Source organism: Ascaphus truei, chromosome 1 (genome assembly GCF_040206685.1).
Source record: "Ascaphus truei isolate aAscTru1 chromosome 1, aAscTru1.hap1, whole genome shotgun sequence".
Taxonomy (NCBI): Eukaryota; Metazoa; Chordata; class Amphibia; order Anura; family Ascaphidae; genus Ascaphus; species Ascaphus truei.
The window spans coordinates 259,077,139-259,221,317 of NC_134483.1; positions in this window are offsets into that span (position 1 = coordinate 259,077,139).

The window sequence follows — 144,179 nt, forward strand, 5'->3', positions numbered from 1 at the left end:
CAGATTCCTCCGTCAACCACAGTCCTGTGGCGTAGGTTCCCTCAAATGAAAGAGTCCCAGTGTACCGGAGCAAAGTTAGGCCTGCTTAAACCTTTTGGCTGCTTATAAAAGTCAAATGAGCACTAAATCATGTGCAATAATACCATCCCTACACGTTTCCTCAGACTTTCTCTGACTTCTTCAGGGAAAAATGAATAGGTTGGACCGGAACAGGGTTTAAATATATCTCCTGACCAATCAAAAGGAGGCAGCATGTAATTACATAATGTTATACATTTGATCTTAAAAGAAATACAACGAGTGAGATTGCTAATTGATTGATTAGAAACACAGTGAGCTAGATGAGTATACAAAAAAAACAATGTTAAAGCAACCATTATCATGGTACTTGAATGTTAAACATATATTTAGATATATTCATAAAAAACACACCTTTGTATTTTGTTAGATTTGATTTAAGGCTTTTTAAGATTATTATTGTTAATCTTTTGAGGATGGCATAGATACAATTTGTTATTATAAATAGTTCATTTGAGGAAAGCAATATACATGTATATAAGAAGAGATATTTTAGACCTGGAATCCATGTGCTAGACATTGTAAATATTATTCGCTGCAAAATTAAAAATAAAAATAAATATTAGATTGTTCAAAAATATTTATTGTTAATATTACATAATTGTTTTTTGTACATATATATATATATTAAGGGGAGGATCAATTGTTTATCCACTTTCGTTGTTTATAGCATTACACTGGCGACACACTTTATTCGAGCTCGGCTAGTCCCACGAATTCGGGTATACCCGGGTGTATTGAGGTTTGTGACTGTTTTCTGCCCGAGTGCATTGAGGTATTTTCCAGGCAGGGATTGAAGCATTTTATTCCTGCTGGCTGCAATACTGCACAGTATATATATATATACTGCATTACAATTCATGAATATATGCCATCTGGTAGACACGCGAAGCATTGCAGCCTATTAAATCCTAATCATTATCATTTAACAGATCAGCCGCCCGTCAGCCAGGCATGAACCCAGGCTGGGAAGGCAAACGCAACGGGGCTTGTCAGAGGTGAGGAGCGGCGCATTCCAGGTATCTGCCAGGTACATACTGGGTATTTGCTCGAATAAAGTGTGTCGGTGCAGTAGTTGTCCTTGTGTTTTCGTTACGTACTGAAGAAGTCATCATCGATGATGAAACGCGTAGGGCGTGACTAGATTGCGACCGCCATTGGCCCACGAGCATTGTGGTTACTTGCTGCCAGAGACTGAATCCCTTGTGTGTACATCACGGCCCTAATTCAACCATAGAGGACTTGGAGGGCATTGCTGTCCGGAGGGACTCCTTCCAGCCGAACACTGAGTGCGAGCTTCCGCTTCCGGTTCACCAGTTCACCGGCTACACGAGGAGAGTCCTGGAGCCGCACTGAGAGGACTAAGATGACGGCACATGAGAGCCAATCTCATACTGCTGCGGCCGAGTTTATTCGAGCATTTGCCCGTTCTCGGCCGCAGCAGTAACCTGGCGCGCCGGAGGGTGCCGGGCGCGCGCCGAAGCAGCGGAAGAGCGCCCTCCGATCGGGGCACTCTCCCTCCCGCTGCCGGGTCCGCCGGGTCCCCTGGAACCCCCTGCCGCCGTCCCCCATATCGCGGGACACCAGGGCTCCCTCGGGGAGCCCTGGACGCGCGTGCAGGGGGCGCAGGCACCCGATGACGCGTGACCGCGCATCGGTGATGCGCGGCACGCTGAGGGAGTGCGGCTAGCACGCCGGGGCATCCCCCGGCTTGCGGTGCTAGCCATGCTCGAATTAAACGTGTCGGTAGTGTACATGCTATTTATCGCTTTACCTTTGTGAGTGGGCATTTGAAAGATTTTATGTTATTATGTTTTATGCACTAGGTGTGCGCCTGTTTTTTCTTTTCTTTTTTATATATATATATATATATATATATATATATATATATATATACAGGTAAACCCCGTTATAACGCGGTCCTTGGGGGCCACCGCGTTAGTAACGGGGTCACGGGAAAAAAATGGCTGCTGCATCAGCGCATCATCACCCTCTCCCTCCAGCAGCACCCTTCACCCCGCGGGACAGGAGATGGAAGCGGGGATGTACCTCCGGTCCCCGCTTCCCCCTGTCACCGTGTGATAGCCCGCGGGACAGGAGATGGCAGCGGGAAACGGGGTGAGTACACCAACATTTAAAGTGTGTGTGTGTGTGTCTGTGTGTGGTGTTAAAATGGTGGCTGAAGGACAAAAGATGTTAAATCCAGCAACGAAAGGGTTAACCAGCAATAGGCCAGGCAGTAAGCTGCAGGTACCCTTGGGCAGGAGAAGGGTTTAAAGGGATGCCTCAGGGCATCGATGACATCCTCCTGATTTGGACCTCTGGCGAACAGGACCTCCTACAGTTCTATGACAACTTCAATACTTTCCACCCGACCATCAACCTCAAACTCACCCATTCCCCGGATGAAGTACATTTTCTAGACACCACCATTACTATAAAGAAAAACCAACTACAGACTTCTGTATACCGCAAACCTACAGACAGAGCCAGCTATTTGAGGGACAACAGCTTCCACCCGACACACACCAAACATGCAACCATCTACAGTCAAGCCATACGATACAACCGGATATGCTCCGACACAGCAGACAGAGACCAGCGGATTAAAGCCTTGAGATCAGACTTTATAAACCGTGGATATAACCACAGAATTGTAGACCAGCAAATTCACAAAGCCACCAGAATACCAAGAAGTGATCTCCTTGAATACAAACAGAAGGAGACAAGCGACAGGGTTCCTTTGGTGGTCACATATAACCCACACCTAGGAGACCTACGCAAGATCGCCAGGAAACTACAACCCATCCTCCAGGAAGATACAAGACTGCAACAGGTCTTCCCTGAAGCACCCTTATTATCATACAGACAACCCCATAATCTCAAGAATATTATGGTGAGGAGTAAAGTACACTACCGACACACTTTATTGAAGTGTGGTCGGTACCGCAAGCCGGGAAATCTCCCGGCTTGCTAGTGGCCGCCCCTCGGCGTGCCGCGCGTCATAGACGCGCGGTCACGCGTCATCGGGAGCGTGCGCCCGCTGCACGCGTGTCCAGGGGCTCCCCGAGGGAGCCCTGGTGTCCCGCGATCGCGGGACAGCGGCAGGGGGTTCCGGGGGACCCGGCGGACCCGGCAGCGGTAGGGAGAGCGCCCCGATCGGAGGGCGCTCTTCCGCTGCTTCGGCGTGCGCCCGTCACACTCGGGCGCGCGCCAGGCTACTGCTGCGGCACAGAACAGGCAAATGCTCGAATAAACTGTGCCGCAGCAGTATTCAGCAGTACAACTGAATGCGGGACAAAACCATGCCAGGACCCAAGATGCAAAACCTGCGCAATGCTCTACACAGCGGACACAATACAAATACCACACAAGAATCGGGAATACAAAATCAGAGGAGGGTTCACCTGTTCCTCCAGCAATGTCGTGTACCTCATCACGTGCATGAAATGCCCAGGGGGCTGCTACTACATAGGTGAGACAGGACAGGGGCTAAACAAGAGAATGAACCTGCATCGCCACAGCATCACACGCGGAACAAGAGACAGTCCTGTTGGCGAACATTTCTCTGACTCTGGCCATAAGATGAACGATCTGAGGGTTGCCATACTCAAAGGTAATCTTAAAACCCCGAAAGAGAGACGGTTGCATGAATACAAATTTATGCAACTGTTCGGGACACTTAGCAGTGGCCTAAACAGAGATCGAAATTTTATGAGTCATTACTGACACTAGCGAACTCTCTTCCCATGAGCGCTAAAGGCCATGTCTGTACATACTGTGCTATATGTATGCACACACAGCTGTCTCTCACACATACTAATACTCCTTATTTTTCCATCCATATACACCAATAGGGACCACATAGTATCCACACACACTTTTAGTTGTGCTACATACTCTCACATTTCCACACCCACCCACACCATTTATATGCCTCTCACTCCACACACACCTTGTGTAGAGCACTGTTTATACTGTGGGCTCTCCATTAATTTTTATTCACACTGATACACATACACACTCTTTCTTCACTTGCTTTCAGTTACCCTTTGACACCTCTAGCCATAAAACACATCCACACCGGGGGAAGGAGAAGCACAGATAACATTCCAAGAGACACTGTTTTTAAGTTATCCTTGCTTCATTCATTGTAACATCGCCGGAAGAAGAGATCAGTGTATCTCGAAAGCTCGCACAAATAAAAGCATTTCGTTAGCCACAGAACGGTATCATCTATTTATTTTTTGATTATATATATATATATATATATATATATATATATATATATATATATATATATATATATATATATATATATACAGTATATATACAGTATACAGTATATATACACACATGATGAACCAATATACAAATACATGTAGAATGGTTATCAAAATCATACTGTCCTACAGATAACGCTTCTCTATACAGACAATAATAATAATCCATTTAATAATCCTAACTGATTTTACAATATAAAACATAACATTCCAATCCACACAGTACATTGCATTTACATTGTATAAATGATGCATAAAATCTATGCACCATATACATTCTGCAAATGAATGTTAACAATATAATTGCAAGATACTCTACCAGTAAATACAAACACTTCCAAACAAGTCAACTATTTTAACCAATCAAGTAAACCAAAATCAATATATACTGTAAGTACCAACCAGAAAACACAATTTAAAACCAAAGCTAACCCTTACAATACCAAGGATTACATCTATCTAATTGTAAAAAACCTTATACTTTATACAGTACACAGCATTGCAATGTACATGATGAACAATACAGTACATTCCCTGTATCTCCCTGCCTTCAGTGTAATCTGTTTAAAGCCCCCTCCCCCCTAATGTTTCTGTTAAACAGATTACACTGAAGGGAGAGAGATGTAAAGGTTTAAAGCCCCCTAATGTTTCTGTTAAACAGATTACACTGAAGGGAGAGAGATGTAAAGGCCTAAAGCCCCCTCCCCCTAATGTTTCTGTTAAACAGATTACACTGAAGGGAGAGAGATGTAAAGGCCTAAATCCCCCTCCCCCCTAATGTTTCTGTTAAACAGATTACACTGAAGGGAGAGAGATTTTACAGAAACACACATTAGGGGGGAGGGGGCTTTAGACAGATTACACTGAAGGCAGAGAGATGTTTCTGTTACCAGTAAATCTCCCTCCCTGCATTGCTAACCACCCTCACCCCCTACCCACATACCGTTACCCCCCCCCCATCCTGGCCATGGCCCCTCCGCTTCTGCAAAGCAGACACAAAAATTAAAACATACAAAGTAATGTCCCCTAACCCCTTAATCACCATAGCGGTTATTAACCGCTACAGTCATGAAGGGGTTAACCCACCCTCACCCACCACTCGGGATGCCTACATACCCTCCCACACTAATCCCCCCCGTGAGGCCTAACCACCCAGTCAGTACCCACAAGGGAGGCCTACCCACATACCGTTGGGGAAACACCCCACCCCCAGTACCCACAATAAAAACAGTACAATGACCCACAATAAACAGCATTATATTTATTAAATACATTACCCTCCCCCTGTGCCCCCCCATAAATACAAGATTTATCCTTTTACATACAGGGTTCATAACGCAGTCCCACGCTAGTCCCCGGTGGGCTGGCAGGGCACCTGGACAGACCTACAGTTTACCAGCAGCATTCCACAGGTTCTGGAGGCCTGCTGGTGGATCCTACCAGCACCATGGCCCTCAGGTGGTCTCCTTGGGTCACCGTGGGCCACAATTGGGTCCCCACGGTAGGCCCAAGGATGTCTGGGAGCCCCGGGTCAAACCAACAGGAGTCTGCGGGGCCTCGGGTGGTTCCCATGGGGGTCTGGGGAACTCACGGGTGCTCACTACGGGTCTGCGGTTCCCCCACAGAAGTGGGACCACACATCATCATCCCTGCACCTACGGGTCGGCGGTGCCCCCACAGAAGTGGGACCACACATCGTCATGCCCGCAGACTACGGGTCGGAGGTGCCCCCACAGAAGTGGGACCACACATCATCATGCCCGCAGACTACGGGTCGGAGGTGCCCCCACAGAAGTGGGACCACACATCGTCATCCCCGCATGTGTCACCTGTGGAACCACCAGTCTGCTACCCTTTAGGATACCCGAGGATACCCACAGGTGGTCTCCATAGGCCCCACGCAAAACCACGGAATCAAACCCTGAATGTAAAAAAAATAAACCTGGCCTATACATTCAATACATACACCCTCCCCCCCAACACCTACAGTACAATAATGTGCAAAATAACTATTATCCAGATATGGATAATAGATTAATTGCCCATTATTAAAAACATTAACTAGCATATACAAATAAATAAAGTACTACTGACCTCATCAATACGAAGTGTCCGTTGCCAGCAAAATCCTTGTCTTGTCCACAACATACATAGCAAATACAAAGCCAATACATTGCAATTACATTCAGATATCAATTAACCCCTTAAACACCTTATCAGATAATAACCGCAAAGGTGATTAAGGGGTTAAGACACACAGGCCCGATACCCACCCTTCACCCATGAATTTGTACTGTGGCTTCATCATGCAACTATATATATATATACTGTATATACACTGGCGACACACTTTATTCGAGCTCGGCTAGTCCCACGAATTCGGGTATACCCGGGTGTATTGAGGTTTGTGACTGTTTTCTGCCCGAGTGCATTGAGTTATTTTCCGGCAGGGATTGAAGCATTTTATTCCCACTGGCTGCAATACTGCACAGTACATATATATATACTGCATTACAATTCATGAATTTATGCCATCTGGTAGACACGCGAAGCATTGCAGCCTATTAAATCCTAATCATTATCATTTAACAGATCAGCCGCCCATCAGCCAGGCATGAACCCAGGCTGGGAAGGCAAATGCAACGGGGCTTGTCAGAGGTGAGGAGCGGCGCATTCCAGGTATCTGCCAGGTACATACCGGGTATTTGCTCGAATAAAGTGTGTCGGTGCAGTATATACAGAGAGACAGAGAGACAGATATATACAGTATATATATATATATATATATATACACACGTTATACTGTATACACACCCATGATACTGCTGCGGCCGAGTTTATTCGAGCATTTGCCCGTTCTCGGCCGCAGCAGTAACCTGGCACGCGCCGGAGGGTGCCGGGCGCGCGCCGAAGCAGCGGAAGAGCGCCCTCCGATCGGGGCGCTCTCCCTCCCGCTGCCGGGTCCGCCGGGTCCCTCGGAACTCCCTGCCGCCGTCCCCCACATCGCGGGACACCAGGGCTCCCTCGGGGAGGCCTGGACGCGCGTGCAGGGGGCGCAGGCACCCGATGACGCGTGACCGCGCATCGGAGATGCGCGGCACGCTGAGGGAGTGCGGCTAGCACGCCGGGGCATCCCCCGGCTTGCGGTGCTAGCCGTGCTCGAATTAAACGTGTCGGTAGTGTAAACCAATATACAGTACAAATAAATGTAGAAGGGTTATCAAAAGCATACTGCCCTACAACCAAGTAAACAAAAATCAAAAGCCAATACATTGCAATTACATTCAGATATCAATTAACCCCTTAAACACCTTATCAGATAATAACCGCAAAGGTGATTAAGGGGTTAAGCCACACAGGCCCGATACCCACCCTCACCCATGAATTTGTACTGTGGCTTCATCATGCAACTATATATATATACTGTATATATATACAGAGAGACAGAGAGAAAGAGAGAGAGAGATATTTGCATGTCATTTCCCAGAATCCCTTGCTGCAGTGGAAGCACTGTATGCTGGGTGACAATGGGGAAAGACAGGGTTGCAGACCTGTCTAAGATATGCAAATGAACATACAGTAATATTTACAGTTGCTTTATGCTTTACTGTGGAGGGTTTTTGTCACTTTTTTTACCCACCATAACCTTAATGACAGTGGTGATTACCTAGTCTAGTCTCAAACCTGCAAGCCATTAAGACCAGCCTCACACTGATGATACCCATCAAGGTTGAAACATGTATGTGAGTAGGTCTAATGGCTTTGCATCTCATCCCAGCCTCTGTTTAAAAGCTGTGTTTAAAACAGCATGCAGTGGCTTGAGGATTGGCTTGTGTAATATGAGCTTGAGACAAAAGGTGGCACTGAGTGCTCATTTGCATGTCACTTCCCAGAATCCCTTGCTGCAGTGGAAGCGATGTATGCTGGGTGACAATGGGGAAAGACAGGGTTGCAGACCTGTCTAAGACATGCAAATGAACATACAGTAATATTTACAGTTGCTTTATGCTTTACTGTGGAGGGGTTTTGTCACTTTTTTTACCCACCATAACCTTAATGACAGTGGTGATTACCTAGTCTAGTCTCAAACCTGCAAGCCATTAAGACCAGCCTCACACTGATGATACCCATCAAGGTTGAAACATGTATGTGAGTAGGTCTAATGGCTTTGCATCTCATCCCAGCCTCTGTTTAAAAGCTGTGTTTAAAACAGCATGCAGTGGCTTGAGGATTGGCTTGTGTAATATGAGCTTGAGACAAAAGGTGGCACTGAGTGCTCATTTGCATGTCATTTCCCAGAATCCCTTGCTGCAGTGGAAGCGCTGTATGCTGGGTGACAATGGGGAAAGACAGGGTTGCAGACCTGTCTAAGACATGCAAATGAACATACAGTAATATTTACAGTTGCTTTATGCTTTACTGTGGAGGGGTTTTGTCCCTTTTTTTACCCACCATAACCTTAATGACAGTGGTATATATATATATATATATATATATATATATATATATATATATATATATATATATATATATATATATATATATATATATATATATATATATACACATATACATATACATATACACATACACATACACATATACATATACACATACACACACGTTATATACACACCCATGATAAACCAATATACAGTACAAATAAATGTAGAAGGGTTATCAAAAGCACTGTCCTACAACCAAACACTTCTCCATACATACACACTAAATTAAAATCAATTTCCTTTAATATTCATAACTGATCTCTCAATCTAAATCATCACTAAACCTCTGAAAAGCCATTAAACAACTTACATTCCAATATAAATGATGCCTAAATATCTATGCACCATATACATTCTGCAAGTAAACAAAACTCAATTAGCAATCATTATTTACATCCCTAAACAATTCACACTAGATCACGAACAATAAAACCATTAACAAATTCACGCCTAGAGCAGAACAATTAAGCCTTTGAAAAAATATAAATACCGACAAAAATACAACCTTTACAAACCAAGCCTATCCCTGACCTTCCTCAAACACACAATACAGTACAATACAAAGGAATACATCTATCTAATTTTAAAATACTTTAAACTCACAATAAAACATACTGTAGCAGCATACACAAAATAATTTAAAACACATCTAATCCAGCTTTTAAAACAACATCATTTCTTACCCTGTACTGTACTGTATGTATATATCTCTCTAGACATATATACAGCTAAACCCCGTTATAACGCGGGTCTCGGGGTCCACCCCGAGACCACCGCGTTACTAACGGGGTCGCGAGAAAAAAAAATGGCCGCCGCGCTTTAGCGCATATTCATCCCGCGGGACAGGAGATGGGAGCGGGCATGTCCCTCCGCTCCCCGCTTCCCCCTGTCACCGCGGGACAGGCCGCGGGGCAGGAGATGGGAGCGGGGATGTCCCTCCTGTCCCCGCTTCCCCCTGTCACCGCGGGACAGGCCGCGGGGCAGGAGATGGGAGCGGGGATGTCCCTCCTGTCCCCGCTTCCCCCTGTCACCGTGTGACAGGCCGCGGGGCAGGAGATGGGAGCGGGGATGTCCCTCCTGTCCCCGCTTCCCCCTGTCACCGCGTGACAGCCCGCGGGGCAGGAGATGAGAGCGGGGATGTCCCTCAGGTCGCCGCTTACCTCAGATCCTGCTGCCTGCATGGAGGTGGTAGCGGGGGGTTTCTTCTCCCCACCGCTGTCCCTGGCGCTCCCGCTGCCTGCGCGGGAGGAGGGGGGGGAGCGGGTGGTGGTGCTGGTCGCGGCCTTTCCTGTGCTCCGACCCCACCCCCCGTCTGTGTAGAGTGAGAGAGTGTGTGTGTGTATGTATATATGGGAGAGAAAGTGTGTGTGTATATGGGTGTGTGTATGTGGGTGTGAGTGTGTGTAAGTGTTTGAGTGTGTGTGTAAGTGTGTGTAAGTGTGTGTAAGAGTGTGTGAGTGTCTGTGAGTGTCTGTGAGTGTCTAAGTGTGTGTAAGTGTGTGTAAGTGTGTGTAAGTGTGTGTAAGTGTGTGTAAGTGTGTGTGAGTGTGTAAGTGTGTGTGAGTGTGTGTGAGTGTGTGTAAGTGTGTGTAAGTGTGTGTAAGTGTGTGTGAGTGTGTGTGAGTGTGTGTGAGTGTGTGTAAGTGTGTGTAAGTGTGTGTAAGTGTGTGTAAGTGTGTGTAAGTGTGTGTAAGTGTGTGTAAGTGTCTGTGAGTGTCTGTGAGTGTGCGTGAGTGTGCGTGAGTGTGCGTGAGTGTGCGTGAGTGTGCGTGGGAGTGCGTGTGAGTGTGTGTGAGTGTGCGTAAGTGTGTGTGAGTGTGTGTGAGTGTCTGTAAGTGTGTGTGAGTGTGTGTGCAGTGTGAGCAATGAGGAGTGTGTGTGCAGTGTACAGTGTGTGTGCAATGTGTCAGTGTGTGCAGTGTGAGCAATGAGCAGTGTGTGTGCAGTGTGCAGTGTGTGTGCAGTGTGTCCAATGAGCAGTGTGTGTGCAGTGTGTCAGTGTGTGCAGTGTGAGCAATGAGCAGTGTGTGTGCAGTGTGCAGTGTGTGTGCAGTGTGTCCAATGAGCAGTGTGTGCAGTGTGCAGTGTGTGTGCAGTGTGTCAGTGTGTGAAGTGTGAGCAATGAGCAGTGTGTGTGCAGTGGGCAGTGTGTGTGCAGTGTGTCAGTGTGTGCAGTGTGAGCAATGAGCAGTGTGTGTGCAGTGTGCAGTGTGTGTGCAGTGTGTCCAATGAGCAGTGTGTGTGCAGTGTGCAGTGTGTGTGCAGTGTGTCCAATGAGCAGTGTGTGTGCAGTGTGCAGTGTGTGTGCAGTGTGTCAGTGTGTGCAGTGTGAGCAATGAGCAGTGTGTGTGCAGTGTGCAGTGTGTGTGCAGTGTGTCAGTGTGAGCAATGAGCAGTGTGTGTGCAGTGTGCAGTGTGTGTGCAGTGTGGCAGTGTGAGCAATGAGCAGTGTGTGTGCAGTGAGTGTGTGCAGTGTGTGCAAAAAAAAAATGAAATTTTTTTTTTTTTTTTTAATTTTTTTTTTTTTTTTTTTTTTTTTTAAACGGGAGCCACGGGAAAACCGCGTTATAACCGAATCGCGGTATAACGAGGCGCGTTATAACGGGGTTTAGCTGTACATACATACATACAGTGGCAAGAAATGATATACCACAAAAAAAAAAAATACACATGTTAAAAAACCTTTTGAAAAAATTAACAAGTTAAATAAAATACATTTCTTTACTGTAGTTCACTTACCATTACTTGCCCCCACCGACTCCCGTTGCGCAGCTTACTCACGAACCAATCCACGATCAGGAACCCATAAAATAATAAACCAGAAAATAATAAACATTAAACTAAAAATCCAAACCAATCCACGGGTCTTCTATCTGTAATCCATCTTCATCTGTGTTCTTCTTTCTTCTATCTCCTTCCAGCGGGGCGGGGCGGGGTCTTCTCCCCGTCTGCGGCCACGCCCTGGTCTTCTTTCTTGGCCGGAGGTCCTTCCTCCGCGGCGTCTGGCTTCAAAATGAGACGACATAGGCATTTAAAGGCCTATGACGTCACATTTTGCGTCATGGTTCCCACGGTCCTGATTGGACCGTGAAAACCATGTGTTTTGTCTGACAAAAAAAAAATGATGACGTCAATTAAAGGGAATGAAAGCACAGCCAATCAGAATGGCTTTGCTTCATTTGCCTTTAAGATGACGTCATGAAAAGGCACATGGCCGCCCTCACATGGTATGGTAGCCAATCAGAGTAGGGATGGAGTTCCAACGCTCTGATTGGCTACCATACCATGTGAGGGCGGCCATGTGCCTTTTCATGACGTCATCTTAAAGGCAATTGAAGCAAAGCCATTCTGATTGGCTGTGCTTTCATTCCCTTTAAGTGACGTCATCATTTTTTTTTTGTCGGCCTAAACACATGGTTTTCACGGTCCAATCAGGACCGTGGGAACCATGACGCAAAATGTGACGTCATAGGCCTTTAAAAGCCTATGTCGTCTCATTTTGAAGCCAGTTGCCGCGGAGGAAGGACCTCCGGGAAAGAATGAAGACCAGGGCGTGGCCGCAGACGGGGAGAAGACCCCGCCCCGCCCCGCTGGAAGGAGATAGAAGAAAGAAGAACACAGATGAAGATGGATTACAGATAGAAGACCCATGGATTGGTTTGGATTTTTAGTTTAATGTTTATTATTTTCTGGTTTATTATTTTATGGGTTCCTGATCGTGGATTGGTTCGTGAGTAAGCTGCGCAACGGGAGTCGGTGGGGGCAAGTAATGGTAAGTGAACTACAGTAAAGGAATGTATTTTATTTAACTTGTTAATTTTTTCAAAAGGTTTTTTAACAAACGTGTATTTTTTTTTTTTGTGGTATATCATTTCTTGCCACTGTATGTATGTATGTATATATGTCTAGAGAGATATATACATACAGTACAGTACAGGGTAAGAAATGATGTTGTTTTAAAAGCTGGATTAGATGTGTTTTAAATTATTTTGTGTATGCTGCTACAGGATGCTTTATTGTGAGTTTAAAGTATTTTAAAATTAGATAGATGTATTCCTTGGTATTGTATTGTGTGTTTGAGGAAGGTCAGGGATAGGCTTGGTTTGTAAAGGTTGTATTTTTGTCGGTACTTATATTTTTTCAAAGGCTTAATTATTCTGCTCTAGGCGTGAATTTGTTAATGGTTTTATTGTTCGTGATCTAGTGTGAATTGTTTAGGGATGTAAATAATGATTGCTAATTGAGTTTTGTTTACTTGCAGAATGTATATGCTGCATAGATATTTAGGCATCATTTATATTGGAATGTAAGTTGTTTAAATGGCTTTTCAGAGGTTTAGTGATGATTTAGATTGAGAGATCAGTTATGAATATTAAAGGAAATTGATTTTAATTTAGTGTGTATGTATGGAGAAGTGTTTGGTTGTAGGACAGTGCTTTTGATAACCCTTCTACATGTATTTGTACTGTATATTGGTTTATCATGGGTGTGTATATAACGTGTGTATATATATGTAGCCCTTTTTGTGAATCCCTGCTTTAAAGGAACTACTGGTGTTGTGTATACCTGTGGCTTCAGGAGCTCTGAGCCTCCGCTGTTGGGGAGCCTGGGGTCATACCCTTACTTATCATGGTGCAGCGCCTCCACTTACCCAGGATCCCCATATTAGAGAATCTACCCTGAGCAATAAACATAACAACGGTATTGTGCAACAGGCAACCTTTTACTATTTGAGATCAGCTAACGGAATCTTGCAGAGTATACATGACATGTATAAGACCCTTATGCTCTACAAAACATAATGTAACACACACACACAGTGGCTCAGCCACACCTTGCTAGGAATAATGTTCTGTACACAGGTGGCTCTGCCACTCTCCCAAGGAGTATGTCCTGTAAATAGTATCTGTATAGAATAGTATGATGGCACACTGGTGCCCCCAATTAGTTAGTGGGAGGCGGGATCAGCGCCTGATGACCGGTGTAGGTGCACTTGTTGACTAACGATACCTCCCGGTCACTACGGTGACCACACCACTTCACACAGGGTCCCTAGTGTTGCTCCAGCCTTGCACCGACACTCCGCTATGCTGTGCGGTCTGTTCTTCAGACCAAGATGGCGTCCGCAACTCCGCAGCTGAACCCGCACTAAAGGGATACGTCCCTAACTGCTACGGCCGTCCCTACAAAAACGGCACCCTACGATGACAGGGGTTATGCTCCTCGGGGCTGGGGAATGTCTCTCACCTAAGCGGAAGGGTCACTGACCCTCCGCTCACGCACACGAGGTTCCGCCACCTTCCTCCTTCACCTCTCACTCGTGTGTCCCACCGCTCACACGCATCCTGTCTTTCTATCCAGAGTCTCGCACCCTATTGGTCCTCAGCCTCAGCTGACTCTCCCACAGTTCAGAGTTCAGAGTGCAACCCCCAAAGTCCCTCCAGATTGGTTGCCTTTCGCGCGCTACCCTCGCGCATGCGCAGCCTGACTATTCACACAGTGACCTTACTGGCAAAAGAACAGTATGGCGCTTCCTTTATTAGTGACAGTGCGGAACCCTCATATATATGTATACACATCCTTACATTCTCCCCTCTCCAGAATCCAACGTCCCCGCTGGACTACCTAAACAACATATATATGAACTTATTTACACAGCCCTCTCTTTCCTAGATTAGGTTACACATTTCGTTGAACAGTACCACCATAGCTTGCATTCTATGCCGAGCCCACTGCTGAGCCTCAAAATGGGGTGCCCCAAATTGATCGTATGCCATTCGCATGGGAGGCTGACTGGTTCTTTGACTTTGCCGAGGTTGATTCTCCTCTGCTTCCTCTGCAGAGTATCCAGTCTCAACTGGTGTTTCCATCTCTAACCTTGAGGGGTTTTCAGCATTGGTAAAGTCTCTCTGGGGTGTGAAACATGGGCTTTGTGGTTCTAGGGACTGACTCACGGGAGTCAGATTGTCGATGTTCGGGCCAAGAGGCTCTTTACCCGTAGCTCCTTCGGGAGATGCCCCCGCGGCCGGAAGGCCCCTTTGAGAGGTTCCTTCCATTGGATCCTCAGAGGTGGCAAATTTTACAGTCTCTAGGCCATCCTCTGGGTTTTCAACTTCTCCATCTATTGGTGTAGCGGGAAATTCCAACTCGTCGTTCCCTACTTGAGGTATGGGAAGTAGGTGATTCCTATGCCACACTTTTATGCGGCCTTCGGAGTCCTTGATCCGATACACAGGAAGGCCAGGCATCTGTGACTCCACCTCATACACACCTTCCCGCCACCGGTCCGCCAATTTATGTTTCCCAGGAACACCTAAGTTGCGTAAGAGGACCGCATCCCCGGGGTGAATCTCCTTGTGACGTACTTTGTGATCGTAGCGTCTTTTATTTCCCGCATTCAATTGTGCTGCCGTTCGCTCAGCCAATTTATAAGCCTGCTGCAAACTGTCCCTTAGACGCTGTACATATCGAAAATGCGTTCTGTTGGATACCCCGTCGGTAGATATCCGCAGTCGCACATCCACCGGTAACCGGGCTTCTCTTCCGAACATCAAAAAGTACGGGGTGTACCCGGTGGACTCATGCCGGGTACAATTATACGCATGTACCAACGCCTCGACGTGCTTACTCCACTCCGTCTTTTGTGGGCTTGTCAGAGTTCCTAACATATCTAACAAGGTGCGATTGAACCGTTCGGGCAAAGCATCCCCTTCGGGGTGGTACGGGGTAGTACGTGACTTGGCAATGTTCAGTAGTGTGAGCAATTCCTTTATCAGAGTACTCTCAAAGTCCCTGCCTTGATCAGAGTGAAGACGATTTGGTAATCCATAATGAATGAAATACTTCTCCCACAGGACTCGGGCCACCGTTACGGCCTTCTGATCTTTCGTAGGGAACGCTTGGGCGTACCTGGTGTAGTGGTCAGTGATCACGAGAACATTACTAACGCCCCGACTGTCGGACTCGATACAGAGAAAGTCCATACACACCAGATCCATGGGGCCCGAACTTTTCAAGTGTGCCATGGGGGCCGCCCTGGTGGGCAGTGTCTTCCTTTGTAAGCAGCGATTACACCTTCGACAATGCTGCTCCACAGACTCCCTCATTCTAGGCCAGTAGAACCTATCCTGGAGTAGCCCAAATGTCTTATCAATGCCCAGGTGGCCATGGTCATCGTGAAGGGCCCGAAGGACTAGGGTCCTCAAGCGTTCCGGTAGAAACAGCTGATGCCGATCGGGATGGTTATGATAGGGTATCACCCGATATAACAAACAATTTTCCATTTCGAACTTCCAAAACTCATTCAACAGGAGTTTCACCAAGTTTTTGGGGGCTTGCTTCAGTATAGAAGGGTTATCTTGTTGTACTGCTTGATGGGCCAGCTCCACTATGGGGTCTTGAGTTTGGTAATGCACTAGATCCCTCCATGAGATGATATTATCTTCCGTGATATTCATCCCTTCTCGACCTTGATAGGCCCGAGGGATGGCTCGCGAGTGGCATCCCAAAGAGTCAGCAACCCGTAATTCCGAGAATGCTACCTGGTTGTCGACTACCGCAGCCACGGAGCAGAGAGCACGAATCCCGGGACCCGGTATTTCTTCCCATACTTCCTCGTCAGGGGTAGATTGAAGGCCAGGTCGACGAGACAGGGCGTCGGCACCTATGTTGGTGGGTCCGGGTTTGTATTTAAGGTTGAACCTGTAGTTGGCCAGGGCAGCTAACCAACGGTGTCCCGTGGCGTCCAATTTGGCGGACGTATTTATATATGTCATGGGGTTGTTGTCCGTGCGTACTTAGAACTGTACCCCATACAGGTAGTCGTGCAGCTTGTCCACCACGGCCCATTTTAGGGCCAAGAATTCCAGTTTATGGACCGGATAGTTCTGCTCACTAAGTGTCAAGCTTCGGCTCGCATAGGCCACCGGACGTAGCCCTGTCTCATACTTCTGATGCAATACCGCCCCCAGCCCGCTAAGGCTAGCATCGACATGTAGGACATATTCCCGTTCTGGATCCGCATAGGCCAAGACCGAAGCCTGAGTGAGGCTAGTCTTTAAGTTCAGGAAGGCCTGCTCACATTCTGGGGTCCATTTCTCCCCAAAGGGCATCTGCGCCGTGACTCCCTTTCTCTCGGTTTCTCCTGGATATACCTTTAGAAGATCGTTCAACAGCTTGGCTTTGCTAGAGTAGCCTTCCACGAACCGCCGGTAATAGCCACAAAATCCCAAGAACGACCGCAACTCCTGAATATTCTGAGGCCTAGGCCAGTTCACTACCGCTTCTATCTTCCCGGGATCGGTGGACACCCCTTCGGCCGATACGATGTGGCCCACATACGTCACGGAGGACCGACAGAATTTACATTTGTCCAGAGACAGTTTGAGGCCCTCCTCCTGAAGTCTATCCAGTACCTTCATTAGTCTCTCGGAGTGTTCTTCTAGAGTTCGCCCGAACACTATAATGTCATCCAGGTACACCAAGCATTCTTGCGGGTTCAGGTCTCCGAGAGTCTTTTCCATTAATCGCTGGAACGTGGCGGGTGCCCCACAGATCCCTTGCGGCATGCGGGTGAACTGATAAAACCCTAGTGGGCAGATGAAGGCCGTCTTTTCTTGGTCCTCCTGGCCCATGGGTACCTGGTAATACCCTGACCTGAGATCGAGTACGCTGAACCATGTACTTCCCGTCAGAGCGTTCAGTAGATCTTCGATTCGGGGCAGCGTGTATTGATCGGGAATGGTGCGGGTATTTAGGGTTCTGTAGTCCACGCATAGGCGTACGGTCCCGTTCTTTTTGCGGACTACCACGATGGGCGATGCGTAAGGACTTCGGGATCCTTGCACGATCCCAGCCCTCTCCATTTCGGCGAGTAACCTTCTCACTTCGTCTACGTCCCGTGGTGCGAGCCGTCGAGAACGTTCCCGGAAGGGAGTAGCATCACTCATTCGGATGGTGTGGCGGGCACTGCGGCTGCACCCCACATCCATGTCACTGGTGGAGAACACATGTTGGCGCTTTTGTAACTCGATCCGCAGCCTTTCCCTCCATTCCTCGGAAAGCGGAGAATCCCCAAAGTCGAATTCTAGCCGGGATCCGGAGGTATGACCATAGTTACGGGGTCGCCCCGTTACGCCCTTCTCTTCGGGGGTCACGGGGTATATTCTGCCCAGCGGCTGGTGCCGATCAATGCTCATGGGATATGGGGAGATATTCTGCACGTATACCCAGGTGCGCTCAGGGATTTTTCCAGGCCACTTCTTGACAGAGGCCAACACCTCGTAGCCCAGCCGGTGCTCATCCTGGGCCACACTTTCTAGGGAGAAGAGCTGATCCTCCGGGCGTCGGCCCGGGTAGTGACATGTGGCGACCATCATTCTTCCTTCCCCCGGGGGAATTTGAGTCAGTCCCCACTCTTGACTATAGAGCATTCCATGCTCTTCTTCAGTCGCGATTTTGCCACAGACCTCTTGGAGAGCGGGGCAGGCGGCTAGGGCCAGCAGCGGGGCTTCTCCCGCCTCTTGCAAATACATGCGGAACACGGAGCGCACAATGTCAGCGTTAGTACCCAAGATGATCGGAGCGCTGGGGTGATCCTGAGGTTCAGGGCACACTAAGGCCTCCACTTCCATGGGATGATGTTTACCAGTGTTCAGTTGGGGGATGTCTAACTGCACCTTTACTACGCCGTCTATGGGGTAATCCTCATGACTCAATCCCCTCAGTCGCAAGGCATCCGCAGAGAGTAACGGTAATCGATGTAGGTGTTGATCGTAGAAGGGCCGGTATACGATGGTCACCTGAGATCCCGTGTCCAGCAATGCGGCGGCGTAGATGCCTTCGATAACTACCCGAATAATAGCGGCAGGGCCGATTCGGCTGCTTGGGGATGGCGGCGACGCCTCTCCATCCTCCAGGGTCTTGCACGGCATCGACTGCGCGGGCCGGGACGCCGTTTTCCGTAAGGTGGGGCAACGGGCACGCAGATGTCCCATCTTTCCACACGCGTAGCACTGCATTTGGCTGATGTAACTCTCGCTTCTCCCGGTTGGTGAACTTCGCCCGGTCGGGAGACGAGGCCGGGGCGTCACTGGTGCGCTGGTATCCTCGGGGTCGGGGTCCCCAGGCTCGGGCACGTCGGCCTTGGGTTCCACTTTCTTGACTTCCTTACCCCCAGGCGGGGGCTTTTTCCCAGGGGCCAGGTCACGTCCTAATAACACCGTCTCGTGCGCTTGGACCCGATCCATTAGGTCTTGAAACGATAAGGCTTGCCCGGGCGTTAGGCAGCTACTGACCCGCACCGACACGGGGTGTAGGGGCAGGAGCCCCTTCAACAGCTGAGTGGTGCGCAGTCCATTGGCTTCTATCCTTGGCAACACGCCCTTCCTCACCAGATTCCATAAGTCCAGGTGTAGTGCCTGAGGAAGTCGGATACCATTTCCCCTTCCTTCTGGGCTAACGCGTGGAATTTGGCCATCAACGCATACGTGTCCACCGGAGCCCCATACGCCTTTGTCAGGCAGTAGATGAGATCTGCTGCATCAGCCTCCGGGTTGTCATCTCGGTAGTAGTGCACCATGTGGGATGCGGGGGGCCGTAAGCACTCAACGATGCGTTGTCTTCGGACCGCGTCCGTGCAGGTCCATTCAGGCAGCACCTGTTCTGTATGGTCCAACCAGTCCTCTATCCCTACTTCCCCTGGGGGCGTGGGTTTCTCACCGGAGAAGGCATTTAACTTCCTATACTGAAGCGACTGGGTTGTGTTGTGGAGAGCGGCTGCTATCGCGGGAATAGAGGTGTCTCCCGGTACGCTATCCCCGACTGCGGGGTAAGTGTCCAGTCTTGATAGGCTAAGTCGGTTGAGGCCAGACCGCAGGCCGGGCGGGGTGGACTTGGAGCCTAGGTTCAGGGCTGCCGGCCAGCGAGGTTGCAGACCACGGTCAGGGGAGTGGTCAGGGCCCCCAGTCGCGGCACCTACTGCGGTTGTGTACTCTCTCTGTGGGGTGGAAGTGGCCAGGGGCGCAGAGGTGTCCACCTGGACTATGGGGCAGCGCACTCCCGGGGCCTCGGGCAGCAGTAGTATACGGGGCAAGGCCTCGGGGCATATATCTTGTTCAGTGGCATACAAGACCCGACGCCAGGCCTGGTCGCGGTCATAGAAGTGGTCTTGTACTTGGGCATTGTCCAGGAGCGGAAGCTTGCGGACCTGCTCGGTCACTGTACCTAGTGAGATCGTGGCGGGGACATGGCCCAGCGCGAAAGCACGATTCAAGGGAACCCCGCTCCGCTGGGCCCACTTGCGCACCTCGAGCGCCGAGGGCACCGACATGATGTGGGTTGGTTGCACAATAGAAAAAAAATGTGGGGGCACCCCAGGTCTAAGTCTCTCAGCAGTGCCTCCAAATGTAGCCCTTTTTGTGAATCCCTGCTTTAAAGGAACTACTGGTGTTGTGTATACCTGTGGCTTCAGGAGCTCTGAGCCTCCGCTGTTGGGGAGCCTGGGGTCATACCCTTACTTATCATGGTGCAGCGCCTCCACTTACCCAGGATCCCCATATTAGAGAATCTACCCTGAGCAAGAAACATAACAACGGTATTGTGCAACAGGCAACCTTTTACTATTTGAGATCAGCTAACGGAATCTTGCAGAGTATACATGACATGTATAAGACCCTTATGCTCTACAAAACATAATGTAACACACACACAGTGGCTCAGCCACACCTTGCTAGGAATAATGTTCTGTACACAGGTGGCTCTGCCACTCTCCCAAGGAGTATGTCCTGTAAATAGTATCTGTATAGAATAGTATGATGGCACACTGGTGCCCCCAATTAGTTAGTGGGAGGCGGGATCAGCGCCTGATGACCGGTGTAGGTGCACTTGTTGACTAACGATACCTCCCGGTCACTACGGTGACCACACCACTTCACACAGGGTCCCTAGTGTTGCTCCAGCCTTGCACCGACACTCCGCTATGCTGTGCGGTCTGTTCTTCAGACCAAGATGGCGTCCGCAACTCCGCAGCTGAACCCGCACTAAAGGGATACGTCCCTAACTGCTACGGCTGTCCCTACAAAAACGGCACCCTACGATGACAGGGGTTATGCTCCTCGGGGCTGGGGAATGTCTCTCACCTAAGCGGAAGGGTCACTGACCCTCCGCTCACGCACACGAGGTTCCGCCACCTTCCTCCTTCACCTTTCACTCGTGTGTCCCACCGCCCACACGCATCCTGTCTCTCTATCCAGAGTCTCGCACCCTATTGGTCCTCAGCCTCAGCTGACTCTCCCACAGTTCAGAGGTCAGAGTGCAACCCCCAAAGTCCCTCCAGATTGGTTGCCTTTCGTGCGCTTCCCTCGCGCATGCGCAGCCTGACTATTCACACAGTGACCTTACTGGCAAAAGAACAGTATGGCGCTTCCTTTATTAATGACAGCGCGGAACCCTCATATATATGTATACACATCCTTACATATATATATATATATATATATACTGTATATATCTCTCTCTCTGTCTCTCTGTATATATATACAGTATATATATATATAGTTGCATGATGAAGCCACAGTACACATTCATGGGTGAGGGTGGGTATCGGGCCTGTGTGGCTTAACCTCTTAATCACCTTTGCGGTTATTATCTGATAAGGTGTTTAAGGGGTTAATTGATATCTGAATGTAATTGCAATGTATTGGCTTTTGATTTTTGTTTACTTGGTTGTAGGGCAGTATGCTTTTGATAACCCTTCTACATTTATTTGTACTGTATATTGGTTTATCATGGGTGTGTATATAACTTGGATATATATATATACTGTATATATCTGTCTCTCTGTCTCTCTGTATATATATACAGTATATATATATATAGTTGCATGATGAAGCCACAGTACAAATTCATGGGTGAAGGGTGGGTATCGGGCCTGTGTGTCTTAACCCCTTAATCACCTTTGCGGTTATTATCTGATAAGGTGTTTAAGGGGTTAATTGATATCTGAATGTAATTGCAATGTATTGGCTTTGTATTTGCTATGTATGTTGTGGACAAGACAAGGATTTTGCTGGCAACGGACACTTCGTATTGATGAGGTCAGTAGTACTTTATTTATTTGTATATGCTAGTTAATGTTTTTAATAATGGGCAATTAATCTATTATCCATATCTGGATAATAGTTATTTTGCACATTATTGTACTGTAGGTGTTGGGGGGGAGGGTGTATGTATTGAATGTATAGGCCAGGTTTATTTTTTTTACATTCAGGGTTTGATTCCGTGGTTTTGCGTGGGGCCTATGGAGACCACCTGTGGGTATCCTCGGGTATCCTAAAGGGTAGCAGGCTGGTAGTTCCACGGGTGACACATGCGGGGATGACGATGTGTGGTCCCACTTCTGTGGGGGCACCTCCGACCAGTAGTCTGCGGGCATGACGATGTGTTGTCCCACTTCTGTGGGGGCACCTCCGACCCGTAGGTGCGGGGATGATGATGTGTGGTCCCACTTCTGTGGGGGAACCGCGGACCCGTAGTGAGCACCCGTGAGTTCCCCAGACCCCCATGGGTACCACCCGAGGCCCCGCAGGCACCTGTGGGTTTGACCCGGGGCTCCCAGACATCCTTGGGCCTACCGTGGGGACCCAATTGTGGCCCACGGTGACCCAAGGAGACCACCTGAGGGCCATGGTGCTGGCAGGATCCACCAGCAGGCCTCCAGAACCTGTGGAATGCTGCTGGTAAACTGTAGGTCTGTCCAGGTGCCCTGCCAGCCCACCGGGGACTAGCGTGGGACTGCGTTATGAACCCTGTATGTAAAAGGATAAATCTTGTATTTATGGGGGGGCACAGGGGGTGGGTAATGTATTTAATAAATATAATGCTGTTTATTGTGGGTCATTGTACTGTTTTTATTGTGGGTACTGGGGGTGGGGTGTTTCCCCAACGGTATGTGGGTAGGCCTCCCTTGTGGGTACTGACTGGGTGGTTAGGCCTCACGGGGGGGGTTAGTGTGGGAGGGTATGTAGGCATCCCGAGTGGTGGGTGAGGGTGGGTTAACCCCTTCATGACTGTAGCGGTTAATAACCGCTATGGTGATTAAGGGGTTAGAGGACATTACTTTGTATGTTTTAATTTTTGTGTCTGTTTTGCAGAAGCGGAGGGGCCATGGCCAGGATGGGGGGGGGGTAACGGTATGTGGGTAGGGGGTGAGGGTGGTTAGCAATGCAGGGAGGGAGATTTACTGGTAACAGAAACATCTCTCTGCCTTCAGTGTAATCTGTTTAAAGCCCCCTCCCCCCTAATGTGTGTTTCTGTAAAATCTCTCTCCCTTCAGTGTAATCTGTTTAACAGAAACATTAGGGGGGAGGGGGCTTTAGGCCTTTACATCTCTCTCCCTTCAGTGTAATCTGTTTAACAGAAACATTAGGGGGGAGGGGGCTTTAGGCCTTTACATCTCTCTCCCTTCAGTGTAATCTGTTTAACAGAAACATTAGGGGGGAGGGGGCTTTAGGCCTTTATATCTCTCTCCCTTCAGTGTAATCTGTTTAACAGAAACGTTAGTGGGGAGGGGGCTTTAAACAGATTACACTGATGGCAGGGAGATACAGGGAATGTACTGTATTGTTCATCATGTACATTGCAATGCTGTGTACTGTATAAAGTATAAGGTTTTTTACAATTAGATAGATGTAATCCTTGGTATTGTAAGGGTTAGCTTTGGTTTTAAATTGTGTTTCCTGGTTGGTACTTACAGTATATATTGATTTTGGTTTACTTGATTGGTTAAAATAGTTGACTTGTTTGGAAGTGTTTGTATTTACTGGTAGAGTATCTTGCAATTATATTGTTAACATTCATTTGCAGAATGTATATGGTGCATAGATTTTATGCATCATTTATACAATGTAAATGCAATGTACTGTGTGGATTGGAATGTTATGTTTTATATTGTAAAATCAGTTAGGATTATTAAATGGATTATTATTATTGTCTGTATAGAGAAGCGTTACTGCTGCGGCCAAGTTTATTCGAGCATTTGCCCGTTCTTGGCCGCAGCAGTAGCCTGGCGCGCGCCCGAGAGTGACGGGCGCGCGCCGAAGCAGCGGAAGAGCGCCCTCCGATCGGGGCGCTCTCCCTACGGCTGCCGGGTCCGCCGGGTCCCCCGGAACCCCCTGCCGCTGTCCCGCGATCACGGGACACCAGGGCTCCCTCGGGGAGCCCCTAGACGCGCGTGCAGGGGGCGCACGCTCCCGAAGACGCGTGACCGCGCGTCTATGACGCGCGGCACGCTGAGGGGCGGCCACTAGCAAGCCGGGAAATCTCCCGGCTTGCGGATCTGGCCGCAGTGTGATTAAGTGTGTCGGTAGTGTATCTGTAGGACAGTATGATTTTGATAACCATTCTACATGTATTTGTATATTGGTTCATCATGTGTGTATATATACTGTATACTGTATATATATATATATGTATATATGTATATATGTACAACTGAATGCGGGACAAAACCATGCCAGGACCCAAGATGCAAAACCTGCGCAATGCTCTACACAGCGGACACAATACAAATACCACACAGGAATCGGGAATACAAAATCAGAGGAAGGTTCACCTGTTCTTCCAGCAATGTCGTGTACCTCATCATGTGCATGAAATGACCAGGGGGCTGCTACTACATAGGTGAGACAGGGCAGGGGCTAAACAAGAGAATGAACCTGCATCGCCACAGCATCACACGCGGTACAAGAGACAGTCCTGTTGGCGAACATTTCTCTGACTCTGGCCATAAGATGAATGATCTGAGGGTTGCCATACTCAAAGGTAATCTTAAAACCCCGAAAGAGAGACGGTTGCATGAATACAAATTTATGCAACTGTTCGGTACACTTAGCAGTGGCCTAAACAGAAATCGAAATTTTATGAGTCATTACTGACAGTAGTGAACTCTCGTCCCATGAGCGCTAAAGGCCATGTCTGTACATACTGTGCTATATGTATGCACACACAGCTGTCTCTCACACATACTAATACTCCTTGTTTTTCCATCCCTATACACCAATAGGGACCACTAAGTATCCACACACACTTTTAGTTGTGCTACTAACTCTCACATTTCCACACCCACCCACACCATTTATATCCAGTCCCACTCCACACACACCTTGTGTAAAGCACTGTATATACTGTGGGCTCTCCATTCATTTTTATTCTCACTGATACACATACACACTCTTTCTTCACTTGCTTTCAGTTACCCTTTGACACCTCCAGCCATAAAACACATCCACACCGGGGGAAGGAACAGCACAGATAACATTCCAAGAGACACTGTTTTTAAGTTTACCTTTTGCTTCATTCATTGTAACATCGCCGGAAGAAGAGATCAGTGTATCTCGAAAGCTCGCACAAATAAAAGCATTTCGTTAGCCACAGAACGGTATCATCTATTTATTTTTTGATTATTGAAGCTCGGCTAACACGGTACTGATACCTCTACATTGGTATATATATATCTGCACCACCCTGAGGAAGATCCCTCTGTGGGATCGAAACGTTGGAGTTATGTGCTGTATTTAATACATTTATTTTCATTCACCTGAGTGCTGTCTCCCTTTTTGCTGCTATGCGGTAATGTATACTTTTATTATTTATATGGGACATGCACCTATTCATTATTGAATTTCTATTGGAGTGCCAGTGATTTTATATATATATATATATATATATATATATATATATGTGTGTATACAGTGTATATATATACACAGTATATACTGTATATGTATAGGGATTGTTATTATATATATACTGTATATATATCCAGTATATATATACAGTATATATTTATTTCTCTTCATGTATTTATTTATTTATTTAGATTTATTTATTAATTGTGGGGGCTGCTGTGTGTGTGTATTTTTTTTATTGTGGGTAGCGGGGGTGGGTGAATGGGGTATTAGCCCCAACGGTGCTTGTTTAGGGCTTGCGGGGGGGTAGCGGGAGGGCTTAACCCCTTCATGACCGTAGCGGTATTAACTGCAACGGTCGTGAAGGGGTTAAGTGCACCGGCAACCCCCCCGCAAGTCCTAAACTCACACCAAGGGCCAAATACCCCCCTCACCCATCCCCACTACACACAATAAAGCGGGCACGATGGGTTAACCCCTTCATTGCCTTAGCGGCTATCCGCTATGGCAATGAAGCAGCATTTCTGTACTTTTAATAATATTGTGCAGGAGCAGGGGGTCCCCTGAGTTTAGATTTCTGGCTCAGGGAACCCCCTGCTCACTGTACAATATTATTAAAAATACAGAAATGCTGCTTCTTTACCATAGCGCATAGCCGCTAAGGTAAAGAACAAGTGTTTATTTACTGTATATACTGTATGTGTTTTATTGATACTGTACATGTGCAGAGGGTCTCCAGAGCAGAACCGCACTGGTTTCAGGTCTGGGGACCCCCTGCTCCCCGAGATACAGGCCCCTTTAGGGGGTGCCGGTATCCCTCTGCTCTGCGTGGTTTACAGGCCGCGATCACGTGGTCGGGCCTTTTAAACCAAGCAGAGGGATACCGGCAGCCCCTAAAGTGGGCTGTATCTCGGGGAGCAGGGGGTTCCCAGACCTGAAACCAACGCGGTTCAGCTCCGGAGACCCCCTGCACATCTACACTATCAATAAAAATGTATTTCAAATGTATTTATTGTCATTTATTTATTTATTTATTTAGATTTATTTATTTATTTTTTGGCGGCTGCTGTGTGTGTGTATTTTTTTTATTGTGGGTAGCGGGGGTGGGTGAATGGGGTATTAGCCCCAACGGTGCTTGTTTAGGGCTTGCGGGGGGGTAGCGGGAGGGCTTAACCCCTTCATGACCGTAGCGGTATTAACTGCTACGGTCGTGAAGGGGTTAAGTGCGCCCGCAACCCCCCCGCAAGTCCTAAACTCACACCAAGGGCCAAATACCCCCTTCACCCACCCCCGCTACCCACAATAAAGCGGGCACGGTGGGTTAACCCCTTCATTGCCTTAGTGGCTATACGCTATGGCAATGAAGCAGCATTTCTGTACTTTTAATAATATTGTGCAGGAGCAGGGGGTCCCCTGAGTTTAGATTTCTGGCTCAGGGAACCCCCTGCTCACTGTACAATATTATTAAAAATACAGAAATGCTGTTTCTTTACCATAGCGCATAGCCGCTAAGGTAAAGAACGAGTGTTTATTTACTGTATATACTGTATGTATTTTATTTATACTGTACATGTGCAGAGGGTCTCCAGAGCAGAACCGCACTGGTTTCAGGTCTGGGGATCCCCTGCTCCCCGAGATACAGGCCCCTTTAGGGGGTGCCGGTATCCCTTTGCTCTGCTTGCTTTACAGGCCGCGATCACGTAGTCGGGCCCTTTAAACCAAGCAGAGGGATACCGGCACCCCCTAAAGGGGGCTGTATCTCGGGGAGCAGGGGGTTCCCTGACCTGAAACCAACGCGGTTCAGCTCCAGAGACCCCCTGCACATCTACACTATCAATAAAAATGTATTTAAAATAATTTTTAATGTGCGGATGTTTGCGCAGAGAGAGAGCAGCGGATCTCTCTCTGCTGCAAACACATTTCGCCCCCGCCGCCCATACAGTAGTATCATTTATGTATGTGCATATACAGTACTGTATGTGTACAGTACTGTATGTTAGGGCTTATAGGGGTTGTTATACAGTATATATATATATATATATATATATATATATATATATATAAAAAAAACGGGGTTGCAGACCTGCCTAAGATATGCAGATGAGCATACAGTTATATTTGCATATATATATATATATATATATATATATATATATATATATATATGTATATATTTATATATATATATACTGTGTATATACAGTACTGTATATATATATACTGCATTACAATTCATGAATTTATGCCATCTGGTTTACACGCGAAGCATTGCAGCCTATTAAATCCTGATCATTATCATTTAACAGATCAGCCCCCGTCAGCCTGGCATGAACCGTGTCTGGGAAGGCAAACGCAACGCAGCATGCAAGAGGTGAGGAGCGGCGCTTTCCAGGTATCTGCCAGGTACAAACTGGGCATTTGCTCGAATAAAGTGTGTCGCAGCAGTACTGTTGTACTATAAATATAAATATACCAAATAAATCTACTGTTGTAATATAAATATAAATATACAGTACATCCTATTCAGTATATACCGTTGTAAGATTAATTGAAATATACAAAAAAAATATTTTTTGTTAAGTTTTATAAATATACTTACGCGTTTGTTACCCTTGGTGCCTTTTTCCGGTCTCTGTTTTTTCCTTGTGCATGATAGCTCACGGTGGTTAATGGCACAACGAGGTCAGAAGTACTGCACCGACACACTTTATTCGAGCAAATACCCAGTATGTACCTGGCAGATACCTGGAATGCGCCGCTCCTCACCTCTGACAAGCCCCGTTGCGTTTGCCTTCCCAGCCTGGGTTCATGCCTGGCTGACGGGCGGCTGATCTGTTAAATGATAATGATTAGGATTTAATAGGCTGCAATGCTTCGCGTGTCTACCAGATGGCATAAATTCATGAATTGTAATGCAGTATATATATATATACTGTGCAGTATTGCAGCCAGCGGGAATAAAATGCTTCAATCCCTGCCTGGAAAATACCTCAATGCACTCGGGCAGAAAACAGTCACAAACCTCAATACACCCGGGTATACCCGAATTCGTGGGACTAGCCGAGCTCGAATAAAGTGTGTCGCCAGTGTAGCTAACCAGCGTTGGATAGCAGCAATTCGGTGTCCGCTCCTGTACATCTCCTTCATTCGCATGCTGAGATCCTTTGAAATCTTTTTAACAGGCATTGCTGCGAGTGGAAAGAAATACAAACACAAGAATATATATTCGATGTTTAGTCGATGTATATTCAATGTGCAGTCAATCCACAAAATGGATGGTGTCTTTATACGGTAATGACTCACATTAGAGTACGCCCACTTTCAACACCTGTACCTGGCCGCCATGCATAAAAGGTCACACACTTTGCATAGGCCACCACTCCAGGATCTTTATCTGAACTTGTCCTTGTCCAGATACTGTACTGCATTGTGCCACCTGCTTCCATGGAGCATCCCCGGTTCTATGGACACAAGAACCCTCTCACCTCTGCCGTGCCTATCATGCTGAAAAAGCGAAAGGCGGTTGCCAAGGGCAAAGCGACAGGCTAAGGCCAATAAAGAAAACCTTCTGCTGACCCCAAAGGCTAAGGGTTTTCTTAAACGTAAGCCTCCTTATGTGAAGAAGATATACGCTAATACGCTCTCTACACAAAACGAATGGCAGCCAACCCATCGGACCCGCAGACCACTTCCACAAATATGCTTCGACGACTCTGCTGTAGCTGTCCCGGAAATCTTCATCCCGTCTTCTCCACCCCCATCTTCTCCGGTTCCATCTGACGACGCTGCCGCCTCTGAAATCCACGGGTCACTGTCTCCTTTGCGCTTAGATGACTCTGCTTCTCGCCCGGAAATCCAAAGGTCACCTTCTCCATCCCTCTTCGACGATGCTGCCGCTTCTCCTCTACTGGGTATCCACAGGTCAGCTCCTCCACTCTCCATCGATGCCGCTTCTCTCCATGGAACCCCCATCTCATCCTCTGTTGCACCCATCCCCCCAGATGTCCAGACGCCATGCACAAGAAGCAGCTCGTTGGACCGGATGCTGAATGGGATAAGTTTGGATCTCCCCGGGAATTCTATTGTGCTGGCAAAGATAGATCTACTTCTGGAGACAATGCTAAATGTGGATCAACGGATGCTACAAATGGAGCAAGGGATGGATCAACGGATGCTACAAATGGAGCAACGGATGGATCAACGGATGGAGAAGATAGAGGCTGACATTGCGGGCATACATTATTTGCTCGGTGCTAATGCCCCTGTTTCCCCGATGCTGGAGCAGGAGGGTGACATGGATGTGATGAATGGGACCTTGGACCCCCTTCCATCACCAAGCGCCCCCCCTCCACCACAAGATGTAGTGTACATGTATGCCATTGAGGAGGACATGACAACCCCATCAAGACCACGCCAGGAGACAACACGGCGACCACGACCGGAGGAAAGCTTCCTCCCAGACATCCTACCATCGCCCGTCGCCTCAAGCACACCCGTTCCCAAAAGACCTACACCCGCTCGCATCGAAACAGTGCCCGACATCACCCTGCACGATCTGCCACCGGGGCTCAGGGAGAAGTATAGGGTGATGAGTGCTGGTGTACCCCACAAGTATGCCTTGATCATTTTTAAGCACCAGGTTCCCTACACGTTGTACTGCGACTGGGTGTTCAAAGTGAACTACGATGGGAATCGCCTAAAAAAGGCCCTTCCTGCCAATTTAAGGAAAAACATTCTGGATGAAATGCGGCACTTTTATACAGTTACAGATCCTGTAATGAAAGGCGTTAGAGACTGCATTAATGGCGTTTTGCGCCATGCAAGGAATCGGCCATGGATGGACAATGTGGAGGACTGTCAGTGAGACCATACTGTTGTGCTTAACTGTATTGTACTCTCCATGTTTTGCCCTACAGTACAGTACCTGCTGTACTTAAACAAAGGAGATGTTAATGTGTGTTTTTTTTCACAGGACATGCACAACTCCAGTCCCTGAGGGCTGCAAACAGGCACGTTTTCAATGTTGCCCTGAAAACCTGCCCTGTTTGCTGCCCTCTAGGACTGAACTGGTGCAGGTCTGACTGACAGTGTTGGGCACCATCCCATTGTACTGTATACAGTACTGGGTTTCTTTAATAAACGAGATGTTACTTAAAATGTCACTTTAACTCCCTTTGCCCCATGCACCAAAAATGTTTTGTTTTCTTGATGTTTTGAATTGCTGTGCACTTTAAATGTTTCAATATTGTAAATAACCAATAAAAGAGAGACAGAGAGAGTAGCACCAGCCATTAGGTAACAGATACATAGAATTTAACAGTAGTCAGAGTATACAGTAGTTCCAGTACGGTATACAGTACACTAGTTGGACAGCACTACAGTAACTGCCTACTAACTGCCCCATTTTTTTTCTTTCCAGAGAAAGCTGCACCAGCCACCTACTACAGTAGTTCTGCCATAATACAGTACAGTAACTGCACTAATTTTTGGTTTTCTTGTCGTTCCAGGAAAAACGGTGGCCTAGGGGGATGGGGGCATTGTGTCCAGTCAAATCTGCTTGTACAGTCAAATGTACAGTATATAAACAGCAGCAATGATGTACACAAAACCTCTCCTCTCTCAATGAACTACTGTACTGCAGACAGAATGAGGAAAAGATAAAGAAAGACTAAAGAAAAATTAATTTTACTATACAGTATATACAGTACAGTACAGTATATTATACACTACATTACAGAACTGTACTGTATACTGTATACTGTTGTATTAACTAATATTCTTATAAATGTGCATTACTCATGTTTCCCCATGTTTCACAAAGGTTTTCCAAATTCGAGAGGGGACTTTTGAAAGCATTACAGTAGCGTTCAAAGAACAGGCCTCTAAGGGTTGGGGGAGGGGGATGGTGTGATTAGACCCCAAAGACAACCCCCAAATATAGTACATAAAAAGCAAGCCACTTTAACTCCCTTTGCCCCATGCACCAAAAATGTTTTCTTTTCTTGATGTTTTGAATTGCTGTGCACTTTAAATGTTTCAAAATTGTAAATAACCAATAAAAGACCATGTTGAATTGCCTCACATTGTTTCCATCTGCTGCTTTGCCAGTGTAACAAATGTACTGTGTACTGTAGAGGCTTGCTGCACTGTTTTTTTACTGGCTGGTCGCACAATTGGCGTAGGAGCTACGGCAATTGGCGTGGGAACTAGGTCAATTGGCGTGGGAACTTTTGTTTTAGGGCACCTAGAAATAAAATTTATTTGGCCCCTAGATGTTAGGAACCCCATCACTTGACCCCAACAGGGTCCGAGCAGTAATGGCGACGAGAAAGGGTCACACCGGCGAGGAGGGTCCTACCATTGAGCGCAAATGGCGGAGAAAGCTTTGAAGCGGCTAAGTCACAATGAGCAGAAACCTGGAACCCAGAACTCCGGTTCTGTTCAAGCTAGAGGGCTCATATTCGGGCACCATATAGTCCTAGTTGCGGCAGGATTGCATGGCAAATTGCGACCCTCTCGTGGCAACAGAACGGAGTCAGGGCGATGTTAAAGTTCAGGTTTCTGCCATTGACTTGCATGGCAGAAAAAAAGCCACTTTGGGAATGTGCTTTTAACCTGTCTTTTTTTACCTCCGGTTCCGGGGGTCTTGGAAGGCTGATATTTTGCCACTATGGCAAGGGTCCCCCCGCATGGGGACCAGGTAAATTTCAACCCCCTCAGACCCACAGAACGGGTTATTTTACATTATACAGTACTGTATGTACTTACAGTATACAGTATACAGGATTTATATATTTTTATTTTAAAGATATTAAAGAATGTACTGTACTGTACTGTAAAACATGTGACTGTAAACCATAGTGACTGACAAATATTTTCACACCCTGATGAAACACTGTACTGTCTCAGTGTACTCTCAATTCTCTCAGTGCTGTGCACATCAGATTTACATTTCAAATTCGAGAGGGGACTTTTGAAAGCATCACACTACAATACCGTTCAAAGAACAGGCCTCTAAGGGTTGGGGGAGGGGGATGGTGTGATTAGACGCAGGCGTATCGCACTGTGTTTGAAGCTCGGCTATGGGCGGATTAAGAACACAATGCAAATGCAAATATGCTTGGCTAGGGAGGGATTAAAAAGTCTGGAGGTGTGTGGCTGAAATACTGTAGTTAACAGCAGTGTAATTTCAAAAGGCAGTTGATCATAATAATTGGATGAATAAAAGCCCCAAAGACAACCCCCAAATACAGCACATAAAAAGCAAGCCACTTTAACTCCCTGTGCCCCACGCACCAAAAATGTTTTGTGGCAGGCAGAAGAATTTAATAAAGGCTGCAGAATGTATTATTGTGTATGGATGGTTAAAAAAAGCAAGTCACTTTAACACCCTGTGCCCCACACACCAAAAATGTTTTGTGGCAGGCAGAAGAATTTAATAAAGGCTGCAGAATGTATTATTGTGTATGGATGGTTAAAAAAAGCAAGTCACTTTAACTCCCTGTGCCCCACGCACCAAAAAATGTTTTGTGGCAGGCAGAAGAATTTAATAAAGGCTGCAGAATGTATTATTGTGTATGGATGGTTAAAAAAAGCAAGTCACTTTAACTCCCTTTGCCCCATGCACCAAAAATGTTTTCTTTTCTTGATGTTTTGAATTGCTGTGCACTTTAAATGTTTCAATATTGTAAATAACCAATAAATGACCATGTTGAATTGCCTCACATTGTTTCCATCTGCTGCTTTGCCAGTGTAATAAATGTACTGTGTACTGTAGAGGCTTGCTGCACTGTTTTTTTACTGGCTGGTCACGCAATTGGCGTAGGAGCTACGGCAATTGGCGTGGGAACTAGGTCAATTGGCGTGGAAACTTTTGTTTTAGGGCACCTAGAAATAAAATTTACTTGGCCCCTAGATATTAGGAACCCCCTCACTTGACCCCAACAGGGTCCGAGCAGTAATAGCGGAGAGAAAGGGTCACACCGGCGAGGAGGGTCCTACCATTGAGCGCAAATGGCGGAGAAAGCTTTGAAGCGGCTAAGTCACAATGAGCAGAAACCTGGAACCCAGAACTCCGGTTCTGTTCGAGCTAGAGGGCTCATATTCGGGCATCATGTAGTCCTAGTTGTGTTAGGATTGCAGGGCAAATTGCGACCCTCTCGTGGCAACAGAACGGAGTCAGGGTGATGTTAAAGTTCAGGTTTCTGCCATTGACTTGCATGGCAGAAAAAAAGCCACTTTGGTAATGTGCTTTTAAACTGTCTTTTTTTACCTCCGGTTCTGGGGGTCTTGGAAGGCTGATATTTTGCCACTATGGCAAGGGTCCTCCCGCATGAGGACCAGGTAAATTTCAACCTGCTCAGACTCACAGAACGGGTTATTTTACATTATATTCGCGCAATTGGCGTGGGAACTACTTAGGGCCGCGGTCAAGTTCACGGGCAATTGGCGTGGGAACTTCTGTTCTAGGGCACCTAGGAATAAAATTCTTTTTGCCCATAGATGTTAGGCACTGTATACCACTGTACAGTATACTGTGGAAGACAAATAATGAAACAATACTGAATACTGTATGTAGAATAAATGCATACAGTAGTTTTCTTTAATCAGGGTTTATTACACAGTATACTGTACGGCCGGAAAACATCAGCATACAGTACAATATTATCCATCGAAATCCCCCCATTAGCCGTTTTCTTTTCCGAGAAAAAACAAAAAGAAAAGTTTTTTTTTTTTTTTTTTTACCAAATTTTTTTTTATTAGGCAATAATAATTGTTAACAAATTTGTTAAAACAGATCATATGTGGCCTAATACAGTTTTTAACATTTTGAAAGAAAGAGACTCCACGTCCCCCTGTTCCTCCGGTGTCAATCGGGGTAGCATGGAGTTGAAACAGAAAGAAGATGAAAGAGAAAGAAGAGAGGGGGGAGGAGGGGGGAGCGGGTGTATCACCCCCTCGTCCTGATCCGCCCAAACACTTGCCATCTCCTATGATGGCCTCCAGGGCTGTATTTATGTATTAGTTCTATTGGTCTGGGTCATACATGTGTACCACGGATCCCAAGTTTTGTTGAAGGTGGTAGTGGACCTTTTCACAAATGCAGACAGTCTCTCCATGTCTTTTACATCATTGATTCTGTTTATCACCGTCTGTCTGGAGGGGGGAGACACCTTCTTCCAGGCGGCTGCCACCGCACATCTGGCCGCCGTGAGAATAAGGGAGATTAATTTGCCTGTTGGTCGGTCTAGTGTCTCTAAGGGCCTGGCCAAAAGGTAGGTCAGCGGTTCAATTGGGATTGTGAGGTCTGTGACCTCTTTTATAAGATTATGTATAGTTTCCAAGGAATTTTTGAATTTCTGGACATGACCACCAGATGTGGGCCATGTCCCCCCGTTGACCGCAGCCTCTCCAGCATAGGTCGGAGGCCAGTGGGTAGATTTGGCTAATTTTGGCTGGGGTAAGATACCAGCGAAACAGGATTTTATAAATATTCTCTTTTATTGTGGTGCATATGGAAGTTCCTGAGGCTGTTTCCCAAATACTTTCCCAATCCTCTCGGTCTATAACAATGTCCAATTCTGCTGCCCAATGCAGCATATAGTCGTGCGTCTCAGCTTCTGAGGCTTTCTCAAGCTCTGCACATATTTGCGTTATAAGACCTTTCTGATGGCCAGGCACTCTGCAGAGCCTTTCAAAGCCAGTGAGAGGGGGAAATTCCAACGTTGGGGATAGTATTTGAGTGAAGTGCCAAATTTGTAGGTATTTGAAGACGTTTAGGTCTCTTAGTTCATATTTGGTCCGTAGATTTTGAAAACTCAGGAAATGCCCAAAGCTCAGGAGGTCAACAATTGCTCTGATATTTTTGGTTTCAAATTGGTCAAATTGTCTGGGCTCACATCCAGGTGGGAATTTTGGGTTTTTGTGGATTGGTGTAAGTTGGGAGTGAGGTGACATGAGCTTAAATTTATATCTGCATTTCGTCCAAATTTCCCAGGTGTGTCTCATTGGGCCTAATTGGAATTTGTTACTTGGCATGTCTTCCTTACTCATGGACCAAAGGCAAGCTGGCAGTGAGGGCGTCCCGGCATAATGTGTTTCTATACCTAGCCAACAGCATTGTTTCGGGCTATTGTTCCAGACCACCGCCTGTCGCAGTTGTGCGGCCAGGTAGTATCTTGACACGTCTGGGACTCCTAGTCCTCCTCTCCCCCTTGGGGCCAGAAGAACCGTTTTGGCGACTCTAGGTTTTTTACCTTGCCAAATAAAGTGGAAAATTGATTTTTGAATATTCTTTAATTCTGAGCCAGGGATGGGGACCGGGAGTGTCTGGAAGTAATATAGCAATCTAGGGAGTATGTTCATTTTAACCGAGACCATCCTCCCGATCCATGATATTTGGTATCCTCCCCATTTATTTAGATCTTGTTTGATTTTTTTGAACAGTGCCGGATAGTTATGTTGGTAAAGAGTTTGGTAAGTCCTCGATATCTTAACTCCCAAGTATTTGATACAGGAGGAGCTCCAACGATAGTCAAAATTTAATTTGAGGAGTTTCACCTCTGGCTCTGGCAGGCTTAGATTCAGGGCCTCCGATTTGTCTTGGTTTATTTTATATCCTGAAATTTGTCCAAATTCATGGAGTTCTTTATGAAGGTTGGGTAGGGAGATTTGAGGTTTGGAGAGGGTTAGTATGACATCATCAGCAAATAGGGATATTTTATGCTGCGTTTGTCCAATTTCTATTCCCTGGATGTCTCTATTGAGCCTTATTGCTGATGCCAGCGGCTCTATGGTTAGTGCAAAGAGGAGAGGAGATAAGGGGCACCCCTGTCGAGTACCAATTGTAATCTCGAACCTCTGGTTATTGCCGCCAGGTAGTTTTACCGTTGCTGATGGGTTTTGGTATAATCTACGGACCCCCTCTAGGTATGCGTCTTTGAAGCCGAATTTACGCATAGTTTGGTCCAGGAATTGCCAGTTTATCCTATCGAACGCCTTCTCTGCGTCTAGGCTTAATAAAATTGCTTTGGTCCCCGAGAGGTGGACATGCTCAATTATGTTGATTATCTTCCGAGTATTATCTGAGGCTTGTCTGCCCATTACGAATCCGACTTGATCTATATTTATGAGCCTCGGTAAAATGGGATTTAATCTGTGAGCCAGAATTTTACTATATAGTTTGAGATCACTGTTAAGTAGGGAGATTGGACGATAGCTTCCACACTGCATCGGGTCTCTGCCGTCCTTGTGAATAATGGCCAGATTAGCTAGAGACATTGATGCGAGAATCTGATTCCCTTCCAAGAAATGGTTAAATGTAGCTGGAAGATGTTTGGATAGTGTGGGCAGGAATCTTTTATAGTAAACATTGGTGAAACCGTCAGGGCCGGGAGACTTGGTGATCTTTAATGATTTGACCGCCATTTCCAGTTCCTCTTTTGTAATCTCAGCATTGAGGACTGTGTTTTCCTCCTCCGTTAAGGTGGGGAGTTGGCATTTATTCAGATATTGTGTTATATTTTCTATGGTTATTGGTGGAGAGCAGTAATTTTTGGATCTGAGGTTATATAACTCCGTGTAGTATTTAGTGAATTCTTCTGCGATATTATTCTCACTATATTGTATCTCACCAGATTTACTTTTGATAGCTGTTATTTGGGATCGCTTTTGCACCCCTCTTAGTTTACTTGCTAAGAGTCTGTCAGCCTTGTTCCCTTTGTCGTAGTACAGTTGGTTTGTCCATTTAAGGGCCTTTTCCACATCCTCCAGCTGAATTTGCCTAAGTTTTGATCTACTGCACCGACACACTTTATTCGAGCAAATACCCAGTATGTACCTGGCAGATATCTGGAATGCGCCGCTCCTCACCTCTGACAAGCCCCGTTGCGTTTGCCTTCCCAGCCTGGGTTCATGCCTGGCTGACGGGCGGCTGATCTGTTAAATGATAATGATTAGGATTTAATAGGCTGCAATGCTTCGCGTGTCTACCAGATGGCATAAATTCATGAATTGTAATGCAGTATATATATATATACTGTGCAGTATTGCAGCCAGCGGGAATAAAATGCTTCAATCCCTGCCTGGAAAATAACCCAATGCACTCGGGCAGAAAACAGTCACAAACTTCAATACACCCGGGTATACCCGAATTCGTGGGACTAGCCGAGCTCGAATAAAGTGTGTCGCCAGTGTAGCTGCAAGCAATTGTTTATATAGTTTTTTTGTAGGGTCTGCCTTATGGGCTTGCTCTATTGTTTTAATGTTATCGGTTAGTTCCTTGATTTGTATTAGGCGGGCTTTTTTCCTATGGGAGGCGAAGGAGATGATTTTCCCACTGATGTTTGCCTTATGGGCTTCCCATAGGATTGCTGGAGAGGAAACTGTACCTGTGTTGAAAAAGAAATAGTCCTTAAGTGAGGCTCTTATTTCCCTTTCTATCTCTGGGTGATTTAATAACGAATCGTTAAGTCTCCAAGAGTAATTTGTTGTTTTTTCAAAGGGGAGTGATAATGTCAAGGTGATTGGGGCGTGATCCGACCAGGTGATAGAGCCAATGTCTGAATCAGTGGTTGCCGCCAGTACGTTTTTTGTGGTCAGGAAATAATCTATTCGAGAATAAGTCTGGTGAGGAGCTGAGTAAAAAGTATAGTCTCTCTGGCCCTGATGCTGGGATCTCCATATGTCCACTAATGAAAATTCATTTAGAATTCCCCTAAACCTTTTCCCCTTGATCTGGGAGTGGGTTGTGCGGGGGGGTCCCATCGTGGTTGATCTATCCTCAGTGGGGTTTAGCACCATATTTAGGTCTCCTCCCACTATCATCGAGGATAGATATCCCGGGTCGACGCCCTCGAGAACAGTCTGTAGGAATTCAATTTGGTTTTTGTTTGGGGCGTATACATTGATCAGGGCAATTGTCGAGCCCGCTAAAGAGCCATACACCACTAGAAATCTACCCTCTGGGTCCGCTGTTGTTTTGATATGATTGAATGGGGTGCCTTGTCTGATCAGGATAGCTACACCCCTTTTCTTACTGCTGAATGAAGCAAAAAAGCTTGTTGGGAACATTTTTTTTAATAAATTTGGGGGGTCCTGGGATGTGAAGTGGGTCTCCTGTAGGAATATAATGTCCCCCCCTGTTTTTTTCATGTCCTGGAGGGCCAATCGTCGCTTTCTATGATTTTGCAGTCCTTTTTACGTTTAGAGATCTGACTCTAATCGGGGCTGACGTTGCCATTTTAATGCTTTAAATTTATGGTGCGTGGGCTTGAGGTCTCAGCTTTCCCACTAGCTGAGACCCTGCTCCCATTTTTGGGTGAGATGATGTGCACGGGAGTGCATTTTTTTAAAGTAGGGGGTATGGCTTCTCTGACAGTCTTTGAGGGCCTATAGTCGGGCTGCTCAGGCGAGGGGGTGGTTGGGGGAGGGGAGAGGGGGGGGGGATAGATCTGCCGGGACAGGGTCAGCAGATAAAGGAGAAGTGAGAGTAGGCCTTGAAAAGGTCTAAATGTGGTTTTGCCTTGTCTCCGAGAGACCGTCATTCGGGTAGGTTTACCCGTTCTGGGGTGGGTCCGGGGCCCGAGGTCAGGGGTGCAACAGTGAGGTCCTGGCCCTCTGTTGCTTGTGTGACCCTTCGACCCTTCGACCTTTGGTTACAGGTAGGTGTATGGGAAAGGGGGGGGGTGGAGGTGGGGCTACAGCGGGAGGGGGGGGATTGGTATTGGGTGGGGGGGAGATGGGGGGGGCAGAGGGGGATGGGAGGGGAGTGGTTGGCAGGGAGGTAAGTAACGAGGTGGGCGGGGGTAGTGAAGGAAGGAGGGGGAGCAGGTAGGAGGGGAGAAAGAAAAATGTAGATCAGGGTCTGTAGTTGAGCAGCCGTGAGTTATATGGTACTGTTATAGCATCTTTTGCAAACTGATAAGACATGGTACACATTGTGATAACATTAGTTAACATAGGTACGGGGAACATCGTTTTAGTTATACATTTTGTAATACAGAGTTCTTCTGTCTTTGCCTCATCCGAGGCGTATGCCTTTTGGGAGACGCTCCGAATGTGTCAAGAGGGTCAGAGACCGTGTTCGGTGCAATGTTGGTCAGCATATCTAATTTGCACTTCTTAGAGGTAATCGGAGTGTAGAGCAAGGTGTGCTTGAGTTATGTGTTGGTTGTGGTTTGGTTCCTGACACATAACTGGGTGTGTTATTGAGTTGAATGTGGTGGTTAAATACTGTATTACTAAGTGTTGTGTTATCTTTGGGTTGGTGATCTGTACCTTTTAGATATTTACGGAATTGCATATTTGTCACATAATGATTACCTTTGGGCAAGTTCGGGCCCAGCACACATTGATCTCTACTGAGGCATGCTCAAACCAAGTCATAATACATTTTACACCACTTGTTGCCATGCGATATCTATGTGCGGGCATTCAGGGGCCTATCGGATAGGCATTTAGACTTTACATGTGTCTCATGAGTGTGAGCGCACTGGGTCACATTTGAGATAAACCTGTGGCTGTGTACTGAGTCCCTTTTGATTCCCCGATAGTAATGTTTAGGTTGGACCCATTTCAAGGGTTGGGGTTGGAAGGGGGGGAGGGGGGCACTGGGTACCCGTGATTACGGGGGGGGGGGATTGCCAGCTGGATTTCGTGTCTAATTGGGGAGGGGAAGGGGGGAGAGGGGGGGGGTGGCCCTGGGGAGGGTGGTGGGGGTGGTGGGGGGGGGCAGTGGGGAGAGGGGGGGGGCAGAGGGGAGAGGGGGGAAAGGGGGGACGAACGGAAGGGGGAGGGGGGGGGAGAGGGGGGCGGAGGGGAGAGGGGGGAGGAGGGGGTGGGGGGGAGAGGGGGGAGCGGGCAGGGGGAGAGGGGGGCGGGGGGGATAGGGGGGAGGGGGGATAGGGGGGAGGATGGGGGGGAAGAGGGAGGGGTGGAGGGGAGGGGGGATGGAGAGGGGGGGAGGAGGGGAGAGGGGTGGGAGGAGGGGGAAAGGGGGGGGGTGGAAGTGGGAGGGGGAGGGAGGAAGGGAGAGGGGGGAGGGGGGGGATGGCGAGGGAAGGGAGGGGGAGGGGGGGGAGGAATCCACAGTTTGTATGGCAGACTACCAGTGGGGACATTTATATTGGTGCAGCTGCTGCCTTATGTATGGTCCACGATGTGTGTATGTGATTACAAATTGGGTCAACATTGTGCAGGTTACAATGAGTCTCTCTGAGACCAGTGGCTCTGGTTAGAGCTTCTTTGGGTTCATTCTGTGCTCAGTCTGCTGGTTGGCGCCGTCCTAGTTGGCGGTGAGTTCCAGGATTATTGAGTTTAAGAGCGTTCTCTTTTGGGCTAGTAAGGAATGGCTGGGGAAGGGGTAAGGGAAGCAGAGGGGGGGGACGGGGAGGGGTTTATGAAGCTAGGGGGTGGGGAAACAGGGGGGTGGGGATGAGGAGGGGAAAACGCTAGGGAGCGAGTGGAGGGAGGGTGAGCAGGGAATAGAAGGGTTAGGATGGGGTAGGGGCAGCTTTATTAATACCTCCTACTAACTTTAAACTTTAAACCTTTTAGGGATGAAGGTAAGCACTTGTCACTTTTTGTTGCTGTGCTCATGTCTGGTCTGGAGTGTATTTGTGGGGGCTCAGAGGTCACCAGCGCAGACAGGTTTTATTCCCGTATGCTGAGAGGCCTCACTCATAGCAAAAATGTACTTACAGTTTTCTGTTGGTGGAGGGGGGGCCCGATCTCGTGCCTGAGGTGGATCAGGATGCAAGCTTTGTGAGTGACCAAGCACTCTGGGTCGCCGGCTGTTGCAGCCCAGGGATTAATGAGGGGGGGGGGCGGCACAGGCAAGGGAATCCGTGGAGGGTTTCCATCCGTCTGATCTCCATAAATGAGTCCTTTCCCTCCCCCACCCACGACGCCCAGCCCCTCCCCCCCACCCAAAGGGTCGCTTTACTGCGACTCAGCTGGTAAGCTTTGTGCCGGTCCCATGGTTGGCTCCTCCTGGACACGTGATCGGCGCTCTGCGCTGGTCATTCTGGATCCACAGTCGGTCTCCTCCTCGGCTCGCAATTCCAGGCGGGGATGGCGCCCTCTTCTGGTTTGTGCCGTGTGTTCCTCGTTGTGCTGCTCCAGGGTTGTTCCAGCTTCTGTGCAGGGAGTTTGCGTGAGGGACCTCATGCGGTGCAACGTGACAGTGCAGTACTCGAACTGGGAAAGCAGAAAGGTTTGTTTTTAAGGTTTTATTTTCTGTTTCTGCGGCCTGCCAGGCGCTCGGATGCCCTTACTGCAGGACCTTCGTTCTCTTGGTCTTGGTTATCCTGTGGGTCAGCGCTCCACGATGGAGGGGGGGATAGTCCCACTGCCTTTGCCATTCTTGTCATCTCCGTGGGGTGTCTGACAATGTGGGTCCTTCCATTCCTGACGACGATCAGTTTAAATGGAAACCCCCATTTATACTTAATCTCGTTTTCTCTGAGGAGGGTGGTCAGGGGTTTAAGCTCCATTCTTTTATTAATGGTTTGTTTAGCTAGATCATTGTAAATCTGTAGGTTGTCGTCGCGGTATACAAGGGGGTTAGCCTTCCTGCAGGCTGACATCAACCTCTCTTTGGTGAGATAATGATGCAGCCTGACTATGGTGTCTCTGGATTTGTGCGGGTCATCTGATCTGGGCCCGAGGGCACGATGGGCTCTGTCCATCTCGAGGTCCCTCGGGTCCAGGTCTGCACATAGCGTTGTGAAGAGCCCACGGAGGTATGCCTGGAGTTGATCTGGCATGATTGTCTCAGGGATACCGCGGATCCTCAGGTTTTGCCTTCTCTCACGGTTTTCTTGATCTTCCAGACTATCTTTTAAGAAGTTGATCTCCATGCCCAGTCTGTATAGTTCATTATCAGTGGTCGTTTGCGTTTGGAGGGAATCCTCCATTTTCGTTTCCAGCGCCGTCGTTCTCTCCGCGAGACCCGCTATCTCCAGCCTCAATTCCGTGACGGCTGCTTTCAGGTCTCGTTGGATAGAGACATGTAGCTCATCCAGCATGCCTGACATCAGGTCACGCATAAATTCTCTCGTGGGGAGAGACTTCGGGGTTTGCGCTGGCTCTCTCTGCTCCTTAGCCGCGGCCTGCTGTTTAGGGCCTCGTGCAGTACTTGGCCCGGCGCCATCTTGATTTTTCGGCGAGGGATCCGAGCTCCGCTGAGATTGAGGGAAGAAATTGATTGCGCCCTGGCCCGGCGTCGCTCTTTGTTTGGTAGTCATCGTGGGGTGCTTATGTGGTAGGAGGTAGTTTTTTTTTTTTTTTTTTTAGGGTCGAAGGGTGAATTGAAGGGTATTTGTGAGTGTGGTTATATGTTGGGGCCTGTGGAGCTCAGCTCTCACATGTCCATGTTCTTTGGCGTGCCGGACATGCCCCCAAGCCCCCTCATTTCTGAGGTGTCATTGTCATTTACATATGTACTTTTTTGTATTTCCTTGCTTCTTTTATTTATTTGTTTATTTCAGTTTTTTTCTTTTTGTTCCCCTCCTCTGGGGGGCCGAACCCCTATTCCTTGATATTTTTGGTCCTCTCCCTCTATTTAGGGCCACCTCGAGAGCTGCACTGGGCCCAGTGGGTTCTTTGTGCTAGGTATTGGGACTCAGGAATATAGTTGGAGTGGGGGGAAAGTGTGCTGAATAAGCCTCTTTATTTATTTGCAGCCCGGCAGTCTGTTGAGGGGCAGCACGATCAGTGGGCGGCACGATCGGGTGGACCAAGATGGCCGCCAGCCACCTTCAGCAAGGCCGCCAGCCACCCTCAGCAGGGCCACCCGTCACACCTATCAGAGCGCCTCCTCTCTCCCCGACCGACAGTCCCTCTCGTCGCCTCCGGGGCTCACGATACCCCCGAATCTCAGGCCAGGACACACTTCTCTCTCCCGTCGGGTAGGCTGAGTCAGGCTCGGCGCCTCACATGTCGGACGGCGCCATCTTGTGACTCCGTTTTGGCGGGAGAGCGGGGATGCGTGGCGGTCGTGGGAGAGGGGCTGCTGGTGTTTCCCTCTTTCCTGCACCGGAATCAACTTGCCCCAGTGGCAGCAACTGCCCCTACCTTTTAATTGTGGACACGGTCACTTTTAAGGGGCTCCACTTTAGATGCGCCGCACGATCCCGGCAGCCATCTTGGATTTCCTGGTATGGGGAAGCTGTGCACCAAGAGCGCTCCGACAGCACTTTTTAACTTGTTAGTCAGGTCCAAGGACCTGGTTTCCTGTGCTGGGAGCTTTGGGCAGTCTTTTAGGGTTTTTTCCCCTGATCTTAGAGGGCTTTTTTGTTGGTTTAGCTCGGTGTATTCGTGGAGCTAGGCAAACCTGTGACCAGCTCGTTCAACCTCCAGGCCATGCCCAAAAAACGTCTTTGATGCTTACAAAGACTTTTTATACATTGGCATACGAGTCAACACAACTCTTGCTTCACAGCTGATCCAACGAATGGGACTCTGTATATCAACATTGTCAATGTTTAATTCTTTACATGTCTAAAATGCTTTGTATGCAATATATCTTCATTTAATTGTTAGTCTTGCAATAATGACGTCATTTGTGTCAGTGAAAATGGGACTTACAAATTGAGAGGTTGTGAAAACATATATATATGAAAACTTATTTCAATATGGCAATCAAAGTTTTTTTGCTCTCCCACCTATCTTTGTGTGTCTTTTGTATAAATTACTGGTGATTATAAAAATGGGTATAAACTGTTGGAATAGATGCAAATGCACACTGCAAGAGCTATATAGACTGAGGTTATGCTTGGTTTAATGCACTGTTGCATGTGACGCCAGCAATCTCTTCCTGAGATCCTAATTGGATGGGGATTTTAGAGCAAAGCTGTAGCTAATTATTCCTACTCCTATATATACTAGAATGCCTTCACTTTAGTTTTATCACTCCGGGAAGAAGCCCACCGACGGGTGAAACTAGTTGAGTGTTAACTGAAGACAGCCTTCATGTGATTTTTTCCTGTTGTGACTTTACCACTGAACTAATGCAGCAAAATGGATTTCCCTACTCTACTCTGAGCAACCGATGCAACACTGCTGACTTTCTTATCATGGACTGATGCCTCCTGCTATTGAGCTACAGCTGAGTATTATCTCTCCCCGCTGTTTTGGCATCACTTGTCCTTGCAGTGATTCACACTATTGTGTGCTTTATATGTTCTGCTTCTGTTTGCTCATATGTTTATCATAGCTATTATGTGTTAATTCTTTGCTGCATCAGTAGTCAGTGTTTCAATCCCCTTTTTTTGGGTAATACTGTTCAGGGTGTGAGACTTATTTTTTTTATCTCCCCTGTATGCCTCCTTCCCCCTTTTTTTTCTTTTCCCTTGGTTGTTTTTTGATTATATATTTATTCCAATGCTGTGATTTGTATTTTACATCATAGAATCAGGCATCTATACCAGTGGGTAATATATATATATATATGTATTTTCTTTAATCTTTGTCTTATTAAACTTCTTTAGTATCATTTATTAGTATATATACAGATACATATTTATTATTATTCAGTTACACTTTAGTTTTTTGTTTGGTACACAGTATTCCTTGATATATAGTCACTTTTCACAGATATTATTTTGGCTGTCTTCAGTATGTCTATGTTTTTATGTTAGTGTGTCTTGCTGTATTTACAAATAAAAATCTGTTCATTTTCAATCTCGGCAAAGCATTTTATTCTTTTGAGCTATATTTTTCCTTTTTATTTTTTGTTGGTGTAATTTAGAGTGCTATTAAGGGGATTGTCTTTGTCTTTTTTGTGTGTTAGATATATATATATATATATATACACACAAAAAGAAGACAGAGAGCGCATGCCCCATAGTGTATTATTGTACATTTAATTGAAGGGGGGGATGGAGGAGGAATTAAAAACACTCACAAAGTAGATGTGAATAACAAGCAATTTGTGATAAAAATCCCCACCGAGGCAAGCACCGTCCCGTGTCACGTCGGCAGTCCAACAGGAAATCTTCAAACGATTCACCGGATAGCGTTCATCCTCTGATCGATCAATAAAAGTCCTCCATGCAATATGGCATTAGAGTAGGGCCTTATTAAAACACCATACATGCTCCGGCCGTAAAGCGTGCACGTAACGTGATGACGTAATGTCGTGGTGTACGTCCCTGACGCGTTTCGTCACAATACTGCAACTCTATCAAAGGGAAATGACATGAACAGTGGTAGCTGCAGATATATGCCAGAGTGTCTCGGTTAATTGGGGCAACAGCTTAAATGGCCAGACCCCCCCAAATAACGCAATTGGCTATGAAAGACATTACATTCAAGCCCTATGGGGGGGAAAAAACACATAACATAAAGGAACACCCTAGCATTCTAAATATTAATATTATACGTGGTACAATGATAGCAACCAATATATAAATAAACAAAAGAGAGACCATGCTGTTTAAAACTATTAAAACATAATAAACTAAAATATGCAAATAATATACAATAAATAGCTGTGAAAATAATATACAATAACTTTCATTAAAAAACAAAAGGGCTAAAATAATTGTTTATATACATTAATATGTGTAAATAAACCTATAATATAACTATAAATACACATGTATAAACACAGATTAATTTTCATGAAACCTATCAATAACAAACATAATGATCTATTTTTTATGTGCACATACATATATATATACACATGTACACACAACAATGCATGTATAAAATCCATATATACACATACATATATGTGCACATAGGAGAGAGGTGTTGGTAGTGGATTTATTGTCACTAGACAGGATTGTAACGATGCGCGGAACACGCCCCCTGCGGCGTGTCCCTTCCTTACCTGTTTACTTCTGATCGCCGCCCTCTAGCTGCGAGTCAAGATCCTGTGTCTTTAAGGATTCTGAAGCAAGCAACGCCATCTTGCTTTCTGGCAAACCCTGCCCTCTTCCTCCTGACAGGAAGTAAGCCTCTCTTTGACTTTCTCTCTGCTATTAGTCTTTTGCTACCAGCCCTGGTGCCTGCTAGTACTCATCGCATACCTGCCTGGACCTCCTTGGGACCTTTACTTATCTCCTGTGGATTCCTGAAGACTGGGACAGTCACTCTTATACTACTAAGGTTAGTTTACCGTCGGGTAGTGTAGGTACCTGCTAAGTAGGCTTCACCTTGACGTGGTAGCAGGCTTATAATTCCTTGGCCAATGGATTAGACTAAGAACCCTTATGTTTATTTAGTTTCGCTGCACCTTGCTGTTCTGTCACTATGCCTTTAAGAAGTCTGGACGTTCTCCAAGAAGCAATCCTTCTCTGGATGTTACCTTGTGCTCTGGACTCTGTGCCCATGTTCCATGTTCCTGGTTTCTGTTTCCAGACTCCCGTGCTGAAGCGTTGGCTTCCCACAACCCCCGCGTTGGTGTCTGAGAACGCGCGCACTCCCGCTCTGCTGTCAGAGCATGCGCGCACTTGCAGCTGGATCACTCGTGTCTCTGAGTAGGCACCGCACCTCCGGACGCGTCACGCATTCTCATGCGCGTGGCACGGTCACGTGACTACGTGCGCCGATCCCCAGCTGCGCGGCAACTCACTCCCTTCGTATCCCCTGCGGCCTCCCCACCTCGCTAACGTGTCCTTCCCCTTTTCCCTGCGCTTGTGAGGAGAGCACAAGCGTGACAAGGATAGGGGATGAGGGGGAAAGGGGAATGGGAAAGGGGAGGGAGGGATGGAGGAGGATGGGGGGGAGAAGGGAAAGGGAAAGACAATTTTGATCTTACTATGCATTCTATGCTTGCATTGGATGTGGGTCTGGATGGGGATGCAAGAATCATGCATTCACCATTCAGACCTAAATCGCTTTTCTTTCCCTATCAATCCAAGGGAGGATACATTGATGCATTTTACAATCTAGTATTAATAGACTTTGGGGCCGATTCACTAAGCTCAGTTAAGTGGCTTTAAGATCGCAAAGTACCCTTTAAGACCGATAAGGCTGCAGTGAGATTCACTAAGCAGTGATAACTGCGCTTTATCGCTCTTAAAAGGGCTTTTTTTTTGCCCTCGGCACAAAATGCGCACGATCAGGCTATTGTGCTGATTTTTGCCAGTACTAGAGATTCACTAAGCTGCGCTAACTGATTCGGTCTTAAAAAACGTGCCAAACAAACGCGCCAGCTAAAGGCAGGCGCAAAAGGAGCTGGACTTAGAAAATATTTCTTTGTTTACGTTTCTGCAGGCACTACATCCATACAACAGGGCCGCGGGTGTCTCCGGCTGACCCCGCGGGGTACGCCGGGTGATCCCCCCGGGACGAGGGGTGTCCCCGCGGTGGTCCGGGTGTCCCCACGGCCTTGCTGTAACAATGTTGTGGCCCCCAACCCCCCCAAAAATATTTTTAATTAATTCATCCCCACTCCCCCCTAAGATATACAGTGCATTAATTTTAAAAATAACTCTTATACAGATGTAGATAATATATCCTTTGCACATACTGTACAACTATAAGCATCTTAAAATAATTTCAGAAATTTTACACTTACTATGCTATGTTGCCTCCTCATCCTTATCTTCGTAAAAATCCTCCGTTGTTACAAACAATGCATAAGAATAACAAGATACATTCTAACATCCCATAACCCTTAATCACATTATCGGTTAATAACTGCTATAGTACTTAATGGATTACTGATCCCTACTCCATTAAACACCTCTTCGGACCACAATGAAAACTGTCCTATTTTTGTTTTAATAATACACAAGCCACACAACACCTATGCCCACACATCAATCAAAGATGTATTTTCGTATACATACGAATTTTAATATATGTGTACGGGGGGTCCCTGTGGGAAGTATAGGTGTTCGCAGGCACCCCACTGCACCCCAGGGGGTGACCACGGGTGTCTGGATGTCATAATGTGTTCCCCTGAATATTTCATCTTTACCCGTGAGATATGGAGATCATTCGCATGAATTGAATCGAAGGAGAACACGTAAATGATTCTAAATTAATAATCATTGTATGACATCTATTTTCCCTACTCAATGTGTAACCTTAAATCTTAGGAGGGTGTTCATTGTGAAGGCAATACTCGTGTGTTTACAAAACAAGCTGACATGAATCAAGGCTTGTGTCCCACCTTGAGAGAAACAAACAATTACTTTTTGTGATTTAACACCTTCATGACAGAACATGTAACATACAAATGTCATGCTTATGGCGTTTCTCTGACAAATGTTACATATTGGCTCGCATCATCGCTTTTGGATGATTACATCATTATTGTCAATTTGAACGACATATCTCCGTATAAATAAAATGTCTGCATTATTATTCACAGAAACATTTTCTACATACTACACATCACATGTTCTCGTTAACACTAAATTGTTTTAAACTCCGCCTTTTTAAAGGATACATGTCAATCACTTCCCTTCGAGGGTCAAATGGAGGTCATTGGCAATTTGGCGGTGCTGGAGTTTGTAGTGAGGAGGAGGCGCGAGATTCTGTTACAATGGAGGGTGAGGAGAGAGAGGATTGAGAGAGAGGAGAGGGAGGAGAGGGAGGAGAGGGAGGAGAGGGAGGAGAGGGAGGAGAGGGAGGAGGGATAGGAGGGAGAGGAGGGAGAGGCAACTTGCAATAAGGCGGACATTGGCGCCACGCAACTTCCGCCAAAGATGCTCCCTAGAAGGATTAAGTGAGGAGGAAGTCATCCGTCGCTATAGATTGAGCTCAGCGGCTATCTTGGAAGTGTATGAAGTGTTAAGAGAAGATTTAGAGCCAACAACAGACAGGAGTCATGCAGTGCCTGGCCTTGTTAAATTGCTGAGCTCATTACATTTTCTTGCTTCTGCGTCTTTTCAGACAACTGTGGGCATAGTAGGCGGGGTCTCGCAACCAACATTCTCGTGGGTCCTTAGCCAGTTTCTATGTGCACTGACTAGACGCGCTAGGGATTATATACATTTTCCTAGTGAGCAAACAGAGTGGCAGGCACTGAAGACTGCATTTTTTAATGTAGCAGGGTTACCCAATGTGATGAGTGCTATAGATTGAACACATGTTGCGTTGACCCCGCTACGTGAAGTTGAGAGGAATTTCCGTAACAGGAAACATTGCCACTCGCTCAATGTACAAATTGTATGTGACGCAAACATGACAATTATGAGTGTGGTAGCCCTATTCCCAGGTGTCTGCCACGATTCACATACAGTATCCTGCTTAATTCGTCAGTGTTCCATGCATTTGAATCAGGCCAATTCGAGGACGGTTGGCTATTGGGTCAGTCAATGGAATAGTAATTGCACTAATATGTAAATTTATTTGTCCCATCCATATGTATTTTTGGGGGTATTTACATGTCATGTTACAATAATTATATGTCAAATGTTCACTTTCTATTTTCAATACACAAAATATAATCCATGTTAGGCACTTTAGCATTTTGTTTAATGATTCATCACACAATAGTGAAGTTGTGTTGTACATAGGTGAATCCTGTTCATGTAGTACTACAAGTCAATAGGCAATGTGCTGTAGTTTTTTCAAGTACTATCTCAACATTCATGTGTTTTAACTGTGTTATAGGCGACTCGGGATATGGAAGCCGGGCCTGGCTCCTGACCCCACTGGGCAATACGCTAACGGTTGCAGAAGAACGTTATAATGCGGCCCATGTCTCCACACGTTCGGTGATTGAGAGGACATTTGGTGTGTTAAAAAGTCGCTTTAGATGTATGGATAAATCTGGGGGGGCTCTTCAGTATTCGCCAGAGAAGGTTTGCCGACATAGTGATTTGTTGTTGCATTTTGCACAACATTGCAATACGTTATAATATTCCTGCCAACATTAGGCAAGGTATAGAGGAGGATCCTCCCATGCCTCCTGCAGGGGTTAGGGAGCATACAGCCAGTGGGGTGGAGACCCGCCGAACTGTCGTCGACACATATTTAACATGTAAGATTCTTATTGACATGTATTTTTTTTTTTTTCATGTAAGACAATCTATCCTCATCTCGTGATGTGTGTCACATTTTATTGTGTGTATGTAATCATAGGATTCTGCTCTATGAATGTGAAGGGCCATTGTCGCAAGAAATCACACAACGTAACATGACCACGGTATGTGAGTGTTGATCTTATTTTTCCATCTCAAATTAATGTCACCCACCCTTTGTGTGCATCATGCAATACAGAGTGTTGTTAGATTTGGACTTGGCAAGTACTGAACATTGACATATTAAATGTTTATCACCGTTGATACTTAAAAATACACCCCAAAAGTCACGTCAAATATTTAGAGTTGTGTTTGTAAATATGTTTCAACATTTTATTGTTTACATGATGAACTTCAATTGGCTAAATGACACTTAATTAAAAATTACAACATACGTTACTTCTAGATGGCTGCAGGACTGTGAGCTAATTACATGTTCATTTATTGTATCTCGAATGTCCTATGTGTCACTAACAATAATGTCATTATTTTTATGCTAATTTCACACACTGCAATAGTCATATTACATGTGAAAGTTTGATACATTTACTCATGTTGATCTTTCATGAATACATTAAATATAGAGGCTAACACATTGTGTAATTGTTCACACACCGTAGTTGAACATCATCTCGAACAGAAATAATGCACATAAACTACTGTATGTTCACAATGTTCTAATGTTGTGACAAGTGACCGAAGTAATTTGTATGTATTGTAATTTGTTTAAGTAACGTTCATAGTTTAGTGAAACTAATTCTAATACACATGATATAAATGTTTTCCCGTGTAAAATACTAAATTCTCCTACAAAGTGAAGGGTGTCACTTATGCTATGAGACAAAGTAAGAAAAAAAAATGTTTCATGATGTTTTCAGGATGTCAAGGGTTTCACTTCTTGTGTGTTTGGATCCTTCCATTCACATGTTTTTATGGCACTGGAATGGACATGTGAACATCTGTGAAAGTAGATATGGAATGTAAATTATAAATGTACATGTTATAGAACAATTTCTAATCAGCATCTAAACACACATCATACGTGTTACTGTTTAGTAACAGTTGTGTAACAACACATTTTGATCTTTCTCAAATTAGATAATATCTTAAAAATACATATTAACCTTATGTCCTAAAAATATGCAATTCTAAATTAATTATAAATAACAGTATGCCCATACAAAAATACATTCTCTCACATATACTAACACTGCAAAAGTTATCAAAACACAATGCAAACCCACATTCATTTCCCGTGAGAATGTTACATATTAGCAGTGATTCTGGCGCTTTCATCATAATTTATGTAACTGACTAACACATTTAGCGGCTCAAACATATCCTCATGTTTACATACGCAAAGTACTCAAATCTTAATACTATATACGCCATTTGGTAACATATGCCATGTCTTGAATTGTTCAAGCAAATCTCGTAATTTTTTTTTCTTTACAACACAGGGGCGTACACCTTGTGTCATGACATTTAATGGATGCACAGGACTACCTCAAATTGCACGCGACATTGCCATGAACATTTCACTATCTGGCACGGAGATCGTTAAGTGCATCTTACCTTCTTTCACAAACATGTCCCGGCATCTGTTGCGCTTCACGACGCGATTTCTGTAATATGAACATATAACAAAGAAGAGGTTAAACGGAAATAGAAATGAAAAAAAAAAAACCTTTCGCAATGGTACGTGCATGCGTTATGGGTGGAACACATATGCGTTACATTGTGAAACAAGAGAATCACATATTGTTAAAAGTGAATCGTTTATAGTTACCTGCATTATATAGCATTCATATTCGGAGCTGCCATGCAAGTGCTGTTTTCGAGGTAGCTGGTGTTATCAATCAATTGGTTGTTCGGTGCGTTCATCTCGTTGGTGTTCCAGCTTGATCCTTCAAAGTTTGGATATTGTGTCATGTACTGAGGCGGATACAGATAGTTACTTTCTGGCATGTCATGTGGTTCAGCAAGGTAGTTAGTATGCATGTTAGCGTTATAGCTAGCTCCGGCATTGTTGTGGTATAGGTTGTACACCTCCGGTTGAAAATACGATCCATTTTGTTGAACATTTAAGGCACCGCTGCGGGAACCTATATCATTGTAGTATTGTCCGCGATTTCGGGCTCTTCTTCTTAAATTGCCACTTGCAAACATACACATACTTGATTCATGCACTGCCCAACAGCCACCCCTGTTTCCGCCAGTTGGTGGGTTCCAAAAAAAACAATCATTGGTTGATAAAGTTCGTCTGATCGAACTGCGCCAAACTTTCGGCTTTGGATGATTTTTATAAAAAGGATAATTTGAAGAGATATGATCAAATATGTCCGATACAGTAGCTCTTCTCTGTGTTCGGTATTGTATAGCGCAATATACAGTATTAAATAGGCGTAGCAGAATGGAGGTTTCTTTAGAGTTGACATTTCTAACGGCATGTTTTCTCATGGAATGGTGTAAAATAACGCAGTCTTACTTTCAATTAATGTTATGTGCAAAAGTATCAAATTGCTGGGAATGTGTTACACACGGTCCAAGGTCGTTACACAAAGGAATAAGTGTCCATGATATCTTCTCCCACATACAGGTGTTCAGGCTACTGCCTAAATTTCTCACACACATTCAATTTTTCACAGAAACTCAGACACATACATTTCTGACTAAGAATATTGTATTAGCAAATATGGAAAATGATCTTTCAAAATGGTTATGTTTATCTGTGTTCAGAATCATTACATCTTGCACATGTCAACATAATTATCGTCGACATGACTTGCTATCCTGTTTAGGTCACATATGTGCACATGAAATATGACATAATCTTAATTGAATGATTTGACATACATTGTGTCTTTAGCATGATACAATTGTCAAGTAAGTGAATCTTTAATGTGTCAAATAGTGAGCATTGAACACTGCACTGTGTATACACTTAAGAGCTATCATTCATAAATGAAGTATCACAAATAATATTACCAAATCAAATTTGGATGTACATTACACCTAATCAGGACATGCTTCAATCAGGAGATTATATACTGTTTATTCTCATTACACATATCACCCAATGCAGTCCCTTAAAGATGTTGGTAATAAACTTCACAATAGCAACAATAGAGCTAATTCTAGATATTTAGGATACGCTTATTTCATCATTTACGGGGTCAGGATGTTTAAATATTGTATGCTCACAAAGAATATGTAATGGGACATTGAATAAGATCTGATAGACTATTTTTGGCTCAACTTTTTGTTTGAAGACCGTGTGCTACGCCTTGGTCTGGTGGCATTGTCCGGGGTAGGTGTGGAAGTGCTTGGTGTGTCACCGATTGCGGCTACACCTGCCATTTGTGGGGCCTCAACAGTTGTTTGGCTGGTTGGCGCTGCTTCAGCATGTAATTTTTGCTGCTTTGGCATTGGCGCTGCTTCAGCGTGTACATATGGTTGCTGTGGCATTGGCGCTGCTTCAGCGTGCACATATGGTTGCTGTGGCATTGGCGCTGCTTCAGCGTGTACATTTGGCTGCTGTGGCATTGGTGCTGCTTCAGCGTGTACATTTGGCTGCTGTGGCATTCCCATTTCATGTAGATATGGCACTTGCATTGGATGTGCCAGTCCCAGGGTTTGTGCTAGGGCTTCGGACATTCCATGTGGCATTTGCATTGGTTGGGGCATTTGCATTGGTTCTGGCATTTGCATTGGCTGGTGCATTTGCATTGGTTCTGGCATTTGCATTGGCTGTGGCATTTGCATTGGCTGGGGCATTTGTATTGACATACATTGTGCTATAATAGTTAAACTATTTGAAATTGCCTTGAGAGTGTCGAGTTGTTGATTGAAAATGCCTTGCATGTGTAGTAGTTCTTCACAAATGATACGATTTGTTTGCTGCTGGTTGGCTGCAACACTTCTGAACACATAACATTTCTGAAAAAAAGTTGCTCTGCAGATTTTAATGATGCCAATTCAGCTGCACACACATTATCACCTTTACCTGGCTGTAGAGGCTCACTGTCTTCATCTTCAATTTCAGGATCTGTTAGATCCAGTTCCCGATTGTAACCCTCGCCAAACACTTGGGGTGTAGTGTCATCGGGGTCAGGCACATCTAGTTCCTGGAGTGCCTCAGCATATTCATGTTGGGGCTCCTCCTCACGCTGAAGTTGTTGTGGCTCATCAAGCATTTCCTCATTTTGCAAGTCGCCCAGAATTTGAGTCGATATATCAGAGTCTGTTTCCTCATCCACAAACTATAACATAAAAAATATACTTTTTAATTCACATGATAACAAACTAATTATATGTTATGGTTCTTAGTTCTGCAGTAAACATATTGTAATGCATTGTCTCATCTAATAAACATTCATGGAAATATGTATTGTTATTTTGTATGTGCATATGCTACTCATCTGACATAAGCTGAACATGATATTAATTAAGAAAATGTTGCACATGTACCTATTTTGTAATAATAAACTTTCACATTCACACGTGAAATCCATGCTGCGGCCTCAGTGTGTTTTCCAGCGCACGCAGAGACGTGCGTACAAGTAGCGCCCTTCAATGGTACTGTGCATAGTCGTCTGGTTCACGCGCACCCGAGCTGGACATCAATTGTGTTTGTTGCGACGGACTCCTGGCCACGCCCACGCCAGCGGTTCACACAGAGGCCGAAACATGCACTGGAACTCATGTCCACGCCCCCGCTAAACTCACGCGCCGCACGTGCTACAGTGCTGAGTGACCCTATACCAGGCCTGCACAACTCCAGTCCTTGAGGGACGCAAACAGGCCAGGGTTTCAGGATATCCCTACTTCAGCACAGTTGGCTCAATTTGTGGCTCAGTACGACTGAACCACTAATTTTACCAGCTGTGCTGAAGCAGGGAAATCCTAAACACCTGGCCTGTTTGCGGGCCCCGAGGACTGGAGTTGTGCAGGCTTGCCCTAGACAAACACACATTTCTTGTGTTACAGTATGCAATGTGTTAAACAGTATTAGAAATTCATCAGCCATATTGACACTACATTAGTGTACACATGTACTTCAATGCATTTGAACATTTCTGGTTCAAGTTTACAAAAACTAAATAGAGATTAATGAATGTGAATACGTTCATACATAAACACACACAAATTATTGACTATGTATAAAAGGAATTACTTTTTACATGAGCTAATAACAATTTATTTTAACATACAATGCTTCATTAGAAAAGCACATGACTATCCGCAACATTAAAAAATTGACTGTGCGCAACCTTTTCAGCGCTTATGGGAACGTTGGGTCATTACAGTGTGCATGTGAATATAAATGTCTTATAGCACCTGGAGCTGTTGCTACTCTGTCAAAATACAAGTGTAAAACATTGTTCGCAGTGTGTATATGATGTAAATATACAATGTTGATTATTGTAAACATGGCAACAATAGTCGTTTTCTTATGTGCAGCATATTTTATGGCTATTGTACACATGATGGGAAGTGCATTGTCACATCATATGAACGTGTACAAAACATCACATGTTTTTTAGTAACACATACACTCAAGAGGTCCAGGACCAGATCTGATCATGCTGGCCTTGATCCAGCGGTGGACAGATTTAGCGGGAATCCTTTGCATTCTTTTCCTAAGTTCATTACTAAGTACAATAGACTGGCCTATCAGGTCAAACATATTATCAACAGACACTGGAACATTATTCAAAATGATCCTATTTTAGGTCCCAGGGTGCCAACACGAGCTCCTATTGTCTTTAAAAATGCAAGATGCCTAAAGACCATGATTGCCCCAAGTAGACTTAAGCCAACCATTAAACCACCACCTCTAACATCTAAAAAGGGTAACTTTTCCTGTGGTAGAACTAGGTGTATCACTTGTGGGCATCTAAGTAAAATTAACACCTTTAAATCCTTTTCTAACGGCTCTGAACATGAAATCAAACATCATATTAATTGTCTTAGTACATACATTATATATCTTATTTCCTGTCGTTGCGGCCTACAGTATGTGGGCCGCACGTCTAGGACGAATAGTACTAGATTTCACGAGCATCGTAGAAATGTCAAACATGGCCTTCAGTCGCACTGTCTATCACGACATTTTGATACTATGCATAATAAGGATCCCTGCTCTCTGTCCATCTTTGGTATCAAGGCCATCTCACCTTCCCATTCGGAGGGTGATAGGTTCAAAAAATTGTGTGTCAGGGAGACCTACTGGATATATGTACTTGGTACATTGGTTCCGGGGGGTCTCAATGACACAATAGATATCAGTACAGTAGTCTAGTTACATCATTTTGTCTACTGTGAGGTTTGGTGCTTAGCAGGGAGGTCTGGGTTGAACGATTTATTTCGTTCCCTCCGTGTGGGCACCATTACACTACAGTGGCTCAGTATTTTTACATTTATATACCAAATCATTTGTTCATTCTTAACTTGGCCTAATCTACATCATTTATATGGGTACCATTGACTTTGCATGCGTGACCACCATTGGTCCAGTATCCTTCATTGTTCACACATTTTTTTATTACATTTATATTTTTATTTTTATTTTTATTTGCCACTTTTATGTACTTTTTTTTTTTTTTTCATTTTTATTTATATTTTCACTTTTATTCATACATTTTTATTTCTCATTCATACACCTTTTTCTTCCCCTGTCTCCTTTCCCTCTTTACATATATATTTTTTATATATTTTTTTTTATATATATATATTTTTATATTATATTTATTACACTTTTTCAGCTTTTTTGTTAGCTCCCTTGTCTTATTTTTTGCACCTGGGTCCCTCTGAGTCTCTATAATACCTATTTTATCTCCTTCTACATTTAGTGGTTATTCAGCTATCTCTTTATACTTAGGGTATTGTTTACCATGTATTGACATCTGTTTCTTGTATTATATGTATTATATATATGTTACTATGCAAGTTATCTACCAATGACATTCTACTTAATCTTTTTGGTTAACCTTTTTGGTTAACTTGTGTGCTTAATTTTTGTTTTACAATTGTGATATATAATTAATGCACTAGTTGAAGCGCTTAATACTATATGCAATAATATATTTGGTCCTTAGGATTAAAATTGTGAATCTGTATCTATGTGTGCTTTGGCATATATGGGGGTTAATCCAACCCTATTACTCATCATGTGTATCTCATTACTAATCCTCTGTCTTCTATGCTCTGATTGGTCTTATGTACTATATAACTGTGTATAATGCCTATGCTATTCCTCCTGATGAAGTCTCGTTCGAGACGAAACGCGTAGAGATTGCTGTGGAGCCTACTGTCCAGTTTGTATATTTTATACTGACACTCATCTGCATATATTGCACTTTTGCTGCGTTGCTAGCATTTTGCTACCAGCCATTCAGACATTCAAGTTCCTGTTTACACTGTGAACTCTCTCCGGCTGAAACCTCGCTGACGTCATTGAGCTCACGCGAGATTTGATTCAATGTATGCTCTGTGTAGCGCCGGAGCAAGGGGAAGGCGGCGTCCCTCGTGGCTTTCGGTCCCTGCTGGGACATAGAGGGGCTATTGTGGCAAGACACACCGCGGACATCACACCGAAGTCCTCCTCTTTGGGTTCCTGCGTCTGAACGGGCTGAGTTGTACTCAAAAATGCATTTTATTCAGCTCTGTTTGTGAGTGTGTATTTTTATCCCTTATTCCATAAATTTATTGTTATACAATTTTACGCTATGAGTGCGCCTGTTTTTTCTGTGTTTTTGTGTATATATATACTGTATATATATATATATATATATACATACACATACACATACACATACACATACACATACACATACACATACACATACACATAATCAAAGTCACATTATTATATATTGTGTTGAAAATGGTCTCTTCATTTAACCCTTTGGACATAGCGTCCTAAGCATTTGAGACATGAAGTCAGACCATGCTCACAGGTCCCAGCACTACCATATAACATTTGTTAAAGAGAAATTTATTGGGACTATTTGTGCCATTGGGATTTTTATCTTTGTTTTATGCATCCGCAATACTCTGTTGCACTGCTTTGTGATATATGTATATCTATATATATTTACTATTCACTTTTTGTCTGCTGGCACAGGTCTTCAACAAAAACTTTAAGGTGTTCTGTGTGTTTCACATACATACTACTGTTTCTTGTGTCACATTGCATACATCAGTAAGGTCATGGTAAACGTACAATGGTCCAACCATGACCATATACATACTTCAAAGATGTGCAATTAAACAAGCCTGTTAAACACAAAGTTGACATAATGACCAGGGTAATTGTTCTATTAGTTCACAGCATAATGCTAACTACAGTGAAGATTAGCAAAATTAACACATTCTTGACTGAAGCACCACAAATTAAGCATAAATGAAACATATTTCAAATAGTACTCACTTTGTGACTGCTGGGAAATTGTAGGGCCGATATCCCTGTCACCTCCTATCCCAAATACTAGTTGGTGATCCATAATACAGTACATTTTCTCCTCATATGACTGCAGGTGGAGAGATTCTGTAGGGCCACCTCCTGTGCTACAGGCATGGCGGCCAACCTCAACCATTTTTTTTTTCAGACGTAATTTAATATCGCCAAAACGTTTCTTGCACGTCTTGGCTGTTCGGCGACTGATGTGCAAATGCTTGACCACAACTTTGTTTTTTCACTTCTTTTGGTTCTTGCTGTGTAGATAAATATGTTAGAAATTATTACAACGAAATACATAGGCTAATGTCAATGTAATCGTTTGCATAATTGTCACTATATGAAATATAGCAATATGAAAGCGGTGTTGGAACAGCTACTACGAGTATATGTATCCCAAATTAAATGTACATGTAGTTACAGACACATAACTTTATTTAATTTGATTAATGATTAATAGTATATTTGAAAAAGTATCCATACATCAGCACTACTACGTTCGAGCATATATGATGTGCTCATACATGTACAACTCCAGTCCTCGCGGGCCCAAAACCGGCCACATTTTATGGATATCCCTACTTCAGCACAGCTGGCTCAATTACTGACTCACTCATAACGAGGCAACAATTAAGGCAGCTGTGCTGAAGTAGGGATATCCATAAAATGTGGCCTGTTTGCGGTTATGGAGGACTGGAGTTTGACATGCATGTAAAAACATTTGTACATATTAATGTTACATTAATAAGTGTAGTACATTTTAAGTTGTCACTGTTTAGAGAATTCACAATATTAATGAGTACACTTAATTTGCTGATTCATACGGTTACCTGCCAATGAGCCATACAGTTTAGGGAATGACGCAATAACACCTTCCACGAGGATATAATTTTCTCTGTGTGTGAAACGCGGGTTGCATATCCGCTCAACCTGATGCATGGAGGTTGTAGGGTCAGCGTCATCATCATCACCATCACACCATCACACCATCACACCATCACACCATCACACCATCACACCATCACACCATCACACCATCACACCATCACACCATCACACCATCACACCATCACACCATCACACCATCACACCATCACACCATCACACCATCACACCATCACACCATATCACCATATCACCATCACACCATCACCATCCCGCCATCACCATCCCACCATCACCATCCCACCATCATCCACATCATGCTCTGCCTCTATGCTTGGAACGCTGGACACTGTCCCTCTCCCCCTGTCCACTCCTCCTGCCCTCCCCCACCTGCACTCCCACACCTGCACTGCCAGCACGGGATGTAGCTGCACTGCCAGCGCGGGATGTAGCTGCACTGCCAGCGCGGGACGTATCTGCACTGCCAGCGTGGGACATACCAGCACGTGACACTCCACTCACATGCTCCTCAACTCCTCCAGCCACCGCCGCCAACACTCCTCCAGCCACCACCGCCACCACTCCTCCAGCCACCGCCACCACTCCTCCAGCCACCGCCGCCACCACTCCTCCAGCCTCCTCCACTCCACCACCCCCACGTCCACTCCTCCTCTCCATGGCACACAGGCACACAGGCACACAGGCACAAAAAACAACACAATAACTAATGACTTTCACACTAACAAGACAATAAAGTATGAAATAAATTTGAACAACAAAAGACAATTCACTCAGAAATCAGAAACAAGCAACTCACGAATCTCTCCTAATACCACAAAGTCCGGTCTATCTCACACTCACTCCCAACAGCACCGACATAAAAGTAATAAAATGGGCGGCTTATATAGGGTGTATGAGAAATGTTCCCGCCAAAGTGTAATTATAAATTCTCACATGTGCTTCCCTCATTTAATCAGTTCCTCATTTCACCAGATCAACAGTTCAGCACTTAACCCCTACAATACCATAGCTATGCTGTGAACTAAAACAAATCTAAAAGAAGTACAAACATAATTATAGTGAAGTGGTTGAGTCCTTCCATAGACTGTCACACAGATACACCGTGGGAAAAAACGGACATACACGAACCTTACGGGACACAATAGTAATAAATTAATTCAGTTCACGTATATTATCAACAATAATATATGGATTGTAATTACATTGCACGGGAGCAGGGCATCTCATAACCTGATGCAGGTTGACTTCAGCCTCGTGGAACCCCTACTTCAGGAGATATAGGCCCCATTATGGGGTGCCGGTATCCCCTGCAATTGTAAAGCTCCCGCGTCACGTGACCGGGACATTTAAATTCTGCAGGGGATACCGGCACCCCATAACGTGGTCTATATCTCCTGAACTAGGGGGTCCCCAGACCTGAAACCAATGAGGTTCAGCTCAGGAGACCCCTGCTCATGTACACCTGTATTAAAAATCATATTTGTACAGCATGATCACCTGTAAGAGCCGTGCATTGAGACGCAGCGTCTCCATGCAGTTCTTACAGACTGGTTTGTTTAACAGTTATCGTGCTATCTAACTTTAAGTACGAAATCAGAGGGGGAAGAAGGTGATCGCGCGATATGGCCCTTTTGGGCAAGGCAGGCCGTAAATGCGCCAAACAGCCTTAGTGAATAGCGCTTATGGCTTCAGCCTTTGCGGCAGAGCAATATAACCCATTTAAGCGCTAATAAAATGAGCTTAGTGCATAGGCCCCTTTGAGTCGTTGTGCACAAAACCTTATAGATTCAATCAGATCTGAAGAAAAATCAGGTCATCGTTATTAGACAGGCTGACAAGGGTGGGGGCATAGTTATCCAGGATAGATTGGCTTATCTTTTGGAGGCTAATCGACTCCTGGGTGACTCTGCCTCCTATTCCCCCTTGCCAGATGATCCCACATCACGGTTTCAGGTTTTTACAAACAACACTTGACTTCAGCCTTGGAAGAGGGTGTTTTAACCAAATTTGAATTTAAATTTCTATATTTTGATCACCCCCGCACTCCTATATTTTATCATTTGCCCAAAGTCCACAAGTCTTTGGCGGATCCCCCTGGAAGACCTATCATCTCGGGTGTTGGGTCGATGACCTCTGGCCTATCCCAGTATGTGGATTACTATCTCCAACCCTTTGTAGCTAAGCTCAGGTCACATATTTGGGATACGCTACATGTCATCGACTAAATCTCCGAGATTAAATGGAAGCCCAGTTATTTGTGGGCTACATGTGACGTGTCATCTTTGTACACGTGTATAGATCATTCCAGGGGGATCAGAGCCATTGACTTCTGGCTCAGCACGAATCCATCTATTCCCACTATTCACAAGAAGTTTTTATTGGAAAGTATCACTTTTATATTAACTCACAATTATTTTTCTTTTGAGGATTTATTTTATTTACAAATCTGTGGATCGGCCATGGGTACGAGGTTCGTCCCCAGCTATGCTAATCTCTTTATGGGATTTTGGGAGGAAACATCTATTTGGCAAAATTTGGAGCTGGGGGCGGGCCTCGTATACTATGGTCGTTTCATCGATGATATTATTATTGTTTGGGATGGTGATGTCACAGTTTTTTCTGATGTCCTGAGTTCTTTTGATCAGAATGATATGGGTTTGAGGTTTACATTTGATATCAGTTCCACTTCTGTGGTTTTTCTGGATCTTGTTTTGACTTCAGATCCACAGGGTAACATCGTTACCACCACACACTTCAAATCTGTCTCAGTTAACAATTACGTTCATGCATATAGCAACCACCATGCACAGTGGCTCAAGAATATTCCCCTGGGACTGTTTCATCATCTCAAAAGAAACTGTTCCAGGGAGAGCGATTTTTTTATGTCAATCGGAAGATTTGAGCAACAAATTTTTGTTGAAAGGTTATGATCCCTGTCTTGTTGGTGACTCTTTCGGCAAGGTCAGGGCCTCTGATAGATCTACATTACTTAAGAAATCTAAACGCTCCATTAATAAACATACAGGCTACAATATTCCCAGGAATGGATCAGCTACTGCTGATGGGGTTTCGAGGTTTATTACCACTTTTAATCAATCCTTTAGATCCATTCAGGGTATTTTAAATACCCATTGGAGCATCTTAAAGTGCGATCCATACTGTATTTAGGCAACATTCTTCCAGAGAAAATACCTATTGTTTATAGGAAGGCAAAAAACACCAAGAATACTTTAGTTCCGAGTAAATTGAGACCTATTGTTGCAGTTACCAATGCCACACCTATGGGCCGAATAAGCAACCATAGATGTGGTAGGGGCCGCTTCATCACGTGCAATCACTTATTTAACAAATCAGAGTTTGTCTCCCTTCAGAAGGGTGGACAATATGGTGTTAAAGGCAATATCAACTGCCTGAGCACATTTGTTGTCTACCTTTTGCAATGTGGTTGCAGCCTTCAATATGTTGGCCGCACCACTCAATCCCTTAGTACTCGGGTCCTGGAGCACAGGAGGAATGTGATCAATGGTGTTACTACCCATAGTTTACCAAGACACTTTATTTGTACACACCATAAGGATCCTGGTTCCTTGACTATTATGGTCATTGAGCACATTCCTCCTTCTGCTCTAAGAGGGGGTCGTTTAAAATCTTTTTTGTTGAAGGGAGACATTCTGGATCCACCGGTTGGGGACACTTGCCCCCGGTGGTCTAAATTAATGTTTGGATACCAGTACTCTGGTATGAGTCTTTAGGTCCTGTTTTGGTTCTGTGCCCTCTGGGTCACCTCCTGTTACCCATCTGTATCCCCTTCCCTTCATTTTCCTTCCTTCTTTCCCTTCTCCCCCTCTCTGCCTCCCTCCTCCCTCCCTCCCTCCCTTTTCCCATTCCCCTTTCCCCCTCATCTCCTATCCTGTCTAGTGACAATAAATCCACTACCAACACCTCTCTCCTATGTACACATATGTATGTGTACAGTATATATGCAATTTATACATGCATTGTTGTGTGTACATGTGTGTATATATATATATATATATATATATATATATATATATATATATATATATATATATATATATATATATATATACATACATACAGAAAAGGAGAGGGTGGGGGGTGGGGGGTATTGGAAACACACTCACAAGATTAAAATATATAAAAGGCAGTTTGTAAATTCATATCACCACCATCCAGTTCTGTATACAGGATAACGTCTCTGTGGAATCCTCCAGGACTGCCAAACGTGATCTCCATGAACCAGGTACCAGGGGCTCCGTTTGCCATCTGTATGCTGTCCCGAAATCAGCTCTCCACTTCCAATGGCCGCTTGTAATATTTCCACGCTTGGTTTGGCCTCGTGCGCGTGCGCAGCGTCGTCGTGACGTAATTGCGCTGTCAGTTTCCCTGACGCGTTTTGTCACCAACGGGCGACTTTCTCAAAGGGCTGATGATGTGTGGAAACAAGTCCTGCCCTCTTATAGCCAGTCCATTGCTAGGCAACCCGTAACAGGGTAATTATTTAGTGTAAAAAACAGATAGGTAGCGCTATATCCTATTGTGCAGGCAGCCTGTGATATATCCCTGAACCCCAGTCAGGTGTAGATCAGTGCAAAAATATATATCAATGGCGCTCTGCACTAACAATGTGTAACATATAATAATAGTAATAAAAATATACAACCAGTGGCGTGGATGTTTCTCCTGGAAATGGATACTCCACATGTGATGGGTGAACATGTAAGGAAAAAATCATAACATAGTGTAATACTGTAAGGCATACATACAAACATATAACATGAGACGGACGCTGGGAACAACAGATGACCAATTACAAACACATTTAATAAAGCATTAAAAATACATAAAATACATAAAAATGAAAACTGTAGGACACTCCAACTCAGGTGGGGGTACCTGCTTACCGAAAGTAAGAAGGTATCAGGCAGTGGATATATAAGAGTATCCCCTCTATGAATGGCTGCTGCTGCAACGCACTGCTGGGCTCACACGTATTTCTCCACCGTAGATGTGACTTGCTCACTCTGTTTGTGTCATCCGCCTCTGTACGCCGTGGACCAGATGTATTGATTTTCCCAACTGCCCATAAATAAATTAGCATAACTTGGAGCAAACCTGGTACCCATGGCGGTGCCACATATCTGTAAATAATATAAATCATTAAAATTAAAATAATTATGAGAAAGTATAAATTGAATGCCAGTGGTGAGAAATGATTTAACTGATGATGTGATAGATGGATCATTATCTAAAAAATGGCCAACAGCATCACAACCCTGAACATGGTCGATAACACTATAGAGTGATGTGACGTCGGCTGTAACTAAATAAAAATGTGAGTGCCATATTTTTTCATATCACGTTTACCCCTGAGGAAGAAAGCAAGCCTTTCGAAACGCGTAGGGTGTTCCTGAGAGGTCCTCCAGACTCGGTGGCGAATCCTGTCCCCCTTGGAACTGGCTAAACAGATGCCCGCTGACTGCCGAAATCGGGCGGATATCCATCCGCGTACACATCAGCTCCGTTTGGCACGCTTCCAGTAGCCGAGCAGGAAGGAACTACCATTCCCCGGCAGACACGAGATTCTTCCGTGTCCACGGCGTACAGAGGCGGATGACACAAACAGAGTGAGCAAGTCACATCTACGGTGGAGAAATACGTGTGAGCCCAGCAGTGCGGTGCAGCAGCAGCCATCCATAGAGGGGATACTCTTATATATCCACTGCCTGATACCTTCTTACTTTCGGTAAGCAGGTACCCCCACCTGAGTTGGAGTGTCCTACAGTTTTCATTTTTATGTATTTTATGTATTTTTAATGCTTTATTAAATGTGTTTGTAATTGGTCATCTGTTGTTCCCAGCGGACGTCTCATGTTATATGTTTGTATGTATGCCTTACAGTATTACACTAGGGTAATTATTTAACCTATCTCCTGCTGGAAAGCTGGTGTTGATTAAGGCACCAAATACATACACAACTAGCTATATAAAGGCTAAATAAGGACTAAATAACAGGGGGAATGGACAGAATACATAAAGGATCTCTGTGACAACATTCTTGTGATAAGATGAATATGCTAAAAGCTCAAAGTAAAATATAAATACATATAACACATTTATACCTACAATTCATTAATATCAATGATTCATTAGATTACAATGTACAACTTTTAAATTGATTTATATTTGATTTCCTGATAGGAAGGCTAACATAAAAATTAAAATATAATAAGGAATGTGTATACTCCTAGTTATTATCAATAATTCTATTATACATTGTATTACTGGATATATATATATTATTTGAAAGGACATTACATAAAATTAAAAAATGAAATTAGGTATATAATGACAAGTATCAATTGTAAATGGAACAGGATAACTCAAAGACCCTGATACAATTATCAATTATATATGTATATGCTAAATTATAATGATTAAAACCGCATAATCTTATAAATTAAGCTGATGAAAATTCAACATTAGTTTAACCGGAACAGGAAGCTATACCAATGTATTAGGTTCGCATTCTTTGATAATTTAATATATTTCTATATATATATTATAACCACAGATAAGCTAAAAGCTACGTCATATTACTAGTGGGCTTTTTATACTACCCTTATGTTATGTGCTAGATTGGCCACATGAGACATCTTAAACAATATATACACAGTGATTGTTTAAATTTACACTATACTCGTTTTTATACAGATAAATACATATATACATATTCATATATATACACACTAGAAAAGGAGAGAGGAAGAGTTCAAGGATATGATGAATAATGAATGACTGTTGTCATTTCCTTCCACAATGTGTATATATACCGTGATATTAAATAAGTTGGACTAATATTAGCCTATTGTGGACACTTCTTTTGAATTAATAAGCTGTGTATTCCTTAAATGAAAATTAATGTGGTTAGAATACTGGGGATGGGATGGGAAATGGGGGGGGGAGGGGGGAAAACTGCTTTGGATGTGGGAGTGTAGGAAAAAGAGGACAGAGGGAAGAGAGCTGATGACTGGGTTCCCTTGATAAGAGCGACGAGAATCCAAGAGGTCAGGAGATCAGAACAGTGTACTTGCATCCAGACACTCATTGAGTCCTCCAGGGGTAAGAGTCCCTAACTGGTGGATCCAATAAGTCTCCTGTCTGCACAGAATCTTGTAACGATCGCCTCCCAGAGCACAGGGTGAGATATATTCCAGGCCCATTATTGTCATGTAGTGTATTAAAGTATAAAATGTGACTTTATGGTTAAAAATAAATAGTTCTGCGTACATCAAGTAGGAAATAAACAGGCAGTTGGTATATAGGTTTACCACACCAGGAGATGACACTGTGCGACACCCTCAGATGGATCTCAGCATGCACTGGGTCAGCAGTCGTCTCATCAGTCTCTTCCAGCGTCCTCTGTTAAGGGACGGTAGGTGGATGAGTCCCTTGTAGAGAGAGCCCCACAGCATACAGCTCACAGGTAAGTAAAGAAGCCGTAGGATTCAGCATCCATGGAACACTGCATGGATCCATGGGCAGTGACCTCTGCATTAACTGTGTTATATTATTCTGAGGCCATAACTGGATACGGTCACTGAACCGTGCCTCTGGGTACTAGCAGAGCACGCTTTGTGCTTGCCCTACGCAGAGGTTACTACTCACTAGCCACGTAGTTAATAGCTATGTATGTGGTTTAATTTATGTTATATGTATTACTCTCCACATCATTCGTTGACTTCATTTTTGTTCTGGAGTTGACATACACCCCCATTCCTTGTGGTCTATGTATACGGATGTAAGGGCTTTATGACTCACGAACTGTATATGAACCGCCTCTTCAGATCTAGTATCAGCATACTTTTTTCTATAGGTGTGCCGGTTTTTTGATAATAGAATTCCTGCCAACAGGACAGGTTTTCAAGTCTGAAGTTACTTTGTGGCGAGACTTTGCAGTTTTCTGTAGCCCACACCTTCTTCAGATCTAGTATCAGCATACTTTTTTCTATAGGTGTGCTGGTTTTTGATAATAGAATTCCTGCCAATAGGACAGGTTCTCAAGTCTGAAGTTATTTTGTGGCGAGACTTTGCAGTTTTCTGTAGCCCACACCTAGGTGGTGTATTGTCCCCACTATCTTCCATACACCTATTTGGGAAGATCTTTTCTTGGTTTGTTTTAAGGGACTGGCCGTGGACTACCTCTACCATTTCCCTCTATACAATATGTTCTTACTATTTGGTGATTAAAAGGTTTTTAATGTTATCAACCATATCGCTCTGACTTACCTTTCTGAGTGCATTCAAGGAGGAACTTGTCTGTCTGTTTATGTTGTCCCCATGATTCTCCCAACAATGAAGTGAGATCTTCTAAGTGGGCATGATCCTGTGTGTTCATTAACTCAGCCTCCTTATTATGTTTATTATTAGTTTCTTGTATACTATAGTGTCTTTTTAAAGTAATTTTTCTAATGAAACTATTAAGGTCTACAAACGGTTGAAAGGCATTAGGGCCTGTATTCAGAGCGAATGACAGACCTCTGTCCAATAGAGATATATCATAAATAGATAATAATTTCGTAGATAAATTAAATATAGAACTGTTACCCTCACTGGGGGATATTAATCGTCTTCTGTTCTCCTTCTTCCCCTGTTGGACTCTCCGCGCTCTAACTCCTCTGCTCCTCTTTTTCCTAGACTCTGAGATTTGTTGGGAGCCTCGCGGTCCCATAACGGATATTGTTTCTCCTTGTCTCTTTCTCTCTCCTTCTCCCTGAGCATCTTTTCTTGTCTCTGTGCTTTGTCTAAAAAATGAGGAGATGTGTTAGTTACCATAGCTTCTTTTGGTCTAGTAGCCTTTCCTGTGTCAGTGTTTGGAGGGACATGGGACTGTCCATTTGGTGGTCCACTGATGGCCTCTTCTGCCGGCAGTGGCTCTACCTCAAGGGCAGAGAAACGACTGCCGGGAGCTGAGGCCAATCTGGATCCTTCTGAGGTGTAGGGGGAATTTCTCCTGTTGTCCCGGGGGGCATGGTGTTGCCCCTCCCTTCCTCTAGGGGTATAAGGGTGATGCCCCCCCCCCTCCACCTCGTCTGGACCAAGAGTGGAATTGCCCACCTCGCCTATTGTAACTGTAATTACGTTTCCAAACTCTGACTTTATCTGTCGCATAATCTTCTTTATCCCTGCTAAGTTTGAGATCCTTCCTTTCTGTAACCTCCTTCTCAAAAGTGAGATCTCTTTTCTCAGTGATTTCATTGAACTCTTTGAAATCCCTCGTGTCTGCGAATGGTTTCAGAACCTCTTGGATACTATCAATTTCTAATTCGAGTTCTTTAACTTTGGTATCTCTAAATTGTATCAAGAGTCTCATTAAAGAGAAGGAGCATTTATCCATAGTGTCGTTCCATTCCTTAGTGAATTCCATATTAGTCTCAAAAGTGGGAGCTTTTGTTATTCTAAGTCCCGTGGGAATGATTTTCCATCTATATAGTCCTGAAGGGAGTATGCGTCCCACCAGTGGTAGACAAATCACCAAAAAATCTTCTCGCCGAACAAAAAAATCTACTTGCCACCTAGTACCACACGTGTGCTGCTTGGGCCAATAGGAGCTCGCCACGATGTTAAATCCACTTGCCCGGGGCGTGCAAATGTATAGGTTTATCGAACACTGTATATATATATATATATATATATATATGTATATATGTATGTATGTATGTGCACATAAAAAATAGATCATTATGGTGGTTATTGATAGGTTTCATGAAAATTAATCTGTGTTTATACATGTGTATTTATGGTTATATTATAGGTTTATTTACACATAATAATGTATATAAACAATTATTTTAGCCCTTTTGTTTTTTAATGAAAGTTATTGTATATTATTTCCCCAGCTATTTATTGTATATTATTTGCATATTTTAGTTTATTATGTTTTAATAGTTTTAAACAGCATGGTCTCTCTTTTGTTTATATATTGGTTGCTATCATTGTACCACGTATAATATTAATATTTAGAATGCTAGGGTGTTCCTTTATGTTATGTGTTTTTTCCCCCCCCATAGGGCTTGAATGTAATGTCTTTCATAGCCAATTGCGTTATTTGGGGGGTCTGGACATTTAAGCTGTTGCCCCAATTAACCGAGACACTCTGGCATATATCTGCAGCTACCACTGTTCATGTCATTTCCCTTTGATAGAGTTGCAGTATGGTGACGAAACGCGTCAGGGACGTACACCACAACATTACATCATCACGTTACGTGCACGCTTTACGGCCGGAGCGTGTATGGTGTTTTAATAAGGCCCTATTCTAATGCCACATTGCATGGAGGACTTTTATTGATCGATCAGAGGATGAACGCTATCCGGTGAATCGTTTGAAGATTTCCTGTTGGACTGCCGACGTGACACGGGACGGTGCTTGCCTCGGTGGTGATTTTTATCACAAATTGCTAGTTATTCACATCTACTTTGTGAGTGTTTTTAATCCCTCCTCCATCCCCCCCTTCAATTAAATGTACAATAATACACCATGGGGCATGCGCTCTCTGTCTTCTTTTTGTTCCTTTAGATTCTACATTGGAATTGGGAATTCCATTTGAGAGCAGCCGTGGACCCCTGGACTTTGCATTTTGTTCTGATACTGCACCGACACACTTTATTCGAGCAAATGCCCAGTATGTACCTGGCAGATACCTGGAATGCACCGCTCCTCACCTCTGACAAGCCCCGTTGCGTTTGCCTTCCCAGCCTGGGTTCATGCCTGGCTGACGGGCGGCTAATCTTTTAAATGATAATGATTAGGATTTAATAGGCTGCAATGCTTAGCGTGTCTACCAGATGGCATAAATTCATGAATTGTAATGCAGTATATATATATATACTGTGCAGTATTGCAGCCAGCGGGAATAAAATGCTTCAATCCCTGACTGAAAAATACCTCAATGCACTCGGGCAGAAAACAGTCACAAACCTCAATACACCTGGGTATACCCGAATTCGTGGGACTAGCCGAGCTCGAATAAAGTGTGTCGCCAGTGTATACCCATCAGGACTTATTCTAGGGTTTGGGTATTTGCACTTGGACTTTTTTATTATATACTAGCTGAGAGACCCGGCGTTGCCCGTGAGTTAAATTTCCCGCTAGGAAAGGGGAGGGAGGAGAGGGGGGGGAAAGGGTGGGGGACAGTGGACAGGAGGAGGGGAGGGGGGGGGACAGTGGACAGGAGGGGGGAACAGTGGAGGGGGGGGGGCAGTGGACAGGAGGGGGGAACAGTGGAGGGGGGGGGGGCAGTGGACAAGAGGGGGGGGGGGAGACAGTGGACAGGAGGGGGGGAGACAGTGGCAGGAGGGGGGGAGACAGTGGACAGGAGGGGGGGGGAGACAGTGGACAGGAGGGGGGGATACAGTGGACAGGAGGGGGGGGATACAGGGGACGGGATAGTGGACAGGAGGGGATGGGACAGTGGACAGGAGGGGACAGTAGACAGGAGGGGACAGTGGACAGGAGGGGACGGGACAGTGGACAGGAGGGGACGGGACAGTTGGCATGAGGGGAACGGGACAGTGGACAGGAGGGGAATGGGACAGTGGACAGGAGGGGGACGGGACAGTGGACAGGAGGGTGACGGGACAGTGGACAGGAGGGGGACGGGACGGTGGACAAGAGGGGGACGGGACAGTGGACAAGAGGGGGACGGGACAGTGGACAGGAGGGGGACGGGACAGTGGACAGGAGGGGACGGGACAGTGGACAGGAGGGGACGGGACAGTGGACAGGAGGGGGAGGGGACGACCCTGGACAGGAGGGGGAGGGGACGATAATGGACAAGAGGGGAGGGGATGACACTGGACAGGAGGGGACGGGACGACAGTGGACAGGAGGGGGACGGGACAGTGGACGGGACAGTGGACAGGAGTGGACGGGACGACAGTGGACAGGAGTGGATAGTGGACAGGAGGGGACAGGATGACAAGGGACAGGAGGGGAGGGGACGACACTGGACAGGAGGGGATGGAACGACAGTGGACAGGAGGGGACAGGACGAAAGTGGACAGGAGGGGACGGGACGACAGTGGACAGGAGGGGGATGGGACAGTGGACAGGAGGGTGACGGGACAGTGGACAGGAGGGGGACGGGACAGTGGACAGGAGGGGGACGGGACAGTGGACAGGAGGGGGTGATGACAGTGGACAGGAGGGGGTGCGTGACAGTGGACAGGAGGGTGCGTGACAGTGGACAGGAGGGGGGTGACAGTGGACAGGAGGGGGTGACAGTCGACAGGAGGGGGGGCAGTGGACAGGAGGGGGGTGGGTTGCTTAAAATTTCCAGGTCCCTCCTCTCCACTCCCCCTGTATGTTTCTCGGCTCCCCCCTCTCTCTACGCTCCTGACCCCCCCCCCATAGCTCCAGTCCCCACCCTACAGTGCCTGACACACACACAGTGTCCCACACAGTGTCACACACACAGTGTCACTCACACACACAGTGTCACTCACACACATAGTGTCACACACACACATAGTGTCACACACACACATAGTGTCACACACACACATAGTGTCCCACACACACATAGTGTCCCACACACACATAGTGTCCCACACACACATAGTGTCCCACACACACATAGTGTCCCACACACACATAGTGTCCCACACACACACACAGTGTCCCACACACACACACAGTGTCACACACAGTGTCCCACACACATACACAGTGTCACACACAGTGTCACACACACACACACAGTGTCACACACACAGTGTCACACACACAGTGTCACACACACAGTGTCACCTCTCGTTCCGGCTGCCGCCATCTTAGTTACTCCGCGAGGGAGGAAGGGGGTCCTTCCGGCCACCGCCATCTTAGGTGCCGCGTGTCAGCTGCCTGTCCCCCCGCCGGGGGGGGGGGGTGAGTGGAGCATCGGGGGGGGGAGGTGAGTGGAGCGTCGGGGGGGGGAGGTGAGTGGAGCATCGGGGGGGGAGGTGAGTTGAGCATTGGGTGGGGGGGAGAGGAGAGTGGAGCATCGGGCGGGGGGGAGGTGAGTGGAGCATCGGGTGGGGGGGAGGTGAGTGGAGCATCAGGCGGGGGGGGAGGTGAGTGGAGCATCATGCGGGGGGGGGGGTGAGTGGAGCATCGGGCGGGGGGGAGGTGAGTGGAGCATCGGGCAGGGGGGGGGGAGGTGAGTGGAGCATGGGGGGGAGGTGAGTGGAGCATGGGTGGGAGGTGAGTGGAGCATCGGGCGGGGGGGAGGTGAGTGGAGCATCGGGCGGGGGGGAGGTGAGTGGAGCATCGGGCTGGGGGAGGTGAGTGGAGCATTGGGCGGGGGGGAGGTGAGTGGAGCATCGGGCGGGGAGGGAGGTGAGTGGAGCATCGGGGGGAGGTGAGTGGAGCATCCGGGGGGGAGGTGAGTGGAGCATCGGGGGGGAGGTGAGTGGAGCATCGGGGGGGGAGGTGAGTGGAGCATCGGGGGGGAGGTGAGTGGAGCATCGGGGGGGAGGTGAGTGGAGCATTGAGGGGGAGGTGAGTGGAGCATCGTGGGGAGGTGAGTGGAGCATCGGGGGGGAGATGAGTGGAGCATCGGGGGGGAGGTGAGTGGAGCATCGGGGGGGAGGTGAGTGGAGCATCGGGGAGGGGGGAGGTGAGTGGAGCATCGGGCAGGGGGGAGGTGAGTGGAGCATCGGGCGGGGGGGAGGTGAGTGGAGCATCGGGTGGGGGGAGAGGTGAGTGGAGCATCGGGCAGGGGGGGAGGTGAGTGGAGCATCAGGGGGGAGGTGAGTGGAGCATCGGGTGGGGGGAGAGGTGAGTGGAGCATCGGGCAGGGGGGGGGAGGTGAGGGAGCATCGGGGGGAGGTGAGTGGAGCATTGTGGAGGGGGGGAGGGGAGTGGAGCACTGGTGGTAGCTGAGGGGGGGAGGTGAGTGTGATGGGGGTGGGAGAGGACAGAGAGAGAGAGAGTGGTGTGTGTGTGTGTTGTGTGTGTGTGTCGTCACTCCGCCTCAGGCCAGTCAGAGGTGTGGGGGCGGGCGGGCCAAGGGACCAATGAGATTTCCCCTAGGGACACAGGAAGATGCAGACAGGAATACAGTGCTTTCATTTTTATTATATAGGATTTTTTTTTATATTGTGTATGCATGAATATTTTCAATTCATGCATTTAGAGTGTATGTTCTAGTTTGTTTGATATTATTATATATTATTTGAATTATTTCTTTCACATTTATATAGGATTGTTAGCATTTTTTTTGCTAGTATTATCTATTACATTATTTGTATATTGCACATGGTAGAATCATATTATCGTTATTCACTAGTCTCACGAGTGGCGCTACTTTTTCTTTTTTCTTATATATATATATATATATATATATATATATATATATATATATATATATATATATATATATATATACATATATATATATACATATATATATATACATATATATATATACATATATATATATATATATATATATATATATATATATATATATATATATATATATATATATATATATATATATATATATATATATATATATATATATATATATATATATATATAGTTATGTGAAAAAGAAAGTACACCTTCTTTGAATTCGATGGTTTTACATATCAGGACATAATAACAAGCATCTGTTCCTTAGCAGGTCTAAAAATTAGCTAAATACAACCTCAGATGAACAACAACACATGACATATTACACCGTGTCATGATTTGTTTAACAAAAATTAAGCCAACATGGAGAAGCTATGTGTGAAAAACTAAGTACACCCTAACTACTTCCATAGGAATTAAGATGCTAATTAGCAGACAGGTGCTGCTAATCAAATGCCCTTGATTAATTGATCATCAGCAAGTGTGACCATCTCTATAAAAGCCGAAGTTTTAGCAGTTTGCGGGTCTGGCGCATTCAGGTGTTTGTTAACACAATGCCAAAGAGGAAAGACATCAGCAATTATCTTAGAGAAGCAATTGTTGCTGCCCATCAATCTGGGAAGGGTTATAAGGCCATTTCCAAACAATTTAAAGTCCATCATTCTACAGTGAGAAAGATTATTCAAAAGTGGAAAATATTCAAGACAATTGTCAATCTTCCTAGGAGTGGACATCCCAGCAAATTCACCCTAAGGTCAGACCGTGCAATGCTCAGAGAAATTGCAAATAAACCAAGAATTACATCTCAGACTCTACAGGCCTCAGTTAGCATGTTTAATGTTAAAGTTCATGATAGTACAATTAGAAAAAGACTGAACAAGTATGGTTTATTTGGAAGAGTTGCCAGGATAAAGCCTCTTCTCTAAAAAGAACATGACAGCACTTCTTGGGTTTGCAAAGTTGCATCTGAACAAACCACAAGACATCTGGAACAATGTCCTTTAGACAGACGAGACCAAAGTGGAGATGTTTGGCCATAAATCACAGAGCCACATTTGGCGAAAACCAAACACAACATATAAGCACAAACACCTCATACCAACTGTCAAGCACGGTAGTGGAGAGGTGATGATTTGGGCTTGTTTTTGCAGCCACAGGACATGGGAACCTTGCAGTCATTGAGTCAACCATGAACTCCTCTACATACCAAAATATTCTAGAGTGAAATGTGAGGCCATCTGTCTGATAGCTAAAGCTTGGCCGAAATTTGGTCATGCAACAGGACAATGATCCCAAGCACACCAGCAAATCTACAACAGAATGTCTGGAAAAGAAAAGAATCAAGGTGTTGCAATGGCCCAGTCAAAGTCCAGACCTCAACCCGATTGATATGCTGTGGACCTTAAGAGAGCTCTGCATAAACAAATGCCCACAAACCTCAATGAACTGAAGCAACGTTGTAAAGAAGAGTGGGCCAAAATTCCTCCACAATGATGTGAGAGACTGATAGTCATACAGAAAACGATTACTTCAAGTTATTGCTGCTAAAGGTGGTTCTACAAGCTATTGAATCATAAGGTGTACTTAGTTTTTCACACATGGCTTCTCCATTTTGGCTTTATTTTTGTTAAATCATGACACGGTGTAATATGTCATGTGTTGTTGTTCATCTGAGGTGGTATTTACCTAATTTTAAGACCTGCTAAGGAACAGATGATTGGTATTATGTCCTGATATGTAAAACCATGGAATTTAAAGAGGGTGTACTTTCTTTTTCACATGAATGTATGTAAGTATATATATATATATAAATATATATATATATATATAAAGATAACAGCAGGCACTTCAAAGGCTCCAAAGAAATACTGCTGCGGCCAAGTTTATTCGAGCATTTGCCCGTTCTTGGCCGCAGCAGTAGCCTGGCGCGCGCCCGAGAGTGACGGGCGCGCGCCGAAGCAGCGGAAGAGCGCCCTCTGATCGGGGCGCTCTCCCTACCGCTGCCGGGTCCGCCGGGTCCCCCGGAACCCCCTGCCGCTGTCCCGCGATCGCGGGACACCAGGGCTCCCTCGGGGAGCCCCTGGACGCGCGTGCAGGGGGCGCACGCTCCCGAAGACGCGTGACCGCGCGTCTATGACGCGCGGCACGCCGAGGGGCGGCCACTAGCAAGCCGGGAAATATCCCGGCTTGCGGTACCGGCCACACTCGAATAAAGTGTGTCGGTACTGTAGGTGCTTGTTCAACAAAAATAACAGGAAACCAGGTGTCCCACCAAGGAGACAAAAAACAGCACTCAAGGTATATTGCAAAAGTGTATTTGAAAAAAAAAAGCAGGCACATATAAATCCAACGTTTCGGTCCTGTATAGGACCTTCCTCAGGGGCGTGCTGGAGAACACTGCCCAAGGAAAACATATATACCCATCACCCACCTGTGTGCATAATCAAGAACCAGCTGATTGTAATTAAAAATGGGAGTACTGTAGGAGCATGGGAGCCCTGTCATCACTGTGCAGCAGCCCAGCCTCACCACTCCTCTGTTTACACTTAGCTATCAATGCCAAACACACCGCACATGTGCGCCTGCGGGTGGAGCCAGTGAGCACACCAGTCATTCTAAGGCATCCCCCGTTGCCATGGCGACGCAACTAAAGCGTCTGTAACCATGGGAGTGTAGGCAGAAGCAGACTGCAATAGGGAGCAGGGGCACTGAGCCGTGCAAACATGATGACGTCACATCACCAGCAGCAACAGGTCCTGTAACCAAAATGAAAGTGCAGTATTAAAAACACATGAAGAGGTGAAAATATATACTCCAGATGCACAGTATTAATAAAAATCTCTATCAATAGTGCAACAACAATACATATACTAATATCACTCTAACATGCTACCAAGAGAAATGGATAGTGAATGCAGATTTGCTTGTAAGAGTTGAAAAAGCAGACATAAAGGAAGGGAAGGAACAGGAAGGGGGAGTGGAGGAAAAGGGAAGAGGGAAAGGGGGATGGGAGGGAAAGGGGGGAGGGGAAAAGGGAAGATGGAGGGAGGGAAAGGAGGGGGGAAGGAAGGGGGGGGGGGGAAAGGGGAAGGAAGGGAAGGAGGGAGGGGAAGGGGCACGTAGGAGCAAAAGTGGGGTCACATAATAAGGCAAAAATAAGCCCAAAGATGAATACAGAAACAGATCATTCTAACTACACAGAGGTGACAGATGGCAGTGGGATCCCCAACTTTAACTCATAAATGTATCTCCCTAAAGTGATACTACTGTTGCTACAAAAAGCAACCCAGTTTAAAATCCTCATTAAGTCCTCTGGGTGCCATAGTATCAAGTTCATAGATGAGCCTTGTTTCCAATTGCAGTAATAATTTTCCTCTGTCACCACCACGAATGGACGTGTGCGCTTGCATAATAGGCATGCATCTCAGCGTTGCAAGGCTATGCTTAAAGTTTTTAAAGTGCCTCGCAACTGGTTGCAATTTATGGTCCTCCAATCCAGTGTTGTCGGCCAATGCCTTCCTAATAGATGATCTATGCAGACTAATCCGCTCCTTTAGCATGCGCGTCGTTTTACCGACATAATATAGTCCGCAAGGGCACCGGATAAAGTAGACAACATATCTACTTTCACAGTTCATATAGTCCTGAATAAGGCGTGGTTTGCCACTATGGGGATGTGAATACTGCGTGCCTAGAATAAGGTATTGGCAGTTGGTGCATCCATGGCATTTAAAGACACCTTTTTTCTTACTCAGCCAAGTTGTAGGTTTACCATATTTTTCCACCGGGTCTGCCCTAGTTAATGTATCGCCGATATTTCACCCTCTTCTGTAGCAAAATATTCTTGCCAATGGTGGCATCATTCGCCAATATATTCCAGTGTTGTTGGATCGACGTCTTAATCATTCTTGATGCAGTACTAAATGTACTAGTGACATGGAACCTATCTTGCTTCTGTGCATTCGAAGAGGGCAGCAGGAGCTGTTCTCTGGGGACATCCTTGGCTCTCTTAAATGCTGCATCAAGGTCCTTACATTCATATCCCCTCTCCTCAAAGCGTTTATACATTTTCACAAGGGCTTGATCACGCTCACCACTATCACTGGTAATCCGGCACACTCTAAGAAACTGGGAGTAAGGTAACCCTTTCTTAAGAGGTATTGGATGATGGCTGGTTGCCAGGAGGAGTGAATTCTTATCAGTATCTTTCTGATGTATCCTCGTCCGAAGTACTCCTTCAGTTAGATATACTTCTGTGTCAAGAAAAACGACCTTACTTGGACTTTAAGTCAATGTGAACCGTATGGTGGATGCAATTTGGTTCAAATAATCCACAAATGCAATCAGTTCTCCTTCTGTACCATCCCATAGAAGGAAGACATCATCAATGTAGCGCATATATTCAACAATGTGTTGTGACAGAGGTGCGTCATGGAGGATATGCGTCTGTTCGTATTGATGCATAAAAAGGTTAGCGTATGATGGGGCCATATTAGACCCCATCGCCGTACCCATTAGTTGGAGGTAGAACTTATCCTCAAACTTAAAGTAATTTTTGAACAATACAATGTTCATCAAAAGTAGTAGGAACTCAGTCGGTGGTCCTGTCCGATCTTGTTGACCCCGTAACTGTGTGGCCACCGCCTCCAAGCCTTCCGTATGCTCGATGTTCGTATAGAGGCTTGTGACATCCATAGTTACCAACAGCAATGCACCATGTGTCACTTGTATTTTAGCCAATCTGTTGATAAAGTCTGTGGTGTCCCGTATATAACTGGGCATTTTGGTAACAAGAGGTTGCAGGAAAAAGTCAAGGAATTGTGATATGGGTTGGCATATGGATCCCCTCGCTGAGATAATTGGTCTCCCCGGAGGCAACGTCTGCGACTTGTGGGTCTTCGGTAGAATGTACATAACTGGGATAATTGGGTACGGTTGCACTAAAAATTTCCCAATCTCCTCTGTGATCCACATATTGTTAACACCCATTTGAATCACCGCATCAACCTCTCGCTTGTAACCGGTTGTAGGGTCTCCATTCAAAGATTTATAATGTTGAGTGATGTTCAATTGTCGCAGGACCTCTGTACGGTATTGGCTGTAATCCATTACTACAATACCGCCTCCCTTATCGGCGGCACGTATGATTATTTCTTTATTATCACGGAGGGCCTTGAGTGCCATTTGCTCCTCCCCCGTAAAATTGGAATAACTCCTCTTGAAGTTCCTCACACGCTTCCTAGTGTCACTTTCCACCAGACTGATAAAGGCTGAAATGTTGAAATTGTGTACCTGTGGATCAAAGGTACTGGGTTGATGGAATTGGTGCATTGTCAGTTCCTGATAGTCATCAGCCTGCAAAATATTGGTCTTGTTCCCAAAAAATCCTTTTAGGCGTAGCTTTCTATTCAGTTTGTATAAGTCAACCTCCCAATCAAACGGTTTAAGGGTATGAGTAGGAATAAAAGACAAACCTTTGCTTAACACACTCCTCTCTGCTTTAGACAAAAGGTGTGTGGAGATGTTGAAAATCATCGCCTCTGCGATCACCCCCTCTGTGCTCCCCTTGTTTTGGAGTCCCTTGGAAGAAATCTTGTTCCTCCAACCGCCTCTCCGGATCGGTCGCCACCGACGTGATCGTGTGAGGGTGGCTTCACGTGTAGTGGCGCAGCCTGTTCTAAAAAAGGCGCCGCCAGCGTTGCATCTGGACCATCCGAATGATCTGTGTCACTGGTATTGTATGTACTCCCAGTGTAGGCTGCACGTCTGGACTTAAAATAGTTCCTCCTCGTGCCCGCCTTCCCTTGAGATGTCTCTCCAATCCCCAGCAGCCAGTTATAAATGCGACGTTCCTTGTAATCTGAGGCTACTTGCTTCAGCTTTTCTCTCTTGTACTTGATCAAGCCATCCCTGTAGACATCAATGGTCACTTGTAGTTTGTCCACCCAATTGGTGTCACCTTCAGTGGCTAGGGTCTGCTGATGTTTTGTTTCAATAACATTAATTTCACTCCTTATCTTAGTCAGTTCCTTGGTAGCTTGCTCTATCACAAGAATCATGAGATCGAACGAACACTTGTTTAAGATACAGATCCACCGTTTGCAAAAATCTGGGTCATTACGACCGATTGTTGGCTGATTTTTAATTCTAAAGCCCCTGGGTAATTGTTTTTCACGATGATAGTACGACAGGGTAGCTCCGTGTAGATAATAATCCACCTCTTTCTTTTTTAACTTCAAGAGATCATTATATACATCAAGGGCTTTTTCTGGTCCAAAAATGTCTTCTACGGGATCCGTGTATCTAATGTTAGTGATCTCAGCTTCACTGTAACTCAGCGTGTCAGAGATAGAAGAAAAAATACCGGCAACATCTGGAAAATTTTCCATGACACAATGTCTCTGAGAGTAAAGAATAAATAGAAAAAAAGCAGGTATATGCTCAAAAAACTGTTGTGGCCAACCAACAGTGAGTAAAATGGCCGAGTGCTCCACTCATAAATGTAATAGATAAAGATAACAGCAGGCACTTCAAAGGCTCCAAAGAAATAGGTGCTTGTTCAACAAAAATAACAGAGGTGGTATTTACCTAATTTTAAGACCTGCTAAGGAACAGATGATTGGTATTATGTCCTGATATGTAAAACCATGGAATTTAAAGAGGGTGTACTTTCTTTTTCACATGAATGTATGTAAGTATATATATATATATAAACAGCAAACAGTGCTACTCTATAGCAGGTATGTAAGTTATAAAAGTGTACCCCCTACACATGTAAGGAGTGTGGGGGAACTGGAACCAAATCCTAACAAGGATATAAAGTCTCTTCAAACATCATTGGACAAGTGATGAAGCTTGAGTAAATACCAAAAACAGCCTCAATAACAATGTGAGAGGTCACAGTCCTGTGTGAAAGACAGATAATGTATAGGCTGGGTCCAGGTTCAAATGCACACAATGATTAGGTATATATGAACACAGAGCACAATCCTACAGACATGTATAAAGGTTCAAGGCACATGAGGCAGCAGCATCAATAGGTATAGTTACGTGTCCCAAGAGGGGGAAAGACCAGGGGATCCTGCCCACTTCACCCACTCCTACGTGTTTTGGCACAAATCCTCTTGGGACTCATTCCCTGTTTTCCTTCAGTGTTTCTACTCGCAATGGCAGGCACGTCAGTCAGCATATTGCTTTGGTTTACGTACAGGGGATTTATGCTGTGTTTTTACATTTCTGTGCTATCTTTTATTTCTTTTTGTGACATCCAATAAATAAATGTTTTGATATTGCCAACGGTATACCAGAGTGCTACTATTTGGGCTTCTTGTATCTTATTCTTTTCATATATACATATATATATATATATATATACATATATATATATATATATATATATATATATATATATATATATATATATATATATTAGTGAGGAAATAAACAAGTGCAAATAACATCACTTATATATCAATAACATAAAAATAATATACTGTCCTTAGAGAGTGCAGCTCCCGACATAGGATTCAGACCAAATCCAAGCAGCAATCGGAGAAGAAACAGGTGCGCAAATCACATCAGGACTGGGAAGTAGAAACGCAAAATAGTGCAATGGTGTAAACCCCAACAAATGTATTCAATGCTGTAGGCTCTATAAAATTTGCACTCACGTGTACAATGTGACAGTAAGGCGATGTGGTTATTAGAAGTTACCAACTTATGTTTCCAGATAGGTACTCCAGATCCATAGAAACGGAAGGGAAATCCATATACAAAAAAGGAAAAAGCAAAATAGTATAATACTGTTTTTAATATTAATAACACAAAGTATTCCACTTACATAAGTGCCTTTGTTTGCAAGCATTCAGACCACCCTGGGTCATATGGACAGACAGATAGTATTCACAGCAACAGCATCTGCTCCACGGCCGTCACAGCATACACTGGGCTGAATGAAATCGTCCTCCACTCTGGATGTCACCAACAAGGGCCATCTTGTAATCAAAGATTCACTATATATATATATATATATATATATATGTAGAGGTATCAGTACCGTGTTAGCCGAGCTTCAATAATCAAAAAATAAATAGATGATACCGGGGGAAGGACCAGCACCGATAACATTCCAAGAGACACTGTTTTTAAGTAATCCTTGCTTCATTCATTGTAACATCGCCGGAAGAAGAGATCAGTGTATCTCGAAAGCTCGCACAAATAAAAGCATTTCGTTAGCCACAGAACGGTATCATCTATTTATTTTTTGATTATATATATATATATATATATATATATATATATATATATATATATATATATATATATATATATATATATATATATATGTTGTGGTGGGAGTTGGAGTTAGAGCTGGCTGGAATGTGTGTGTTAATTTAGTTCCTGACTGGCAACAGTTGTGTGTAGGTAAGTGGCCCCTCCTCCCAGAGCTCACCCCTCCCCACCATTTTAACTTGGGAGGTTCTAGCATTTTGCTGAATGGGCAGGATTCACTGTGGTTGTTTCCCCTCATACAGAGGTAAAAGGAAGGGTTCACAGATTAGTGTTAGGACCGGCATTAATTTTGGTTATACCTTGACATGGTATGCAGGTTTATGACTCTTTGGCCAAAGGGTTTAACTAAATAAATAATTATAATATTTATTTGGTTACATATTTAAACTTCATACTTATTACTTTAAAGATGCAGCGACCATAATTTTAGCATATTACATGGTTTATACCTCGGAATACCTATGTGATAGCGAGCAATTTCTTCCATCCGTACCGCCTGAAGACGCGTGTTGACCCTGGTTTGTATCGGGTTCAGAAAATTGTATTTTAGCGCGTCGAGAGACTCAAGTGGGCGATCGCGAGTTGTCTTAAAAATCTAAAAGCAAGTCAACCTGTCTTTTATTGTCGGACAGTTCTGCAAGTGTGTGTGTGTGTAATTGTAATCTGTATGTCAACGTTACGAGTTCATACTGTATGGTGTACTTGGGAAAGAAGTATTTTGTACGAATTAAGTTTTGTATTTGTACAGGATAATAAAGGGAAAAGGAGTAGTACAAAAATACGTCGCTTCTTCTTCCGAATGTTAAATATTTGTTCCGCTCATGCGTGCACAGTATGTCTCTGCTAAGAAACCCCAAAAATAAAAATGTATATCTTTAATTCTATATGTATTATTTATTAATCAATACTTTCAACTTTTGCTACTGTAGACTTGCTCTTCTTTTCATACTGTTTATTTTATGCGTGTGTATGTCTCATTGAAACCTTGTTGAAATGCATATGCGTGTCATCACATTTAGGTGCATGTGTGTATGTCTCATTGGAACCTTGTTGAAACGAATATGCGTGTCATCACATTTTCAGACAAGACCACGACTATTCTAAAGCTTGCCTTAAACTAGCCCGGTTACATTCTGGGCATGTACTGGGTGTAACCTGGCTAGTTTAAAGCAAGTTTAAGGCATTTCTGCATTGACTAATGACCCATAAGATTAACACAGCAGGGGTCCCTGGCAGTCCCATTCAGTTTGAATGGGACTGCCAGGGACCCCCGCTGTTAATCTGATGGGCCATTAATCAATGCAGAAATGCTGGGTCTAGTTTAAGGCAAGTTTAATGCATGTATCCAGCATGTACCTGGGTGTACTTGGGTCTTTTGTCGATTGCCACTGGTTTGTGTTAGAATAGTCGCAGTTTCTGCTGTATGCGCATGTGTCTATGTCTCATTGGAACCTTGTTGAAACGCATATGCGTGTCATCACATTTAGGCGCATGTGTGTATATCTCATTGGAACCTTGTTGAAACGCATGTGTGTGTCATCACATTTAGGCGCATGCATGTCTGTGTGTGTGTGTCTCGTTGGGACGTTGTTGAAAATCATATGGGGCTTTGGCGAGAATTACTTCTCATTCAATGTGAATTTCAATAATGAGGAATGGGGGGAGAGGGGGGTGGGCTCAAGCTACTGTCTGTGAGATGGTGCCAGGGGTGGAGGGGTCATGGAACAACAACTGCACTTGCCTAGACAAGTAAAAGAACCCCTATAAACAAGCACTCATGTAGTGGTAGATACAAATAGTTAAAAGTGACCTTTATTAGTGTATATGGGTAAAACAAGTGAGGGGATGGACACACAACACAATTAAAGTATTAAACAAGATACCTCCCAGTCATAGTAGTGAACTGGTAAAGGTAATAATTGAAGGAACTTTAAGGTTACTGGCACCTAGAAGGATGTAATCAAAATAAGAGCGTAACTGGTGCCTCAGTGTGGTATGTATACTTGGAAAGATCTAGTGTTTGTCAATGATGTACCAGACAGTCACACAACTTTCAAACCACGCCTGATAGGATTGTCACTCAGTGAGAGTACATAGTGTAGCTGTAAGTAGATAGTTGGTAAGTTATACCCCAAGCTAACGTACTAAATGTAGCCTAATGTGGTAGATGTTAAGGTAAATAGTACTCAAATATCTAGAGTAGACATCAATTAAAAAAGTCCTTCAAAGCAACGCAAGGTAAAAGATACATTTGTTGAAAATGAAGCTACTGTGTAGCTGGGGAAATGAGGCTATAAAGTGGGAGCCTTGGACACATTGTTAAACTAATTACACGCAAGGTCTCCCTCTGGGCAAACTGACAGTACTTAATAAACACTTCAGAATGCCTGAGCCTAAATGAGAGCAGGGAAAAAAGTAAATAATAAATAAATAAACAGTGGACTGCTACTCGGATCCTCTATGAGGACAGCATGTGTGGTTCAAAGACGCTATCTGATCCCTGAATGCATTACTGATATACCAGGAGGTGTTTAAAATTCTGTAGGTGGTATACAGATGCCTGAGAACGGGTCGCTTAATATTTACAGTGACACGCCGGGTGGAGCTCTGCAGGTGCAGTTCGATCGGAGCAGTGACTGAATGTCCCTAGATTACAGCCACCCAGGTATCACTCTACCTTATACTGTTACATTACCGAGTGGCTGTAGGGTAGTAATCACTAATCCCATACCGCACATACAGACCGCATATACCTAGCGACCTGTATATAGCTTCTATATATCAGGTGTGGAGCCGTGAATGAATTACAATATACAGGGTTGCTAGTGAAGTATCATTTTGAACTAGTTCACTTCACTGAGCAGCTGCGTGTTACTATCACTGCATCCACACCTCATACACAAGTCGTGGATATTAAGCGACCCGTGTCTTACCTGCCAGTATTGGGGGGAGTGGGGGATTTCCTGCACAATATCTATTTTGCACTAACAACTGTATAACTATAACTATACTACTGTAGGTTAGACAGCACACACGTGTCTAATACAAATGTACTGTACAGTGTACATCCTGTACTGTGTGTGTATATAAAAATAATATATATATAATATATATATAAATAATATATATAATGGAAATATTACTGTATGCTCATTTGCATGTCTTAGACAGGTCTGTAATCTCGCCTTTTACCATTATCACCCAGCACACAGCACTTCCACTGCAGCAAGGGATTCTGGTAAATGACATGCAAATGAGCACACAGTGCCACCTTTGCTTCAAAACCATAAACATGGTTCCCTATAGGCTTCCATTTGCTATGTAATTTGCTGTGGAGGGTTTTTGTCACTTTTTTTACCCACCATAACTTAACTAAGTGTGTGTGTATGTGTGTGTATATATATATATATATATATATATATATATATATATATATATATATATATATATATATATATATATATATATATATATATATATATATATATATATATATATATATATATATATATACACAGCTCAGCCCCATTATAGCGCGATCCACTACAATGCAAATCCGCTTATAACGCGGTCTGAGCACCTGGTTGAGGAGAGAAAATTAGATGCTGGTTAAAGGTGAAATTTTAACACAATCCCGGTTATAACGTGGTCTGATTCTGTGTACCCCAAGGACAGTGTTATAACGGGGTTCAGCTGTGTGTATATATATATATATATATATATATATATATATATAGTGGTTGACAAATCACCAAAAAATCTACTCGCCACACAAAAAAATCTACTCGCCACCTAGTACCAAACGTGTGCTGCTTGGGCCAATATTTACTCGCCCGGGGGTTAAATCCACTCGCCCGGGGCGAGCAAATGTATAGGTTTGTCGAACACTGTATATATATATATATGTATAATATATATATATATATATATATATCACAGTCATGTGAAAAAGAAAGTACACCCTCTTTGAATTCCATGGTTTTACATATCAGGACATAATAACAATCATCTGTTCCTTAGCAGGTCTTAAAATTAGGTAAATACAACCTCAGATGAACAACAACACATGACATATTACAGTGTGTCATGATTAATTTAACAAAAATAAAGCCAACATGGAGAAGCCATGTGTGAAAAACTAAGTACACCTTATAGCTTGTAGAACCACCTATAGCAGCAATAACTTGAAGTAATCGTTTTCTGTTTGACTTTATCAGTCTCTCACATCGTTGTGGAGGAATTTTGGCCCACTCTTCTTTACAACATTGCTTCAGTTCATTGAGGTTTGTGGGCATTTGTTTATGCACTGCTCTCTTAAAGTCCAGACACAGCATTTCAATCGGGTTGAGGTCTGGACTTTGGCTGGGACATTGCAACACCTTGATTCTTTTCTTTTCCAGCCATTCTGTTGTAGATTTGCTGGTGTGCTTGGGATCATTGTCCTGTTTGCATAACCCAATTGCGGCCAAGCTTTAGCTATCAGACAGATGGCCTTACATTTGACTCCAGATTACTTTTGTATACAGATGAGTTCATGGTCGACGCATTGACTGCAAGGTCCTGTGGCTGCAAAATCAAGCCCAAATCATCACCCCTCCACCACCGTGCTTGACAGTTGGTATGAGGTGTTTGTGCTGATATGCTGTGTTTGGTTTTCGCCAATCGTGGCGCTGTGCATTATGGCCAAACACCTCAACTTTGGTCTCGTCTGTTCAAAGGACATTGTTCCAGAAGTCTTGTGGTTTGTTCAGATGCAACTTTGCAAACCCAAGAAGTGCTGTCATGTTCTTTTTAGAGAAGAGGCTTTATCCTGGCAACTCTTCCAAATAAACCATACTTGTTCAGTCTTTTTCTAATTGTACTATCATGAACTTTAACATTAAACATGCTAACTGAGGCCTGTAGAGTCTGAGATGTAATTCTTGGTTTATTTGCAATTTCTCTGAGCATTGCACGGTCTGACCTTGGGGTGAATTTGCTGGGATGTCCACTCCTGGGAAGTTTAGCAACTGTCTTGAATGTTTTCCACTTTTGAATAATCTTTCTCACTGTTGAATGATGGACTTTAAATTGTTTGAAAATGGCCTTATTACCCTTCCCAGATTGATTGGCAGCAACAATTGCTTCTCTAAGATCATTGCTGATGTCTTTCCTCCTTGGCATTGTGTTAACAAACACCTGAATGCTCCAGACCAGCAAACTGCTAAAACTTTGGCTTTTATAGAGGTGGTCACACTTGCTGATGATCAATTAATCAAGGGCATTTGATTAGCAGCACCTGTCTGCTACTTAGCATCTTAATTCCTACGGAAGCAGTTAGGGTGTACTTAGTTTTTCACACATAGCTTCTCCATTTTGGCTTTATTTTTGTTAAATAAATCATGACATGGTGTAATACAGCAGAGACTGCGACAATTCTAACACAAACCAGTGGCAATCGCCAAAAAGACCCAGGTACACGCAGGTACATGCTGGATACATGGGCAAAGAGAAATACCCGGGCGCAACCAATATATATGGGAAAAGTAAGATACTTCTCAGAACAACACAACCTTATGCAGTATATAAGGTTCACGTCTGCTTCGTAATCTCTTCCTGTGACTCAAACCCCAATAGGATCTATCCAGGATCCTTATTGATACAGAAAAACAAGAAAAAAGGGGGAGCACAGGCTGAGGGATATTGGGGGTGACAAATTGATAGAGCTCGAGAGTGTGAATTCCCAAACTAATGGGCGTGGGGATGGTGAAGTGTATAATAACATAAACACTTACACGGCCTTGTGCAAATGCTGTCGCATCAAGGTTTCTTTTCTTTCCTTCTTTTCTTCTATGTTCTCCTGATGTGGTGTTTCCTCTCTTCTGATCTTCTAATCCAAATTGTTGCCTCTCCAATTAATCAGCAACTCTTGATTGCGGTATCCCCCTCAGGGTAAATGAAGGTATAAACAATTGTTAAGGGACAATACAAAAAGTGTGTAGGGGTCGCTCTCTGTGTAATTGATACAACGTAGGTCTAAAACGGAGTTAACCAACGTATCTTTATTAAAAAACTATTTAAAAAACAAAATAAAAAGCACTTAGGTGAAAAGACATCTGTGCCAAATGAAATGTCAGCCAGTCTTTAGGATGTTTAGTGCAGGGTGCGTGGTGCGCAGCTAACTTTGCCCGCGTCCGGGTATTGTGCTGAGCTCCTTTCTCTTTCTCCTGACAGTGGCCGGACAAGTCCAAAAAGCTTAGGGGTTTTGAGCAACGCGTTTCACCCTTTCTTGGGCTTCCTCAGGCTCCGTAGATGGGGATGATCAGGCTCTTAGTCATATATAGGCAAATCTCAACCAATCCCATGCTCCCTCTAAGCGTACTATCTCTGGTGAATACTTAGAGCAAATGCATTAAGCATATGCGCTCTAAAGGATGGGTAAAAAAGCCGTTTAGGACTCTATAATGTTAATCCGAGGCTTTATCCATGTGATGTGTGTAATATATAATTTATTAAGATATAAAATAAAGTGTCCTTTGTGTTTTGTAACTCTGTGTCAGATAATTGAATAATTAGATAATTAAAAATAAGGTGAATTAATTTAGAAATGGAAACTCAATGTTATTAAAACACTGGGTTTCAAAAGTGCTATTTTAATGATCATAGGCAATAGCCTATATCCTTATTAGGTGAAATTCATACAATAAAAAGTGAACTACGATAACAACATTTATACATAAGTTAAACAATGATATTAATAAAGTGAACTATCTAAAAACCAGTGTAAATTAGTGCTAAATAATTCTATAACATATTATTCCTAATAAAAAGCCATAAACATGGTTAATAACCATATGTCCCTTAGTAAAAACATTTAAAAAGCATATAGATTATATCTAATCTGATTTTACACCCAACAAACTAAAATGCTTATATTCATTTGGACATATTGGAATATAGCGGTTAACACATAGAATGCATATTGGTGAAATACTGTGTTGCTGATAATCGTATTACATACATATAAACTTTAAAATATTACATTGAAATAAAAAAAAAAAAAATGTTGTCTAAAGGTAAAAAAACATGGTTTAGGTTCCTAATTGATTAAAAAATAATAATAGTGCATATAGAGCATATGAGGGAGACCATCATTTCCAATTAGGATGGTAGACAAAATCTGAAAAAAATCATAAAAAAATAAATATCAATACATTGGCAGAAAATTATACATAAAAATCAAAATTGAAAATCAAAGTCAAAAATAATTTTAAATCAAAATGGTTTTGAATCTATTCCCATAGGGACAGCTCAAATGGAGTAGTGTTATTGTACATTATAGTTTGAATTAAAGTGAATAAAGGCGCTAACTACTTAACATTAAGTGACAATAAATGCAAAATCCAGTGCAATTAGAGTGATATGCTAAATTTTAAGAAAACCAAAATAATAGACAGATATTAAATAACCCTGCTCAGACCCTCTGGTGGAACCTGTTTCACGGGTTCCAGGAAGAAAAATATGTTTCAGACAGTCCAGGGGGAGCACATAGTGCTCCCCCTGGACTGTCTGAAACATTGTCCATTATAGAACATAGTATTTACCCCATAAATCGGAAATGACTGATCTTACTGGAATGGCGGGACATACCGGCAACTATATAAAGGCCCCCAGGTCTATATCTATATTTAAGCCTTTGGGGGTCAGTGTTTTTAATCGGTATATCCAGTATGTCTCTCGTTGGCAAAGTTTCTGAAGTCTGTCTCCACCTCTCCAGTGTGCATCTATATTTCTATTCCTTTATAACTGAGACCTTCTGGATTTCCTTCATGGAACAGGCTGAAGTGTATAGAGACACTATGTGTCATAACCTGCTTGCGTATGTTTCCCATGTGCTCTAGCACGCGGACCCTCAACGGTCTTGAGGTGCGGCCCATGTACTGAAGTCCACATGGGCAAACAAGCAGGTAGACAACAAACTCTGTGCAACAATTAATCATTTGTTTTATTTTAAATTTCTCTTTAGTAATATTTGAACTAAAGTCCGCTTTGTCCCCCTTTGTCAGTTGTTTGCAGGCCTTGCAGCCAAGGCAGCCAAAGAAACCCAATGGAGGGGCTAACCAATTTTTTTCATTTGTTATTATGCCTTTTCTGAATGTGCTAGGTGCCAATTTTGATTTGATGCAAGGTGCCCTTTTAAAAATTACTCTAGGTACCGGGGGGATGTGTCCTTTTAAAATGGGGTCCATTTGGACTACATGCCAGTGTTTTCTTATTATGTCTCTAACCTTGGTGGCATCTGTACTGTATGTTGTAATGAACGAAGAATTAAAACCCATATCTTTCTTTTTTGTTGTTTATTTCAACAAATCTCCTCTTGAGATCAATTCTGTTCTCTTTACTGCTGTATCGATTAATCTAGGTTGATATCCTCTATCCATGAACCTACCCATTAGTATTTGGGTCTGTTCTTTGAATATTTTAGTGTCTGTGCAATTCCTCTTAATCCGTCGAAACTGACCATAAGGGATATTGCTGAGCCACTTTGGATGGTGGCAACTCGAGGTACTGGTAAGTAAAAAAATATTTGCGTCTGGGTTTAAAAAAAGTTTTCGTTTTGATTTCCTTATTTTCTACATAAATAGTGAGGTCTAAAAAATTAATTGTTTCCCTACAATGCTCTGATGTGAATTCCAGATAGACCTCATTGTTATTTATGTAGTCGATGAACTTCCCCAGTGTCTCTTCACTCCCCTTCCATAGGAAAAGCACGTCATCAGTATAGCGATGCCAGGAGACCAGGTTTGTGCCAAACGGATGTTTGGACCAGATGGTGTTGTCCTCCCAATCCGCCATGAAGATGTTTAGCAAAACTGGGCGCAAACCGGGTCCCCATTGCTGTGCCGCACAGCTGAAGATAAATTCCTTGTGTGAAGAAGACAAAGACATCTCCTAAAATATTACACTCACACTTGTCCGTGTGAGTGTTTGCAGTTTTTTCTGCATTTGATATATGTTTTCAGTCAGGGAATTATTACAATTATTTGTATTGTCACTTAACAATTGTTTATACCTTCATTTACCCTAAGGGGGATACCGCAATCAAGAGTTGCTGATGAATTGGAGAGGCCATCATTTGGTTAGAATATCAGAAGAGAGGAAACACCACATCAGGAGAACATAGAAGAAAAGAAGGAAAGAAAAGAAACCTTGATGCGACAGCATTTGCACAAGGCCGTGTAAGTGTTTATGTTATTTTACACTCCACCGTCCCCACACCCATTAGTTTGGGAATTCACACTCTCGAGCTCTATCAATTTGTCACCCCCAATATCCCTCAGCCTGTGCTCCCCCTTTTTTCTTGTATGCATGCTGGATACATGCCTTAAACTTGCCTTAAACTAGACCCAGCATTTCTGCATTGATTAATGGCCCATCAGATTAACAGCGGGGGTCCCTGGCAGTCCCATTCAAACTGAATGGGACTGTCAGGGATCAATGATGTGTTAATCCTATGGGTCATTAGTCAATGCAGTAATGCCTTAAACTAGCCAGGTTACACCCAGTACATACCCAGAATGTAACCGGGCTAGTTTAAGACAAGTTTTAGAATAGTCGTTGTCTCGTCTGTATGTCATGTGTTGTTGTTCATCTGAGGTTGTTTTTGCCTAATTTTTAGCTAAGGAACAGATGAATTTATTATGTCCTGATATGTAAAACCATGGAATTCAAATAGGGTGTACTTTCTTTTTCACATAACTGTATATATATATATACATACCTTGGCGCAAGGGGAGACAAGAGAGAAAAACAACATAGGATAGTATGTCTGAAAATTGAACCCCTTAATTGATAAGATATGCGCTCACAGCGTTTCATATAATTCAAGCCTTTTATCCACCTGGGATCTGGAACTCTGTAGGAATTCTGGGGACGTTCCTGGATCTGTATCCTCGGATCTTTCTACAGCGATTCTTCACTGCCAAGTTTGCATCTCATAAGTAGTGATATATATATAGGGAGAGGTAAAGAACACACAGGATAGTGTAACACAGTTTTAATGATAAAAAACTTAATAAATCACAAAAGGTAAAAAACTCACACTTTGTGAGCTCTTTAAAAACAGTTGAGAATATCAGAGTATCTCACACTAATAGTGTCTACCAGTTCCCAGCTGGGCTTCTAGCAGTCACTATTCCTGTAATAGTATCCCTATACACCTCTGCTGTTCTCCTGGTGTATGGTGTTTTATGTTATAATAGTACAGTTCGTATCATTAGATCCCAGGTTCTCCTCGTAGTACTTCCAGTACTCACGGTACTTATGGGGCCTAGATGCCCTTGCAGTAAGCTCTGTTGTAGCCTCTCACGGCACTTTTAGTTGTAACTACTCCCCAGTATCAGCTTCTCTCCGCCTTCTGGGCTCCTCCGGTGCCTCCGCAGGACGTGATGACTTCACTCCGTCTCGCGTGAGCACCGTGCTCCCATGTATGGTGTCACTGATACCGGGTGCCGGTAGTCCTCAAAAATTAAAATGTAACTCCTGTCCACTACTGAACACTCGTGAAACACTGAAACACTGAAATAACCACGCCCTACGTGTTTCTCCTTTACGGCTTCGTCAGGGGCTCATCAGCGAGGAGTATATATATATATAGCAACAATAGAAAAATGAAACCCCTATAATGATAGCACTCTAAACAGATATGTAAACTGATGACACCAGAGGAATCTAATGATGTAATGAATTGATGAATTATTTTAAATAATCTTTATTAGGAGATACCTCAAAATTAAAATATTGCAGGTAAGTGAACCTATGCCTCCTCTGAGGCTTGCCTAATCTAAAGTGCGAATTTAAATTGAAGTGGGTATAAACTGGGGTATAAAGCCCCAATATAACGTATAAGTAGGACTATAAAGCCATCACGTTTAGATGCAAAATCACATCTAAATACTGCTGCGGCCGAGTTTATTCGAGCATTTGCCCGTTCTCGGCCGCAGCAGTTACCTGGCGCGCGCCGGAGGGTGCCGGGCGCACGCCGAAGCAGCGGAGGAGAGGCCCGCCGATCGCGGCTTCCCCCTCTCCTCTCCGGGTCCCCCGGAACCCCTGCCGCCGTACCCCACATCGCGGGACACCAGGGCTCCCTCGGGGAGCCCTGGACGCGCGTGCAGGGGGCGCAGGCACCCGATGACGCGTGACCGCGCATCGGTGACGCGCGGCACGCCGAGGGGATGCCACTTGCAAGCCGGGAAATCTCCCAGCTTGCGGAACTGGCCACACTTCAATAAAGTGTGTCGCCAGTGTAAGTGTAGCTAAACACCAGACTCTGAATGGTTAATGAGTATAGTAACCTATACAGAGAAAATGAAAGGATCTACTGTCAGAGAGTCTCAGTGATTGCTGCACTGTGGGGGTGCAATGCCTGTGGCCAAATAAATAAATGAATAACAATATGTAACACTTATATCAGCTCTGGCCTCCCACCTAGCAGGTAGTGCAGTGTAGTGTGAACACTTTAGTGCACACTTTAATAAACGCCTAGATCCTTGTTAAATTAACATATATGTTTGAGAGTTAATATCACTCATAGTGTAAACATTTGTTGTAGTTAACCTCATATAGTATCACACAAATGATGAAACATTGTAGCTCCTGTGCAATTTAAACCTCATGTAAGCACATATTTCAGTCTAAGAGCTATATAGCTGGACAGAATGACAGACTCAATATGTCTGAAAAAATGTCTTTTAGTTAGCCAATATAGTAAATATATCCAGATAAAAGCTTTTGACTGCTGCATAAACTTGGTAGTTAACAGAGAATATATGACTGGACAGAGTGACAGACTTGTAGTATCTGACGCAGTGTTTCCTTGTCACAATAGTAACTGTGGTGTAACAATCAAACCAATTAAAATTGGGAGGTACAGTATGATACAATAAACCTCACAGGTACATAGTAGTATATTCCATGTAACCAATTAGCTCAGTTTTGATCAGTTTCAAAGCTGGGTTACATGGGCAAAATGACAGGCTGAATATGTCTGACAAAATGTCTCTAAGTTAACCCATATAAAGAATATATCCGGATAAAAGCTCTAGATTCTTGCACAAATTAGGTAGCTTGCAAAAAATGTGTGACTGGACAGAGTGACAGACTAGTAATGTCTGATACAATGTCTCCATGTCACAGTGGTAACTGTGGTGTAGCAACGAACTCATATAGCAACATTTATGAACATAAATCCCATGATCATATATACCCCTTCCCTATGATAAAAATAGGCGTGTTAGTGAACCGCCTGTGCTCAAAAGCAGTGCTAAGTTCGTGTAAAAGTTACAGCAGTGCTATGCGTGGAGGGCAGGCAGTCTCTGCACCCCTCCCAATGACATCAGCACGTCCAATTGCCTACGTACGTTTCGCTACTGGCTACTGGCTTTGTCAAGCTGTGGAACTGCCTCTCCTAAAAGGGTAAAAGACAGCTAGCCCCATCCCAGAATTCTCTCTGGTGTGGTTCCATCTAAGTTCCATCTTGTAAGAAGTTCCATCTTGTAAGAAGTTCCCAGAATTCCAAGCTCTGAGTAAGTCGTCTAAATTTCTCATTGGCTAAGTATCCAGACACAAGACTCCAGCAGTGTCACAAGAGACCAGGTATTATTAACACCTTATGTCATGGTAGCTTCAGGGTTATAATATATAGACCAAATAATCTGGGTTGAATTGAATGAGACTGTGATATAATTAAGAGATTTTATTCCTTAGAAGACAGGTGGACATAAAGTATTGTGCAAATAACAAACAGAATATAACACTTACTGCTGCGGCCGAGTTTATTCGAGCATTTGCCCATTCTCGGCCGCAGCAGTTACCTGGCGCGCGCCGGACGGTGCCGGGCGCGCGCCGAAGCAGCGGAGGAGAGGCCCGCCGATCGCGGCTTCCCCCTCTCCTCTCCGGGTCCGCCGGGTCCCCCGGAACCCCCTGCCGCCGTCCCCCACATCGCGGGACACCAGGGCTCCCTCGGGGAGCCCTGGACGCGCGTGCAGGGGGCGCAGGCACCCGATGACGCGTGACCGCGCATCGGTGACGCGCGGCACGCCGAGGGGATGCCACTAGCAAGCCGGGAAATCTCCCGGCTTGCGGAACTGGCCGCACTTCAATAAAGTGTGTCGCCAGTGTACTTGGGAAGGGGACAGATGAAATAGCCCAGGATGCAGGCTAGCAGTTCACCAGGCATCAGGATACAAAACGAAGACCATGGGCATCGAGCTTGCAATCGTTTATATGGGATTTGGGCTCTTTCCCTTAACATTGGGACTCAGGTATTGGATAACAATTATCTGGACCCAATTACCTCTTGCCAGCTCACGTGGGAAGCAAGGTAATACCTGCCCACAGGGGGGGGGGTGGCATTCTTCTAGTCAGAGGTAAATTTCCTTAGCCCCACTCTAAAAAGTTGGCATCTTCAAGTCTACCATCTGGGGACCTGGACTGGGGAACTCTGGCCAGAGGTGTGAATTATGACACGTAATGTAAACAGTCATGTCCTGCTCTTCCTCCCCTTGTATACTCAATCTGGGGGGAGGGAGCCTTTGATCAGTGGTTTCCCTGTAGACACATTGTTGCCTTCTGGCCACTAACATACCTTATGGGCCAGTAAATTTTGCGGGCTTTACAGTAGGCAGAGAAATACAATATGCCTACAACAATTTATATATATAAAAATATTCAGTTCAGTTTATTTGAGTGGGCTGAAAATTGCCATACCCTCATGCCGGAGGCATGAATACCTGGTGGCCAAATTTCAGCCTTCCAGCTATCCCTGAACCGGAGATAGCAATATTGGGTTTTAGAACCTTAGAAACACAAACCACATTTCTCTGCCATTGAAGTCAATGGCGACAACCACACTTTACACAGTTTACCATACTCCGTTCAGTTAGCCTGAGAGGGCTGGAAATGGCCATGCAACCATGCCGGAGGTGTGACTACCTGGTGGCCAAATCTCAGTCCTCAAGCCCTCACCGAACCGGAGATAATGATTTAAGGTTTTATACAAAACCGGCAACATATTTTCCCTCATGGCGGCCAATAGTGGAGACCGTAACTATACATATGAAATACCCTCCATTCTGTTAGTCTGAGAGGGCTGGAAACTGCCATGCAATCATGCCAGAGGCATGACTACCCGGTGACCAAACTCCAGCCTTCCAGCTATCACCGAACCGGAGATAGGAATATCAGGTTTAAAACGTTTTTTAAACCTAGCATCTTTTTTCCGCCATTAACAATGGCGGCAACCCTCGTGGCATGCGCGACCCTTTCTCACGGGCATTGCCCATTGGACCTGGTTGGGGTCGAGTGAGGGGGCCCCCCCGAGCTAGGGGTAGAAAGAATTTTATCGCTAGCTGCTCCAGAACCAAAGTTATAAACTTTAATATTTGTTGAACTTGGCCGTAACTGAGTTCTCACGGCAACTGTAGCGGCCCTCGGATACTGCTGTATGGCAGGCATCCAACATGGTTACAATGTATCACTTATTCCTTGGAAAGCGGACTCTAGGCATTTCCTATAAAAATGCATGGCTCCATTCATTTCAATGGGAAAACTCAGCTCAGTAACTCGGGTTCCATTTGCTGGTCTTTCTTGGTATAGGGCCAAAACCTTCTCAATCTCCATTGAATCCTATGGAGACCCAATTGCGACCTATGGGACAGTGCCAGCAAATGGTGGGTAAAAAGGCGGGAAGGGGAACAAAGGGCCATAAACACTCAACCACAGTTAACCTTTTCCCTCCGACCTGATCCCAGTGTGTGTGCTTGGTATAAACACTGTATGAGCAGGAACACATTTAACCAGGGAACTACATTAAAACCAAAGGAGAATGCATTTTGTGCTGAAGCAGGGGAATACATACAAATTATTACACATAATTACATTAACCCCTCGCCTCCTGGACAGTTGTAGGGGTTGCCAGCTTGGGAGTAACCCCTTTATTACCAGGCTAGCAGCCCCCCTGTCACACCTTAATACCGGATTCTGGATTGAGCACAACAAGGTGGGTAAAATAAATTGTAATTTATTTCCTTTTAAGACAATTTTTCATAATTACACTAAATATACACTTACTGGGATGGGGAAACAAAAAAATAATGTCCACGGAACGAATAACCGGAAAACAAAGTCTCTAGGCACCACTGCACATTAGCGGGGTGGTGCGCGAGTAGAGCCGTGCGACAGTATGACTCGGGGAACATCACAGTTGATATACAGGGAATACATGGCATTACAGTGACAATACAGTTAACCCCTTCATCCCCAACAATGCTTAGGGGCAACCAGCCGGGCATAATACCTTTGTTATTGGTTTTGTTACCCCTTCAACGTCACAAGCAGAAAGATGCGACTTGGAGGGAAAATTGCCTGGATTATCTTGCTGTTTGTTTGCAACTAGGAAAGATTTGTTTTGTATCCCAGTTTCCAAAGTAAATGTGTCTTTCTTCTGTATTTTGTGTAATATTGTGTGTCTGCCTATTTAAGTGAATAAATTACAATTTATTTAATCACTCGGTTTGCTCAATGAAATGATCCTGGTAATTAAGGTGTTAAAAGCTTGGTCCCCCGTGTCAAATGACAAGGAATCATTTTACAGGTGCAGTAAAACCACACTTTTACCTACTTTGTCACAGTAAGACTGTGGTCAGGAAGGAGCTCACACACCACTTTCTTGTAACAAAAGTTCTTTATTCCCCTTATCGGGGGTTCCAGCAATTCGGTAACAAACCAAAACAGTCTTTAACTTAAATTGCATACGTCTGCAAAACAACCGGACAGTACCTTATCGCTGGTATTCAAAAGGCAGTTCAGGCTTTTCCCTTGACAGGCTCTCTGCAGCCTGTTCCCTCACAGGTTGAGAGCAAAATGAGAGAGTGTGGGAAGTTTGCTGCATGCTTTTTAAACCTCCCCTTTCCAATCAGCTTGCAAATTTACAAGCCAGGGTGTGGTTTTTCCTGGTCTGTTCAGATGAGAGAGTTTTAACCCTATACACTCCCTCACAAAGACACTTACTTTACACTTCCATATTTCCGTTCCAATTTGCGTCTCATCTGCCTGATGCTGGTCTCAGATGCTCTTATATTGTGAGTTTTCTCCAGAACTGTCTTCACCCTTGCTGCGCACCTCTCATTATTCTCTTCAATTATTTGGTCCACCAGAAGCATTGTCGTCCTACACTGTAAAGGAAAACAGAAAAATTTGTTACAGTAGGCCCACATTTTCTATAAAAAAAATGTAACACTGACTAAACTTAAAACTTGCCAACAAATCAAGAATCCCAATAGCCTGCACGGATGGTACTGTCCCACACTCAGTCACTCCTACCACCCATTGTGACCAAGCACTGCCATCCACAGCACTTATTCCCTCTTATAACCTCTTAGATTGTAAGTTCTTTGGGGTAGGAATTTCCTTTCCTATGATCTGTTTTTGCTGCACTTATTGCTTATATTCTGCACTTATTGTATTATTATAATTCCTTGTACTGTATTCTTGGTGAAGCGCTGAGTACACTTTGGCACAATATAAATAAAGACATACAGTACAATACAATATGCAATGCAGCCTGAAAAAGAATGAGAATGTGTGAATGTCTTGTATTGCTCTGGGGGAGGTGTCGATAAACTATTGAATGTCCTTCTGCTACAGTATGCTTTTTGAGGAGGAAGGTGCAACTTTGCCAGTCCGAGTGTGCAGGATAATACACTTTAGTTCAAAGACATCATTTGAACGGTTTTACAATAAAGGTTCACTGCAGTACATGCTGTAAATAACCCCCCACAAAAAAAATGAGACTATGCCACCTCATACAGTACATGTACAGTATACAGTCAAAATAAAAAGTAAGTGATTTTAAGAATTTAAAAATTGATATAATATTAAAAACATGCACACAAGACTTTATTAGAGTAATAGGACAATTTTTTTTTCTAAAATAATTACAGTAATATTGTAATTACAGTACATACTGTACAGTAAAGAAAACAAAAATACTTACTCTGTAGTGACTGTGGGATTCCGCTTTACATTTTTTGCCTTCATAGGCATGATAACTGACTGCGCTTGTTGTTAAACCAAGGCCCGAAGCAACTAACCAGCATTGGATCTGTAAAATTCCATGTCTATTCTTGTACATATCCTGTATTCTCATGCTGAGATTCTTTGAAATCTTTTTCCTCTGCATCGCTGCTTTTAGAAAAAAAATCAAGCACAGAGAAATGTATATTCGATGTGTACTCTGTGTATTCAATGTGCATTGAATCAATACATTGGATGGTGTATTTATACTTTAATTTAAAGGGCCTCAGCCTCGCTCGACAGGTTTAGTACACAGTACGCTCACTTTAAACACCTGCAGCTCGTGTCCAGGCCCGCGAAAAAATTCAAATAGGGGACACAGTGTATAAAAGGTGACACAAATTGCATAGCCTCCCACTTGCTGATCTCTATCTGAACTTGCTCTTGTCCAGATACTGCATTGGGCATTATTCCATCTGCATCCATGGATCAACCGCATTTGTACGGACACAGGAACCTGCTTGCTTCTGGCGTGCTGACTACGAGAAAGCAAAAGGTTGACGCTGTTTCTAAGCCAAAGCGAAAGGAGAATAAAGAAAATGTTCTGAAGAATCCAAAGGCTAAGAACCCTGGGCCTTATAATATGAAGAAAAAATGGCTGCCATATACTTAAAGTTAAGGCTTTGGTCGCCCGAAATTGACCCAGCAACCACCCACGACGCTGCTCTGCTGGGAACCCCCAGCTCACCTGCTCCAGCACCCATCACCTATGCTGCTCTGCAGGGAATCCCCAACTCATCTGCTCCAGCACCCATCCACACAGATTTCAACAGCACTCCTCGCACCAGATCCAGCTCGTTCACCCAAATGCTGAATGGTTTAAGTTGTATCGAAATACCTGACAACTCAATGGTGCAAAAGATTGATCTTCTTTTGGAGACCATGTTGAATATGGATAGGCATATGGATAAGATTGAGAGGAAAATCGCGGGGATCTATTCTTTGCTTGGAGTCCCTGCCCTTGTATGTCCGATGAAGGGGGATGGCCTGGAGGCACCTTATTCTACTTTCACAGTTCCAACACCAAGCACACAATGGGACACTCCACGCCTGTGATGATAGCTTTCCACAGGCTTATAATTATTACACAAAATAACTGGGTTTGAACTGAACGAGGCTTAAGATATAATAAAGTGATTTTATTCCTTAGGATAGGTGAACACAGCAGATAATACAGTAACAACAAGAAGTACACTTACGTAGGGGTTGGGGAATGAGAAGTATGATGTAGCATTTCTCTCAGCAGTCAGGAAATCATTCAGGTGATATCAGGTAACCATATCAGCAAACGAAGACAAAGGATATATGGGTGGACAGCAGTTTATAAACCTTTTGTCCCTCTATCTGTAACATTAAGCACCAGTGATTGGTTTTCAATTACCCCCAGCCAATCTTTAACATGGGAACACATTTCAACACATGCCCCCCTGCTAGCTGGCACAGGCGCAGTAGAACTCTGGGGTCTCATTTCTGTAGCCCCACATATGCAAATGGAATGCCAGCCATTCTACCCATTTGGCTTTATGGCAGGAAAACCTTTGTTGGAAGGTGTTAACTGGAACACTTAAGAACTGCCCTGGTTTGGGCCTCGGATAAACAGTGAGGGTGACAAAACTCTTTGAACAATACTTAAGTCCTTGACATTCAGTCGCCTCTCCGGCCATCTGCTACATTATGGCCAAAGAATTTGCCTCTGGAATTTATCCATACCTTAGAATACAGTATTAAGCATAAAACATAGACATATTAAAATATCCGGTTCTGTTAGGTCTAGCAGGTCCAAACTTCCCAGTTCGCATTGCCAGAACTGGGACACCATATGGTCCAAAAAGCGACTTGCTACAACCTAAGAAACCGGAGTTACACAAATGTACATTAAATCATTTTAATACAAAAATCTCCATTGAAAAAGAAATCTCAGCTTTTCACTAAATCCCCATTGAAAACAACGGGCAGCTCCGCCATAGACTTTCAAAGGTAAATCGCCGCCATTGAAGTCAATGGGGTTTTTCTGCCATTGAAGTCTATGGGAAAACTCCCGAACTTCAAGGGGGTCCAAACTCCGTCGGGTTGGTCCAAGCGGGTCAAGGATGGTTCTTCAGCGATGCCGGAGCAGTGGCTACAGATACCCCAAACCCTGATCCGCTGAACCCTCCGGAACCAGAGATATGGATTCCTAAAATTCAGCATTTCTCACTTAGTCATTTTTCAGAGCCGTTTTTGCCGCCGCCGGCAAAGCCTATGGCGCGACCCGCTCTATCTGGTTCGACCCTTATCGGGGGTCCAGGATTCGGGGACCCGGTTGTGGCCGAGTGGGGGGAAGCCTAGGAACTAGGGGCAAAAAGAATTTTATTTCTAGGTGCCATAGAACTGTTTATTCCCACATCAATTAACTTTGACCTTGACTCAAGTGATTGTAACACTTTTTAGACATTGTATCCGCTTTGTGGTTTGCGGTCTGGACGGCAGCCAACTTCTTCTTGAAAAGGTTACCTCGAGGCATCTCCATTGAAGTCAATGGGCCCATTGACTTTCAATGGGAAACCGCCGCTCTCCCTCTCGGACGCCACCTGCTGGTCTTTACAGGAAACAGGACTAAAACAGCACATTCTGCCATTGGAATGCATTGAGCCCTAATGGCGGCCAATGGGGACCTGCAAAATGGTGCCTGAAAAGGCGGGAAAACTACACAAAGAGCTATAATTATTAAAGAACTATTAACCCTTGTGCTCCCGGATGGATTCTAGTATGTGTGTGATGCAGACACTGATTAACACAGACATTACCATGGAACAGGGGAACAGGGGAAAATACATTTACAGGTCATAACAAGGGTTAAATAACATTTCTGGACCTCAGTCCAGTTAACCCCTTGTCTCCCTGGTGCGGTCAGGGGTGGCCAAATGGGGTGCAACCCCTTTAATACCGGGCCACCCCCTTTCTCCCTCTAAAATGCTTACCCCCTCCGCCGGCAGAATACATGCATGCCTTTCTGATGGAGGAGATGACAACCCCGGTAAGGCCACGACAACAGATGACAACCCCGATAAGGCCACGACAGGAGGAAAGCATCCTCCCAGACCATCTACCCTCGCCCACTGCCAGAAGCACACCCTCTAAAGAACCCAGGTTTGCCACGCTCCCAGACATCATCTTGAGAGAACTGCCCCAACGCGTCTGGAAGAAATACAAGATCGGAAGTGCTGGTCTAGCCCAGAAATATGTCCTGATCATCTTTAAACACCACAGGCTATATGCAGTAAGCGCAGAAAAAGTGCAATCACCAAGGGTACATTATCAGCATGATTCTGGCGTTTTCCCCTCTCCGTATGCAATAAGTGCCGAATCCCTTCCGAATCAAGCCGAATACATTTGCTCCCACTCTGCCGATGATTTGCCGATCACACACAGGTGTATCAGCGTGCATGGCGAGGTGGTGTTAGGTTCCCCAATTAAACTTCTTGCTGAATCTGCCGAAGCAAGCATGTGTTTGATTGAGCGGCCCATTTAAAGGCAGCGTGTATTTTTATTCATTCTCTGTGTTGTTGGGAGAGAGAGAAAGAGAGAGAGAGACACACAGAGCTGGCCGATTTGCAAATTTCATATTGACTGAGACAGTTGTGGTGTATTGTGAGAGGTTTGTCCTGTGTTGTTTTGTTTACATCTTTGTCTTGTTGTCAATTTGTAAGTGTTCAGTGCGATTGGCTTTAAATGTCTTTTCTGTTCTTTGTGAGTGCTAGAGGTATGGCCGCAAGGCGTGGGAAGAGTGATGCTGGTGTGAGTGGTACTGGTAGTCGTGCGAGTACGCGTCTGAGTGAACGTAGGATTCATGGGAGTGCTGTTGCTGCAAGTGCGAATGGTGTTGCTGGGAGTGCGAGTGGTGTTGCTGGGAATGTGACTGGTGTTGCTGGGAGTGCGAGTACTGTTGCTGTGAGTGCGAGTGCTGCTGGTGGCTCTGTTGCTGGTGCTGCTGGGGTGTCTGGTGGTGGGGTGGTTGCTGTTGGCCCGCTTTTGGATTCTCTTACATTGGAAGAAGGAGAGTCCAGTCAGCAGCAGCCAAGCTCTGGGCCTGCACGTATTCGGAAGAAACGTGTGGAGCGGCCACATAATCCTCGGTTCAATGAACAGGAAAACACAGTTCTTGTCACAGGGATTTTGGAGCACTATGACGGTTTATATGGCCATACGTGATGAAGTCGCAAGAGAGAGCGACGAAATGCGTAGAGTGTTCCAGTCCAACAGCCAAGAGAAGGGAAACACGAGAAATCCACTGACACCATCTGATCCGGCAGTCCCCGGCGCAACGGAAATGATGTAACGGGAGCCTGGGAGGTTCTCGGCGTGCCGGAAGTGAAGGGATGAAAGCTCCGGTGTGGATCCAAGTGTCTCCTTTGAGAACGGAGGTGACCGAGTACCCCGAGGAATCGCGAGTCCAAGGGATATCCGTCAACCGCTACCTATGAGTGCCCACATCGACCGTATGAAGTGTAAGCCTTGAATCATGTTTTGATTTTACAATTGTTTTACCTCTACACTATATGGTCTCTCTTTTTTCTCCTTTGGAGGTTGTGATTGGTGGCTGCTGTATACACATAGGGCGCATCCACCCCTTAAGTTGGATGAATGTCTGATTTGATTACTTAAAATGTGAGTAGTCATTTTGGATGAATTTCACCTTTTTTTTCACTGTTTAAACATTTTTGCACTATGATATGTTTTTTCATTCTATGACTTCGAGACGAACTCCCCTGACGCTTTGAAAAACAGTGAGCGCTACACCTGCTTCTCTTAATTGTTCACACAGATCACTAAAAACATTCATTCACATTTCCAATATTGGGTACTGAATTATAAGCACAGTCAACTTTGCTGTCATGGTACTGATGAACATTATTATTTTTAGATTACTACACAACATATGCAGTGTATGTACAACAGAACACTTAATTTATCAACGCATTCCTGCATGAACATTGTATGTTCTATGGTGTATGGTTTTTACAATAAATGTGCCAATTAGGTTCACATGTACCTTGATGTTAAGATGGATAATGTACAGCTTGCCAGAAACATCTTGTCATTTCATTAAGTGATGCTGAAATTTAGCCATAAATACTCCAACTACACAAACTTTATGTTCATTATGTACACATGTCAATAACATTCTTATATTATTCTTCTATATAGTTGCTCCTGAAGCTCATGTGTCACCTCACACTGAACAAGTCTCATCACCTGGCTCATCCAGGTCATCATCAAGCCTGGAACGTGAGTGTATGAGATGCAGGACATCTAATGTGTACATTTCTAGATGTTATTTTGCCATGCTAAATAAATGCCTTTCACATGTAATTAACTTCACATCAATTATTGTCACAGAAAATGTAGTTTGTAATGACAACATGTATTGTGTGTGATGTAAACTATCAGCTAGGAGTTGTGAGGTTACAACAAACTTTCATTCATTCTTCTTTCACACAGAGTCGAAACATCATTGTTACTTCAAGCTAAATTTTAATTAGACACAACAGAAAACTTATGTGTTACACTGTGAGAACAACTCTCATTATATTGATAAACAACAGAAAGTTCCATGGCAGTTCATAATGTCTTCATTTATTTGTAGAAGCAGATGTTGCCACTGAAGGACAAATTCACTCAAGTGACCATGAAGATGTTCCCACTCGTCCATTAACCCAGCATTGAAGTCCTCCTGCTCGTGACACCTACTCAGCTATTGCAGCTACTGAAGAAAGAATCTTGGTTGAAGAAAATCGTCACCATTCAGAAATGATGTCAGTGCTTGAAAGGATGATATCACAGCAGGAAAGGATGATATCACAGCAGGAAAGGACAATATCACAAATGTCACAACTAGAAAGAGTCATCATCCAAGTTCCTAAAGAAATACAAAATGTAAACAGGACATTACAAGCAATAGTTGTGAATCTAAGCCAAGCTAATCAGTTGAGAATGAGTGCAAGAGAACAACAATTCCACTTTACCCCATCTGAGGATGGATCTTTACATGCTACTAGTTTTTCTCCAGAGTCATCAGTTCTTCATTCCCCAGTTCTGGATGATACCGGTACAGTAGGTGCAAGTTCTGTGCAGGTCCCTGTCAACATCCAACCGCTTGCATCTGTTCAAAATCTGGAAGGGACACCTACAAATGAGACACGAAAAACAAAGTTAGCCCAACAATTACTACTAACCAGCTTTTGGAACAAGATTAAAACACCAAAACAGGAAACGGCTCCACCATCAGTCGTGCAATGCTTACCAACTGTTTCACAACTGCCACAGCCCACACCCAGTGCCCCTGAAGTACCACAGCCCACACCCAGTGCCCTTGAAGTGCAACAGCCCACACCCAGTGCCCCTGAAGTGTCACAGCCAACACCCAGTGGCACAGAAGTGTCACAGCCCACACCCAGTGCCACAGAAGTGTCACAGCTCACACCCAGTGCCCCTGAAGTGTCACAGCCCACACCCAGTGCCCCTGAAGTGTCACAGCCCCCACCCAGTGCCCTGGAAGTGTCACAGCCCACACCCAGTGCCCCTGAAGTGTCACAGCCCACACCCAGTGCCACAGAACTGCCACAGGCCAGTACAAGTCGTACAGTTAAGGCCAAAGTTGTTGGCAAAAGGAAAAGTAAAACACAACAGCCAACAAGCAGGCCTGTGACTCGCTCTCAAAATGATAAACAAAAATAAATAATCACATTCACTAAATGTGCTGTTGTCCTGGTGGTGTTTACTGCATAATATTTCATGCACACTGTATGTATGATCATGTACAGATGCTTGAACACATTCTAGTATGTCCTTGTACAAATGAAGGTTCATACATGTTCACTGTCTGAATTAAGGCATATTTTATAACATATGATTATGTATTAATCATCAGTTGATTAATGGTACAACATTACACAGTTGCCATGTTTATAGAAGCTAACATTCACTTAGCTGTTGTTCAACATTTTATGTATGTGGGTTTGTAGATAGTCATTGCATGGTAATATTATTTACATCCAACTTTAAATAACTATCTATATAACAGCATACATCTTGAAGTTTTGTTTTCTGGTGTATTAAGTCTGTAACACATCACTTACCTTCATCTTCTTTCATACTTCATGTATGAGTTGTGGTTAGAATAACCGATCTGTTAGTGTGTATTAATATATCTGTAGTCTCTATGGATATACACACACACACACACACACACACACACACTGTGTGAGTGTGTGAGTGTGTGAGTATATATATATATATATATATATATATATATATATATATATATATATATATATGCAAATACAACTGTATGCTCATCTGCATGTCTTAGGCAGGTCTGCAACCCCGCCTTTCCCCATCATCACCCAGCATACAGCACTTCCACTGCAGCAAGGGATTCTGGGAAATGACATGCAAATGAGCACACAGTGTCACTTTTCATTTGCATGTCATTTCCCAGAATCCCTTGCTGCAGTGGAAGTGCTGTATGCTTGGTGATGATGGGGAAAGGCGGGGTTGCAGACCTGCCTAAGACATGCAGATGAGCATACAGTTGTATTTGCATATTTGCTTTCCTCTGGAGGGTTTTTGTCACATCTTTTACTCACCATAACTTAACTCAGTATTATATATATATATATATATATATATATATATATATATATATATATATATATATATATATATATATTGACTCTGCCAATGTTGTCAGCAAATAGGCCTTGTGTTAATGAGATATACATGTTAGGACAATTGTTTAAATTATGGGATCAGTATGATTCAGCCCATAATTCACTCACCTGTAGTAAACTTTGATTATGATTACAACAAGGCCTACTTACACACATCAATGGCTTCAGTTTAGCACTCTATAAAATATATATATTATCTGAATTAACAGTACAGGCCTTCATGGCTCAAAAGAGGCCTTGTTTGCTGTTAACTACTACTTATACACAGTTGACTCAAATAGGCCCTCAAACAAACTCAGCCAGTATTGTTAAAAACTGTAATGAACTGTGAAGATAATTACAACAAGGCCTGTTAGCATAGAAGGCCTTCAATGTACATATATATATATATATATATATATATATATATATATATGTATATATATATATATATATATATATATATATATATATATGTACATTGAAGGCCTTCTATGCTAACAGGCCTTGTTGTAATTATCTTCACAGTTCATTACAGTTTATATTCATTTCACAGTTCATTACAATATATATTGTGACAGAGTCACTGACTCAGTAGGCTGGAATAGTGAATGAGGAGTCGCTGCAGCCAGTTCACAGAGTGTTAATCTCCTCAAACAGGAGGAAGCACACCTGCAGCCTAATTAAGCAGGAGGCCTGAGAAACTACAGGTTTAAAAGCAGGAAGTGACACACACACAGGGAGCTTGTTTTTCCACAGGAAGGTGGAGAGAACTCTCCCGCCTAGGAAGCCGTTGCTGTTGATCTGGTCCCCTCAGTCCTGCGAGGAGCTAGGCTGCTGGGACCAGCTGGGACCCCAACCCAGGATAAAGATCAAGATCGCTGCGAGGCTGGACACAGCCTGCTCCCCGGAACCGTGTTCCTGTTTGCTGTTGGAGCTGAAACAGATAAGACTTTATTCTTATTATGCTTATTGGTTATCGTTTGTGTAGCATGTTTTGGGCATGACCAGATTAGCTGGCTGTCCTGTTAGTAAGGGCTCAAGAAGTGAGTTAGTGTCCCTAACGGGACTAGGCTTTAATTTGCAAGAAAGTAGTTTCTTAAAGGAACAGTGCACCCGTACTTATTTTGGTTGGGGCTAATAAACCACTAGTGTTTAAAGTTTCCCATCGTGTCAAGCGTCTTACTGACCCCGCCGCGAGGCCGTCCTGCCACAGGTGGTGTCAGAAGTGGGATGTTACGCCTCTGGGGGTCAGTAGATGAAGATGTGTTGAGACACTGAACTCAAGCGGAAAAAAAAAATGATTTTTGCTGAAGCATGGAAGTTACAGCCAGCAAGCGCTGAGTGTAAATTTTGCCCCGTCGGGTATGAAAGGATTGCTGTGTAAAGCTACTGCCTTTTGCTGAAGCGAGTGAATTTGCAGCTAGGAAGTGCTGTGAACAAAGGTTGCCCTGTCTGGTAAAAAAAAGAAGAAAAAAACGGGGTTTTAAAATGGCCGCCGTCATTTGTCAGTTTTGCAATGTACATAACCATACAAAACAGTGTCCCTTCAGGCCATATGATGATTATAATGACGACGCATATTTGGCCCCGAGAAGAGAGACGAACCCGCAGATGGAAGCTGCAAAAGTGTCCAGTGTGTGTGTGCCCAGTACCACTGATGTCTCTGGAGCTAATAAAACAAAGAGAAAGAAGAAAAATATAAATATTTCTCAAGTCGCAGAGGAAGTGACCGAACCACTTGAGCCTGCGATATCAGGACAACAGGCGTCAGCAAGCCACCGAGATGTGCTGCAGACCGGAGTGATGGGCAGAATTGTCACAGGAACGGTGGCAAAGGAAAAGGAGGAGCAAAGGGAAGCTGAATCCTTGATCCAGGGAAAAGAGGCCTTAATTTCTGCACTCCAAACTGCCCAGCGTGATTATGATGTCTTGCAGAAACAATTGAATAGGGAGCGAGAAGCTAATGCAGAGGTACAGAGGTGTATACTCCCAGCTAGACAAGAGTATGCGGCTTTAAAGAAAACAGAGCAACTCTTGCGGAGTGAGTTGGAGGAGCTGACGACAAGCTTGAATAAAGCCAACACCGCAATTGCTAACATGGAATCAGAGAGAACAAGTCCTGACTGGAGACTGTGCTATCATATGTCCCAGAGAGATGTGCAAAACTTCATCAAAGATTTAGAAGTTTCTCACCAAGAAGCTAGCACGCTCAAAACAGAGCTGGAGCTCTCACACCAGGAGAGCCACAGTCTAAACACAGAGCTGGGTATGTTGAAGGAAACCCATGAGAATGCCCTGAGGGATTTAAAGACTGTAAAGAAGGAGAATGTAAGTCTGACGCAGAAAAATTCAGACTTGACTGATCAAATCAGTAAAGGTGATAAGAAGCTCCACCAAGCAGGAAAAGTGGAGAAGCAATTGATCCAGGAAAAGCTAGAGGTGCAGGAAGCATTGCAGAATGCAGAGAGGATGCAATGTGTCTCCCTGCAGCAGCACACACAGGCAACGCACTTATGGAAGAGCCAGCTGCAAGAGCTACATGAAAGCCAATGAAACGGTCCTAAGGGATATAGAGACTGTGAAAATGGAGAATATAAACCTGAAGGAAGAGGTTTTAAACCTGACTGGTCAGGTCAGTGATGGGACTGAGAAGCTTCACCAAGCGCAGAAAGTGAAAACACAATTGGCGCAAGAAAAAAATGAAGTACAGGCTGCTCTGCAGAATACAGAGAAAATGCTGGAAAAAGAATGCCTCGCCCTGGAGCAGCTGAAGATCACGTTGAGCGCCACAAGAGCATCGCTGGAGGCGGAGCTTAGAAGACAGGTGACTCTGTGTTAGAGGGAACATGAGAAGGTCCAAAGACTGGAGCAAGAGCTGGAGAAGCAGAGAGGCAACTCCATCTCCATGAGTCAGTATGCCAAGGAGAAAGAAGCCTGGAAAACAAAAGCAGCGGCGATACTGGCGACAAAAACTACAGAGCTCCAAAAGATGAAGGCGGCGCTGACGCAAGCCCAGAGCAAGCACCGGGAAGAGGTGAAGGCCCTGAGAGGGGATTTGCAGGATCAAATTGAAGAGCTGCAGACGCAGATTGCGGAGCGCAAAATACAACTCGCCGAGAGGGAGGAGGTGACCGTCCATCAGGTGGCTTGCCTGACATTGCGCTATGAAATCGAGATGGCTGATACCCACAGGCTGCTGGACGACATGGCTAATGAGAGGGACTGACTGCAGCTTGAGCTGGACAAGGTCTGGGAGGAGCACAGGCAATTGCAGGTCAGAAATAGAGGAAAAGAAACAGATTTAAGCCTTGCGCTGAACCTGCTAAGAGATGTGGAGTCGCGACTCAATGTCAAAGAGGATGAACTGGCAGCGGCACTGAGTGAAAAAAGATATGCAGAAGGACAGCTTCATGACCTGAGGAAGGACCTGGAGTCTGAGCGTGCTGGCCGCAAGTTGGCGGAGAAACAAAAGCGTGACCTGGACGAGATACTCGAGGCCCTAAAGACTGAGCATGTGGCTATGTTGGACACCGCTCAGTTGGAAAATAAGATGAGAAAGACATCACAGGTTATCCAGCAACACTCCCAAATGAGTAAATTAAAGGGACAAGAAAGAAAGGCCCAAGCCTACGAGTCTGCCGACGGTAATAGAGCGGCATCATGGGGTGCACTTAGGGTTGATAAGACCCCCACCCAAATTGAAGTTATAAAGATAAATGAGGTGAAAACCAACACTAAAATTACGCTGATGGAGAAAGGTCCAGAAGCCATCACCACTGAAGCGGAGTTACTGTCTTCACAAGAGAAGGCTAAGCTTCAAGGTAGCCCTCTAAGGAAGCTTTTCACTGGATCTGGTTTAAAGAAGCTTTCAGGCAAGAAGCATAAAGGAAAGAAGGAAGAAGAGACAAAGGCAGAGTATGTGATAGAACAAGTACCTGTCTCATTGGAGTCTCGTGATCCTGCAGAGGTAGATGGAGGAGACAGTTCGCCCTCTTCTCCTGATGAGTTTATAGAGACCTCTCCTACAGAAAATGTAATGGGAGACACAGCACAGACTATTGAAACAGAAGGTGAAGGGGCCACTTCTGATGGAGAAAGAAAGAAGGAATGCATTACACCATGGGCCTCTTTTAAAAAAATGGTCACCCCTAAAAAGCGTGCAAAGCTGCCTTCTGAAAGTGACAAAGAAGATGAGGTTGAAAAAGCAAAGAGTGCTACCATGTCCTCTACTGGTAGTGCTGGTTCTGTTGAAAATCAAGAGGAAGCTAAAGAAAATGGCGAGGAACAAAATCTGGAAAAGAGCCCGGAAGATAAGAAAAAGGTTGACAGCTCTGTATCATGGGAAGCTTTAATCTGGGTGGGTTCTTCTAAGAAAAGGGCCAGGAAGACTTCTGATTCAGACGAAGAAGTACAAAAAACCTTTGAGGAATGTCAAAAAACAGAGGGAGAAGCAGGACAAGCACTGGTGAGTGAATACTATGAGCTAACTGAGGTCTTGGCTCTTCTAAAGGGTAAGGGAGACTCTGAGCCCAAGAGGAATAAGGCAGAGATAGCTGATAGACAGCAGGAGGCTTGGGGACATTTGCAAAAGGGGACACAACAAAGGCGGAGCTTCAACCCTAAACAGGACGGCACAAGAGAAAGAGGTAGAGAAGGATGAGTGTTCAGGCCCAGATGGCCTGGTAATTACCCAAAAAAGAAAATGCCTAAATTGGAAGGCAAGAAAAAAAAAAAGGGGGAGGGAAGGGCCGACGTCAGACATTTTCGCCAAAAATGCTGGTGCACGGGAATGGTGCACGGGCCGCTCCACAGGACAATGTTTCGCTGGGGAGAGGGATATGTGACAGAGTCACTGACTCAGTAGGCTGAAATAGTGAATGGAGAGTCGCTGCAGCCAGTTCACAGAGTGTTAATCACCTCAGACAGAAGGAAGCACACCTGCAGCCTAATTAAGCAGGAGGCCTGAGAGACTACAGGTTTAAAAGCAGGAAGTGACACACACACAGGTAGCTTGTTTTTCAACAGGAAGGTGGAGAGAACTCTCCCGGCTAGGAAGCCGTTGCTGTTGATCTGGTCCCCCAGTCCTGCGAGGAGCTAGGCTGCTGGGACAAGCTGGGACCCCAACCCAGGATAAAGATCAAGATCGCAGCGAGGCTGGACACAGCCTGCTCCCCGGAACCGTGTTCCTGTTTGCTGTTGGAGCTGAAACAGATAAGACTTTATTCTTATTATGCTTATTGGTTATCGTTTGTGTAGCATGTTTTGGGCATGACCAGATTAGCTGGCTGTCCTGTTAGTAAGGGCTCAAGAAGTGAGTTAGTGTCCCTAACGGGACTAGGCTTTAATTTGCAAGAAAGTAGTTTCTTAAAGGAACAGTGCACCCGTACTTATTTTGGTTGGGGCTAATAAACCACTAGTGTTTAAAGTTTCCCATCGTGTCAAGCGTCTTACTGACCCCGCCTCGAGGCCGTCCTGCCACAATATATATATACATACACATATATATATATATATATATATATGTATACACACACACACACATATAAACACACAATATATATTTAATTATATATATATATTTAATTATATATATATATATATATATATATATATATATATATATATATATATATATATATATATATTTTTTTTTTATATATATACATATCTATGTATATCAAGAGAGACTAACAGAGACAGTCAAATAGAGAGAGACAACCAGAGAGAGAAAGAGAGAGACAAACAGATAGGGAAACATAGAGATACAGAGAGAGAGAAAAACAGACAAACAGATGTGTGTGTGTGTGTGGGTCATTATAGGCAAGTGTAAGCGAAATCTGTTCATTCTACCACTGTAGAAGATTTCACACACATTGTTATTGTAATTAAAATCCTAAACTTGTTTTGCACATGTTGATTGACTAAGCCGAAATAAAAGTTTCGTTTACTGTGAAAAGAGTATCCTAGACAAAGAATTTATGGCAATAATTGTAACACATTTATAGTGGGAAAACACATAGGCGTATAACAGTGAGGTTATATTGTAACCTTGAAAGAAACCACAAAGATAACATGTAACTATTCTCACATTCAGCAGACATCCGTATACGCTCAACTTAGACACTGTACAGTTCAACAGAGAAGAAATGGCAGAAGCTTCCACATTGCACAGCCATCCACGTAAATCATACAAATTTATGATTTCAGAAGCAATCGAATCAACGGATGAGAAGAGGGCAACTGTGGGCCAAATCTATGACTTGATCCAAAAGAAATATCCATACTACAAAGAACCAGCCAGACAATCAAATTTTAAAACTTCTGTACGATTCACTTTATCAGCAAATGAATGTTTTGAGCGTGTCCATGATCGGCTAGATCAATGATATGGATGTTGGCATGTTGCGCCATCATTTAAAATTACCATGGAACATATCTTCTGTTAAATAGCATATTTTTGCCTAATACCAGTTACAATGAAGCCGCACCGACTGTCACGTCTGCTGCTATATCTGCACCCTCCATTCATCAAGCCCACATGCAAGATGCACATAACTACTATGATATGTATCCAAACTTATATGGCCAATACCAATGTGGATGGGAAAACAACCAAGAACTGTACGTACCTCCGGACGTCTTGTTTGAAGAAGCCACTGCAGATCCATATGACCGCCTCATGGAGATGTGTGTGATTCAGGATTCAACGGTTGCCTCAACCATGGATGATACTGTTGTGCCTTCCTGGAGCGAGCAGTTGCAGCCAAACCAGTTTTAACTTCTACAAGAATGGTAAATATAAAATTCGTTATGCCTTTACTCACATTATATAGGTGTACATTTTTAATATACACCATTTGTTAGCCAAATGTGTGGATACAGCGTAACATTGCAGACAGGCTTACATGTAGCGTGTACTAAAATATTATTTCCTATAACAATATACTACATGACGGAGCATTACTACACATTGTTGACGGACTCACAGTACCTAGATTATTATCACTTTTAAAGTATCATTTCAACATGTTACACTAACTGTAACACACACACACACCTCATTGTTTAGCATGCAACATAGAAAAACAAAGTGTCGCCCACATATGACGTGGGACCGTTGTCATGTCCCAAGGCGTCCTTAAAAAGGTTTACGGATGCAAGCCCTGCCCCCAACCGACGTGCGCGCATTAAACCGTATTGGTTGTGCCCGTAGCTTATTGTTACGGTCAGTGCAGTGTGATATGCTTACTGCTAGCAGCACCATGGAGGGACATGTATTGAACACACAGCATACACATCGTTTAGCGCATGCGCTAAGACTTAGTCCACACAATCGTGAAGTGCGCGCGCAACACACGTTGTGTGCACACATTATTATGTATACAGGCACCGGAAAAATCATATCCGTAGTAATGCCAGAAACGCAATTATAAAAATGACAGTTCAGTATCTGTGGTTTTAACCTTGCACTTTCAACATATACGTTACTTATGCTTGAATATCCAATTTCATATAGAGATGTTTTATGCGTTTTCATGCTGAGACATATATAAATGTTCCATCTTTGAACATCATGTGTTTGCTGTATTTCACAGATGTCACGGATGAATACATGGGAACAATGTATGATTTCAGATGAGCCAATCGTTATATTACATGATTGTGACGACGAGCGAACAACTATTATAATACATATGTAACAATGCTTTCAATGCTTGGTGCGCAGATTAACAATAAATACATAATGTTATCATGTTATGCCAATATTTACTATGCACTTAATTAACATAATGATGTTGCTAAGCACTGAATTTAGAACTTTTATGGTTTTTTGGTTATTTTCTACTAACATTATATGTCTTGCTCTGTGATATATGCAACCAACATTCTCACTCAGCAAACAGATTTTTCTACTATATTGTATAATCTGACGTGTGACTTGTCAAAGAATGTAAATGCTACATAACAACTTGTAGACATTCTATCTGAACGTACACATTAACAATAGGGATGTTATAGAAAGTGTTTAGTGGTGTGAAAATTTATTTTTAACCTAAGTTGTAGTGCTAACCTAACATGCATGAGCTAATGAATGTTAGTTAAAGATCATGAAAAGATTAACATTTGTGTGTAAATTTGATTCTCACGACTAACTATAGATTAGTGTTTTTAGTAAACGTTCAACACATACATAGCGAAGTGAGTCCAATGATACAATCAACATTAGTATGTTTGTTCATATTATTTGACGTAGAAAATCATGCATCACACAAAAACTGCTACAAACACAAAAACTGTTGCTGAAATGTGTGCGTATGCAAATGTCCACTTCATTTACGTTCATATGTTGACATTAGTTGTAAAGGATCATGATCATTATGAATAACTAACGTGAATGAAATTAAAATTATATTAACAACATTGTCATTGTGTCGAATGAATTAGGAAAAGTTGAGAATACAAATAACTATTATTTGGAATAGTGTTAACATTTTGACACATGTTACATGTACGTCAAATAAACACACATCTTTAACTTATACATACAGTGGCGACCAACTTTATTCTTACTTGGCTAGCTCCGCGAATTTCAGAACATCCCGGTGATGTGCGGTTTTGTGTAGTTTTCTCCCGGGGTGTATTGCGTTATTTTCGCGGCTGTGATTTACGCATTTTATTCCCGCTGGCTGCAATACTGCAATGCCGTGTAAAAACGCATGGGGGCGTTTGCGAGCTGTTGTCTCTATAAGTTAATACCTTCGCGGTTCAAAATACAGTACACAGTCTGTGCGTGCAAGCGCAGTAATAGTAAAATTGCATATTTAATTTATTTTTTTTTCAACAAAAAAGTTTTTATTGGGACATGAAACAGTGCATACAGTGTCTGACAACCCGCAAGCATACATGGATAGTTTCGAGCCCAATATTTTGTTTTTTTAAAGTCGAACAGTACATGTACTGACATATCATAGGGGAAAAGCAAATGAAAAGAATAAAAACGACAGACTAACTAGAACGCATTTCATCTTATCAGAGCAGGATATTGGTGGCATTCACCCCTGGGATGTCTGATTGGTCTAGCCAAGGGGCCCAAGTTTTTAGGAAGTTTGTGCCGGTGTCATTGACCAGACTCGTCAATTGCTCCATCCGGCAAACATACCAAATTCTGTTCCGAATTTTCGTAATTGTGGGTAGTTCTGGTTGTTTCCACAGTGCAGCAAGTTCACACCTCGTGGCTGTTGCAAAATGTGCAATCAGTTTTTGTGCCGGTCTACTTAGCCCTCGCCTGCGCCTGCCCAGCAGGAACAGCCAAGGGTCCAAGGGGACCGGGCACCCGAGAATTCTCGTCAGCCAATTTTGGATTTCCTCCCATAAAGGAGCCACTTTGGTGCACCCCCACAGCATGTGCAACAAGTCTGCAGGCTCCCCACATTGTTTGGGGCACAATGGGGGGTAATCTTTAACAAACTTTGCTAATCGTATCGGGGTGAGATACCACCTCATTAGGACCTTATATGCGTTCTCCTTCAGGGTCGTGCAGATTGAGCTTTTGGCTGCCGCCAGCACTATTGAGTCCCAGTCTTCGTCGTCTAAGGTCTCCCCTAGGTCGGCTTCCCATGCGCGTCTGTAGTTTAATTTAGTGTCGTCTGTGAGTATAGGACAGACCACCCCTCTGTAGATCGTAGAAGTAAGTCCCGTAGTGTCCATACCTCTTGAACACAGCTGCTCAAAATTAGTACGCTTAGGGCGGTTAGGGATTTTGTTGTAAAAAGCTCTAATCTGGAGGTATCTAAAAAATTCGGAATTTGGTATCCCTGTTTCAGATTTAATTTGGTCAAATGATTTTAATAGTGGCCTACCTTTCAGATGTAGGAGCTTTGTGAGGCCCTTTTTTTTCCAGGCCCCCAGGTTCCCAGCTGACATGCCCGGAGCGAAATCAGGGTTCCCCACAAACGGGGTCATATATGTGTGCTGGGTGGTGAGAGCACTTTTATATCTGGTGGCTCCCCAAACTGCCAACGAGCTCTTCAGTGCCGCCAGTGGCACCCGCATAGACTTCTGGACCCTTTTTGGGAGCCAGATTAAGTCCCGCAAGTCCACAGGGAGGCAGCATATGCTTTCTAGCTCCACCCACCGTCGTAGTTCCGATGGCATGTGCCACTGTACTATTTGTGATAATTGTGCTGCTTGGAAGTAGGCCATCAAACAAGGTACCCCAAGTCCTCCTCGTAGGGTAGGGCGAATTAACGTACTAGCTTTTATTCGAGGTTTTTTGTTACCCCAGACAAACTTCACCATGGAGGACTGCAGACGGAGGATGTCGGCCCCGGCCACCTGTACCGGGAGGGTCTGAAAGAGGTACAGGATTCTGGGAAGGAGGTTCATTTTAAGGCTTTGGATCCTGCCGATCCATGAGATTGCATAGCCCGACCAAAGCCTGAGATCCTCCATCAGTGTCCTTATCAGTCTGGGGTAATTTGCTTTATAGAGGGCACTATAATCTTTGGTGATATTTACCCCTAGGTATTTAATAGAGGAGGCTTGCCATTTAAAGTTAAAATTTAGTTCTATGAGTTTTGCCGTGACCTTTGGCAGGTTTAAATTTAGTGCTTCTGACTTCGTTTGATTAATTTTGAACCCCGAGATCTTGTTAAATGAGTCTAGTAAGCTGAAGACGTTTGGCAGAGAGGTAAGGGGCTTTGACAGCATTAAAATAATGTCATCCGCATACAGGGCCACTTTATGTGACTGGTCTTGAATTTGGATCCCCGTTATATCTGGATTATTACGAATATGTGCCGCCAAGGGCTCGATGCATAGTGCGAATAGTAATGGGGACAGGGGGCAGCCCTGTCTGGTGCCACTCCGTATCGGGAATTCCTCCGAGGGGAAGCCCTGGTGCCTGATCTTCGCCCTCGGTTCTCTATACAGAGCTAGAATGGCGCCCAACATTCTCCCTTCCACCCCAAACTCCCCAAGCGTCTCTGTGAGGTAGGGCCAATCAATTCGGTCAAAGGCTTTTTCGGCGTCTAAGCTAAGAGCCATGGACGGTATATTATGTTTTTGGGCTACATCAATTAAGTCTATGATCCGTCTGGTGTTATCCGCCGCTTGCCTCCCGCAGATGAACCCTACTTGATCTGGGTGGACCAGCTTAGGCATAACCGTGTTTAGGCGGTTTGCCAAGAGTTTGGAGAAAATTTTTGTATCGGAATTAATCAATGAAATCGGGCGATAACTCTTGCAATCAGCTGGGTCCTTCCCTGGTTTTGGGATCACTGAGATGGACGCTTGGAGCATTTGGCCGGGTATAGGGGCACCCTCTAGGAATGAGTTAAATAACTTAGTCAGATGAGGGACTAACAGTTTACGGAATTTTTTGTAATATAGGTTAGAAAAGCCGTCTGGGCCTGGGGCTTTTGACGGCTTTAGTGATTTGACTACCTCTGAGATTTCCTCATCTGTAAAATCTACCTGTAGCGCCTCCCTTTCCTTTCTGCTCAATTTGGGTAGATTTGCCTCCTTCAGGAATGTCTTCAGTTGCCTACGCGTGGTCTCACAATGGGAGACCTTTGCTCCATCGTATAAGGACTCATAGAATGTTTTAAACTCTTCCACAATTTGTTTTGGGTCAGAAGTTAGGCCACCTTTGTTAGTTCGAATTGACTGTATGTGAAAATTACTACTCGTGTTTCGGAGTTTGCGGGCAAGCGGGGTATCTGGTTTGTTGGCACGCTCATAAAATTTCCGTTTGGACCAAGTCAGCTCCTTTTCAGCTCGGGAGGCCATCAGTAAGTTGAGTTGTGTTTTGGCGTCCAGCCAAGCCCTAAGGGACTGTGTTTGTTTATATTGTTTGTGTAGAGCGGAGAGGGACTTTAGGTCAGATTGTAAAGTAAGAATCTTTTTTTCCCTTTCTTTCTTCCGTCTACTTGCGATCCCTATGAGTTCTCCTCGTAATGTCGCCTTATGGGCCTCCCATAGGGTAGACTGAGACGCCACGCTACCCGTGTTCTCGTTGAAGTAAACCCTGATCTTTCCCCCAATTGATTGTTCCACCTCGGGGATTTTAAGTAAGAACTCATTGAGTTTCCAGGTCGCTCCCGGCCTGCTCAGTGTAAAATCGGTGCACCGCAGCTCTACTGGTGCATGATCGGACCATGAAATATCATGGATGCCCGTGTGGGAGATCTGCGAAACCATTCTGTTGGTCACAAAGAGGTAGTCTATTCTGCTGTATCTGTCGTGTGGGTGGGAGTAAAATGTGTATTCTCTATCCCCTGGGTGTTGCTCACGCCAGATATCAACCAGATTATTGGCCCTAAGGCCTCTGATCCAGGCAGCTCTACCCTGTGGATTTTTCTGTCCGCCCTGGGTGCATCTATCTGTGTGTGGGTCAAGTGTGTGGTTGAAGTCTCCTCCTAATATTATTGCGCCCTGTGCTATTGTTTGTAGGATCTTGAAGAATCTGTCGAAAAATGAAACTGCGCGGTCGCAAGGGGCATAAACGTTTGCTATGGTGATCGGTTGACCGTGGATGGTCCCAATCACTATTATGAACCGGCCGTTTGCGTCTTTCTTTATGGTTTTTATGTCTAGTGAAATGCGGTTGTGCAACAGGATTGCGACTCCTCTTTTTTTCTTATTTGCGGAGGCAGCCACCCAGGTCTGGTATCTGCTGTCTAGGTATGTAGGGGAGTTGCGTCGGGAAAAGTGTGTCTCCTGTATGAGGATAACGTCAGGGTTCAGACGTTTATAGTCTGTCATGGCCATACTTCTTTTTTGTGGACTATTAAAGCCCTTTACATTGTGTGAAACGACCGTGAGGTCCTTACCCATTGATGCGTCTTGTGCGAGTCGCTGTAGTGCTGGTCCAGTAAACGTTCCCCCGTTGACGAGGTGTCAGGGGACGTCGGCTGCACGCCGTGTGGTCATGGTTGTTATTGGCCTGGGAACGGGGATAACAGTAGGGAACATATATTGGGAGTACATGAGGAACATTAAGACAACAACACGTAGAGGGTTTGGTAAGCCCATGGGGCTGATTCCCAATGGGCACCAAAGTTGCCCCTTCTGGGGGTCCGGCCTGGGTCCTTGCACCACTCTCAGGGAGAGAGCGCTCCCTGCCCAAATGCACCGGCCCAGCGGGGTCTTGTGCGGGTCTCTCCGGGGGTGCCACCCCGAGTCCCGCCTGGAGTCCCATGCCGATGGCGGGCGTAGTGCTGCCCGTCCCCGCCTTTGAACAGAAAAAAGAACATAATAAACTTTGCTATAAACTTCCACAACAATAACTTGGGCCATTTCCCTGACAGTGAGAGTGTAAGGTCTCCTGCCCTTCTACCTTCAACGCTGAAGACCAATTTTGTGCTTTTCCCCTTCATTGTAAACCTGCTGTATTATATTATCTGTGTAGTCGGAACGCCCTGTATATGCCTTGGCATTTCTGGCAGTCTCTTTCCTATTATGTAGATGCGCTGTGGATGGGGGAGGGAGTAAGAAGGGGGGGAAGGGGCGGGGGGAAGGGGGAGGACTGGGGGGGGGGAGTGGGGGGGGGGGAGTTTGGGGTGGGGGAAATTTGTGTTTATGCTGCATGGTTATGTCTAGACTGAGTGTTGCTCCCTATGGAGTATGGGGCGCCTATTTAATTTATTTTAAAGTACAGTACTGTACATGCTCGGACCCTGTTGGGGTGAAGTGAGGGGGTTCCTAACATCTGGGGAAAAATGAATTTTAATTCTATGGTGAGTACTGTCTTGTTGCCGTATTATTTTGGTGTGGCTGGCTGATTACTTCTTTAGGAGGCTGACCACTACTGTACATTAAAACTTTTCTTTTTGTTTTTCATCAGAAAAGAAAAAAGGCTAATGGGGGGATTTCGATGGATAATATTGTACTGTATGCTGATGTTTTCCGGCCGTACAGTATACTGTGTAATAAACCCGAATAAATAAAACTATGCATTTATTCTACATGTTCAGTATCGTGTCATTATGTGTCTTCTACAGTATACTGTACAGTGGTATACAGTGCCTAACATCTATGGGCAAAAATAAATTTATTTCTAGGTGCCCTAGAACAGAAGTTTCCTACGCCAATTGCTCGTGAACTTGACCGCGGCCCTAAGTAGTTCCCCTCGCCAATTGCGCGAATATAATGTAAAATAACCCGTTCTGTGGGTCTGAGCGGGTTGAAATTTGCCTGGTCCTCATGCGGGAGGACCCTTGCCATAGTGGCAAAATATCAGCCTTCCAAGGCCCCCGGAACCGGAGGTACCAAAAGACAGTTTAAAAGCACATTACCAAAGTGGCTTTTTTTCTGCCATGCAAGTCAATAGCAGAAACCTGAACTTTAACATCACCCTGACACCGTTCTGTTGCCACGAGAGGGTCGCAATTTGCCATGCAATCCTGCCGCAACTAGGACTACATGGTGACCGAATCTGAGCCCTCTAGGTCAAACAGAACCGGAGTTGTGGGTTCCAGGTTTCTGCTCATTCTGACTTAGCCGGTTCAAAGCTTTCTCCACCATTACGCTCAATGGTAGGACCCTCCTCGCCGGCATGACCCTTTCTCGCCGCCATTACTGCTCGGACCCTGTTGGGGTCAAGTGAGGGGGTTCCTAACATCGGGGGGCAAAATTTTATTTCTAGGTGCCCTAGAACAGAAGTTCCCACGCCAATTGACCTAGTTCCCACGCCAATTGCCGTAGTTCCTACGCCAATTGCGCGACTAGGCAGTAAAAAAACAGTGCAGCAAGCCTCTACATTTGTTACACTGTCAAAGGAGCAAATGGAAACAATGTGAGGCAATTCAACAAGTTATTTTATTGGTGGAGTCAGTACAAAAACATTTATTTACAAATACTGTACAATGTTGTAACATTTAAAGTGCACAGCAATTCTAACCATCAACACACAATAATACATACTGCAGCCTTTATTAAATTCTTCTGCCACAAATCATTTTTGGTGCATGGGGCACAGGGAGTTAAAGTGACTTGCTTTTTATGTACTGTATTTGGGGGTTGTCTTTGGGGGTTTATTCATCAAATTATTATGATGAACTGCCTTTTGAAATTACAGTGCTGTTAACTATTTCAGCCACACACCTCCAGAGTTTTTAATCCCTCCCTAGCCAAGCGTCAATCGGCTGAGTCACCCTATCCTACCAACCCCCTCTCTCCACTGGGTCGTTAACCTTCTGCATATTGCCATTGTGTTCTTAATCCGCCCATAGCCGAGCTACAAACACTCAGTACGCCTGCGTCTAATCACACCATCCCCCTCCCCCAACCCTTAGAGGCCTGTTGTTTGAACGGTAATGCTTTGGAAAATCCCCTCTCGAATTTGAAATGTAAATCTGATGTGCACAGCACTGTGAGAATTGAGAGTACACTGATATGTCACATGTTTTAAATACAATACAGTACATTCTTTAATATCTTTAAAATAAAAATATATAAAGACTGTATATAAGTATAATGTAACATAATCCGTTCTGTGGGTCTGTAGGGGTGGCTGTCAATGATTATGATTCGCATGAAAGTGAATAAATATTTATTTTATTTTATCAGGAACAAAAAAATACAAATATAAAAATAATCAGGAATAATACATAATTGTAAGGAATCCGCTCCACGGTTTACTGGTTGCCTTACCTTGCAGACTGTGCAGTCCTGGAGCACCTCTCCTGATGTTTGCTGCAGCCTGGATTCACTCACCAAAGCAATACACACTCCCTCTGGTATCTATTGCAGCTGTGCAGCCTATCACTGCAACCTAGACTTGCATTCACTCATTGGAGCAGTACCTTCACACCCCCCTCCGGGGATTGGCCCGCTGGCTTTTAAGTACTGTCTTCCCATAATGCTCCCTGCCGAGCATAGTCCTTACTGGATGTCACTTACTGTTCTGCCACAAGCCCTCGCTTGTTCCTGTCTCTCATGCTGAAGCGGAGTATTCTCCTTGTTGTCTGCAGCTCCAGGTTTCCTAAGGCCGGCTGCTATATTCATGCAGCGATCTGCTCCAGTCTCCTGTGTTGTAGCTGAGTACTCTTCTTGTTGACTTCAGCTCCTTGTTTCCTGTGACCGGCTGCTATATTCACGCAGCGGTCTGCTCCTGTTCTCCTGTGCTGAAGCAGAGGTTTCGTCCCTGCGTCCTTCAGCCTCCTGGATTCCTGCACAGAAGCAGAGGTTTCGTCCCTACGTCCTTCAGCTTCTTGGATTCCTGCACTACAGCGGTGGTTTCCCTGTCTTTCTATAGCTTCCTTTTTCCTGGGGCCTACTCTTTCCCTAATCTAGAGAGGCCGTGTCCTGGTTCCTGCGCTGTTACAAAGGATTCCCCAGGCCGCTCAGGACTCTTGCGCTGTAGCACTGGTTCACCCATGCAGCTAAGCGGTGTGCTACGCTGGTCTGCTTACCATCTCCTGTGACCAGCACCATGGGCCATGGCCGTCGCTCGCGCAGAGCCCAACCCCGCGCTCCTAAGCTGAAGCGGGGTTCTCCTGACTACATGTTGCCAAACTCTTGCTTGAACAATGTTTATCCTGATATCTCCAGCCCTGACCCTGGCTTGTACAATGACGACACTGTTTTCTCCTATCCTGATCCTGCGATGTACGACAACGAACTGCGCAATCCGGATCAGCCTGCGCGGTCTCAGGTCGGTGCTTTTACAACCCCACCTCAGCCTCGCAGTCCGACCCAGGTTTGTGGCGAGCACAATCGTGACAATAATGCAGTCTTTATTAAGTTATTTTGTCAGCTTGAAATTGGATAACCATTTGGAACACCTTTGTAAAACATGGGGAAACATGAGTAATGCACATTTATAAGAATATTATTTAATACTATACACAGTACAGTACTGTAATGTACTGTATAATATACTGTATATACTATATACTGTGTAGTAAAATTATATTTTCTTTAGTCTTTATCTTTTCCTCATTCTGTCTGCAGTACAGTAGTTCATTGAGAGAGGAGAGGTTTTGTGTACATCATTCCTGCTGTTTATATACTGTACATTTCACTGTACAAGCAGATTTGACTGGACACAATGCCCCCATCTCCCACCTAGGCCACCCTTTTTCCTGGAACGACAAGAAAACCAAAAATTAGTGCAGTTGCTGTACTGTACTGTATGTGCGTACTTTACTGTATTATGGCAGAACTACTGCAGGTGGCTGGTGCAGCTTTCTCTGGAAAGAAAAAAATGAAGCAGTTAGTAGGCAGTTACTGTTGTACTGTCAAACTAGTCTACTGTATACTGTACTGGAACTACTGTATACTCTGACTACTGTTAAATTATATGTACTGTAACCTGATGGCTGGTGCTGCTCTCTCTGTAAAGAAAAAACTAACTACTGTATACTCTTACTATCTGGAAAGAAAAAATCTGTGCCATACTTACCTGTAACATACTGTACTTACAATACTACAGCACAGTACTACTTTCCTGATGCTTGCCCATTACGCGCGATGACAATGGGCAACACAGTGGCAATATGGTCTATATATTTATTGCAGCGTTCCACGGTGAGTACATCGTTCCAAAAAATCATTATGCCTTTCAACAACTCATCCTTTTTGGAGGGTTTCGCCACTTTCCGGATAAGGTCCTTCAGCTGATGCCAGACCATTTCGATCGGATTGAAGTCTGGCGACCTGTCATTGGAAAGAAAGGACAATTGGTTTAAGAGCTAAAAACAGTGGGGAACAAAAATGGGACACGGTCTACTGCACTTACTCCGCTGGCGTCTTCACCCAGTTGATGCCGCGCTCAAGGATATGCGCCGTTGACGCGGTGTGCTTGGGATCGTTGTCCTGGTAGAAGCGGTGACCATTGGGGAAGTCGCGTGTGATATATTGCACTATCTCGGGCACAATGTTTTCTTGGAAGAAAGCATTATTCATGATTCCTATAGCAAGAAAAGAAAAGTGCTCAAAAAACTGCACAATAGTACTGTACAGTGCATACAGTAAGGCAACAATAGTCAAGTACAGTGCATTAGGCGACATTATATTTGATATATTTTAACTTCAAAGATGACAATGCATCCTGGTCCACACCTAGAGATGGCACCCCACACATGCAGCTTCACGGGGTGTTTTGGCCACGGCTTCAAAGATATGCGGCCTTTTATGTGGCACGCAAATCTTGCAAATCTCTCAAGCGACACAGTAGACTCATCAGTGAAGATGCAATCCTGGAAAGTCTCCCCGCTGTCGATCCATGCCTGGGCCTGGAACACTCTTTTGATTTTGTTTGCGTCCCGTATCATGGGGTACACTCTGTAATGACAAGGAATAAAAAAAAATTGCGGCACAGTGCAGTACAGTTTGCGAAACAACACTTTTAACTCCTGTACTGTCCAGTACTAACCTCACACGTCCATATTTCCATCCAATGCTGCGTCTCATCTTCTTTATGCTGCTCTCGGATACAGTCAGAATGTGCTTTTCCTGCAGAGTGTTTTTAACCCTTAATGCACTCCTCTCATCATTCTCCTCACTTATTTTGTCCACCAGAACAGTTGTCTCCCTACAATGTAAAGAAACTATATTGTTTTATTAATATGCAGCAATATAAAATGTATATAAATGTAATGTTGTAATATACATTAAATATAAATAGACAAAATATATATACTGTACTGTTGTACTATAAATATAAATCTACAAAATAAATATACTGTTGTAATATAAATATAAATATACAGAACATCCTATACAGTATATACCGTTGTAAGATTAATTGAAATATACAAAAAATGTATACTGCTGTACTATAAATATAAATAGACAAAATATATATACTGTTGTACTATAAATATAAATATACAAAATAAATATACTGTTGTAATATAAATATAAATATACAGTACATCCTATACAGTATATACCGTTTTAAGATTAATTGAAATATACAAAAAATGTATACTGCTGTACTATAAATATAAATAGACAAAATATATATACTGTTGTACTATAAATATAAATACAGTATACAAAATAAATTTACTGTTGTAATATAAATATACAGTACATCCTATACAGTATATACCGTTGTAAGATTAATTGAAATATACAAAAAATGTATACTGCTGTACTATAAATATAAATAGACAAACTACTGTACAGTATGTTGTAATATAAATCAACAGAAATAACAACAGTATTACAGTAGATACAGAACTGTACTGTAGATGTACAGTACAGTTTTCTATATATTTTTTTTTTGTTAAGTTTTCTACTGTAAATATACTTACGCGTTAGTTACCCTTGGTGCCTTTTTCCGGTCTCTATTTTTTCCTTGTGCAGATAGCTCATGGTGGTTAATGGCATAACGATGCCAGAAGTAGCTAACCAGCATTGGATAGCAGCAATTCGGTGTCCGCTCGTGTACATGTCCTTAATTCGCATTCTGAGATCCTTTGAAATCTTTTTAACAGGCATTGCTGCGAGTAGAAAGAAATACAAACACAAGAATGTATATTCGATGTTTAGTCGATGTGTATTCTATGTGCAGTCAATACACAAAATGGATGGTGTATTTATACGGTAATGACTCACATTAGAGTACGCCCACTTTCAACACCTGTACCTGGCTGCCATGCATAAATGGTCACACACTTTGCATAGCCCACCACTCCATGATCTTTATCTGAACTTGCCCTTGTCCAGATACTGTACTGCATTGTGCCACCTGCTTCCATGGAGCATCCCCGTTTCTATGGATGCAAGAACCCACTCACCTCTGCCGTGCCTGTCATGCTGAAAAAGCGAAAGGCGGTTGCCGTTTCCACGCCAAGGGCAAAGCGACAGGCTAAGGCCAATAAAGAAAACCTTCTGCTGACCCTAAATGTTAAGGGTTTTCTTAGACGTAAGCCTGATTATGTGAAGAAGATATACGGTTATGTACTCTCGACACAAAACGAATGGCAGCCAACCCATCGAATCCGCAGACCACTTCCTCCCATATGCTTCGACGACTCTGCTGTAGCTGTCCCGGAAATCTTCATCCCGTCTTCTCCACCCCCATCTTCTCCGGTTCCATCTGATGACACTGCCACCTCTGAAATCCACGGGTCACTTTCTCCTTTGCTCTTAGACGACTCTGCTTCTCGCCCGGAAATCCAAAGGTCACCTTCTCCATCCCTCTTCAACGACGCTGCCACTTCTCCTCTACCAGGTATCCACAGGTCACCTCCTCCACTCTTTATCGATGCCGCTTCTGTCCATGGAACCCCCATCTCATCCTCCGTTGCACCCATCCCCCCAGATGTCCAGACGCCATGCACAAGAAGCAGCTCGTTGGACCGGATGCTGAATGGGATAAGTGTGGATCTCCCCGGGAATTCTATTGTGCTGGCAAAGATAGATCTGCTTCTGGAGACCATGTTAAATGTGGAGCAGCGGATGCTACAAATGGAGCAACGGATGGATCGACGGATGGAGAAGATAGAGGCTGACATTGCAGGCATACATTATTTGCTCGGTGCTAATGCACCTGTTTCCCCGACGCCGGAGCAGGGGGGTGACATGGATGTGATGAATGGGACCTTCGACCCCCTTCCATCACCAAGCGCCCCCCCTCCACCAGAAGATGTAGTGTACATGTATGCCATTGAGGACATGACAACCCCGTCAAGACCACGCCAGGAGACAACACGGCGACCACAACCGGAGGAAAGCTTCCTCCCAGACAACCTATCATCGCCCGTCGCCACAAGCACACCCGCTCACAAAAGACCTACACCCGCTCGCATCGAAACAGTGCCCGACATCACCCTGTGCGATCTGCCACCGGGGCTCAGGGAGAAGTATAGGGTGATGAGTGCTGGTATACCCCACAATTATGCCTTGGTCATTTTTAAGCACCATGTTCCCTACACGTTGTACTGCGAGTGGGTGTTCAAAGTGAACTACGAAGGAAATCGCGTTAAAAAGGCCCTTCCTGTCAATTTAAGGAAAAACATTGTGGAAGAAATGCGGCGCTTTTATGCAGTTACAGATCCTGTAATGAAAGGCGTCCGAGATTGCATTAATGGCGTTTTGCGCCATGCAAGGAATCGGCCATGGATGGACAATGTCGAGGACTTTCAGTGAGACCATACTGTTGTGCTGAACTATATTGTATTGTACATGTTTTGCCCTACAGTACCTGCTGTACTTAAACAAAGGAGATGTTGTTGTGTGTTTTTTTTCACAGGACATGCACAACTCCAGTCCCTGAGTGCCGCAAACAGGCACGGTTTTCAATGTTGCCCTGAAAACCTGCCCTGTTTTCTGCCCTCTAGGACTGAACTGGTGCAGGTCTGACTGACAGTGTTGCGTACTGGGTTTCTTTAATAAAGGAAATGTTACTTAAAATGCTTCAACATTGTACTGTATTTGTAAATAAATGTTTTTGTACTGACCCCACCAATAAAAGAACATGTTGAATTGCCTCACATTGTTTCCATTTGCTCCTTTGACAGTGTAACAAATGTAGAGGCTTGCTGCACTGTTTTTTTACTGCCTGGTCGCGCAATTGGCGTAGGAACTACGGCAATTGGCGTGGGAACTAGGTCAATTGGCGTGGGAACGTCTGTTCTAGGGCACCTAGAAATTAAATTCATTTTGCCCCTAGATGTTAGGAACCCCCTCACTTGACCCCAACAGGGTCCGAGCAGTAATGGCGGCGAGAAAGGGTCACGCCGGCGAGGAGAATCCTACTATTGAGCGTAATGGCGGAGAAAGCTTTGAAACGGCTAAGTCAGAATGAGCAGAAACCTGGAACCCACAACTCCGGTTCTGTTCGACCTAAAGGGCTAAGATTCGGTCACCATGTAGTCCTAGTTGCGGCAGGATTGCATGGCAAATTGAGACCCTCTCTTGGCAACAGAACGGAGTCAGGGTGATGTTAAATTTCAGGTTTCTGCCATTGACTTGCATGGCAGAAAAAAAGCCACTTTGGTAATGTGCTTTTAAACTGTCTTATGGTACCTCCGGTTCTGGGGGTCGTGCAAGGCTGATATTTTGCCACTATGGCAAGGGTCCTCCCGCATGAGGACCAGGCAAATTTCAACCCACTCAGACCCACAGAACGGGTTATTTTATATTATATTCGCGCAATTGGCGTGGGAACTACTTAGGGCCGCGGTCAAGTTCACGGGCAATTGGCGTGGGAACTTCTGTTCTAGGGCACCTAGAAATAAAATTCTTTTTGCCCATAGATGTTAGGCACTGTATACCACTGTACAGTATACTGTAGAAGACACATAATGAAACGATACTGAACATGTAGAATAAATGCATAGTTTTATTTATTCGGGTTTATTACACAGTATACTGTACGGCCGGAAAACATCAGCATACAGTACAATATTATCCATCGAAATCCCCCCATTAGCCTTTTTTCTTTTCTGATGAAAAACAAAAAGAAAAGTTTTAATGTACAGGAATGGTCAGCCCCCTAAAGAAGTACCCAGCCAGCCTCACCAAAATAATACGGCAACTCACCATAGAATTTCCCATTCAGCTGGCGCTGGCGCCGGTCCACTGCCAGTCCAGCTTTCTTCCTCATCCACGTCGACAGTTTGCAGCGGGACTAGTCCACCTGTAGTCAGCTGGTGAGGCTGGAATCGCTTAGGTACATGCAAGCTTCATCAAAACTGCACGCCAAATCCGACTCAGGCTCAGGGTTGTCACTGACAGTGGGACCGTCATTGGAAGCCGGTGCTGGTGCTGGTGCATTGCTTGGCAGCGACTATCGCTTCTTAGTTGGTTTTAACATGAACCTTCGCCTTTTGCCGCCTCCATGATCATAGATACGGGAAAAATCCGGTGACACACACCAATACCCTCCAACAAATTGGGGCTCAATACGGTGAAAACAGGGGTCGCTACATAACCTTTTCCTTACTGCACGCTTCCACGTATGAGGAGTTGTCGAAAATTTGTAAAAGTCATAGTTTTCGATAAAATACTGATAAATTTGAGCAACTGTTGCCATCTTATCATCTGTTGCATTAATCGCGGCCCATATCAAATACGCGTAACTTCTGTCAGGTTTTTGGAAAGCGGGCTGCACTTGAACACTCATGGTGGGTCTCTGCAGAATAGTGTAACACAAACTGAAACTGGTCTTTGTCTTTCTTTAATATGAAAAGCCTAAATTGATACATTTTTGCAACTCTTCCTTCAGTCTCAAGGCCAAGGCCAAGTTACAATAGCACACTGTGGTACAGTATCTTTTTTAAACGAAACACCTGCAAGCCGACACATTACTGATTCGGCGCATTACAATTCATGAATTTCTGCCATCTGGCGGACACGCAAAGCATTGCAGCCTATTAAAATCCGAACCATTATCAATAAACGCATCAGCCGGGCATGACCTGCGGCTGGGAATGCAAGGTGAACGCAGCATGCGCCAGGTGAACAGCGTCGCATTCCAGGAACCAGCCAGGGACAAACCGGTGATTTGTAAGAATAAAAGCTGCCGCAACAGTACACATGTGACAATGTAATAATCAACATGAAGATGCAGTGATACAACAACTAATCACATACATTGCAATGTAAATGATATTGAAAACATTGGTGTGTTTTCATGCAAACAAGCAATGAGTGTTAAGATCAATCATGTGCATCAGTGGATGTTGTCCTCACATAATCAATAGTTGAGCAGGGTTGATCACCTTCTCTCCCCCACCCCTATATTACATGAATGGAATTTGTAACGTTTGATACAATTACATGTTATGTAATGTCCCTAATGATTTTCACATACACTGCACATTAACCACCAAGTGGTGCTAAACGCACGTACACTATACAGAAACGACATGTTTCAATAGTCACATATTTTTCAATACGTTCTGTTTATACATCCTGTAACTATACCTGTATCGAGGTTGGCACATCTTATGACAGATATACCTTGAAAAATAAAACACGAATGAATATAAATCATTGTCATGACATGTTCATTAAGGTAAGCAACACACAAAATTTACCATTTTGTGTTAGATATGAAACACCATGTAGAATTTGTTAAATATGATATGAAATACACACTGGTGTACACATCATTGTGACTCACATGTCACACTGCACAAATAACATTGTATGTAACCATACTGCACTAACTAATGACTATAGACATAGTAGGTTTATTGTGTATGCATAACCAAAAAGAGCATGTACATAAAGTATAACTTTAGTACACATTTTTTCTTCACGTACACACAACAACTTTTATTGATAAGAAGTATAATACAACCTGTGGATGAATGACATACCGGTGCCACATGCATTTGTCCACACAGCAGAAAAGAGAAATGTGTGCCAACCATATTCATCTGTTTCCTAAGTGAATGGTATTTGGACAAATGTATTTATCATAACAAAGAATGAATACATCTATGTAGTACTATGAACATATATGTATTTGCTTACATGAAAAATAGGTGTTTATGACATTCAGACGTGTCTCAACACCACTGGCTGTTTGCTCTGTGTCAGCTGGTAAATTGACGGGATGCTCCTCCTCCAAACCCTGACGTATGTCTATTTGAACATTATTTCGGAGTGCCACATTGTGCAAAATGCAACATGCAATTATAATATCAGACACTTTAGCAGGCTTATATTGAAGTGCCCCACCAGTTCTATCGAGACACCTAAATCTTGTTTTGAGAAGCCCAAATGTCCTCTCAATGACGGATCGCGTAGATATATGGGCAACATTGTACCTCTCCTCTGCTTTACTTTGAGGGTTTGGCACCGGGGTCAATAGCCACGGCCAAATTCCGTATCCTGAGTCACCTATAATCCATGGTGCACACATATGAAAAAATTAGTGTTAACATTATAACATACAACATTTACTAGAAAAACAATAGTTCATTTTTACACATCATCATATGTACTCACCCACCAACCAACCAGGTCCAAAATAGCCTTCTTCGAAAGCATGGAAGACTGATGAGTTTCTCAGGATAGAGGAATCGTGACTGGAACCAGGGAATTTGGCTACCACATGCATAATCTTCATCGTGGCATCGCATACCACCTGTACTTTCAGGGAATGGTAGTGCTTACGGTTGCGGTAAGAATGCTCACTCTGACTAGGCGGGATCAAAGCAACATGGGTGCAATCGATTGCACCCATCACACATGGTATCCCGGCTATGGTATAAAAGCCATTCCTGACTTCCAGCCACTCTGTGTGCTCTGTAGGAAAATGAATATAATTCCTAGCACGTCTATTGAGAGCACATAGAAACTGGGTAAAGGCCCGCGAAAAAGTAGATTGCGAGACCCCGCCCACTATGCCCACAGTTGTCTGGAATGACGCGGAAGCAAGATAATGTAATGAGAACAGCATTTTAACAAGCCCAGGGACTGCACGGCCTCTGGCTGTCACAAAATCTAAATCTCCCCGTATCTCTTCATAAAGAGCTAAGATTGCTGCTAAACTCAAACAATAGCGACTTACAATCTCCTCCTCACTCATCCCACCTAACAGGGTTCTCTCCATGTACAAACGAGGACGAGCCACAACTTCTCTCCTCTCTCTTCTCCTCTCATCTCCTTGCCCTCTCCCTCTCCCTCGACCTCTCCCTCTCCCTCTCCTGTCCGCGTGCCTGTCCCTGTCACTGTCCCTGCCTCTGTCCCTGTCCCTTCCTTGGCCTATGACATCCTCTCCATCAGCAAGCCTCTCGTGCAATAGAATGTTCCTCCGTCTCATAAACAATCGCATTATTTTCAGGTCTGTAGCTGTGAATGCGCAGGTAATTGCCCTCCTTTAAATACCTATGTGATGATGTCAGGTGACTGGCTAAAGTGCAAGGTGGTACATTAACATATCCAAGTAGTTGACTCACAACGTGTATCCATTTGCAATTACAAGTATTATTTATGTGTGTTCACCAGGCAATCATGATATTTGAGATTGATGTAACGTTAAGCTTTGTACAAGCATTTATTGGGAAGTATTTGTGGAATGTGTAATGCATGTACCACTTCTGAACGCAACACTCAGTCACCTAATTAGTATACAACCATTAGATTGACCTTGAAAAACTTCGTTGCAACATGTATAATTTGGCATGTTATTGTCACATGTTCACATGAAGTAATTATACTGTTCATATGTATAATTTAATGGCATCAGGATAGTTGCTATTGATTCAGTTTCAAACGTGTAAAAATGATTAACTATTCTAGATGTGTGTATAAGTTAGCATGACGTGATTGTAATGCTTTGTGTACAATGTCAACATGCAATGTTATTGAGTGTCTGTGGACGGACGTTCACAGAGGTACACAATTAGGAGGCTTTATAATGTGAAATTATAATAAGGCTTTATTGTGCCTTTTCCTTTTTATCAGGAAAACATCCAAACAAGGGGGGGGGACGACAAAGCTTCCGTTCACTTGTGAGTATTTCTAGTGAAAACACTATGCAATAATTCACATCTCCCTTAGTCAAGCATTTCTCCCCAGCCCCAAACATAGCATGCAATAAGCAGATATAAGCAGTCTCTTAAGAATAAAAGTCTTATCTGTTTGTAAGCTTCTCTGCTCTCCTGGATCCGCACCCATGCGTGCACAGAAAATATCAGCATCCAGGTTTTAGAAGTCTTATTTGGTCCTTGTGGTTTTCAGGGAAAATCATTACTGTCCCTGCTTCAGCTCCCTTATCTTCAGGGTTTGTCAGCATACAGGTTTAGAAGTTTTCCCCGTGTCTTGAAAGCAGCTCTGCTATCTTTTTTCAGAGCTCAAGACAAGTGTGTCTCCAAGTTCAGCTCAGGTGTCAGCTAAAGAGTTCTCACTTCCTGTTTCAAAAGACAGGCTTTCTAAGCCATCTAATCAGGCAGGTGGTGTTTAGTAATTAACTACCATAGGTTAACCACCACACTGCTGGATTAAAGGCACATTACTGAACAGGGATAATTCCCCTGTTACATACCTCCCCTGTTTGTGGGAAGCTCGGGCTTACCACGGCCAAAGCCCATCCTTCCACTCTCATTCTAGATATCTCTGTGACTTGAATGAGAGTGGATGGAGGAAGAGAACCCTCTGTCCCGCTGGGATTGGAGCCCTTTCTCCAATTTATTTTTGTCTCCTCCCGAAGATGCTTGAGATCAGCACTCCTCAGTCGCTCGAGGAGGACTTTTTCCACGTAAAGTCTTTTTATCACGACGTGCGCGGTCTTGAGAATTCAGTTGCGTCGGGCACTCCTCTTTTTGTAGACAAAGTGTATGGCAACAGTTATAGAGCAGTTAGGACTAGCCCTTAGAGTTATCTGCTCTTGAAGTGGTCTTTCTGCCGCTTCTCCACACCACGGAGTCACCAGTTCAGCTTCTTCAGCTAAGGATTCTTCTGGCTTTGATTCTGCACTCCTACCTCTGTTTGTTGCCTGTTGGGCAGCTGTAGGTTTGGCTAGTGCTTTCTTTGGTGGTTCAAACTTCGTAATTTTGTTTTGAAGTTGCGTGGAGTCCCCAACTCTCACTGTACCCTTGTCCTTGCGGGCATTAGTTACTGTGGGATACTGGTGCTTGGGCAGAGGCAATACCTTTTTCCGTATAGGAGGAATCTGTATCAGAGTCTCCTTCATATTCTGGAGCTCTGTAATTTTTGTCGTCAAGGTTGCTGCTGCGTCTGTTTTCTCCTTGGTGTACTGACTCAAGGAAATGGAACAGTCTCTCTGTCTCTCCAGCTCTTGCTCCAGTTTCTGAGCCTTCTCACGCTCCCTCTCATACAGAGTCAACTGGTATCGAAGCACCGCTTCCAACGATGCTCTGAAGATATGCAGCGTGGCATTTAGCTCCACATACTGCTCTGTGGGGACGTACTGGGTATTCAGACGTTCCTGCAGTGCTTGTACCTCTCTAGCAGCCTGCAGTTTTTCTTCCTGTAGCGTTTGCTGCTTCTCCTCAGCATACTGGAGGTGTGTATGCAGACCTTGCAGTTGGTTCTGCAGTCGGTGCTCTGCATCAAACTTTTCCTTGACTTCTTCTGTTAACTGAAAATTTTCTTCTTTCAGTTTTAAGTTTTCTCTTTTTAATCTTGAATTTTCTCCTTTTTCAGTCTCTGTATTCTTCAGGGCTTCTTTGCAGTCCTCCTTCCATTTACACACATCTGCTTTGAGAATGACCATCTCCTGGCGTGAGACTTCCTTCTCTAGGTTGAGTGTCTGAAGCTCCTTCTGAGAGACTTTGAGATCTGCATCAAGATTACCAATAGTTTCTTTAGCAATGTCCAGCTCCTCAGTGAGACTGTGTAGTTCCTTTCTGGAAACTTCCAGGTCTGTGCGGCAGCTGTTGGTCTCATGATGTGAGGCATTCAGTGCTCTGCGGAGTGTCTGAACCTCTTTCTGAGATACGTCCACTTCTATCCGGACACTGACTGTGCACCAAACCTCATGAAGAGGTAATGACTCCCTCTGTATCAGACCTCGCTCAGGTACCGAGTATGTGTCTCCAAAGTATCCCTGGATCCAGAATAGCGATCTGTATTGGTTGTTTCTCAGAATGCGTAACCGCGTCACTGCGTGGCTGCGTGATGACGTAACAACGTTACAACGCATTTTGTCACTGAAAGTGACTTTCTCAAGGATATATATATATATATATATATATATATATATATATATATATATATATTTATTGTGGTGGGTGTTGGAGTTAGAGATGGCTGGGGATGTGTGTGTTGATTTAGTTCCTGACTGGCAACAGTTGTGTGGAGGTAAGTGGCCCCTCCTCCCAGAGCTCACCCCTCCCCACCTTTTTAACTTGGGATGTTCTAGCATTTTGCTGAATTGACAGCACTCACTGTGATTGTTTCCCCTCATACAGAGGTAAAAGGAAGGGTTCACAGTTGAGTGTTAGGACCTGCATTAATTTTGGTTATACCTTGACGTGGTATGCAGGCTTACAGAATGACGCTTCGGCCAAAGGGTTTAAGTATATAACCAAGTAAATATTATTATTTAAGTATTTAAACTTTATACTTATTACTTTATATGTTTTGTCAATTGGATGTAGCACTGGGAACTCTTGTCTTATGTTGGTAAAAAAAATATACATGCAGATATTAAATGTAGATTAAAGGTGAAAATGGCCTTGGAGCATAGCCTGCCATACGAACAAGTGGAGTTGCAGCTCTGTCATCACATATACTGCATATCAAACAGCTCTGTGACCATTCATGCACAGAGAAATCATAATTGGCAAACTGGAAATTAGAGACACTGGCAGACCAATGCCCAATGAAGAGATAGGCAAGTACATGTTCATGACCTGAGAACTTGAAAAAAAACCTTTGTTTATATTAATGTGCCTGCGAGTATATGATAATATGTAGCAGCATCACATATACAGTGCCATTCACATTGTTACCTGTTATTAATGAAATTACAATCTCATTTCATCTGTTGGTAGGGTAATGCCTTGCCCTTTTTCCTTCCATGACTATTAAATCTTTTTATGGATAACGCACTTTCCTCCTAATTTTCTTGTTTGGATGATTCTGGTTGTGCTCTGCCATTTCTCTCTTCTATTTTCTTATAGGTCCAGCCTATTACAACCCATTGCTGTGTATTTACTCTTTCAGTAGGTCAAAAACAGATAATCAACTAATACAGTATATAGCCAGGTACCCTCCGGTTCCCCCATGCTCCCGTTTTCCTCCCTCCTTACCCTCGACATGGGGGGATGTTGCTGGTAGGGCGACAGAGTCGCCGGCGGCTCCCTCCACAGGGTGCCACCATGTTGTGTGCACAAGCAGACGCGCGAGTGTCACGCATGCACGGAAGCAACGAGGAGCCGACAGAGTGCAGGAAAGTTTGCACATGCGCAGGGCAACACCACGGCGGCCATTGCAGGGGTCGCACAAGTGCGAGGTGCTGAGCGGCGGCCATTAAAGGGAGAGCACAAGGCACCTAATGTTAAGTGTGCAGCAGAGACTACAACTCACATGATGCTTAGGGAGAAAGCTGCCTGGTGACACACTGGAGGAAGGAATGACTACTGCCTGCTGGGACAGGAAGTAGGAAGATAAGACCTGGACACTGAAGGTGCAGGTAGTGTCCACGGAGAAGTGCTCCAGGGACTAGGCCAGAGGTAAACCCCCAGGGCCCAGTTACACTGAGACACTGTAGAGAATATACTGTAAGTGCATGATATAGGGAAGGCCTTAAGTTAGGGAATCCTTCACTATACTCATAGAAAGAGAGAGAGGCACTGCAGGACATTGCATGAATGCCCATGCACCGTGAGAGCTGAAAGAGTATCTGACTCCATAACAGAGACTGTTCGCAAAGGATCACTCCCCTGGGGAGTCAGACATGTACTCATTCCTGCAAGGAGCAGCGCGTCGCGCCGTGGGATCACGTTGCTGAGCTGTGCTCATCAAAGGATTATCCTGGTCTGGACTATGACCAGGGAGGTAGTTACTTTTACAGTATGTCTGAAGCACTTATTCCCATGATCTGCTATTTATATTTGTTATTTATATGACATGTATTACTACTGTGAAGCGCTATGTACATTTTATGGCGCTATACAAATAAAGACATACATACATACATAAGTGTACCAATGGGCCCCAACACAGGGAAGCGCTATCCCTCACACTCACATTAACTTTATAGCTGGTGGACACTTAGAGGTTATGTGCCCTGGCACATTGGTACACCAAGGACTAGGGTGATGCAAGGACTGATATGTGAAGTGATTATTGACATGTGTGATGATGTGATGCTATTCATGCAGGGGGATGCAATGATATTTATGTAATGAGAGTTATGCAAAGGTTATTATGATGATGCTTAGTAAATACTGTTTTATCCAACTGTGTGTGTTTGATATATATGTTGGTTCTGATAAGGGAACACTCTCACCACATTGGGATCCCTCATCAGTGGAGGTGCTGCACCGTGTGAAAGTATACCCCAGGCTCCCAGTGGCGGATGCTCAGGCCTCTTGTTAACCTCACAGGTGACAGCAGCACACGTAGTTATAGTACCCCAGGGGTACACCCGCTACAAGTTTGTAACCTAAAAATATAGTGCACACATACTATTGTTAAATGCTCACTTACTGTAACCATTCTAAAGATGTAACAGCATAAGTTACAATAATTGCATGCGAGTACAAAGTGAAAAATATTATCAGAAAATTTAGCACGTTAGAACAAAAAAGTTGACAAGTTCTTAGAGTTGACTCGATATCTTCTTCTGAATGTACCCATGACTGTTTAATGTTGTAAAATAATTGTGGGATAATTTAGTTATTGCCTTAATAATAAACAAGAGAGAATAAATCCTTACAGGATCAATGCAATTTAAAAAAAGTTTTTTTATACATCTTTGAAGCAGAGGGTGTCCAGAGATAAAAATCAATGTGGTTCAGCTCTGGAGACCCCCTGCTTCAATCCTGTTATATATATATATATAGCCTTGGATTGCCTCTTTAAATTACAATATACTGTCTATATGCATGCAGGTCTTTCAATGTACAGTAGGCCATGTGTGGTCTATGAAATGCAAATATAATCTGGCTTTCAATGTAGGTGCATTCATGGGATAATGGAATGCAAATACAATCTGCCTTTCAATTTGGGTGCATATTGTACGTGGTCTATGGAATGCAAATACAGTTGAAGTCATTATATGTAGGCATATGTGTGTCATTTGTGAATGATAATTCTATGCAAAGTGAAATTTACCAGGCTGAAAATTGGGTTGCAGCACCCCATTGATCCCATATTAGATGTTGGGATGTACTGTAGGTGTGACGGTGCTCATCTGCAATCAGGAAGTGGACCCATAGGGCTAAGAGAGGGATACAGAATAACCGACCAGAACCCTGGGATAGAGTCATGTTAGAGTATCCGTAGTCAAAAAGCAGGGTCAGGGCTGGCGGCAGTGTTTCAGAATCCAGTGGACAGGCAAGAGGTCAGGGCAGTCAGAAAGCAGCGAGGTCAGAGTCATGGTCCAGGTTTTGTTAAAACCACTAAGGTAATGAAGGGTTTAATCCCTCCCGCTACACACCCGGTAGGCCTAAACACCATCCTTGGGGCTAAAACCCCCTTCACCAACACCGCTATCCACAATAAAAAAATTCACACAACAGCCCTACTACCCACCTCCTAGGCCACCAAAAACCATTATAATATTTAATAAACAACAATACACAACCCACCTTCCGTGTCCCCACATAAAACCATTATTTATTTTTTTACACACATGATTAATACCACAGGCCACGGGCCCCACATGGGTCCCCGGATGGTCCTGCAGGTGTCTGGGGGTCCTCAGGTGGTCCCCATGAGTGTTCCCAGGTCCTCGAGGTGTCCCCATGGGCATCAGTGGGTCCTCGAGTGGTCCTCGTGGGTACCCACTGGCCTGCGGTACCATTCCTGTATTTAAAAAAACAAAAACATGGCCCGCATTTCAATAAATACACTCCCCCACACTCCACCAAACACATGGGGGGTCCCGGAGCTAGGCTCCGTGACCTCCAGGCTGTCCCCACGGGCCGCAATGGTGTCCCCCGGTGGTACGTGGTGTCTGGGGGTCCCTGGGTCATCCCCACGGGTGTCTGGGGGCCATCGGGTGGTACCCACGGGTGTCTGGATGCCCACCGGTGGACCCTGCAGCACCCCACACAGCTGTGGGGCCCCGATTCATCCCCGCAAGTATCCCCTGTGTGTCCTCAGGTGGTCCTCATGGGCATCCGGGGGTCCTCGGGTTGTCCCAGTGGTTCCCCCCAGGCCTGTGGTACCATTCCTGTATTTAAAATATAAGCATGGCCTACCCACGACCCTGGCTTCGGACTCTGACTACTCTCGACTTATCCAACCCTGATACGGCAAGTACCTCCTATGATCCTCCCTCTCCTGCCTGCACCCGGCCTCCCACAACCACAAACTGTGCAACAAGGACCCGGATTCGCGGCCTAGGTCGGTGTTTTCATATCCCCACCTAAGCCTCGCAGTCCAGTCCTGGTTTGTGGTGATCACCCATGACATTATGCTCAGCCCAACAAACCTGGACCCCACTGAGGTGGGTCGACGCCTACAAGAGCATGAGGGCCTATTCAAGCAAGTAGAAGCTAGCCTCTCGCAAAATCAGGACTGTATGTAACAGCTTCAAAGCTCCCTAGGCACCATCTCCGACCAACTTAACACTCTCGTACCTCTTCCCATCCCTGCCGCGCCTGCGTCCCCTCCTCCAAAGCCGCTGGTTCCGACAGTAATCTCTGAACCCCACCTACCCACTCCCAATCGCTACGCAAGAGATCCTTCAGCCTGTCGTGGCTTCCTGGTGCTGTGCGCCATACAGTTTGAATTGCTACCCTCTCATTTTTCCTCTTCCCGCTCCAAGGTGGCGTATATCATCTCCCTGCTTCCCGACAACGCCGTGGCTTGGGCCACACCTATTTGGGAGCAACGTCCGGATCTAACCTCTGACCTGGATCGATTCTGCGAAGAGTTCCGCAAGGTGTTCGGCACGCCAGGAAGGAGGGTAACTTCTGCTTCTTCTCTCCTCAATATACTATAGGGAAACTGTACAGTGACCCGCTATACGTTCGCATTTCGCACCCTCATGGCAGAAACGACTTGGAATGACGAAGCGCTGGCCGCTGTCTTCTGGCAGTGTTTAACTGAATCCCTTAAAGACGAGTTGGCCACTCTAAAGCATCCCACCTGACTGGAAGAGCTCATCGCTCTCTGCATTTGTATGGACCAGCGGCTACAGGAGCGGAAAACTGAGAGGGGAAAGAACCCAAAATGTATGCAACCGATTTCTGTTCCTCATAAAGGCTGGGGGGATGCCGTCTCCTTATCCGCTGAAGAACCCATGCAGCTGGGAGGTACTCGCCTGTCTCCAGCAGAGAAGCAGCGCAGACGTCGCGCAGGTCTGTGCCTCTATTGTGGAAACAGCAGACACCTGGCAGTCGCTTGTCCATCTAGGTCGGGAAATGCCAAACCCCAGTGAGTATTGGGAGGACTACACTGGACATGGTCACCTCTCCATATTTTCCCAAAATGCCTTTGAAGGTACTCATCCCCGTCACATTAGCAGGAGACTTCGGAAACACTGTCACACAGGCCTTCCTGGATTCCGGCTCCGGCGGAAACTTCATCGATCAGGGTTTTGCAGGAAGGAATCGTAGTCCACTCTCCAGGAACTGAGTTGGCTGCCGGCCAAATCTCAGTATCCAAAAATTGTTACATCCGCAAAGAAAGAGCTTTAATCGTTCGATTACCGTGGGAACTTGGTCACGGCCAAGTTCAAACATATTAAAATTGTAACTTTGGTTCTGGGGCAGATACCGGTCCAATTCTTTTTTCCCCTAGCTCAGCGGGACCCCCTTACTCGACCCCAACTGGGTCCGACGGGCCATGGCCACGGGAAAGGGTCGTGGCATCCACAATGGTCGCCGCCATTGACCACAAGGGCGGAGAAAAGCCGCTAGGTTTTAAAACGCGAAGTGCGAAAGTGAAAAAACCTGAAACCATTATCTCCGGTTCGGTAAGAACTAGAGGGCTGGGATTTGGCCAGCCTGCAGTCACAGCTCTGGCATAATTACATGGCAATTTCCAGCCCTCTCCGGTCAACCTAACGGAGTATGGTTAACTGTTTAAATTGTGGTTTTGCCATTGACTCCAACGGCGTGGCGGAGAAATGCAATTTGTAAAACATGTCGTTTTAAAATCTAATATTGTATCTCCTGTTTGGTGGTTCTCAGCGAGCTGAAACTTGACCACCATTGAGAGTCCCCTCCGGCATGAGGGTCAGGAAAGTTTTAGCCTGCTTGGCCCAACCGAACGAGATATTTTGATGTATATAAAATATTGTATATCCACTATATTTTATGCCTACAGGAAAGCCTGCGAAAGCTACTGGCCCATAAGGTATGCTAATGGCCAGGGGGCGATAGTGTGTCTACAGTAAGCCCACTGATAAAATGCTCCCCCATCCTGATTAAGTATTCTAGGGCGGAGAAGAGCAGAACGTAGGTACCTGTGTTAAATGTTGTGCATCACACCTCTGGTCGGAGTTTCCCGGGCCAGAATCCCAAATGGCAGACTAGGAGACGCCAACCTTTTAGTGTGGGGTTCAGGAAATGGGACTCTGACCAGAGGATTGTACGCATGTGCCAGCTACCTCGGGGCAGGTACCAAAGTGCTTCCCACGTTAGCTGGCAAAGAGCAATTTGGTGCAGGTAATTGTCATCCAATACCTGAGACCCAATGAGTCCAAATCACATAAAAACGATGGTAAGCTCTATGCCCAGTGTCTTCATTATTCCATCTGAATGATACCTGATGCCTGATGAACTGCTAACCTGAATCCTGGTTATTTCAATGTTCCTTCTCTAAGTAAGTGTCTATACTCCGTTTGTTATTTGTCCAATATTGTGTGTCCACCTGTCTTTTAAGGAAAACAATCTCTTTATTATATCACAATCAAATTCAATTCCAGTTATTTAGTGAATATTATAACCCTGTAAGCTACCGTGACACCCCCCCCTGATTCTTCACCACAAGATTATGCAGTGGGGGCATGCCTCCAAGACTGCGGGTCAACCAGGGACCAAAAGGACGATAGATCTCTTACAGTGAACCTTCTGGTGGCCGGCCATGCGCAAAGACATTCGGGATTTTGTCGCAGCATGTTCCACCTGCGCACAAAATAAAACACCACGCTGTAAGATTCCGGAACTTCTACAACCTCTTCCCATTCCTGATCTACCATGGGAACATCTTGCGATGGACTTCATTGTTAACCTGTCTAAATCCAAGGGAATGGACACAATATTGTTAGTGGTAGACCGCTTCACTAAACAGGCACACTTTATTACACTCAAGGGCTTACCCAGAGCTCCTAAATTAGCCGAGGTATTCATAAGGGAGGTCTTCAGGCTTCATGGGTCCCCCCAAAACCATAGTTTCTGACCGGGGTTCACAGTTTGTGTCCAAATTCTGGAGGGCTTTCTGTAAAAAACTCAAAGTGGCGCTTCATTTCTCTTCTGGGTACCACCCGCAGACTAATGGTCAAACGGAGTGGACCAACAAGTCCCTAGAGCAGTTTCTCTGCTGCTTCGTATCTGACTCCCAGGACAACTAGCTTGATCTACTCCCATGGGCAGAGTTTGCGCACAATAATCTCAGGAGCGAGTCCACTTAACAGTCCCCATTCTTCTGTAACTATGGCTTTCACCCTTCTGTCCTTCCCAAGTCAAGTCCCAATACAGGAGTTCCGGCTGCTGCGGAAAGGATTTCATATCTCCAGGCATTATGGGCGAAGATCCAGGATAACCTTAGACGGGCCACCATTTTGCAAAAGAGAGAGGCCAATCGCCACCGTCAGAAACTACCCAATTATACTCCGGGCCAAAACGTATGGTTATCCACTAAGAGCATTTGCCTAAAGGTCACATCTCCAAAACTAGCTCCCAGATATGTTGAATCATTTCCAATACTGGAAAATATTTATCCAGTTACTTATCGACTGAAATTGCACGCAACCATGAGGATCCCGTCTGTGTTTCATTGTTTGCTACTTAAACCATTCTTACCTAACCCACATACTCGAGACAGCACACCTCGTCCTAGACTGGTAAACGGACAAGAGGAGTTTGAGTTTCAGTCCATCTTGGACTCGCATTTCTCGAGAGGTGGACTCCAATATTTGGTGCATTGGAGGGGTTTTGGCCTTGAAGAGAGGTCTTGGATTCCGCTAGACCAGGTAC